At 40.2% G+C, this 142412-nt stretch overlaps 14 protein-coding genes across 25 annotated transcripts; 5 read left to right on the top strand and 9 right to left on the bottom strand.

The window, feature by feature from the left end:
* Nucleotides 1-4315: 4315 nt before the first annotated feature.
* LOC125772212 (phenoloxidase-activating factor 2-like) lies at nucleotides 4316-5919 on the bottom strand. Its single transcript, XM_049443674.1, has 4 exons — nucleotides 5723-5919; nucleotides 5489-5650; nucleotides 5108-5413; nucleotides 4316-5026 (listed from the first exon to the last, which is right to left on the bottom strand). Exons 1-4 carry the CDS (start codon nucleotides 5798-5800, stop codon nucleotides 4487-4489), a joined length of 1086 nt encoding a protein of 361 aa, XP_049299631.1. The 5' UTR covers nucleotides 5801-5919; the 3' UTR covers nucleotides 4316-4486.
* Nucleotides 5920-6257: 338 nt separating this feature from the next.
* On the bottom strand, nucleotides 6258-8023 carry LOC125772211 (phenoloxidase-activating factor 2-like). Of its 2 annotated transcripts, none has more exons than XM_049443672.1 (4): nucleotides 7889-8023; nucleotides 7652-7816; nucleotides 7298-7573; nucleotides 6258-7214 (listed from the first exon to the last, which is right to left on the bottom strand). In XM_049443672.1, the coding sequence occupies exons 1-4, from the start codon at nucleotides 7967-7969 to the stop codon at nucleotides 6615-6617; spliced, it is 1122 nt and encodes a 373-aa protein (XP_049299629.1). In that variant the 5' UTR covers nucleotides 7970-8023; the 3' UTR covers nucleotides 6258-6614. The 2 variants fall into 2 exon arrangements, with proteins under 2 accessions (XP_049299629.1, XP_049299630.1); XM_049443673.1 differs by having other exon boundaries at nucleotides 7901-8008.
* Nucleotides 8024-8723: 700 nt separating this feature from the next.
* Nucleotides 8724-10300, bottom strand: LOC125767457 (phenoloxidase-activating factor 2-like). Its single transcript, XM_049434062.1, has 4 exons — nucleotides 10131-10300; nucleotides 9892-10059; nucleotides 9538-9813; nucleotides 8724-9438 (listed from the first exon to the last, which is right to left on the bottom strand). Exons 1-4 carry the CDS (start codon nucleotides 10209-10211, stop codon nucleotides 8848-8850), a joined length of 1116 nt encoding a protein of 371 aa, XP_049290019.1. The 5' UTR covers nucleotides 10212-10300; the 3' UTR covers nucleotides 8724-8847.
* Nucleotides 10301-22232: 11932 nt separating this feature from the next.
* On the top strand, nucleotides 22233-31304 carry LOC125769559 (uncharacterized). Its single transcript, XM_049438291.1, has 12 exons — nucleotides 22233-22977; nucleotides 23067-23342; nucleotides 23428-23863; nucleotides 23934-24466; nucleotides 25021-25247; nucleotides 25750-25912; nucleotides 25998-26255; nucleotides 26323-26749; nucleotides 26812-27347; nucleotides 27415-27680; nucleotides 29542-30163; nucleotides 30231-31304. The coding sequence occupies exons 1-12, from the start codon at nucleotides 22856-22858 to the stop codon at nucleotides 30499-30501; spliced, it is 4137 nt and encodes a 1378-aa protein (XP_049294248.1). The 5' UTR covers nucleotides 22233-22855; the 3' UTR covers nucleotides 30502-31304.
* Nucleotides 27717-29082, top strand: LOC125767307 (pickpocket protein 28-like). Its single transcript, XM_049433754.1, has 2 exons — nucleotides 27717-28728; nucleotides 28814-29082. Exons 1-2 carry the CDS (start codon nucleotides 28604-28606, stop codon nucleotides 29073-29075), a joined length of 387 nt encoding a protein of 128 aa, XP_049289711.1. The 5' UTR covers nucleotides 27717-28603; the 3' UTR covers nucleotides 29076-29082.
* A 1159-nt stretch (nucleotides 31305-32463) lies between the features above and the next one.
* Nucleotides 32464-34994, bottom strand: LOC125767559 (probable cytochrome P450 6g2). The gene is made up of 7 exons (XM_049434239.1): nucleotides 34489-34994; nucleotides 34089-34419; nucleotides 33807-33994; nucleotides 33592-33728; nucleotides 33427-33521; nucleotides 33078-33361; nucleotides 32464-33010 (listed from the first exon to the last, which is right to left on the bottom strand). The coding sequence occupies exons 1-7, from the start codon at nucleotides 34713-34715 to the stop codon at nucleotides 32728-32730; spliced, it is 1545 nt and encodes a 514-aa protein (XP_049290196.1). The 5' UTR covers nucleotides 34716-34994; the 3' UTR covers nucleotides 32464-32727.
* A 468-nt stretch (nucleotides 34995-35462) lies between these two features.
* Nucleotides 35463-66460, top strand: LOC125770608 (protein N-terminal asparagine amidohydrolase). Its single transcript, XM_049440422.1, has 8 exons — nucleotides 35463-35696; nucleotides 51048-51874; nucleotides 59263-59517; nucleotides 60426-60555; nucleotides 60635-60817; nucleotides 65182-65390; nucleotides 65451-65612; nucleotides 65691-66460. Exons 3-8 carry the CDS (start codon nucleotides 59395-59397, stop codon nucleotides 65814-65816), a joined length of 933 nt encoding a protein of 310 aa, XP_049296379.1. The 5' UTR covers nucleotides 35463-35696; nucleotides 51048-51874; nucleotides 59263-59394; the 3' UTR covers nucleotides 65817-66460.
* A 1231-nt stretch (nucleotides 66461-67691) lies between these two features.
* On the bottom strand, nucleotides 67692-89721 carry LOC125770607 (uncharacterized). Of its 10 annotated transcripts, none has more exons than XM_049440421.1 (5): nucleotides 77650-78779; nucleotides 71045-71244; nucleotides 70691-70968; nucleotides 70182-70360; nucleotides 67692-68623 (listed from the first exon to the last, which is right to left on the bottom strand). In XM_049440421.1, the coding sequence occupies exons 1-5, from the start codon at nucleotides 77708-77710 to the stop codon at nucleotides 68532-68534; spliced, it is 810 nt and encodes a 269-aa protein (XP_049296378.1). In that variant the 5' UTR covers nucleotides 77711-78779; the 3' UTR covers nucleotides 67692-68531. The 10 variants fall into 10 exon arrangements, with proteins under 10 accessions (XP_049296378.1, XP_049296377.1, XP_049296376.1 ...); XM_049440420.1 differs by lacking the exon at nucleotides 67692-68623 and adding an exon at nucleotides 89516-89721 and having other exon boundaries at nucleotides 69601-70360; nucleotides 77650-77912; XM_049440419.1 differs by lacking the exon at nucleotides 67692-68623 and adding an exon at nucleotides 80891-80957 and having other exon boundaries at nucleotides 69601-70360; nucleotides 77650-77912.
* A 3620-nt stretch (nucleotides 89722-93341) lies between these two features.
* On the top strand, nucleotides 93342-103046 carry LOC125769558 (uncharacterized). The gene is made up of 12 exons (XM_049438290.1): nucleotides 93342-93960; nucleotides 94036-94183; nucleotides 96675-97092; nucleotides 97177-97283; nucleotides 97520-97795; nucleotides 97869-98152; nucleotides 99510-99890; nucleotides 99957-100104; nucleotides 101573-101993; nucleotides 102067-102173; nucleotides 102410-102685; nucleotides 102759-103046. Exons 1-12 carry the CDS (start codon nucleotides 93611-93613, stop codon nucleotides 103044-103046), a joined length of 3204 nt encoding a protein of 1067 aa, XP_049294247.1. The 5' UTR covers nucleotides 93342-93610.
* Nucleotides 103047-103075: 29 nt separating this feature from the next.
* LOC125770606 (probable methyltransferase-like protein 25) lies at nucleotides 103076-104645 on the bottom strand. The gene is made up of 2 exons (XM_049440409.1): nucleotides 104013-104645; nucleotides 103076-103947 (listed from the first exon to the last, which is right to left on the bottom strand). Exons 1-2 carry the CDS (start codon nucleotides 104643-104645, stop codon nucleotides 103096-103098), a joined length of 1485 nt encoding a protein of 494 aa, XP_049296366.1. The 3' UTR covers nucleotides 103076-103095.
* Nucleotides 104629-105225, bottom strand: LOC125770610 (protein LTO1 homolog). The gene has a single exon (XM_049440424.1). It carries the CDS (start codon nucleotides 105073-105075, stop codon nucleotides 104629-104631), a length of 447 nt encoding a protein of 148 aa, XP_049296381.1. The 5' UTR covers nucleotides 105076-105225.
* A 236-nt stretch (nucleotides 105226-105461) lies between these two features.
* On the top strand, nucleotides 105462-107909 carry LOC125770609 (protein preli-like). Its single transcript, XM_049440423.1, has 3 exons — nucleotides 105462-105986; nucleotides 106513-106726; nucleotides 106799-107909. Exons 1-3 carry the CDS (start codon nucleotides 105895-105897, stop codon nucleotides 107144-107146), a joined length of 654 nt encoding a protein of 217 aa, XP_049296380.1. The 5' UTR covers nucleotides 105462-105894; the 3' UTR covers nucleotides 107147-107909.
* Nucleotides 107910-108631: 722 nt separating this feature from the next.
* Nucleotides 108632-110252, bottom strand: LOC125770761 (uncharacterized). The gene is made up of 3 exons (XM_049440723.1): nucleotides 109635-110252; nucleotides 109117-109554; nucleotides 108632-109050 (listed from the first exon to the last, which is right to left on the bottom strand). Exons 1-3 carry the CDS (start codon nucleotides 109887-109889, stop codon nucleotides 108775-108777), a joined length of 969 nt encoding a protein of 322 aa, XP_049296680.1. The 5' UTR covers nucleotides 109890-110252; the 3' UTR covers nucleotides 108632-108774.
* Nucleotides 110253-110659: 407 nt separating this feature from the next.
* Nucleotides 110660-141521, bottom strand: LOC125770762 (calmodulin). 2 transcript variants are annotated; one of them, XR_007419239.1, is made up of 6 exons: nucleotides 141402-141521; nucleotides 140296-141029; nucleotides 132758-132932; nucleotides 120653-120895; nucleotides 115585-116163; nucleotides 110660-114098 (listed from the first exon to the last, which is right to left on the bottom strand). XR_007419239.1 is itself a non-coding variant. In XM_049440724.1 (5 exons), the coding sequence occupies exons 2-5, from the start codon at nucleotides 140296-140298 to the stop codon at nucleotides 116135-116137; spliced, it is 450 nt and encodes a 149-aa protein (XP_049296681.1). In that variant the 5' UTR covers nucleotides 140299-141029; nucleotides 141402-141521; the 3' UTR covers nucleotides 115518-116134. The 2 variants fall into 2 exon arrangements, 1 of the variants encoding a protein (XP_049296681.1); XM_049440724.1 differs by lacking the exon at nucleotides 110660-114098 and having other exon boundaries at nucleotides 115518-116163.
* Nucleotides 141522-142412: the final 891 nt, after the last annotated feature.

The following is a 142412-nucleotide window of genomic DNA, read 5'->3' as shown; positions in this document are numbered from 1 at the left end:
ACTTTACTGAAACACTATTTTTCAAACGAACAATTTGTAACACTGGACAATAAGGCCGAAGCCGTAACAATTAATTAATTATAAATAAATAAATAATTTGTAACACTTACAAATCTCTTGCGGACAACAATTTGCTAACGATATTTCAAAAGTTGAAATTCTAATTTAGTGTGCGACTGTATTTCCAATCCAGCTAGCTCAGCAGTAAATACAATATTTTTGTTTCGGATTCCCCTTTAACAACTTCGAGATATGAGACCTTCTCAACCAATGCGAGTTATCAGTTAGCTTTATTTGAGAATTTTCTATCTCTTTGTTACATTATGTTACGTTGTATATTGTTACGTTGTAGCTCAAGAGAAGTTCTAACATTTCAACGAAAATTTCTAACCTTACATATTTAGACCAGTTGCCACTAAATGTACGCTCAAGTACCTAAAAGATCTTCCTTATCGCTAAAATTAAACACCCAGAATAAAGAAATCTTCTCTTGAGATGAATGTTTACTCTATCTTTTCCACAATTGTGAGCTAAAAAATCAAAGCAAAATCATTCTCCATCACTTCCGTGATAAAACACTGTCAAGGTGCACAACCGCCCACTGTATTGCATCTAGTTAAACTATTCTCAGCCACAGTCTCAGTTAGATAGACAAACAAAAACCAAATGCACCCATCCAATGTACGATGGTAAAGAGGGACTCTTTTTCGCTTCCCCCAACAAGCGTTTGTGCAAGAATAAATGGGTGATGCGCTTTCGGTGCACTCGTGTCCCTATGGCTTCCGGCACAAAACATCACACAGGAAGGTGATTCAACAGCAGCAACGAAACCTTACCTGGCTAGAATGGCTAGCAAAATGGACGAATGGTACAAACTTGCGGAAAGAATAAAATGCGCTTCTGCATTGTTTTTACAGCAGCTTTTGTTTTTTTTTATTTCCGTTTTCGAACGGATTTCGAACGAAATGAAGGTTTTCCTTCGGGAGAGTTTCGACATTCAATAAATTATACAAACACAATGTGCGCACTTGCGAGCTCTCGGTACCCGGACGTACATCCTTTCCACGATGAATTCGGTGGAAAATGGCCGGGTTGTGGAGTTTTCCCCTTTTTGCCTTTTTTCCCGAACACACACACACACTCGGGACAGTCGTTAAGCTTTCATTGGGCGGATTTTGGTAGTTGTTTTTGCGTTTAAATTTTTTTGTAGAAATAGAGAAAGAAGTCGTTCTGAACCACGGATGATCGAGTGTCCGGGCAGACAAAAAAAGCTCTTCCAGTAGTCGCGTTCAATTATACAGTGGTGTGGAACATCGTTCTTTGTTTCGAGTCTGTTATCAATGGTACATAAGGGGGGAAATGGACAGCTGTGAATATGTGTGTTTGTTTTTCTTGTAAATTAGTTCAAACGTGAAATTTTCGTTCCAAATATAAACTTCCGACCATCGAAAGTAAGTCCAAATTTGTAGCCGTTGCTAACGCTTTAAAGGAACCCTAGTTGGGTTGTTTAAACAAAAGCTCATTGGCAGTGAAAACCGAATAAAATTCGAACGACTCCTCCAAAGCATTAATTCTTGAATGATTATATATTCCCACCAGTCATGCTTATCGCATCCGTTTTGCACATAAATATTTGTTTTCCTCTACAAAATTTCGAACTCCCAGAAAGCGGCCAAGAAAAGTTCCGTTCGAAACAAGTTGTTAAATGGCTCGTTAGAAGTTTACCAGCGATTTATTTCCCTGGAGAGTGTGCAAAAGGGCCTAGCTTAACAAAAAGGGTCAATATCGCCATTTCTGGTCGGTGAAAATATTTTCTACAAGCAATATTTTTTTCATAACTTTCTGGGTAGAACAGTTTTATGCCTCCATCTAGTTCAGAAGCAATCAGGGATAATCAAGTTTAAGCAAGACCTTTGAGAGGGTAAACCGTGGACTTTATACATAGCATTGTTTAAGATATTGATTGCTATATTGAGCATTGAATTAACCATGTGGAGTTACATATTTATAAACATAATTCTTTTTTTGTAGTTGATTTTTCTTCTAATTCACACATAAGGTTCTATCATGTAGATTCTATTTCATTTTCTGAGAACTACACTTTGCAACCGCTATGAAAAATCCATTTCCGGGTTTTAGCAACCCAAACGCTCCGGCTTCCGTCGTGTGATAATATATTTCAGGCGCATAATGTGCTTTACGGGTTTTTTGGGAGGCTGTACCGAGCTTCACCGTTTATGGAAACATCTTGCCACACACCACATACACAGCTTACTAATGCGCTGATGATGATTGCATTTTAATACAACACATGCCTGCTCCTGTAGCCTTCCTGAACGACGTCTGGTGAGAGATTGTGTAACGAGGTTGAGCTGCTGGAAAATGGAAGTGCCAACCAAAATCCATTTTTATCCACACTTCCTTTTAAGTGGGAGAGCTAAAAAAAAAACCACGTGGCATGTGAACTAGACTTTTTTTTCTTACTATTTTTCATACATAATGAAATATGTGTGGTTCAAAAAATTGGAGCTTTAGTTTGTGGCATTTAAAACAAGTTAAAGGTTATAAACAAGACCAATATTATTTTACAATAATGATTTTTTCGAAAAACTGGATTTTTATTTCATTTCATAAATTGTCCATTGTCTAATTTTTGCCATATATTGACTTAAAAACTTTCGAGTTTTTTTCGAAATTATTCGAGTAGTCAAACAGTACAATCAATTATGCCCGACTCACTAGTACAGGTAGACTGAGTTCAAATCTCGAAAGTTGTCCAACTCGTAAAGTTCTAGGTGAGTGGAGAAGGTTGTGGACGACGTCCGACGAGTAGAAGCTTAAAATTGCGCTGGCTCTGTGTGGACAACACAATGACACTCAAAAAACTAGTCTTATGGGAAAATGTTTCATTAAAATATTTTTACTTTCATTTCACTTTTTATCTCCAAACCACCTTTTACCAAAAGAACCTATTTTTCCATTTTTTTATGCAATGCCCCAAAAAAAGTGATCTCCAAAAGGGCCTTAAAGGAAGAAAAAAGGTTTCGCACAGGGAAAACGTTTAAATATTGCTGTATAAAAATGTAACATTTTTTCCCCCTATTATTCATCCTTCCGCGTGACACGTTCCAGCCGGTTAACATTTTGCGGAAGGCAAAGAGAAGACATTACACCCCACAGAGCCGGGTAGGATGGTATAATTTTTAATAAGCTCTTTCCGTAAGATTGTGACAAACGGCAGCTTTTTCATGGTCCAATGAAAGTAAACGTGCGTCAACGATTTCTAAGGTCGACAGCGAAGAACCGAAAAAAGAAAACCCTCACAGCTTCCGCTTTGAAACATTTCCGTGACAGTTTTGCTAGTGTCATCCCGTACAGCGAACCAACGAAAGCATCAACTGCTTGACAAGGGAACGACTTTTGCTGTCGTAAATCTGCCGGGAAGCTGTAAATCTGCTGTTCAGCACTTCTGTGATGGAATTACCGACACAAAGCCCCATGCTCCAACTTCACTTTCCTCACTCTATCCGCCTGCGCAGAAAAAAACCATTCATTTGAAGGGCATCCTTCATGAGCAGCTCCCCTTTTATGCTTCCTTTGTGGAATACCAATAAGACAGGTGTAGGAACAGCGGCTTGGAATGTCAATGATGGAAGTGATAAGGTTTGAGCGATAGCGGAAGCCTTTGTAAGATGGTGACTTTTCAGCAGGCTCATAAAATTTCAATTTCGCTATACATGGGCAACACCGGAACACGCTGTGCGCACAAAGTGGACGCATTTTTCACACCCAACCATTAATGGGTAGATAAATAGAACACTCGTAAATTGTTTCTTGCTTGATGATTTTGGCCTGACAGACTGGCACATCACACCTGAGTATGAGGTTTTATTATAATCAGTATTTTCTTGCAAGTGAACTACTTCCTACACGCATTAATATTGAAGAATTAAAAGTGATTGACAAAGTGAAAACATTCCAATTTTTGCAATGCATTTTCATTGCTACCAGTTTTGCTAATTATACAATAAAAAATACAATCTTTGCCGGTATAACGATTATTTTTCTATTTAAATATTGGTAATAAATAAAACTTCGAAAGACTTTCGCACTTAGCACTTGGATGAATAAAGGTTATAAAACTAGCGATCGAGCGATTCTTTGGATTGGTTTCTTTTTTCAAACGTCCCACAATTGTGGGATTCCAGAGATCTACAAATGGTGAATCATTCAAAATTAGGTATATTAAAGCTTTTTCTTTATACATATTTGTCTCTAATATAGGGTTATCATTAAGAAGATTTTCAAAGCATGGTTGTTTCAACAAAATTTTATTTCGATTCTGTTTGGTTTGCTAAAGTATATGAAGAACTGTTCAATAAGATCTCCCGAGAGATCCCGAGATTGGCCCTCAGCTGTGGTTATTTCACTCAAAACAGAATAACCATCATGGGAAATGAACTATACATCCACATGTCTAATTTCTTCATTCTTCCGCATGTAACTCTTCATAGCCCTCGATCGTGTCGTTGATCCAGCAAGCAAACTTCGCCACATCCACATAAACTCCCGGTGCATCAGGTTTCCCACAATCCAACCCCCAGGAAGTTATGCCCGCCAACACGTAAGATCCATCTTCCTTTGGGCAAGCCATCGGTGTACCACCATCCTTGTCACATGTGTCCTGTAGATCCGCCGCACCTGCACACAATTCACTACGATGCAGTCGGAAAGAACTGTCTGAGTCCGCTATCTGATACGACGTCTGACAACTTGCCCGCGGTACAACGTCCAGCTCAATGCGCTTCATAATAGGTGCTGGCAGTTGAGTTCGTACGTCCTTTCCCCAGCCAGTCGCAATGCACCGCTGACCTTCAAATACGTCTTGCGGAGTTGGTAGACATAGAGGTCGAATATGGGCCGTGTATAAAACGCTTCGTTTCAGTACGGCAAGAGCTATATTGTTTTCGGGTGTGCATAAATCTCGGAACGATGGGTGCAGGATGTTCTCCTCAATTCCAATTTCCTTTAAGCGCAAAGAAAGTAGAATTACATACGATATAAGAATACTAACACTTACTCCCTTACGCTCTGTTCTGTAACTTACCTGTGCTGCGTATATCTCCGCATCTGACTTAATGTTCCACTCACCAAACCGAGCCGAATATCGATGAGGTTTCTTCAAAATATGAGCTGCCGTCACAACAAACTTTGGATGTATGAGAGTGCCTCCGCCTACGTGTGTCAGCACGATATCCTTCGACGAGAAAGATATTCGGAAAATGGCCACAGTCCAAGGAAACTCTGCGTATTTCGCATACGTAAGATTCGATTCCAAGTTGTACACCAATCCTGCGGGATTGGAAATTCCACACGTATCATCGGCCTTTGGGGCTGCGTCATTTGCTGCGGTCTAAAATGATAGCGTACTGTCATGATTTGTTGCGTCTCAAAAATGTATCAATCGAAAATAAATTAATTCTTTTACCGTCACGGACGATCCATCGCAGCAAATCTTCATGAAATCTCCACACTCGCTCTCTTCATCAACCTGCAGTGTGATAAGGTCATTTTGTCCAGAGATTGTTCCACCTTCAACACTACCGGTAGGGCATAGATGTTTCGGCACACAGTAGCCACCATTGCACGGCTGAGTTAAATAGTTTGAGGAAATAAATTAATCTTAAAAGTCACTTCCTAAATTTAACTAAAATTATTATACCTCTGGTGACATTATCACGTTCGCTTTTGCATGGTGTAGAACTAGACACAGTAAACCGATTACACCTGGGAGATACATCACTAATTCCAACAACACAGTACTTTGCACGATGCTGGTTCAACCACAACTAACGTTACTCAGAATCGCCAATCAAACATCACTTTGGGTTTGTTTTAAAATGATAACGCACAATGTGGAAGACGCTCGTGCAATTATTAATGTTTATTTACATTCATTCATCAACACATCTATCACATCTCGGTTAAGTGCACGACAGATAATGCAAAATCGAATACTTCCACTGCGCTTTAAATAGTTCAATTTCTACATTGTGCATGTACATTCATGCGAACTTGAAACGTGAAGCAGGGTAAAAAGGAATAGAAAGAAGCAATAATAATTCAAAACAGTAACAATTCATACGAACCAAACCAAACGACGAAAAAAGTTTTTTGTAGCTTTGATTAAAAATTTGTCACATAAATGTTTAACATTTATGTACAAAAAACTAGACAAATTCAATTCAATTGCCCAATTATTATGCTTTGCTTACTTTATTTATTTTACTAAATAACTGCGAGTTGACTTTTGGATTTATTAATGGCCATGTCTACCTATACTCAGATTGTGGTTCCTGCTAGCTGTGGATGATCCTCTGTATGTGCTGTAACTTTAATTATGTCCGCTACGCATTCAAGCCAGGCATGTTTATTTTTTTATGCATGTCCTGTGCGCTGTCGAGTGGCGCTATTACTAGTAGATATTATTTTTATACTTTAAATTGTTTTAAAAAGAAGATATCAGTAGAAATTTATTGCCGGGTTTTGCTGTTATTCGTAATGCAGCGATAAGAAAGGAACTCTTTCCTATAACTTCTTCAATAGCCATATTCCTAATATACTGGCATGATCTCCATTTCTGGACTCTTATTTTCATTATCTTCTTGTTCAGCGCGCAACTCCTCATATTCCCCGATCGTGTCGTGGATCCAGCAAACAAATTTGGTTACATTCACAAAAAATCCTGGTGTATCCGATTGAGCATCCAATCGCCATGAAGTTATACCCGCTAGCACGTAAGACCCATCATCTCTTTGACAAGCTAAAGGTGAACCTCCATCCTTTACACAAATGTTTTGATCTTCTGCCTCGTCCGTACACATAACACTACGATGCAGTCGGAATGGAAGGCCCAACTCCCTATAAGGCATCTGACAACGTGCACGGGACATAATGTTCAGTTCCATGCGTTTCAAGATGGTTGGTGGTTGCCCAGTTCGTACGTCCAATCCCCATCCGGTCGCGATGCACGGCTGACTAATGAACACGTCTTCAGCTTTTGGCAGACAGATGGGTCGAATATGTTCCATGTAGTTGACATCCTCTTTCAGTACTGCAAGCGCTATATCGTTCTCAATGTTGTTTACACATGCCATACGAGTCCGTGTTTGTCGGTATGACGGGTGTATAATCCCTTTTTCTATTTCAATATCCTGAAATGGTGAAGAGGAAAAAAAAACAGTTTAATGACAAATACTGTAATGATAGTCTTCTTATACGGATAGACCTGACTCACCTGCGTTGGATACACCTCCGCATCCGAATTCATGTTCCACTCTCCAACCCGTGCTACATATCGATGAGAATCTTTCAACGTATGAGCCGCCATCAGGACAAACCTTGGATGTATGAGGGTGCCTCCGCCTACGTGTGTCAGTTCAGGAGAGTTAGACTCGGATGATTTTTGGAAAATGGCCACAGTCCAAGGAAACTCTCCATACTTCGCGTACGTTAGATTTGATTCCACGTTGTACACTAGTCCTTGAGGATTGGATAGTCCACATTCATCGTTCTTGTAGTAAAATGATAATAAAATCCCATGATTATTTTATCTACGAGGCATCTATCGGGGAACCATTAAATATTTTACCAAACTTCTGTTATATTTCTTGCAGCATATCATCATGAAATCTCCACATTCGTTCTCTTCATCAACCCGTATCGTTATAAGGCCATTTTGTCCATGGATTGGTATGTCATTGATCCGTCCCGTAGGGCAGTAATGTTTCGGCACACAAAAACCCCCATCACATGGCTAAATATAAAATATAATTAAAATTTTACATTAAACACACTGTCCTCACTTATACCACTGATATCACTTTACTTCATATAGCACCTCAGCATTGTTTGATTCCGCATTAAGCTGGGCTACGAACAGAACAACTATCAGACTTGGGAGATACATCGTTTGTTACTGAACACGATGCGGGCTCTAATGAAACTAAATCTAAATTTGTTCAAGGAGAATGAGTTTTATTACAAGTACGAAAGTATGGTTGAGTGCTTTATTGCGTATTTTATAATTGCGTAACAGAACTGATAGCAGCGATAATGTTTAAAACGTTTTATTCTGAGAAATCAAGATCTTGGAAATCATGATCAGTGCATAAGCTGAAGACGCTCAAATAATCGCAACATCTCTTCCAAGAATTCAATGATCGAGAGCAGTGATTAAAATATAGACAAGTTCGACTCGTGAATATGGCTTCGTTTGGAATATGATCACAAAAGTATCTGAAGCTTCGAGTCTTTAAGGGATTGAGTCTTCTTTATTAAATTAAAATCTACTTAAAGTGTCCCTTACTAAAGTTGAAATATTGAAGAAACTGTGAAATGATATGGAATGCTCAGAAGATGCTCATTTCTACCACGCAACTAACCATTACATAGCTGTTGAAGTTGAGAGCTTCTACAGGAGCAAATGAAAGCCCCATCTCCTGAAGAAATTATGCCGAACCGTAAATAAAGAAACCTAAAATCTTCAATCAACCGAAAACATTCTGAAGGTGTTCAACCGAAGGTGCTACAGGCTGTAGCTGTAGCTGTAGCTTACTATCTTAGCAAATATCAAGCTAACGATGCAGTGGCTTTACGAGTTCATCTAATTTTCGGTCAATATTAAAACAAAAACGAAAATAATAATAAATTTAACTGTTATGACAGCAACTTTATTTCAGCGATTAGTTTATTTCCATAAAAATCCATAAAAAATATACAACTTTTATTTTTTCAGAAATTAGACGTCCTTAGTCCGTAAAAGTATGATAAGAAATGTAATATCTGCTATTGCATTTGCAGTGGCGCCACTTCCATTTGATCATCTACATTTTTCGAATTATTGCTTTCTTCATCATCATGCAATCCTTCATTTATTGCAATCGTGCCGTGTATCCAGGAAGCAAATTTCGCAACATTCACATGACCTCCTGGAAAATCTAATTGGTCACAATACACCACCCAGGAAGCTATCGCAGCCAAAACGTAAGACCCATCGTCCCTTTGACAGGCTAAAGGTGAGCCGCCGTCCCGGAAACACGTGTTCTGGTCCTTCGCTGCTTCAACACACATAACACTGGTATGCAGCTGATATTTAATACGCAACTCGCTAAATATCATCTCACAACGTGCCCGCGGGATAACGTTCATTTCCATACGCTTCATAATGGATGGTGGCTTCCCAGTTCTTATATCGAACCCCCATCCGGTCGCGATGCATCGTTGACTATCAAATACGTCTTGTGCTCTTGGCAGACAAATGGGTCGAATGTGTTCCGAGTAGGCTACTCTCTTTTCCAGAACGGCAAGAGCTATATCGTTGCTGAGTGTAGACTCCCTATACAGCTGGTGCAAGATGTATTTCTTTATTTCAATATCCTGATATAGGGAACAGAAAGAGAGTGTTAATTGACTATAGCGTTGACTATAGTCAAACTGACTAATGCATAAATCTTTACGCTTGAAGACCAGACTCACCTGTGTTGGATGTAACTCAAAGTTTGATTTCATGTTCCACTCTCCAAACCGAGCTACATATCGATGGGAATCTTTCAACGTATGAGCCGCCATCAGGACAAACCTTGGATGTATGAGGGTGCCTCCGCCTACGTGTGTCAGTTCAGGAGAATCGGACTCGGATGATTTTTGGAAAATGGCCACAGTCCAAGGAAACTCTCCATACTTCGCGTACGTTAGATTTGATTCCACGTTGTACACTAGTCCTTGAGGATTAGATATTCCACACTCATCGTTCTTGTACAAAAATGATAATAAGTTTTCATGATTATGTTGTCCATGAGGCACCAAGCGAGGAAGCATTAAATATTTTACCGGACGTCTTTCGGATTTCTTGCAACAGATCATCATGAAATCTCCACATTCATTCTCTTCATTAACCCGTAGCGTTATTTGGAGGCCATTTTGTCCGAGAATTGGTAACTCATCGGTTGTTCCAGTAGGGCAGAAATGTTTCGGCACACAGTAACCACCACGGCAATACTAAATTTAAAATATAATTAAAGGTTACCTGAAACACACTATCGCCTGATATTTCAGTCATTTCAATTTACTTCATATGTCTTCACAACATGTTTCGATTCTACATTAAGCTGGGCTACGAACAGCAGGACGATTACACTAAGGAGATACATCGCTTTGTGTCTGGAACACACTACTGGACACGATGCAGGCTCTAATGAAACTAAACCTAAATTTGTTCAGGGCGAAAGCCTGTTGTGCGTTTGATAATTTTTAATCAAACCATCAATTACTTCTATTGTGATTTTAATCGTTGAATGCAATGCAGTAATGCAAAATAGAACTGATAGTACCGATCGTGTTTAAAATTTATATTCTGAGAAATCAAGATCCTGGGAATCTTGATCAGAGGTGAAGATGTCCAAATAATAGCAACATCTCTTCCGGGAATCAAATGATCGAGAGCAGCGATTGAAATACGGACAGGTTCGCTACGGATCTGCGATAGACATAGAATTTGTTTTGCCAAACAACAACTGAGACGATTCGGGGAAGTGATTGCAAGAGCAAAAGCTTGGTACAAATAGTACTTTTTTAATGTTTACGATTTTGCGTCCCTTGAATTGTAGTACAGATCTGATGCATGATATAAAATGTAGTTTTTCTTAAAATGTTGCTTCTGGTTCAATAAAGCGTTTGGTCTTGTTAACAAAGATCCGGTCAACATATCGAGAAGGATCAATCATAGGCTGCATTCTAGTTATTATGTTCTACTAACGTAATGAGCTTTTTTTAAACATTTTCAGGTATGCTATAAATTTAGAAAATTGTGCGATTCGAAAAATGTAGTCCAGACGACCACGTTCTTGTAATCATTTTAGCTGCACCACAGGATAATATTGAGACATATCACTGGGATATACTCCTCTGTTGGTGTTTTCTTGTCAGTACAGTTACTAACCCTATAGATGGTTTCTCTAGCTGATGTATAGTTGAACATATAATTTGTAATGCATTCCTGAAGAACGAATACTTTCGAACATGTGTGCCAGATTTCTTTATATCGTACGCAAAGTTTTCCAAGTTTCTTCAAAAGAAATACATTATATTTCATAAGGCAACTTTTGCGAAACTGTAAAGATGACTGCAAAGAACACCAAGAGCATCAAGTTTAAATAATATGTAAGATGTAATGAAGGAAAAAGTATTCGGAGAACATTTTTATAGTCTGATTGCTTTGAGCAAAGTTTTATTAACATTTTTGGAAAATTTAAAATATTTCATGATCCGTCATTTTTTTTTTTTTAGCTTTATTGTCATCTCCAATGTAATAAGAAATATGAACTGTTAGTTTCGATAGCCATATAGAATGATAAAAATCATTATGGCATAAACAATTTTCATCCAAATCATGAGTTAGTTATGGCGAACGTAACGTGACATCAGAGCGATCGGGATTTAAACGTTGGAATCTCGGTAACATGGGAAATTGCGGTGTCATTTCTTAAACTCCTGATATTTACCTATATTTCCTCTAAAAAGGTTTCTTCTAGTAACGAAGTCAATTCTTTTAAATTTGATGATAAAAACACTATAATAAATCAAGAACTTTATAGCACGATATCCCCAAAGGTTGGGCAAGTTTCTTTCGGTAAAAAGTTCATACCTCAACAGAAATTTCTTGCAACACAGCAAAAGACACATTTTTACCATACGCTATTCTTCGACACATTTGCCATTTTCCATTGTCGCTCTACGTATGCTAACGAGTATAATTTATCTTGTCGTACCGAGCCATTGCCCGAATTAGACTGAATTAAAATGACATAAATCGTGCTGCTACTAAATGATGCTGAACATAAGCGGTCACAGCACGCTCTAGCACACCGAGTTTGAAGAAGAATGGAGAATGCTAAAGAACTTCCACGTGCCAATCGTTTGGTTTAGTTTTATTTATGCTTCCTCTCGATGGACGATGAAGGTGAATATTCGTATTTCGAGGGAAGCATAATCGTAGAGGCTACTGGCCTTAAAGAGGCATTGGTTGAGGAATGTATCGTTATTTTTTGTTTTATGTTTGCAAATATTCTTCTCTTGTTATGATTTTTCATTATACAATTAACGAAATGAAATTACACAGCAATTAAGGAGAACCTTCCATACGCTTGGCCACAACTGCATTCCGTTCGGTGGTGTTTAATGATTCATTAAACAATTACCCAAAAAACCCGTGCCGTCTTGTTTCGGTCGCGAACATATTGACGGTGCACTGTGCCTGCCGCTTGTTTGCCACTAATTCACCAAACACCGAGGTGCTGCCGCTCATACAACACCTCTGAAGCTACTGAACAACTTTCAATTTTGTTAATTGATTTATCATTCCTCATCTACAATCCCGTACGTACGGCATCTCATCGCTCAAACGGTGCTCACCGTACAGTGTGCCCAAGCAATGAAGTGTCGCGCTACTTCCGACGAGCACCGACAAACGACGGATGCGGTCGAATGCGGCCTAAAAACTTGTAATTAAATTAAGAATACCAGACTCTGCTCATCACCTCGCACTCGGGATGCCCGGTCCACCCTGCAACAAGCGGGGGACGTTAAAAGCAAACCCGAATAAATTCCAATTAAGCAGCATCCTGGTTGCGCGTCGAAAGTAGTCAATTTATCGATGGTGTCGATAAGCGTATCGAAAATGTCCTAACACACCCACACCGCGTTTGTACAAGTGTGCACATTTGAAGCGATCTTTCGGCATTTTCCCTACACGCCTGTACGGACGTTTCGTATGGAAATTTAATTGTTGTTTCGGGAAAACTGTGTTGCCACCGTGTTGGGAGTACCCGTGTTGTACAACATTACGCAGCAAAACGGTAAACACAGCAACAGCGAACATTATCCTAGACGCTATCGGTACTGGATTAAACACGACCAGCTCATCATTTTCGTTCTCCCCAGATGCAAATTGATGATAAATGATCAATTTCCACACCTTGGTGCGTTCGTTCCATTACAACGCGATGGTACGGATGAAGTGTAATGCGTTAAATAATGGAGTGTTTTTGAAATTTTCAGCACGCGTCGTCAAATGGGAAAATTAATATCATATGAAGATATAACGAAATGATCAAATTTTCTTGAGAATTCGTTCCATTATACAGACTACAATTGTTTTTGTTTTTGAAGAGCTGATTGCCAGAAATGTTTCCGGGTAAATCCTCAACGTTATTCTTCTGATGTTTTTAAATAGTTTTAATATAAATCAAACATTCAAATTTTACTACGATTCGATACGATTTGCAACATTGCAAAGAGTCTCATGTAGGATTTTCTAGGTCTCAAGCAGAGGACATCAAATAACTGGAGATCAGCGTTGGTTTAAACATTCTTCAGACACGTCAGACGCTACATGGTGCTGCAATGAAATATTGAAGAATTGATTTTCCATGTTTTAATTCTTTTAATACACATCTCTGTGGCGTGGATCGAAGTCTTCATTTTCAAAATCTGAAGTGCATAGTGTGTCGGGTTCGGACTTACACGAGGTTTATACCGAACTTTATAAGAAGTCAGACGATCAGCAGACGATCAAAAAGAACCAACGTACTGTACTTGGTGTTAGTCTGATCCTCTCATATACCCTTGAATACTACTGAACTTAGATGAACCAAGATGAGAAGATCTTCTGATACGATAACTAATAAGTGGGATTACAAAATGGAAATAATGGGAGATAAATGGAGATTAATATGTTGGATTCTACAACAAATCATGCAACAAAAAAGAGAAACTACGAAAGCTCAAGAAAACTGTTCTAGGAGTACTGACATTAGGTAAGATCACACTGAAGTTCAAATACCTTAATGATCTGCCAAGAAACAGTGCTCTTTTGCTGCATCTTTCCTGCCCGAGAAACAATAGAAATCCAGGAGAAATCCAACATTTTAATCTCGGTAACTCCTGATGGAAAATAAAAAGCAGTTAGCATCGCCCACCATACTGATTTCCAATAATACACAATACAACTGAAACTGGTGAAGCTTTCGTATCATCCAAAAAAGTTATTTAGCAAAAAAGTACTAAATCACCGAGCCATTGAACTACTTTTTCAACGAACCTCACATGGAGTTATACAATGTTAAAGAAAAAAAAACGACAGAACACAACAAAACAAAAAGCCAATATTTTCAATTTCAATAAACAATAACGAAATTGAACAAATCCCACTAGTATTAATTTATTCATGCAAACCGTTGCCTGCATTTGTACGTTTGTAAAAATGTAATTAAAATCCATCACACTTTTGACACGACCGCGTCCATCGATGCGGAATTTGATTAATAATAGAACTTTGCATTGAAAATGAGAAGAAGAAAAAGTTTATTTTTCCGAAACGAAATATGCCATCATCAGTGTTCCTGGCTATTTGGCCTACAAACCAGTTACTAAACATTTGTTGCTACAAGGACTAAGCACGCACCGAGCATCAGGAAATGAGTTCATCCGCCACAGCTGTTCGATTGAGCTATTCCGGCAGCCTGCCTGTATCTGGATCACGTGTTACTACTAACTTTACGGTTGCCCAAAACCGGATAAACGGAAAATCAAGTAAAACATAAATTCGTTGCCGTCAGCAGGTTTTGATTTTGTCACACAGATTCCACACTGCACCTTCTTGGCAGGAATGGTCTGTTCCTTTTCCTCTGTCTCTCTCCGGCTTGGGCTTGGGTAGAAACATGGCATGGCAGATCGTGTCCCTCACCAAACCCACCCACTGTAGAGCTATTGGGACCGACCCAAAATCCAATGGGGCTGATAAATTATTCAGCACTTTCACGTTTCCGCTTCCGTTATTCATGAGTCTGTCATTTTTCTGCCACTGATTAATGAGCCTCCCTATCGGTTTTGTGGGGCTCGACGAAACAAAATGTTGCCCTGTCCCTGTATGCTCCGTCGCAAGTTTATGGGGGTAGGGGGCGGTTTGTGGTTGTGTTCGCCAAGGGTGTTCCGAGGAAACCCCGAAAAACATCGCATTGGATGTGAATTTTAGCGTCATCATCTATAGAATTCTCGTTTCGGCTTATCCTTGTTGGGATTTTTTTCACTTTTTGTGTTCTTACAAGAGATAAGAAAAATGTATGCAAGTGATATGAAATAATAAAAATGTTAGTATACTATAAGATTTGAAAAAAAAAATACGCAGACATTTTGCAACGCCACTATGTATGTATTATGCAACAAAATTCCAACAATTATCCCGTTGCGCTTCGTTTGACAGGGTCATAAAGAATGGAACAACGAATCGAACGCATATATCATACAGACCAATCATAACGCGTATGAAATGGTTTCGTTTTTCATTTTCATCCCCTTTGTTACCTCGGGCCAATCTCGTTTCAATCACCACAACTCGAACGTAGAGGTGTTAATTCATCCGTCCCGTTCTGGATTCGATCCGGTTGGGCTCCACCAGCTCGATGTGTCGATTCAAAAATGTGTTTCCGATACATTTATAAACCGGTGTGCGCTATCACTCATTATCATTAACGATTCTGACAATTTTCATAATTGAAAAATGAGGGAGAGTAAGTGGGAAATTTATTGTCTTCAATGCGTTTTTATTATTTTGCTTCCGTTCTACATGCTATTGATTAAAGTGGCAGTCGGAAAGAATTTTTAATAATACATTTTATTGTCTATTTGAAGTACTCACGGAAAACTCTTTGAACGCTATAAAGGGTAATAATCAAAAACTCAAAAACTATGCTTTAAGCTATAACTATGCTTAAGGAATTATAGATCAATATTTTTTCCCTGTTTTCATTTCCTTTATTCCTTGTAAAATATTTTACTGTCTATTATAATTTCTCTTTTACATTATTTACGTGGAATACGGATCTTGGGTTATGACAGCATTCAATCGTATGAGTGGTATTTTACTTCGGGATGCAGCTGTTTCAAGTTATTGTTTTATACCAAATTTCTTATCAGCTTTATTTTTCTTGATTCTATTTACTGTGTGCGGGTAAACGAATTTCCTTTTTAACTTCTAAATAAATAATATAAAATTATGTTTTTATTTTTAACGAAGTGACTATGAGAGCATTAAAAATGTAAACTTAAGCTTGCAATTACGTTTGCAATTTGCTGGGACCTGATTAATATCGTATATTATGAGTTAATCAGGTTGCGAAAAAACAGCTATTCTTCTTTTGTGGATCTGCCATTCCGACCATTCCGTACATTTATAGGTTGTCTTGACTTTGTTCACCGCTAGATAGTCATTCCTGCATAAAGGAGTACAGTCCGGATGGGATTTCAATGCCGGGTCTGTCATGTAGGACTCACACCGTTACCATATACTCCACACGGTTTTTGACAAATAAAATATTACCAGAGATAAATAAAGGAACTGATCAAGTCACAAAGTTAACCAGTTGTTCACCGACACGATTCCAATTTAACTAGGTCTTCAATAAATGAAATTAGTTTCGAAAAGCTTCCTAAAAACTACTTCTAAACATGAGATTCTTGCTTAAAATCACTAAAATATGAACAAAACAAAATTTCCGAACGTACCGACTAATATTAGACGTTATTGGACACTGCAGCACAGATTGTAGAACCGATTAAAAGAAGGATATTACACTGTACCTATTTTAAATCCTCTGCAAAAGAAATTTTTTATTCTCTTTCTTCATTTCAGGAATTCGCCTTATATCCAAAACATCTATCTATGCCAATAATTTGCACTCGATCGTCGCGAATCTTTGCCACAAGTAATGGTTTGTTTATGTTAATTAATTAATATTGATTTGTACGCACTAACGTTTCAACCACCCCTGTACCTGTGGCTGATCTTACAATATGCTAACCGGCAAACCCAGTTAACCCCGATTGGCTTCCGTATAATTCGCGCTCACCCGGCAAAACACCGTCAGAACCGAAGCGAATAAAACAGAAAAACAAACAACAGCCCTGAGTTAAGCTTTTTTTGCAATTTACAAAGCACAGATAAAGAGAGAGAGAGAGAGAGATGTGACAAAACAAAAGCAAAAAAACAAGAGCATAAATTTTATTCCCGCTGTTAATTAATAGGAATCATTACTTACCAAACCCCGTTAACGGAATGCTCCGGTTTGGGATTATGCTAATGATTTTCGGGGGGATTTTTTTGTTGTTGTACTGTTTCGCTCTTTACTTAGATTTATTTCTCGAGCAGGAGAGGGTTTCATTAGCTTTCCCAAGCGTGCATATACTTGCGTACCTTGCCGATCCCGGCCGGAGACCCCGGTGAGACGAATAGAGACATTTATCTTTTGCGATTCGTAATCGTAATTTTCACGTATAAAACAACCGTAAAGCTTGCTTTTTGGAAAGGTTCCGCTAGGGATTTGGTTCGAATGTGATAAAGTAGCCATATGTTTGCCATTCCGTTGTTCCATACTGTTCGGTCCGATTCATTCTAGTTTGCTTGAACGAGTTTGTTTGATTTTCGTAACTAGTTCGTAACCTTACACTGCTGGGCAAATATTAGCATCTTCATAACCCTGGGTGGACACGGTTAGTTCCCTGGTGGTCGTCAATATTTGAACGGTCGACACACACGTTTCGTTTGCTTTTCATTCTTTAGAGCAAGAAAAAGATTGTTTACCGTGCCAAACGGGGTAATCTCAACACCCGTGAAAGTGGAGTTTGTTCAAACGCAGTTCAATTTTTACCTTCGCTTGATTGTTCGTGATCTGTTACAATGCTTACAGTCTTTGGAGCAAACACTTCATAATTCAGCCTTTTTTATATTCAAAAATGAAAAAAAACCTGTGTAACTTATTCAATAAATAAAACTCTTCACATCTACCGTGATAATAAACCTCAACGTTTATAAATTGAAAGTAATGTTTTTTCCCCTTTTTTAGGTATGACATCCGAGATAATCAGGTAGTTGAACATTTTCAACATGTTTCCTTGTGCTAATGCTGACGAATGACCCATAGCAATGCCGCATCCAACAAACATGAGACAAGAGATTAGCTTTTCTAAATACGAGTCTTAAGCTGGGATCGTTTCAAACAGATTAGCACCCTAATGAATTCGTGCTGAGCTTTTTCGTTGGCCGGTACGAATAAAAGTTTCCACTGGTATTGACAATTATTCTGCTGCTGCGTGTGCTGAACTGATGATAAAACTTTTTGCACACTCGAACCGCTTTAGGATAATCCTTTTCGAAAACGACCATTTGTCGATAGAATTTATTTGCGTTTGGTGAAGGATATTCGAGCGACAAACAAATGCCAAATGATTGGTAAAGTTTTTGGTAAATAATGTTTGAAATTAGTTTTAGCATTTGTTTCCAGAAAAGCTTCTAAAAATGTTGAATTAGAACTAACTGACAGTAAGAGTAAATGTAATTACTTTAATTTTTTGTTTCATTTTTATTATTGCTTTGCTTTTTTTTGCTTATCAACTTTATAGAAAGTTGTAAAATATTATTGTTTGTTGATTTTTTATTATCTATATTACAATTTATGTTATACGTCAAACAATTATGTTACACAAGCGAGTGTTTTTTATCATGTTTAGGGATTAGGGGCCAAGAAGGAGAAGATTATTAGTGAATTTTTGTTTAGTTTTTATTAAAGTGTTTAATTAAGTAAAACCATAAAAGCTTCAATCCTAGCTTAAAGTTCTATTTGTGCGTTCTACTAATATTTTTATCTTTAATTAAGAAATTTTATTGAAACTTGAAGCTTTTCTAAAATTGATTTTCCAATCATAAACTCTTTATGCGATGATGTATTTGGAAAGAACTTAAACATGAATAATTAATTACTTTCCTTCCCATCTACATTCACTATACTGTATCGTAGGCATATTATCTGTGAGCTAAGCACTTTGCACTCAGGCACAAGCATTTAATACCATCAGCAAACAAAGTGAAAATGTGTAAAATTTACATTCCAATAAGCTTTCCATTTTTCCGCAGCCATCTTTATAGAATCCAATCATTTTCATTCAATCTTAAAAATCGATTGCACGCAAATTCTCGCTTTTCTCGCTTTTCCATCAATTAGCCACAACATTTCCATCAATCACAATCTGCTTAATTAAGCAACACACCAAACGGCTCCGCTATCATACCAGCACTAATACCACTCAAGGTTTAGCTCGCTTGCCACAAAACTTTCTGCCTACTGCCGTATCATCGAAATCAGTGCTAAAATTTACTACGGCGGCGAAAAGTGGCCACATTTCCCCGTTGCAAACAGAACGCGAACCGTACGCGTGGTATTTACAACCAGCAAAGGCAGGCCGGAAAAATGAAGTTCGTTAATCAAACGCAAACATAATTATCGGTATCCGGAAACAAAACGAACTTTCGATCCGTTCAGAAACAGCAATGAAGAGTATGGCGTTTGTGTTTGATTTGTTGAACAGCGGGCACATTAGAAGGCGTAAATTAGATTTATTAACTCAATATACAGCGAGCAATAGCAAAAAGTGAGTAAAAGTTTAGCTGGCTGTTTCTTTCATTAAGTTGATGATGTTTTTTATTTTGTAAAATATATATGAAATGCAACAATTTGTTTGTTAGCAATTGGAAAATTATTGTATTATGATACCTCAAAATAACTGATTAATGTTCCTAACTAACGATGAATTATTCTGCAATCATCTCTTTTGACCATAATATAAATAATACTACTTTTTCAAGATAATCAATTTAGCACGTCAAGCCTTAAAAGTTATTCTTATGATTTATAGAAAAGCTTTACGACGATTTAAGCATTGCTTTCTGCCCAAAAAAATAGTTGTCTAAAAAGCTTTTTTAATTAGTATATTCATGATATTGAAGACTTGTGTATCAGACATGGATTATGGAAAGGCATGAAAAATGTTTCTTGGGAATGCTATAATGAATTCTAACGAACATTGCGATTAGTTATTTAAAAAAAATGCATTCGTAAATTCAAAGGTCGGTCAAAATGAGATATTTTTAAGCTTAAACTCAAATTCCTTCTATTTTTACAAATTCCTCATTTCAAACTATTTTATTACTCAACATTCAATAAATTCCAATCATCCTCATCTTCTATCTCGAACCAGAATTTCCACTAAAAAAGAATACTGCTTATTCTTATTTCGCACACAGTCACTGCATCATCACCATGCCGAAGCGTTTATGAACTAATTTCCCATTCAAAACGGCAATCATCCAACTTTTCCACACAATGAAAGCTTCCAGTTTCCATTTTGCTTCACCCGCTTAAGACTGGTTCATTGTACCGAACGATTCGGTCCTTTCTTTCTGGGAAGAATGTGCCTGTGGAATTGTGGGAAGGCTCCTGTGTGTTTTGCTTCCCATACACATACTCATACCTGCATTAATTGGTACAGAACGTGTTGCATCCACATCCGGAAAAGCTCAATTCGTTTCCAGTTTTTCCTCATTCCATCGTTACCATTTCTGGTTATTCCGAAGAGAGTTGAAGGAAATTGTGTTGTTTCACGAAGAGAAAACTTTACTTTAGCGCTTGGTGATACACACAACTTGAGCTAACCGATTGCTGGAGTGAAGGGATATTATTAAATTACAAAATCTTTTGCGCATCTTCCCTCCAATTTGTACACTTCTTATGCTTTTTCTGATTGCAATGTGGATGTGTTGTTTTGGGTATAGTGTCTAAAGCAATTTGTGTTCTCGTATTTAGGCTCGTGGAAAAGATGGAATTATAAATAGGAAGGGAAATACTTAATAACATATATCATATGTCATATTTGAAGTCCTAGCTGTACTACTATATTAAAAGCATTATGTATAGTACTTTTTAATATTATCAGAGAATATTGCATTATAAAAAAGGAATAGAATGTCCGTATAAATAACTCTGTTCTAAATCTTAAGGTCATAAGTCTACCACAAAGTATTTTCACTATGCAGCCATATATTAGTAGATAAAATGTCTCCCTCATTCTCAATAAAAACCAAGGTAGTACAGTCTATACACATGACCGACCGAACGTTCGATAATTTTTAATTTTTGCTGATGGTGAAAATAATTGTTGCAAACGGTTGCGCACTCAATCTACCAAGCCCATAAATTGAAGTACCTCGGTATCGCCCGTCGGTAGCTTACCGGTGATGCATCTCCTCCTGCTACAAAGCACACAACCAAGGGAGCACGAGCCGGGAGCATTATTACATTCCAACTCAAACCTTCCCATAGAAACCCTTCCTGTAGACACGTTTTAAAACCGAGCATTATACTACTATGCGGGAAGTGTTTGGGCCAACATACAAAAAAAAAAAACCTTACACACGAAAGCAATGGGAGAAAACTATGGAACCGTGAGATTGGCAATAAATTACCTGAACACAATTAGCTCCCGCATTCACGTCAGCCGAGTAGAATTCATTTCACTTATATTCTCAGTTCGTTACTGAGGTTTTTCGTGTGCGAAAGTGTGCATGGTGGAAGGATTTGCTGGTAGTAATTTTTTTCTTCTTCTTCATTTACACAATTTAAGATTTAAACACTCCATTTTCGGTAATACCCCGCGGGAACGCTAGAAACAGAATTCATAGCGACGTGCCGCAATAGATCACTCCGCTAGTCGACGGTGCAATCTGTAACGTGCTGTCAGGTAATGTGCAACTTTAAAGCGCAAGGTGCAATCAAGCGCAGTGAAATGGTTAGAATGAGAGTAAATGTTTGGTAGGAAAAGTTTTATGTTACCTACTAGTTTTCTACTAGGGGTTTTATAAAAGATTGCCAAGGAAGTAATTGTTCTTTGGACTAGCAAAAAAGAAAATTGAGTCGTCTTCAATACATTCAAATATATTGAATTGTACAATAACAATTTAAATTTTTTCTACAGCAATAAAAGAAAAATGTTTTTAAATACTATTTTAATCACACAGATGTTTGTCTTATCTGTGTTTCCTACTTACCACGCAGCACACGAGCTATCAGATTGCGCTATAAGCTGTCCTTTTTTTCCTTTTTCGCATGTTAATGATATTTGTGGCTTGGTGTTCTTATAATGATCATAAGAATCACAACATTATCCATTATCATCCATTATCCAAAATCATAAAATCCTTAAGAACCATAAAAAAAATTAATAAAACAATTGTAATAAACAATAAACAAAACAACCATTAACAACCAAGTTTTTTCCTTAAGTGTTCCTTACGTGTGTCCTTAAGTGCTATAAAAACACTTAGCTGTTGAATTTTAAAATCCTCGGCTACTATCTGTATATATACTATTCCGTTCAATAGCTAGTTGGTTATGCCTAAAGGTATGCAATTGTATTAGAATACTAGGAAATCTGTCTAGTAAAAGATACTTGAACGACGTCAATTTACTCAGACCTTTATTACATCGTAAAGCTATCTAACTGATTTTGATTGCATAATGTCAGGCGTTTTAATTGCTGATATAATAACGTTCTACACACTTCAACCAAATTTCCAAAAACAGATGTATAATTTAACCTCCATTAAGTCATGCGTGTTTTATTTTTTGCCATTTTGATAATAGTAATATACATAGCATGGCAAGCATTTGGGACATTTGTATATAAAAAAATCAATATTTTTTTCGATGCTTTTCAAAGGATTCTAAAACCAACCCAAAACCAGCTGATGTGCCACACCTAAATACGCACCGAAAAAAACCTTCTTTTTTTTCGTACAAGTCACGAAAACTAACCACTGTTTGTTGGTGTTAAACTGAACCCAGCATGTTCTACCCACGGTCAGTTTGGTGCGAAAGTTGCCTGTGAACATACTATCTGCTCCGAAACGAGCATGTCAATTCGTGCAAAACTAATATCTGCCCGGGTTGGTGCATTGTTTGAAGAGTACTGTTCGGAAAGTTCGGTTCATGGTGTGCGGTTTTTTGTTGGCAGCCAGAGAAATACTTGCGTCAAGTAAGTTCAATCGATACGGCAAGTGAAAGGGAGGACAATTTGATATGATTATTTGTAACATTTTATGTACTTCTACTTACTGTCCGTAGACTAACTTGGTTGAGTGTTTTCATCCTTTCGCTTGTTGGATGTGGCGTGATGATACAACAGGCATACAATAAATGGGACAGCACACCGGTCATCGTTACACTCTCGGAAGTGCCAACACCCGTGTGGGATATGACCTTTCCGGCCGTTACAATCTGTCCTGAGATAAAGGTATTGAACACACGGTACAACTATACGCATGAATTTGAAACGCTGCAAAGCGAGTGGTATCGGTCGAGACGAAACAAGAACGATACGTTCACCGTTACTGAGGAAAGGTGCGTTTGTTTCTTCTAACACACATTAACATCCAACAGAAAGTTAATCATGATATTGCTTCTGTATAAAAAAAATACAAATCAGTATCGGAAAGATGAAAGCCATCATCCATCACTGTTCGGGAATTTACAAGCACGAGAAGAACTTCATATTTAACTTCAACCACGTGCCCGAACCGCCGCTGGTCGACTTTCTGAAGAATGTTTCGCTCGACCGCCAGAACGTGTTTACCATGTGCAGTTCGACCAGCGATGCTCGCTGCACTAACTACATGCAGGTGACAGTGACGAACGAAGGCATTTGCTACTCCTTCAACATGATCTCACAGGAGCAAATGTTTCACCCGGGTGTGCTGCACAGCGAGCACCAATATCTGGCCCGTTGGGATGAAGGTGGCAACGAAGCGCTGGGTAATGGTGGTCCTGGTGAACAACTTCTAAAAGTTGCCGGTTCCGGCTTAGATGCTGCAATAGGATTCAACCTAATCCATTATCCGCTCAAAATTGATACCTCTTGTGTGGTAAGTAATATCGAAAACTATTCGCCGGGAACCGAGTCCGTTTCATCCACTTGTCATCTTCCCATCTAAGCGTGGCCGTGGTTACAAAGTTCTCATCCACGAACCGACCGTCTATCCCGATCTGTCCAAGCGCAATATACGGCTGTCGGTTTCGCAAACTCTTACCGTCGCACTCAAGCCCAACATCATGATGACCTCACCGGAGCTGGCGAAGTACAGCGCCCAGAAGCGGCAGTGTTACTTCACGCACGAACATCCGCTGCGATTCTTTCGACAGTACAACCAGGACAACTGTGAGCTAGAGTGCCTAACAAATTACACTCTACAGCGTTGTGGTTGCGTCCATTTCTCCATGCCACGTACGAATGAAACGCGCGTGTGCAAATTGCAGAAAGCACACTGTGCAGCCGATGCACGCGGGGTGCTCTTTATACGCAAACAGCACCGTAACGGTACGAAAGATTACTTGCAGCAGTGCGACTGCTTGCCGGCCTGTTCCTCCGTACGGTTCGATCTACAGATAACGCAAGATTCTCACACCGAGGAACGAGAGGTACGCACCTCGATCGAGACGGTGGAAGAACTGCAGGCAAAGCTTCAACTGTAAGTAAATTAATTATTCTATGATTATTGAACTATATCTAGATGGTTTGATGTAGGTAAGGAAGCTTTTGAGGATGTCGATATTGTAAGCAATTGTGTTTTGTGATGATATCCACAATATGGTAGTTGATATTATTTGAGTTTTTAAGGTGCATTTATAGTTGCAATTCAAAGTTTAATAATGTCAATAGAACGAAATATGAGTTATAAATCTTCTCATTTGAATGTGCTATAAACCTTTTTGCCATAATTTTCATTAGTATCATAAATAACTAGCAAATTATGCAATCCGCATTTCAAAACGCCACCATTCGTTAGTAAAACGTCTCATTAGTTTAAAATTATTAAACCATTATTTTTGTTAATAAATGAACATAAGATATTCATTATTATGTAGTAGCCATAAAAAGTAACAACACCGCATTTTTATATTTTTGTTCAACTAGGGCACAATACTCGACGTTTCCAGATGGCTTATAATTTTAACAAATTATATAAACTTTGTTTAGCAAATTCTATCTATTGTAGACAACAAAATCTGTTCTCCTTTTCAGCCCGGTATACTCAGTGCTTCAGGTTTACTTCCAGGACACCCATTTCATACCAGCCCAACGATCCGAACTGCACGGGCTGGTTGACTTCTTGGCAAACTGTGGCGGTCTGTTGGGATTGTTTATCGGCGTTAGCTTGCTGAGCATAGTGGAAGCCATTTACTACATTGTAGTTCGTCCATTATCCTTACGGAAGCGTAAAACAGACACAGGGGAAAGTCATGAAGTGCGCTAAAGAAAATTAAAGATAAAAAAGTCATTTCATTGAACATTAATTCCTATAACAAATTACTTAAGTGTAAAACACAAAGCTAAGAATGGCTTACAATTTCTGAATCTTTTATAATGGCATGTAGAAAAATAATACAGTGCCTTTAACATAACGCAATTTAATTGATCCGTTGTCAAACGATGGCAAAAAAATCACTCTAGTTGTACCTGCTTGTTCATAGTTTGCATGCTAATTTTATGCAAAAATAATCATCAACTTCTGACAGAGGTAGATATGCATCCATACTGTTATTGTGGAGCAGCACTCGAAGACTAGCAGCTTAGGGATATTAATTTACGAATATTGTTACGCTACTACTGCTACAAAATAATTGCTACCTGTTAAGGTTATCCCTGGGTACGCACAAGGATATCATGAAATGAAGAAAGCTGAACTTGCACGTACTTCCATTGGATATGTTGGTGGCCGGCTCTCCGTCTAGCGGATAGTCCGTTAATTCCGATTCATCCGTGCGAGTGTGTTCTTGTGTCCGTGTCCAATGAGATCCTTCCGCAAACGATTGCGTCGCTCAGTCAGGGCGGAAGTGTTCCAGGAGTACTGTGCCAACAGTTCCATCCACGGTGTGCGTTACTTCGACCGAGATGAGCGAACTTCCTGTGAAAGGTGCGTTCCACTGTGATACGTAGCATTACCCATCGCCAACGTCTTTAACGTGTCCTTGTCGCCATATCCGTTCCCATTCTCCTAGATTCTGGTGGCTAGTGGCTTTCCTTCTCTCGATGGCAGGATGTGGAGTGATGATTTACAAGACGTACGTCAAATGGAACGAAGTTCCAATTATTGTTACCTTTTCGGAGAAAACCACACCTGTCTGGGATATGCAATTTCCCGCCATTACCATTTGTCCCGAGACGAAAATGTCGTCGGAAAAGCTTAACTTCACTGCCGAAATAAATGGTCTATGGGCAGTGTTCTTTCATGAGAACAGTACAGCAAATGATGATATGTAAGCATTGAGGCCGAATGGTCAACTTGTCCAGTTGGATTAAAGTAACCTTTTTCTGTTTAATTAGAGTCGAGCAAGTTAAGGCGATATCGCAACTGTGTAACGTGTATTTTCATTCCGGCAATGATTTTTTAATGTACATGAACAGCACGGAAGATAATGTTGTCGGTACGTTAAAATACATATCGCTGAACCGAAGGCAAACGGTCTTGGGCTGTACTTACGGGAATCACTACAGGAATTGTGAGGACTATATGGTCGAAACAGTCACGGAGGAGGGCCTTTGTTATACCTTCAACATGATGCCAGAAAGTGAAATATTTCGCAAAAGTTCCCTTCATACCGAGTACAATTATACGGAAGATTGGTACCATTATACGAGACAGCCAACATACATAGAGCAGGTCCCACTGTACGCTAAAGGTGCCGGATTGCACGCTGGTCTTTCGCTGTACCTTAAGCACACCAAGAAGGACACAGATTACATGTGCTCGGTATGTACGAGAAGACGTTGGATAACATACCATCTCGTCTCATGGAAATCTCGATTTCTCAGGGTTTCTCCCAGGGATACAAGCTGATGATACACGATCCGGACGAATATCCACAGGTTTCGATGCGCAACATGCGTCTACCATTCGGGCACGAGATCTCCATCGCTCTCAAACCACAAATGATCGTCACCTCGAAATCCGCCGCTGACTATAGCTGGAAGAAGCGACAGTGCTTCTTCAACCATGAGCGCCATCTACGGTTCTTTAAGATCTACAATCAGGCCAACTGTGAACTGGAATGCTTAACAAACGTGACCCTCGCACTGTGCGGATGCGTGCGCTTTTCCATGCCACGTGCAAACGATACGAAGATGTGCCCACTATCGAAATGGGAATGCATGTTTGATGCGAAATGGATGTTGGGACTAATCACCGAACATCGATCATCACACAAGGCAATAAAGGACATAGTTAACAGATGTAACTGTCTGCCGTCGTGCAGCTCGGTGGACTACGATGTCGAAATTACCCAAACTTCGCTCGATATGGATAATTTCTTGCGAGCAAACAACAAACTTGCACAAGAGACATCGGACAAGTATGCGTGCCACGATACCCTGACGGAGATTAGCAGAAGCAATTAATTCTGAACATTTTGATTTCAGATTTTTAATCACTACGCTTGCGATCTACTTCAAGGAATCGTACTTCATCACGTCGAAACGTTCTGAGCTTTATGGATGGGTTGATTTTTTGGCAAACTGTGGTGGACTGTTGGGTCTCTTTATGGGTGTAAGCATTCTCAGTCTGCTGGAGATATTTTACTTCCTCACAATACGTCCTTTCTCGGTGCGCAAGAAGGCACGCATTGCGGAGCAGCGGAAGCCGCATGAAGTCCACAATTCCTTGCTCGCTGTTGTTACAAAAGCTGATTAGAATGATATACATAGTGAGTTATTTTAGCAGGCTGCACTACTTAAAGTGTTTTAATTGAGAGGATTTGGCTAAAACTAACATCTACCATGTAAACTTTAATCATTGCGATCATGAGCACTAATAATTGCAAAAGTATTATTTCAGTTAGTTTCGTACTTGAGAATATCTGTCTTGTGAAACATACAACGGTAGCTTAATTATCGATCCGCCATTTTAAAACCACTTACAGCATCGCACAAAACAAATGCAATCTGATTTACACCCTGTCGAAAACGTAGGCGATCTTGTTGATTGAAGAATCCATAGGAACAACGTTCCGATTCAATTGCTTATTGTTATTTTTATTATAATAATTATTATAAATATTACTAATATTACTATTTATTATTATACCAGTACGGCCAACTCGATAGTGCACTTTACACGAACACTATGATTACAAAGTCTTTAATACATACGTGGTAGGATAGTACAAATAGACGCAATACAAAGTGTGACACTAATGGTTTGTATAACGTTATGTAAAAAAAATACAGTGCCTTTAACATAACGCAATTGAATTAATCCGTTGTCAAACGATGGCAAAAAAATCGCTCTAGTTGTACCTGCTTGTTCATAGTTTGCATGCTAATTTTATGCAAAAATAATCAACAACTTCTGACAAAGGATCCACACTATCATTGTAGGGCAGCACCTGAAGAATAACTGCCTAGGGATATTAATTTACGAATATTGTCACACTACTGCTCCTAAAAAATAATTACTACCTGATAAGGTTCTCCCTGGGTACGCACAAGGATATCATGAAATGTAAAACGATATACTTTCATTGGATATGTTGGTGGCCGGTTCTCCGTCCAGAGGATAGTCCGTTAGTTCCGATTCATCCGTGCGAGTGTGTTCTTCTGTCCGTGTCCAATGAGATCCTTCCGCAAACGATTGCGTCGCTCAGTCAGGGCGGAAGTGTTCCAGGAGTACTGTGCCAACAGTTCCATCCACGGTGTGCGTTACTTCGACCGAGATGAGCGAACTTCCTGTGAAAGGTGCGTTCCACTGTGATACGTAGCATTACACATCGCCAACGTCTTTAACGTGTCCTTGTTGCCATATCCGTTCCGATTCTCCTAGATTCTGGTGGCTAGTGGCTTTCCTTCTCTCGATGGCAGGATGTGGAGTGATGATTTACAAGACGTACGTCAAATGGAACGAAGTTCCAATTATTGTTACCTTTTCGGAGAAAACCACACCTGTCTGGGATATGCAATTTCCCGCCATTACCATCTGTCCCGAGACGAAAATGTCGTCGGAAAATTTTAACTTCACTGCCGAAATTAATAGTCTACGGGAAATGTACCTTCATGCCAACACTACACCGAGTGATGAATTGTAAGCATTGAGGCCGAATGGTAAACTTTCCCAGTTGGTTTAAAGTAAACTTTTTCTGTTTTATTAGAGTCGAGCAAGTTAAGGCGATATCGCAACTGTGTAACGTGTATTTTCATTCCGGCAATGATTTTTTAATGTACATGAACAGCACGGAAGATAATGTTGTCGGTACGTTAAAATACATATCGCTGAACCGAAGGCAAACGGTCTTGGGCTGTACTTACGGGAATCACTACAGGAATTGTGAGGACTATATGGTCGAAACAGTCACGGAGGAGGGCCTTTGTTATACCTTCAACATGATGCCAGAAAGTGAAATATTTCGCAAAAGTTCCCTTCATACCGAGTACAATTATACGGAGGATTGGTACCATTATTTGATACAAAGAACAGACATCGAACAAATCCCACTGTATGGTAAAGGTGCCGGATTGCACGCTGGTCTTACGATGTTTCTTATGCACACCAAGAAGGACACAGATTACATGTGCTCGGTATGTACGAGAAGACGTTGGATAACATACCATCTCGCTTCATGGAAATCTCGATTTCTCAGGGTTTCTTCCAGGGATACAAGCTGATGATACACGATCCGGACGAATATCCACAGGTTTCGATGCGCAACATGCGTCTACCATTCGGGCACGATATCTCCATCGCGCTCAAACCACAAATGATCGTCACTTCGAAATCCGCCGCTGACTACAGCTGCAAGAAGCGGCAGTGCTTCTTCAACCATGAACGCCATCTACGGTTCTTTAAGATCTACAATCAGGCCAACTGTGAACTGGAATGCTTAACAAACGTGACCCTCGCACTGTGTGGATGCGTGCGCTTTTCCATGCCACGTGCAAACGATACGAAGGTGTGCCCACTATCGAAGTGGGAATGCATGTTTGATGCAAAATGGATGTTGGGACTAATCACCGAACATCAGTCATCACACAAGGAAATAAAGGACATAATCAACAGATGTAACTGTCTGCCGTCGTGCAGCTCGGTGGATTACGATGTGGAAATTACCCAAACTGCGCTCGATATGGATAATTTCTTGCGAGCAAACAACAAACTTGCACAAGAGACATCGGACAAGTATGCGTGCCACGATACCCTGACGGAGATTAGCAGAAGCAATTAATTCTGAACATTTTGATTTCAGATTTTTAATCACTACGCTTGCGATCTACTTCAAGGAATCGTACTTCATCACGTCGAAACGTTCTGAGCTTTATGGATGGGTTGATTTTTTGGCAAACTGTGGTGGACTGTTGGGTCTCTTTATGGGTGTAAGCATTCTCAGTCTGCTGGAGATATTTTACTTCCTCACAATACGTCCTTTCTCGGTGCGCAAGAAGGCACGCATTGCGGAGCAGCGAAAGCCGCATGAAGTCCACAATTCCTTGCTCGCTGTTGTTACAAAAGCTGATTAGAATGATGTACATAGTGAGTTATTTTAGCAGGCTGCACTTACCACAACCTATTGTGCACAAAATTTATTGAGAGGATTTTGCTAAAACACACATCTAGCAAGTAACCCTCAATCATTTCGATCATGAGCACTAATATTAGCACAGTATTAAAGAGATTATATTAGATTCTTACATCTTTTTCGAATTTTAAATTAAGTTAACAATAACTTAATTATTGCTTCGCCATTTTTAACCCAGTTACAGCATCGCACAAAACAAATGCAATCTGATTTAGTACACCCTGTCCAAAACGTAGGCGATCTTGTTGATTGAAGAATCCATAGAGACAACATTCCGATTCCACGTGAACTGTTTGAGGGCGTCGAAAAGGTGTGGGTTTTCTAATTCAACAGACGATACATTTGTTACGAGTATAAACGTACAAACCCGATTTATTGTGTTAAGAACGCGTTTTATTGTACTGGTAACGTGCGTTACCCACGACGTACGAACAGAGAGAAGCGTGCCCTCTATTTGCCACTAATTATATATCCTAACTGAGTGCCTCGCGCAGGCACTCACTACTTCGGTAAGTTACTATAATAAAGGGTGCGTTACACGATTTTTATATTTGCTAAGCTGACTCCATGACACATTAACAATACAATTTATTCAATTTTCAACAATATAACAATAAATATATTCTCGAAAATAATTTTAAATTCCATATAAAGAAAATTAAATAATTTTAATGAAATTTTATTATTGTCATTTTGCCAGCAGAAAAAGAGGTTTCACAAAAGTTTTCACATTTTCTTCATTCCAAGTCTAAAGGCTTAACGATCTCTTAGGTCATGCCGGTCATTTGTGGCTTATTAATTTTACCACGTCCATGCTACGTCAATCCTTGCTATGGGAGAACGGTCTGGATGGGATTTGATACTCGGTCCTGTCGTGAGGAACCGTCGCCGTTTATCACTTCAGTCTGCCTCAATATAGGAGATATAATGCTCTTATTTAATTTACTTAATTATTTTCCGTGTATTTTGTCGTTTTTTTTCAAATAATATCATATCATAGTCAAACAAATTGAAAAACGAATATTATAAAACTTCCGTGCTAAACATGGGTGAAGCTACCTGTTGAGAACGACCGCACCTCGACCCGACGATATAAACGAGATACGTAGGAAGGACATGCGTGCGCTGATCGAGATCCGGTGAAAAGGAAAAGAAAGTGTGCGTAGAAAGGGATCCGGTCTGCCAGTAGCTAAGTAATCGTGGTGAGGACTATACTAGCTTTTTATAAATTCAACTTATAGAAAAAAAATAAAGTTGATTTATTCAAAAAAAGTAAACGTCCACGATTCTACTCAACACTACCTCATGGGAACGCAGTGTAATTAATATGTAAATGATATGCATAAAATAATTAATAATTAATGAGGCTACGCTAGGCTAGGTATCATCACCAAAGTTAAAATTGGAATCGTAGAAAACCATTAACACCGTAAAAGATCGGAATCAACACCGCAGTCAATATCGAATACAACTCCGGCTTGGACTCCGAAGTAATACGGAGTTGACCCCGGAGTAAGCTTAAGAGGTGGCTTCGCAGTAAACTCCGGATTTTTTGTTTTGAGTCGAATGTGATTTTTCAACGCGGGAGTTGGAGTGGATTCATGATTCCACTTTGGCGCAGTGGAGGATAAAGCTCCCAGGAGACCCTAAGTGGAATGTTAGCTGGAGCCTATAGGAACTCTACAGAATGTGGCACTAAGATTGCGGCTTTTTTAAGTGTCAACATTAGCTTGGGAAAAAGGGAGAATGTGGGGTTGTTCATGGACACACTTAGAACAAATATTCCGGTTACTACTTTGATGCCTCCTGGCATGAGCCCAAAGTAACAAGCTTAAGACAGGCAGGAATTTGGAAGGATTCTTTGATGGGCATTGCCCTCATTTAGGGACCTGTTCTTTACAACATTTACCAGGATCCCCGACTGTCGATTACTTAAATTTATTCAGAAATTTTCAAAATTACGCGGTTGATAAAAAAAAGCTACCGGTTTTATATCAAGTCAACGCCAAAGCCAAGAATATCGGAAATTATCATCAATAAGTTCGAGAATAATCACTATTATCATAAATTAGTGTTCAGAAATTTTACATTTTGATAAAATCGTTTATTTCCAATAGAACTTTTAAACTACCAACATGACTAACTTAACAAGTGTACGCTTCTTACATTATCGCTTTTCAAACACAATTCGTAACCCATCTTTTGCTTGGTAAACGAATGAACGCGGATCAATAGCGAATGGTTTATCGGTCGGACCAACAGTTACACGATAGTTTATTAATAACTGAACCAGTGCTAGCTTCACCTGTGTTTGGGCAAACCGCATACCCAAACACATCCTAGGCCCTTCACCAAACGGTAGATATATGATGCCTGAATGTACCACTTTCCGTTCCGGGCTGAATCGTTCCGGATCAAACTTTTGCGGTTCTGGATAATACTTGGGATCCCTTGAAAGAAGGTTTTGAACATTGTTAATATTTTTTTGTGTAGATCTGAATTGAAAACATCACTTACATGTGTATCGCCAAGATAGGAATTAAGATTGGTGTACCCTCGTGTACATAGATGCTCATATCGTGCCCGTTTTCATCCCGGAATCCTTTGCGCATGATGTACTTCTTGGTGCAAACTTTATGCATCGTTGTTGCAGGTGGATACATCCGTAAGGTTTCAAGAATTACCCAGTCCAAGTATTCCATCTGTTGCATCACGTCAAAGTCCAGTCTGCCATCGTTAGCGTCAATATGTTTTCTTACTTCGTCCAAAAGCTTTTGCTGCATCTCTGGATGTTTGGCAAGCTAAAAAAAAAACACCAAAGTGAAATAATATATACAAACGTATTGTTAAGACGAGTATGACATACGCTGTGCAGGGCAAAACCCAATACCGCGCTGGACGTTTCAAAGCCCTCAATAAAAGCAGTTAGAGCTTGTGCGGTAATTTCCGTCTGTGTGGTATCTAAAATAGTACGAAATGAGATATTGAATCCAAAATGTGATACACCAAAACCAACTATCCTAAAACTCACTGTTTTTATCTCGGTTTTTAAGGAACGACTGCATCAAGTCTTCCTGTAACGAACCGTCATGTACTGTGGCTGATCGTTTGATGATGATGTTAGCTACCAGCGATCTAATCCATTCATCAACCTCCTTTAGAAGAAAACTACGGGCAGTTGGAAGACCGGTCAATTCATAGCATCATCAATTTATGCGTAGGCCTCCAATTGCTCCATATACTTACGGTGCTGGGATCCACTTCGCAACCGTGGGCAACAAAGTGACCGTAAACGTCTTAATCGAGGCCATGTGTGATACATCAAAAACTCGTTTTCCCATGCGTCGGAATTCGCTTTCCTGCTCCGTGAAACAATCCGCATCGAGGCTGAACGTACATGCGACCACATTTTGAGTGGTAAAGCGTACGGCTACCTTCAGAGACAAATACAGAAACAGCCAACACAGAAAGATTAGGATACATCCGAACGAGCTGATAAGTTTATCCAGGAGCTGTTTGCTCTCTTACCTCTTTAGCTTCAAATTCCTGTCCCACATGACGTCCGATAAATGCTACGAACGCATCGGCCACCGACTGCATGATCGGGAACAATTGCTTAATCTTTGTGCCGCTAAATGATGGCGTCAGCAAGCTGCGTGATCGTTTCCAGCCTGCGCCACCCACCATAAATGGATGATTTGCAAGCAGTGGATCGTACTTTTCGTCGATGGGGAAATCATTGTTCGCAAAGCATTCGAAATCGCGCGTTAGTATGTTCTTCACCAGCACTGGATCCTTCACCATGATGGCGGGTGTGAACATTTTAAAATACCCCACAAACGGTTTGTCCGGATAGGCACTGCAAGTAAAATACCATAAATAAATACACTAGAAACAAGTTCTACGTAAGTAGTTTTACTGTACTTACTTGTACCAATCGCTTGCCAGTTCGCAAATGTGTTTCTTCAGCACTAGCGTAGGACCCAAGTTTCCCGTCACCAGGGTAGGTTTAGGATGGGGCACTCCATCTATGTCCCAAAACTTGTAATTATGTTTCACCAACCAGTAGAGAAGCCCCACAAGCGCAAACGCGGCCACCGCAATGAGCGGATTGTAGTAAAACAGCCCAGATAAAAGTAAACTGGTTACGAACATCGTGCACCGGCGACTAAACACAAACTGAACGTAGCATATACAAAGTCCGATTCATAGGCGCTTAACTTTTGCAGCCACACATCGTATAAACGATAAGATACAGACCGGGTGGAATATGTTTTGTGCTAAAAATAAAACAAATGATAACACGAGCAACTTAATATGAAATTATCGTTACGTAATTGATTAATTTCGTATATTGATAAGAAACTAAAAACAAAGCCATGAGTGGAATTACAATGCCGATTTCGTTTATTATTTTGAAACTTGCATAGCATACAAGTTCTCGTTGAATTTGCGTACAACGTTTAACGCTCCTTAGCTTTGAATTTCTATCGTAATCTTCAACTGAAAGCATGATAAAATTACATTGGAATTGATGAAATATAAATATAAACATAATAAATTAAATATAAACCAGACTATTATCATAAAACTCCTTTTAGCAAACAGTGAATTCAAACATCACACACGCAAGCAACTATTCAAGTGCTGAACTACATAATGAAAACACAGTGCAGTACTAGAGGAAATTGCACAATGAGATTGTTGAGAAATTTAACGATATTTTCAATTGTATAAACATTCTTGTGATTTGTTTCTTCAAAAATTGTTACGAAACAAAACTAAAACACTCTATAAAATCATTTTACAGAAAACATGAGGCAATTTATTTCAATTGCACAACGAAAAAAACTTTTTTTAAATCAAATTTGTCAATAAAATTTTTCCGATGGCGTCCCACTGTGCTTGTGTTTTGTTATGATTTTATCAGGCGAATGTTTTCGTGCTCACCAGCTGATTGTTTCGTGTGCAAATTGTAGATTTTATTCGATTTTGGTGCATAATATACATTATTTAGTACGAAAAAACAAAGTGTTGGTGCTATTGCAAGCGAGCTTAAAATTAGTTTAGTGTTGTTATTTAAAAACAAGCAAAGTTTATTACCGAACGATATTTGCTGGTGAATCATTGCTGTAGGTGAGTTGGTAAAAGTTAGTTTACTATTAATTAATAAGTAAATGTATTCAGAATTCGGAATGTAAAACACGGACTAGTTTTTCAACTATTTCAACAACTTCTTGAACTTTGTTTTCATAAGAAAACGTTCAGTTTGAAGTGGAAAGCAGAAACAAACTAAAACTAACCTCATTAGGGAAAGCATAAAGCATTCTTATCGGTGTGTTTTGAACCTTTCCCTTACTCCACATTTATCCTTTGATCGGTTTTGTTTATGATTCTACGACATCCAATCCACCGCGATCGACCCTTATCGATCGGAGATACGGAATGCGCAAACGGCGACTGAAATGTGAAATTGTTTCTCTCTTCTTTCACGATCGTCCATTTACACCATTGTCTTCGGCAGTTTGTTCATTACCACAAAAAGAAACGCGCAAGAAGAAAGGGATCAAAAAGTGCATCGATCGGAAGCACCAGGCACCCGGTTGCGTGTGTTTCTTTTACGGTCAGTTAAAATGTATGTTCTTTTTTCTGTGCTTAATGCGTTCTTTGCGATACGGTGCCATGTGTGTCTGACTGTGCGGACAGGAAATGGACGGTCAATAAAATTTGAAACGTACGATAAATGTATTTTTATTTGGGACAGCACAGTACACCGGACCGGAAGTGCAGTGCAGACGTAACGTTGGCGGTTTCATTTTATGACGGGCCGGATAAGGTTATTCTTTATTATTTTTTTTGTATTTTTTTTTATTGTCCAAAATATATTACAATACTGTTTTTTACTGCTAAATGTTTACCTAAAATATTATTTTCCGGGTTGTAGTGTATACATCCCATAACCGTATTTTGATTTCACTGGATACAGTAAGGTTAAACTAGGCCGAAAAAGCAACACCTTTACGCAGATAATCAAAATAACGGATCGAAACCCATTTAGGGCAAATTATCACAAAGGCGCAAACCACAATTGAACTGTCACGATATGACGGTATGACTCCAATTCCATCGCAAATAACTCGCATTTGCGCCAGTTATCCAATTCCGATCGATCCACTCCGATCGATCCACTCCGATCCATTCGTTACGGTCCTTCTCCGTAAGCAAATAGTAGCCACATTCGAGGCGAGATGCAGCCCCGGTGGATCTGGTCGGTTGATTGTGGGTAATTTGTTGTGGCCTGTGACGACCATCATTTGCTTTGCCCTCCATCGATCGTACCTTTCAGCTTTCAGCAGAGCCTTGGACGACCTTGTGCACCTTGTGCTGTAGAATGCTGGTGACGGTACCAACAGCATCACCATCACTTGGAAGCTTTCACGATGAGTTCAAGATATCACTCGAACCGCACACTCTTCAGTGTACGGCACCCACCAACCACTTTCCACGGTGGTGAACGTGAACACTTCAACCTGCCGGACGAGATGAGTCATTTCCATTCAACTCCAAACTCCGAATTACATCCTCGATGATTTGTTCAATACGATAACACACGCTTGCACAATTCGACATTTGGTCTGGCTGAAGAACCCAAATGGAATCGAAGAAGGATTTTTATATTTCTTCTCTCCGCATAATAATCCATCTCGGCAAAGTAATCTACTCCTTGTGCCGGAACAATCAAGGGCACAAATAGGGTCCTGCATTGCCAACTCGTTGCAAGCGAATGTATGTATGTTCTACAACGTGTTTCTCTTCTTTCAGTGCAATCGGTACGGATGTAAATCATTTGGCCAACCGATCAGAGATCATCTGGAAACCACTTGGTTGGTAAATTATACCCAACGTAAAATTATCACCTCATTCACGATTGAAGTGCAATTTGCATTTTTCTTTACCACTTGCTTGATTGTGTTTCGAATCTTTTTTGGACAAAAACTAGCTAGATGGCACTTTCGCGAAGCGGTGTTGTCGTACGCTTTGTTTAGTTTTAACGCTTTTATTTGTAGTTTTCTTTAAAATATAGTTTTTTTTTTAAACAAAACTCCTACATTTTTGGGGAAGCATTCCTACTTTGCTTAATAGTTCGGTCAAGAACGACCGGTTTTGTTTGCTGGAGCGGGGAATCATCTTTCTCGATGGCATTTTTGAACAGTTCTCCAGCTGTAGCATACTTGAAGCTATTGGGCCTTTAATGCACAAGCATTTGTCGTTTGTTTTTGTGTGATCTTGGTGGAATCGTTTGTGCTGAGTGTAGAAACAACATTTGTGCTGTAGTTGTACGCGCACTGCCAGTACAGTGGCAAGTGTTCCTACTGCTTAAACAAAGCACTAGAACATAGAATGTTTCTATTTTTTATAAAATTTTATTTAAAGGACAGTTTGCACGGAAAACGTGAGGGTGATTCATGTCTAACCTTTTTAATTTTATGACAAGTGTCCAAAAAGCATTGAAAAATGTTATTCTGCCCAATACATCGATATGACTAGTATTTGTGGTATTTATTTGATAGCTTAACTTCATGGCTGAATTAAATATTTATTTACTCTCAATGTGTAAGGAAAGATATTTTTACGATTAGTTTATAATGGGTATTTTATTTATTATTATTTGCGTTTAGTTTCTTCTTCTTCTTGGCTTAACGACCTTACAGGTCACGCCGGCTATTTCTGGCTTACTAGACTTATTTTACCACGTAGCCGGATAGTCAGTCCTTGCTACGGGGGAACGGTCCGGATGGGATTTGAACCCGATCCGGCCGTGTGGACTAGCGCCGTTTATCACATGCACCACCGGACCGCCCTTGCGTTTAGTTTATTTGCGTTAATTTAAATAGTTCGTATTTTTCATTCTAATTGCAGCTCTTCCCATTTATATATATTTATTATTATTTTCATTCACATAAGTTTTTATTTTGTTTCTCATCTTTGTTTTTGTTTTTTACTCGATTATTTCATTATTTTTTCCTTTTTTCTTATTTATTGTTTGTTCAATAATAATGCATCCTGTTTTTTTGTATTTGTTTTATTTTCATTAATTAATTTGATTTTTTGAGATTTTTTTTTTGTTTTAGTTTAGCATTATTTCTCATATTGGATATTATAGCATATTTATTTGTTATATTTTTTTCTGTTGAGAAACATAAATCTTTTCATTGGGTTTGTGAACAAATATGCTTCTTGCTTTTTTATGTAAACTTTTTAAAACGAATGATATTAGTTTTTACTCAATTTTTCTATTTTACTTTTGTTTGCTGTTGACATATTACCGTTTAATGTATTGTTATGCAAGCCTCTTTTCGCTGATAAATATGCTTTCATGTTTTTACATCTTGATGCTCCTAATATGTTACCCTCATCCTAGTCGTTATCAGCACTATAAAATAATGTGCTGTAACCCTGCTTTGGGGCATTCAAAAACGAAGCAAACTTTCGTACACCGGCCAACCAATCCCAATTCAAACTCCAGTGCCAGCTCCGATAAGCCGGTAAATCCGACCCGAACTAGGAGAACCGACGATGCTATGGCCATTAATCTGGCACTGCCTGAAACGACCAACCATCGGTACGGTTGTGTGCGTTCGTATACCTTCCAAAAAGGGTTCGGGTTCGCTGTGGTCGCGGAACATTTCCCGAGCTTCGTCGGTGTGCGTGCGAACAATGCTTGCATGGGGAAGCAAACCGAAGATGTGTTCCGTCCGTGAAAGCTTTCGCTCCGCTCAGTCGCAGTCCGATATTGTTCCGATCCGGTGGTTGGTCCCTGATAGTGCGGTGCGTTACGACGATTGCGTACGGATCGTTTCAGTGCTTTCGCGAGATCACTTTCGCATGATCTCGAATGTTTCTGTTTGTCATTCCTTACCCCGGGTGGTGTGCCGTTTGTGCCGAACTTTATGAAGTAGGGCATCAAGTGTTGAATGTAAAGGTGATTTGAATAATTGTTACCAAGTGCCGCTGACTTCCAAGTTGAATATCGTTAATATCGTGTAATTTTGTGCTAGTGGACAACATCTGGAAATCTTTTAGTGAGTTTTTATTCTGTACATTAAATTATTTTTATATATTACAATCCAATGTGACATGGTTGTAAAGTTATTGTTTAAAAACTCATTATGATTATAAAGATTGCTCTCAAGGATTTTCGGAGAGGATATAATGTTCTATTTTTCATCGTGGTAAAGTCCGTCATGGTCAATCGTATACGTACGATATTTGGTATATTACAGCCTTTAAGGTCCTTATATTTATCAAAATTATTTCAATGGTTTCTTTTTAAAACATGATTTCTTTTCTTAAAATTTCTTTTCATGGTCAATTTACAAAATCAATCAAACGAATTGTTGACAAATTGAGTGCGATTGCTGACTATATTTACAAATCTCTGTGAAATCAAGATCCAGCTAAAGATAAAATAGTTGATTATGATAAATTTTTCTATGTGCTATATTAAACCTTATAAAAGGTTGCAGACATCATCATGGCTTAGCTTCTCATTGTCAATGTCTAGCAATGAAAGCGCCTAGAAACAATTCTACTATTGCTTTGCTCCGTAAAACAAGGGCGCGAACCAAACCGAGATGTAAAAATAAAACCCTTCATCTGGTGGACGGAAACCGTAGCGAAGTAAGCGTGAGGGAAACAACAACAACACACACACAAAAAATAACCAGAACCAGAGGACAAGAGAAATATGTATACTTACAAAAGCTTCCCAGTTCTCGCCGGTAAACGATAATAATCTTCCATTGCACTGTGTACGCCGTGTGCGCCCGGCATCGTTACTATTCGCCCTGGTAAAGAGGCAAGAGTAAATAATATTTAACATATTCCGCGTCGGTTGGCCAAGCATCGTCTCCAGGTGGTGTTCCATCGTATACCTGTGTGTGTGTTTGTGTATCTTCTTATATGCGGTGGCTTACGCTGATCTTAAGCTGCGTCGTCCGATCCGTGTGCTCCCAAACTGCTATTTGTCGTCTTTGTAGAAAACTCTAGGAAGCTGCACTTGGATCGCTACTTCTCTGTCTCAGCGGTCGATCGTCATCCGCAAGAGTAATGTTCCATCGCTTTAAAGACCCTAACATTCCCCAACCAAACAGAACAGCTGAAGCAGTACAACAAGTTTGCTGTCTGCCACACTTCCTACCAAGCCACAGAACTGTTTTACCGTGGCGAAGAGTTAAACAACAGCAGAAAAGTAAAACAACACACACCCCGGCACCGGGTTCGCATCGGATGAAGCAAAAATAAAACGAAACGTAAACTCCCATACGAGTGCAGAAATGTGGAGAGAAAAAAAACATTAAATCGACCATCGGATGACTGAGGGATGGGTTTTGCTGTGCCCGTCTATCACCCTGGAGGCGATTGGGTCTCGATGTGGAGATCGGCGTTGGCAACCGCAACAAGGCGAAAACCTGGGCTGTGGGAGCTTTGGCTTTGATGGGCAGAGCAAGCCCCAGATGATTTGTGTGTGAAGTTAATAGCCGATCACTTTTGACAGCACTTCGGCAAAATTCTTTGAGCACCCTAATTGCATTACGGAAACGTTTCGGTGTTGCCGGTGCAAGGATGCAATTTGCAGCAATGCAATAAAGAGAAAATAATGAAAGAGGAAAATAATAGAACTAGATGAGAAAAACAAATAGGAACTAAGCACAAATTTAGACAATTTTCTTATTTAAAATTCTTCTAAAAATGTTACACAAACAGCAGAAAAAGAAATCAATAACTAAAAGTTGTGAAACAATTTAAAAATTGTATTTTTTATAATTTTTTAGCTTGGATTTTTTCTTTGTTTTTTATGTAATGTTTGATGTTTTTATGTGTTATTGTGGTAAAGATTAAATATAAATTTATGTAATTTCCAATATCTTTCTTCTTTATTTATCTAATCTGTTTGTCTACTTGTCAAACTTAAACGCATGCTGTTTATAGTGTTCTTTAACCAATTTGCCGATGCATTCGGTGGAAATTTCAATGCGGCGCCAAGCGAGAAGAGTCATGAATTTTTGCTTCTTCGCATATCCTTCCTTTTTCACTCGCATATCTTGCTCGTGTGTAGTTGGGCCACGGCGACACTTTGCAAAAGGTAGATGTGTCTTCTTTTTTTGTTTCACTTCCTTCCTTTTGCTCCCCATAAGTACCATCATAGTACCGAAGACGCTCCCAAGGTTGGTTTGGAGCCCGAAAACGGGTTGGGGAGGGATATGGGATCATAAAATAAAACACATCACCGTAGCTCTCGCAGCGAGTGAGAAGATGTGTAATGTCCAGCGTGATGAGTCTTCTCTAGCTGCTGCTCCGAGGTGGCTCTTGTTGCACCGAATTTATGCGCGACCGTACGACGGATGGACGCAGTGTTACGAGTCGGCGACCGCAGATGCGTTTTTGAGCTCATGTTTTTTTTTCTCTCTAATCTCGATTTGAGCGTGCGCGGTTTTTGGTCACAACTGTGGTTTTTATTAATTTTTTTGTTGCCTCCACATCACAAGATTTATATGAGGTTAGACTGGTGGACGGGAAGACATCAGTTTGCGGATTTACTATAACCGGTAAACCGGCACAAACACGATCACGATGGCAGATTTAGCAAGCTTTGATTAAACACGTTCAAACGGTTTTTCTTTCTTTTTTTTACTTAATTTAATAATTTATAATAGCTGCAACAAGGGAACAAAAAGAGGAACGGGGACATCAGAAAGCCGGCTTGCGCAAAGAAAAATAATGGAAATAACTAATAGTATTATAAAAATTAGTCAAGCTCACCTCTCGGTAACGCTCTTCATGCCATTGCCTATCGAGCGGGTGCAATAAAGCCCAACCTCACGGTGCAGTGAAATATATATTCGCAATTAATCTTAGGCTGGCAATCTTGTTCCACCACACAAGACACAACACACACACACCGACCACGGTTACCGTTTCGTGTCGTTCGCCGTTGGTTGCTCGCCTCGGTACATCCGACACAACACCGCGATCGTCAGTCCCGGGAGTTGCAGTACAGCATCTTTACTGCGCCAGGTTGCCGTTGCCGATAAGACAAAACCAAAAAAAAATAAAGAAATACAAAACATAGCTTCTACGGTTGCCTACATGTGCCTTAGCTACTCGAGCGTTGACCGTGTGCAAGGCGAACAGGCGAACCAACTTCCAGACCCGCTAGACCCAAGAACCCTAATTCCTAGATCCGCAGGGTTTGCTGCAGACGAAGCAAACAGGACCCACCGGAGACAGTGCGATACTTTATCGCATCCGAAACGATGCTACGTGCTTCTTATTGTGTTGCACAGGGATCGAGGAAGTTTATTCCTCTTGGTCGATGGATTTTTCTTCTCAAACTCCAACCCATGCGCTCGCTGTTCTTACTATCGAGCCAGATCAGTTTTGTAGACCACGTCGCTTCCCGATATCGTGTCCCTGTTTCTACGGCGTGCACAATAGTGTCTAGGTCCATCCACCAGGCATCGGGCGGAGGGCGGATTTTAATGGTACGGATTTAATTCTTACTGCCCATGGGTTTACCGTACCGCAACTTATCCGCAAGCACCATAACCGGGAGTGGAGTATTGGGAAGTTCACCACAACGACGTGGAAGAAGATGTTCCTACCGTCAACCGTTCCGTTTCGGCACAGGATCGTTCCGTTCCATTTAGTTTTATGTGCCCGAACCTGACCGGCCGAACGATCGTTTCGACTTCCTGATCGCGTTGGTGGAACCTCCGAAACGCAAAAAAAAAGCGCAAGAAAATCGAACCGTACCTGACCTTTTTTTCTGTTGCTGTTGTTGTTGTTGCCTTCCCTATGTTGGCCACCGATATGGATGTGATCCGATGGTAACAGTGCATTTCATTGTTTGGCGTGAAGTGCACTAGATGCACTAGATGGTTTTTTCTTGCTTTTTGAAGAAACGGAACCTTCCCATCCATCTGATGGAATTACACTTACGACACATTCCGTTTGGGGAGGATATTTTTATTTGCCGGAACAGTGAGGATGGAGAAGGTACGGTGTTCCATCTTGTACGGATCTAGTGGGAATGTTGTGCTGTTAGCGTATATATGATCATTACATCAATCTTTGATTACACCTGGCCAATTCTTATTGCTTTTGGTGGTTATAGTTAGATCCCCTGATGTAATGTGTATAAACGTTATGCGCTTACTTATTATTTCGAATTTCTTACATGATTTACTGAAATATCAAATAATGGAATAAAAATGCAAATTTTTTATGATGTTTTAAACCAAACGTATGCAAAATATGGAAATACACCAAACTTCCCAGTGAAATTTTGAAATTTTAGTTACAGCTCTCATAGTTTCTCTGTCTCAAGAATATCGAATCTCGATCGACAGAATCTCTCAATTTATGGCTGTCTAACGTTTGACAAAAAATTAAACGCTTAGGACGACACATGTGAAAGCATTCCAATTAGCTGCAAAGATTTCTTTCCAATCGCAATATCCTAAATAATTATGATTGGAACTTAGGAATAAAATATTACGCATTTTAACTCTTATGTGTTTATATTTTTGTCATTTGTCCCAAGAGTCACTTGGGAAAACTCTTGAGAAGGAACATCGCTCCATCTCAGTTCGAACCTACCACCTGTCCATAAGGGCGACCTAAAAGGACTTTACGTATTTGAGTTGTCCGGTGTCATTCGAATGGCATGACCTTCCCTGCGGATCTCCTTCGCAGGATCCAAGGATCCAAAAATCCTTCGCAGCATTTTTCTCTCGAACACGGCTAAAAATATTTCGTTAGTTTTGGACAAAATCCAGGTGTTAAAAGCGTATGTGAGTATTGAAACTGTATAAGATCTATCTAGTACCAGCTTCGATCGTCCAATAATTCGTTTGTTTTGTTTTAAACGTATTTTCGTATCTGCATCTGTTTCATCAGATATTCTTTAAAAAGTATAAGTATGAATAAAGAAATTTATTCTCTTCATGATTTGAATGAATTCCATGTTTTCCATAATATGTTTAAAAACCATGCAAGTAAGAACCCAATTACTCCAATATGATACGTGTCTCTGATGGCAAACTTTCGCAAACTCTTCAGTATTGGCGCCAATGACCATTATTTCTGATTGTAAAACTAAATCAAAGCTTCCGTAACATTTTTACCATTTGTCGCCAGTGAACCATTGCGAACCACATGCGGTAGATGGTTGTCCCACAAATGTGGACATTATTTAAATTGAATCATTCCAAATGACACTGATCGGCCACAACATAATGCCGGCGCGTCATGCACGATTTGCTGCCAGTGTTGACCCTCCACTCCAGTGAACGATGTGAAAGTGTACAATTTGGATCGGAAGTGTCACTGTCGGCGATGAAGAAGCTAGAACTTCTAGATGTACGTGATGTTACGGTTGATTAAAATTTGCGACATTTCTCACGACTTTTTGAAGCGTTGCTATTTTTGCCTTTCTTCGAACAAATTGAGCACATAACACGATGGTCCCACTTGGCAAAATGGGGTTGTCTCGGTAGATTTATCTTGCTTTTCTACCTACCCTTTGCTAGCTTAAAGTCCGTTCTCCAAGGCACAGAAAACCGAGCTTTTCTTTGCGGCTAGAACTAGAAGGAAATGTTTGTCAAGAAAATCCTTGTGATTGTTATCGTACGATGTGAGTATGTCCCTGTTATTATACTACCCATAACTGCATACTGTCTCTGGCCAGCAGTGTTAACGTAAAAATGGTTTGAACTATAACTTCTAGCTCAAAACCATTCTGTACCATCGCAACCGACCACTGGAGGCGTGTGAAAGCGAGAAATGTAAGCCCACTGTGCAGGGAACCAGAAGACCGTTTGCTGACCTGGTGCAATACGATAGGAAATTGTTTCATTTTCATTCTTTACGGTTATGCCTTACGGATGCCGGTGCAGTATCGTATAATTAGTTCGTTAACTTTTTTTTAGCTGTTCCTTCCCCACATTATCCGCCATCGGAACCGAACCAAGCAGCGCCAATGGTTTGGTAAATTTATGGGAGGTTTTTTGTTTCTCGTATAAAAAAAAACAGGGCAAAAATCGCGTCTTTCTACCTTCTGCAGTTATCCCTCGAGCGAACGATTTGCAGGGGTTCGGAAAATGGAAGTGAGAACACCAATAAGAACCATGTATACAGGTCTTGCCAACTGATGCGTTTGCCCTTGAAAAAGTCATCAAATGTTATGATGCAAAGTTTGTTTACGAATATTTTCCTTTGCTTTATTGTTGATTCATCCCAACTAATTTATTATGCAATTTATGTGCTAGTGTGTGTGTAAAACATTTTTAAACTGTGTTCTATAATCGTTTACTTGATTGAATTATCAACATTTTTTGTTACTGTTTTATGTTTTTGTTTTCCTTTATTTTTGTATCATTTGTGATGTGAATTATTTAATGACTTTTTTGTTCGTTTTTTCTTTCCTAAATGTTAGCTTTATTGATGTGTACACTGAGTTGATTAATATTTAAAAATATTCGTTTATAGTTTTAGTTAATTTTTGTAACATTAAACATTTATTTGTTTATTTTTTATTTTTGTTTTGTTTTTGGATGCTTTTTTTCCTACTTTCTTTTGTTTCTGTTTATAATTTCCCTGCTTTTTATATTGACTTATTTATCTTTGTAATTTTCTTTTTTTTTCATTAATTTGAAACAAATAATTTTGAAATTTTCTTCTTCTTAAAAGTTATTTTTGAATGTGTCGGTTTTTGATTTATACCGCTAAACACACAGTACAGCATTTTCGTAATGATTAATGTTGTTAAACAAATTACACACACTGTACATCTCTCTCTGGAGCGCCTATGATCTGTAGTTTACGTGGAAGAAGGAAGTAACCGTCAACTTCTCGCAAGGCGATAGACGGTTGACGTATGGCAAAAGCTGTTCGGTTACGTGCTTGCGTGGCGTCGAATCTCGTTCCCTAACCAAACCTTACGTACGTTCGCTATCTTTGGAGCTTTGTGTTTTTGACGTTTATTTTCCGCAACACAAAGCCGCGATCGCGCACAACACACGGCAAAAGATCTCTGGCGCAAGATATTGTTGCCATCCCGCGTGCGCACGTGGTTTGGCCGGGACTTACACCGGGAATCAGAGCTGCTCCTGAACACAGATCGTCCGGATGGACGGTACACACAACCACGGAGCGAGAGAGAGAATGAAAAAGGTGGAGAATTGCTTTTACCGCGTACGGCTGGCAGAAGATTATAGCGAATGCGCATAAAACCGAACGACCCAACGCGATCCACCGAGTGCATTCGATGCACTTCACACCACGATGGAACTCATTTAGCTGGATACTTGAAAGAAGTGGCCGATGGGAATTGGGTTTTAGAGGAAGGGAACAGTAAACCAAAAGCAAAAAAAATAGCACTCGCGGCAGACGATAATAATGCGCGCAAAGTAAATGATATTTCATTGCCCGTATGGACCCCAACTATGGGCCGAGGCTCACATTTCGCATGGTCATAAAACATGCTGTCATAGACCGGCTCGCGAACAGCAAGGAAGACTTAAGCTGGAAGTGTAAAACATCTTAAAACCAAAAAAAACAGGAATAAAGAAGGAAGGTTTTTTTGTTTTACATCACATCTCAGCAATGTTTAAGCTGGAATCCATAACCACAATGCGCCGAAGACACAGTTCGTTCCGTAACGTAGACAGAGTACAGGTTTTTGTTCTGCTCTTGCGTTGTGTGGAATCATTTTTTATAATCATTACTATTATTACGTGAAATCATAAAATTATAAACATGAGAAGCAAACAACGAACGTGCGCACGTAAGGGTGATACCGGGATCGCGATTTTGCCGTCTCATATCCCAGGTAATTGGGTGAAGGAAGTAACCTTACCGGCGTGAGTAAATGATGCCCGTGTCTTTTATGTTTTTGTTTTCGACCAATTTGTTCGAGGATGTGTACGGGGTGAATCACTGAGAGGATCACCGGTCGATGAGTTAAGGTGAAGCAGATCGGATCTTCCTCGTTGCGGAATTAGGATAAATAGCAATGCATCGATTTTTTATCACCCTCCATTGCAAAAAGCGGGTACAGTTAGATGGCGTTTTATTGCGCTCAACTGTCCAACACTGTTTGACGGAGGATCAATACTAGTTAACAAATCACTAATAAAGGCAACATTAAGGAATGCGCTTTTTATGGCTTAAGACATTTTGGTTTTCAATTTACAACCAATTGAGCAAACAATATATTTGTTTTGGGTCGGTAATTATTAAAGAATATTTTACATAAAATATGACGATTGTAAGATTTGTTTATTTTTAATATTTTATTTAACAAGTGATAATATAATTGTGTTATGCACTGTATTTTTATACAGTAGATCGTCGATTATCCGGGATACTCGGGACCGGACTGATGCCGGTTAATAGATTTCCACGGATAATAGTCCCGTAAATATCAAGGTCATTTATATATCTAGATAAAGCGCATATAGTGTTTATATACTATACTATTGTAGTCCTTTTGATACTAAAAATCATTCTGGATCAAGCAAATTATTATCAAATAAGAATTAGAATTTAGAATGTAAATTGAAAACATTTCAAATACATGGTTTGGTGACGATTGTAGTAATTTAAACCATCCTGACATCAGTAAAAATGTTCACCGCGGTGGAACAGCTGTCAATTTTAAGCGCACGGTTATTCCGCCCCCGGATAATCGATGTTCTACTGTATTATACTTTTCTATCGATATTCTTTTCGATACTACAAGTTTTATTAATATTATCCGGAAGCGTAATAAACCAATTCTGCATATAGAGGAAAACGCGGTTCAGACGGGATTTTGTACCGGGCCCTATCGTGTTAAGACTGACGACACTACCATTACACTACCTAGCCTCTTTCAAATGGTGCTGTTATACAAGCACAAAAACAGGATTTTATCTACACCAATACAAAAGAAAAAACTATTATTTCTTTAATTAAATACTTAATTAAACCTACAATGCAATAATTACATTAGTATTAGATAAAGAATGTGGCTTCAACAAACATAAGCGATAAGCCACTGCTGCTCACACACGGCAATGACCATTCTAAGAGCTATTTACACGCTTTTTTTGTAAACCATGCCTCCAAATCGTGCTGACCGGCGTCAACTGACAACAAGCTGACAGCAAACATAGAACAATCACGAATCCATACGAGCACATGATTTTGCAAATGACATGCAAACCATATCACCTTCACGGTCCATTCCCTGCCTCTCTCTCTCTATTCGGAAATTCGCTTTGATTTTTCTCCCATCCCACAGACCGCAGACGTACCGAAATGCTATAGGAGAGGGGTTCCTGCGTCCAGAAGGTTGTGCAGCAAACTGGTCATCCACTCAGCCATCGTTGGTGTCCGCTTCCAAAATCGAAAATCGGCATCAATCGACATCCTAGCGTCGTCGTAACCCGATAATGTATTCTAATGAATTCCATTTTCAATTTCACCGCCGTAATGTTTAATTAACTCTGCTGCAAGTGGACCTGTGTTTGGTGTGTGTATGTGTCGGTAACTTAAGACACTTTACCGGCACACGGAACGAATATATTAATCAAATATGTAGCTCGTACTCGTCTGCCCCTGCAGAGCGTCGGTAACTCTGCTGCTCGTCTTTGTGGTTCGTCGACTTATGGAGTGACCACACTATCCGAACGACTTTCGGATACTTTGAAATGTTCTTCCAATCGACATGACCAACAGGCAAATTGATTCAGACAAAGTGTTCCAGTAGACAATCTGCTTTTAGGATTTGTGTGGTAGACTAACCATATGTCGACAATATGCTAGAACAAGACGGGGTGTGTAAAACGTTATGCGAATTAGACAAAATAACATACTTATATTATCAACCAGACAACTTTCGCTCGTCCGAATGGGTTCGTTATCGCCATGCATTCTCCTCGGTTAGCTTTATCATTTCGTCCATTCAGAATCATCCCTCAGCCAACTTCTTTCTTCCTGAATTGATCTTATGGTGGCGCCAGTGTTATTTTTTTTGTAACTCTATCTCCACTTTTCATTAGACACCTAACATGATTGGCCAACCCATTCGGTCCAATCACATCCCCGGACGCTGTTTGATAAGATAACAGGCGCACATGTAGTGTTACACTCTTTCCCAAGGCGCATCTTCCGCACATCTCCCACAGGCACGTGGAGATTAGTCGCAAACCCCGGGAAAGTTTGACAGCTCCGTACAGTTGCTCAAAACACAAGCGAGATATGGGTACTGACGCGATCGCCACTTGTTTCATTAGCGCACTACCATTCTGCTTTTGCTGCGCCTTTGATAACGGTTGCCCGCATGCGCTCATCTTATGGTGACGGGCGTAGGGTGCTTATCAATAATTTCGTGAAAAAAAGGTTCCGGGACACAGGCAGGGATTTTAAGAGAACGCGGGAAGCTTACGATCAGACGAATTCGTAATCTTTTCTACCCTCTTGCGGGGGGACAATACATGGTGTGGTCGTGTTTGTGTATTTGTACGTAAGAAGTAACAAAACAGCTTAAGGTGAAATCAAAATGGTTTTTTTTCATTCACCACTCTGGTCATCTGACACGAAGTAAACAAATCGTGGTCCAATCAGTGGTAAAACCAAACAAAAATTTTGATTTATGGTGGCTGCTTTTTCTACTATTAGCTGCATTATATGCCTGTCAAAATCAAATACTTTCAGCAATAATTGTTTGGTAAATAAGTTTTAAGATAAATATTAACAATAATATTATTGTGATATTCACAATTTAGACAATGTAAACCCGTACTTTCCGACATTTGCATTTTTTCGCAGTATGGTTAAGAATTCTTATTGTTATTGCTTGTATTATTGTCTATTATTGTTATTACTTGTAAATCGTTTCAATGACGGTGTGCATATGTTGCCTTGGCTCATAATATACGATATGCAAATGCTCCCATCCAAATGACATTAATTTAAATTGATTATTGTTTGTTTTTTATCCTCTTTGATGATAACGATCTGCTGTCGTATGCTTACTTTTCTTACTTGTCCTTGCGAATTCGCACTAGATCGCATATAGAGCGTATACTTCAAACTCGTCGAAATTTTGACAGCTAAATAGTCACAACTAATCTGGTACTTGAGTTAATAATTATACAAATACGCTTGATTTGGGATTGAGACAAATTCTAAAATTTAAAAAAATAAATAAATTTAAAAAATTAATAAAAAATGTTTTATGAGCATTTTTACATTATTATATATACAATTTTAAGAACTTTCAAATTCGAAACAGTAAACAACGAATCTTCCAATATAGAAAATAATTAAAATTAAGGTCATCTGAAAATTATTCTATTTTGTTGCTAAATGTATATTTGATCATTTTAGTTTCCGTAATATTTAATATTTTTCTCTCTTTTCCCTCCCTCTTTACAGACCTATCATGCTTCAAACCCACTGACATCGGTACCGTACAGTCAAACGGCTGACCATCCCTTCCTCATCGTGAGCGGTCGATAAGTCAGCTGAGCCTTTAGTAGCGGTACGGTACCGTCGAGAATCAGGAGTGGTGGATCGTCGTGTATCAATCCGAAGCACCAACGCTCAGCAGCATCACATCACATCTGTCCGCCCGTGAAGCGCACTGGTATTTCCCAGTCGCTTTCGCTCCAGTCACCGCACAACATTGCTCGGGTGAACATCGCTGGACCTCGTTCGTCCGCCTTTTTCCGCATACAGTGGTGGAAAGACAATTATTTAGCCCGCAGTGAAATGATTTCGGTGAATGAAATGTGTTAGTGATTCTAAAAGAAAGGAAGATATTTAAAATAGCATAAATCCTACGGAAAAGTCCCTAACCGATGTGGAAAGTGAAGTGATGATTTCACACTCTTGCAGACAACGCGACTGCCTGCCTGTTCGTTGATTAGGTCGACTGTTTGTACAATTTCATGGGTCTCAAAACAAACTGATAGAAGCTACTACTGTTCATGTTTATTATATCTTCCTGTGTGCTTACCATTAAGCTGATAGTGAACTGATTAGATGCGATTTTCAAGGTAGTGGTGGCATAAAAAAGTGTATCAGTGCATTCGTAAGCGTTTGTGAGTAGTGGGAAATATAGTGTGTTGGAAGTGATTCGTTTCCTGGTACCGATTACGATCGTTCGACTGCGTTTATTTAGTGTTTTTTGCCGGTACAGTACACTAGTGGGTGCCTGCCACTTTGTGTGCAACGTGAGTGATCCGATTGATTGACCGCATGTAAGCATTTTTGTATTACTAGTTCTCTTGCCCATCTCTCATGTTTGTGTTTTTGTTTTGTGATTAATCATAAGATCAAATCGATTTTCAACTTCTTTCTTGATATGTTTTTAAAACGCTTTTAAACGATATCTTATGCGAGACTCTTTATGTAAGCTAACTGCAAGGGGACTTTCCACTGCATCAGATTAGATCTGCATTTGAAACTCATGCATTCCTACTATCGAAATCTCTAAGCCAGATCAGGGTTAAACTTCGTTGAGAGACTAGAGTTTCTTGAGCACCAACAAACTATAAAAGACCACAGGCAAAGTTGGCCAAGAATCGGTTTTATCTCACATCCGCACTACTTTCATGCTGGCTTTCTCAACTCTTCCGGGATCGTGATCATCGATCGGTTAGCCCCGATCGAGGGAACCAATATATCACCACCAGAGGTAAAAAAAAAACGAGCAAGAAAAATCTTCGCCACATCTCCATTCTGCCCTTGCCACGTACGATTAGTTCGTGTCCAAAATCGCTACCAAACCACCAAAGGTGTAACTAAAGCAGCAAGCGCTCAATTGCTGACCCCCGGCCACACCAGCTTTTGCCAACCGGGAAACATTGGCTATGACTTCGCTCCGATATTCGCTCACGAAAGTGCAGTTCAGGCGGGTCTGATTAATGAAATAGATTGAAACTGTTCAATTCGTACCGTTTAATTAGTTTCGCTTGCAGGCGCAAATCTGGGTCGAACCGTTTATCCAAGGCGTCTTGGTGAATCTCTGGTCGGGATTTCCCAAAGTCTCACCACACCAACTACATCGGACTGTAGCCGCGATCGTAATGGCAGATTGATGGAGCACACCCCAAAAACCGTGCCTTGCGGCAAGACGGTTACGGGCAAGACTAGCGCTAGCTTTGGAAAGGTATTCAGGAAATGAATAATTACCATACTGTGTGCGAAAAATAGTTATCTTAACGAATCTTTTGCCGATGAAATGCGAATTTTCAAGCGAAGATCATGATGTGCGCTTGTTGAATACTCTTGTGTGCGGGTTCATCCATGTCGTGCCTGTGTTTGGTGGTTGATTTTGTACGTAAATCTAATGTGTTCTGGTTTGCGGTGTGGTGTTGCTGGTGGCAGATGTGCTCAGCGGGACAAACCCTTCGGCGTTCAGTTCCATCAATTTAAATAATGATGACCGCCGGTTTGCAGGTTCTGTCGATAAATCTTCCACTGGGAATGTGAGGCTTTCTTAACGAGTTAGAATTCTTTGTTGGGACAACTTGGGTTAACTTTCTAACCAATTTGTAACATTCTCAAAATTAATATACATTTTTTTAAATTATTAAAATATTGTTTTATCCACATAAATTGGGTACTGCATCTTTAAAAATGCCTTTCAATTGCTTATTGCTCAATGTTTCAAATGCCCCGTGTTTGTCATTGGAATCGGATTTATGATTTATGGATTAGTTGTTCCCATTTGACTTGCCTTCAGAAAGGTGTGGAAGATGTGGCCGCAGGCAGTGAAAAACCGGGCACAGCATCATTCTCCTTTGCACCATACCAAGCGCTACAGGTGGTCAACAACATTTTATCGACTCCCAAATCATTTCTCATTACTTAGACTTAACTAAACCCCGTGCATGACTCTACATTATGTACACATTTTAATTGTTAACGGATCCAGCGACCAAGCTTGATAGGTTTGACAGCTGTACTTTTGGTTATTGAAGAGTAATCAATTTAAAGAAAAACTTCATTCCTAATGTTGACAACATTTCTTTCAATTAATCATTTCGCTGCCGCCCGGTGTGTGTGTGTTTTGTTTGGTTTGTTTTGTGTATGAAATTTCTCACACAATTGAATTCATTTTATGATAGCCTTCGCACACGTATCGGATACACAACTGAGGTGTGTAATTAATAATGGGATTTGTAACCCTTCATTAACAATAGCCAGTAGACAGGTCTTGTCTTGCAGTTGGTGTTATTAATTATTGTTTCTATGAGGTTTCGCGTGACATTAAATTCTTGGTCTCATATTTGCATTACGACACATTGACACTAACACATTGTTCAGATAGGCAATCAATTTCACACTATAATTTTCAAAATTTGAATATTGCCATAATGTATTTTCTATATTGGACATTCACAGTTTGTTAAATAAATTTTAAAAAATTTTGCAGAGGCTTGACGGGGTTTTTAGTTGAATCGTTTCTCGAATTTTTCTTCACTGAATTGGAGTATTTTAAAGAATGAAATTATTAGTAGTTAAACCCGTCCTTTTTTCTCAAACCATCTCGAGTTCACTTCAATGTGTAAATATTCAAGAAACGGCTCCAAATTGTTTACTTCAACTTAACAACCCTGTTAGTTTTAAAAATTTTATTCTAGAACATTTTTAGTTAATTTTAATTTTTCAAATACGATAAATATTGAGATAATTCTTACAATTTTTATAATTCATCTATTCAAAAATGTTGTAAATTATATATGTTTATAATTAGTATCATTGACAGTTTTTTTTTATAAATCAAAATTCCATTCTAACAACATCATTCACAATAGGATTTCCAATGCCTTTTCCAACCCCACCCAGCATGCTTCTCATTCCTAGCATACGATACGATTACTCCTCGTTTTAGCCAGTCTAAAATATGCCTTTCCATATGATTTTCGTCTCACTTTCAACACAGACTCACTTTGAGATAGACGGGTGGGCACTGCCTTCTAAAACAACCTATAATTTCTACACCTCATTACGTGTTTCGTTTTCCACCATCTTCATACAATTCACCGTCCTTCACGGCTTCATTCCACCATCCCTTGTCCAATTTTGAATGAAACCTATTTATTCTAGCATTGTCATCTGACTGTCAATGAGAGAGAGACATTGGCGAAACAAAAAAAAACTAACCCAACCGTCTAACATCATCCGATTAGTTATGAGCATGATCGACACTTGGGTACGGTTCTTCGAGTTGCAAAGTTCGCATGGAAAGTGTCCGCCTCTTCAAACTGGCAGGAGGAATGAATTAATGATAACAACTCGCCCTCTGGGCGCAACTACCCTCAAAGCCTCAGTGTTTCACATCAAATCTGAAACTATATCTGAGATAGCTGACATAGGCACGTTTCATTACCGGCGACCGCCATCATCTTCCAAGCGGGGTTTCAACTCTTGCGCCACCACTGTCTAACAATGCCCTACGACAGGTACGAGTGTGGGGTCAGTGGGCAAATTTACACAACAGTGCACGCGCACTGCCAAGAGAATGCTGAGATGACAGAGAATTAATGCAACTGCTTCTACTGCATCCATCGTGAATGCCCCATGCCCCTTCAGCAATGCTTTGACACAAAGGCAACAATCGGCTAGAATGGAGCAAATGATGGCTGCGGGTTTTGCCGTGGAAAACCGGCACGCCGGTGGTTACGACTGGAGGTAACGAAGATTTAGATAATGACTTACTCAGTGCTCACCAGTGCTGTAATTAGCATTTTGTACGATTGATACTTTATGACGACATGGTCATGAATTAGCCCGCTGGCAAACCGGACGTTCGATCCTGATTGAAAGCACAATATCTTACAGGCTATTGTGAGCTTTCCGCCTCATCCACAATCGAAAGAGGTGCGAATGGTATTAAATTTAATTTTCGGCACTCCCACACTCGTAAACTGTGGCCATAATGCTTAGCGGACACATCACCTAGGACAGGCTAGAAAATTGATTTGCAAAACAGATATTAGTCTTCAATCGCGAAATACAAATTGCATCCTTATACGGGGGGGAGTTTCCCTGTCTTTTACGACCTATGGGGTCTATGATACCTTCCACTAGTTTTTTTATATGGACTTTGACGTAGCTTATTTGCTGCATGTTTTCCATACAAACCGCTCAGCAAAATAAGCCTGCGTATTTCAGATTAGAAAATTTTTCTAATGTTAGTTTCGATCAGCTGCTCGACAACTGTCAAAACAAGGCATTTTTCTAGCAGCTCTGAAACAGGTTAGGCCATATTTGATTCGGCTGAATGTTGATTGAATTAGGATTTAAAACAACAATGAAATTACATGAGTTTAATTATGTTAAGCTTTTTATGAAAAATAATACAAATTTTTACTTGTGCTATGCCTTTATTTCGAACTACATTTCGACGCTGTAATTCCTGTTTCGTCAAAACGCGGTTCTACAAAACTGCAGCCTAATGTAATTCTTTATGTCAAAATGCTAGGTCCTTGAGGAATCCTTGCATGATGATATTACCTGTCAACAATTTCCCGCTCGATTCTGCTCGATGTTTTGACAGATCCGGGCTAAAAATTTTAGCTTTCTAACTTAAGGTATCATAGACCCCTATGCTGGGAATTTTATGTGTCATATGACACCGAATGTCCATCATCGTAAATTTTACGAGTACACGTCAATTACACATGCACGGCTGGAAAATCTGTAATTGCCGCTTCACCCCGCTTTCTGAGAATATTGTTATAGCATGGACAATTCAGATGATCACCTTCAGGTAACTGATTTTTATTAGGTTATTAGAAATATTTCCAATGCATTTTTATTACAACATTCATTTAACTTCGCAAAATTGAATAACATACTACCGGATGTTACATATGAACATCAACAATCAGCTCTCACCCACGGTAGATCAGACTAAATGTCATTAAATAATTAAACCATCTTAACGATGCATCCAACTTCAAAACCCATTTCCGAATATCCGCCAGCATATCGCAAAAAGTTATTCAATTATGGTGCTATTACACTTTGTGCTTCTGCCAATTCGTTGCGGAATGGTACGATCGTTTTAAAGATGGTGATGATCATGATGATGAAATAAATGGCAGCAGTTAATCAAATATAGCCTTAATTGCTTGCGATCTACCAACCACACAGGACAGTGCCGCTTACGAGCGATGTCTGAAAGATGGCTCTGAAGTCGCAAAGGTACTACTGGAAATGGGTGCCAAATTCTTGTGCGCGGCGTTCAACTTTCTTGGGCGAGTTTTTATTCCCTTCTCTAATGAATTACTCGATCGTGGCAGAAGAATTTGGACGATGTATTGAGTTTAATTAAAATTGATGCTCACCGTTACCTAAATTACTTCTACTGGCTTTAGCTGCAGTAAATGCAATAGTACCAATGGCGATGATCCTACATATTACTATTAATTTTTAATAATAACCATTTATATTCCCTTTTTGTCATATTGTGATGTTGTTTTTTATATTGCTATCAACTGAAGTCGCTATTGTTATGTATACTCATTAGTAAACGTCATACCTTCATGTAATGTAACATAAGCAAAACGTTACTTTACACAGTTCAATTGTAACGCTCGGTAACGCATGTTTTTGGACTCGTTTGTTTTTGCTTATTTTGAGCTCATCCCCCTTTTATTCTTTTATTAGTTTTTATTATACAAATTTGAAGTTCTTTTTTAGTATTCTAGTGTAGTTTTATCTTTAACCTTTCCTGAGTAGTTATTCAGTTTGATTATCAGTCGCTCAGATTCTATAAGGTGTATTCATTATAGTAAATGATTTATTTGATTGCTTATTTGATCACTAATATATAGCTATAACTTAAATATAACTTGATATTCATGAATTAAATTGGAGCTTCAATATTACTAAGCAAACAAATAATAACTTAGTTACATTGTTTGTGGATTCAATAAACAAATCCAAAGCTTATAAACAAATATATTAATAGGCAATATTATTTCAACATTTCCAATATACTTACCAGCAATATTTGCATACATTACTTTGACAGTATGGCTCAATTCCCAATCTAGTAATAAATAACTTATTGCACGACACACTGCTCCTGGCCTTTCCAATCATCTATATACATACATTACATCAATCGTCTTGCCCACTGATGAAAACAATCAATCGACTCGAGTGCTCTTGCTATGGAAAATGGAAATTCTTTCAATTGCCACGTACACATTGTTGCACTTTTCCCCCATACTTTCAGCGAGACTGCAGCAAATGCAATTACGGTTTGCCACCAATAGGTGGAAAAAAAGAATGTTGATTGCGTCGGCAAACCAACAATGCACTCATTTGATCGTCGAGCGAGAAAACCCGTCGAAGGACGACACGTCGTAATGATGTGTACTGTTTGTATTATGGTGGCCGGAGACGTTTGCCGGAGTATGTAGCAGCATAGGGAATAAAAAAAAGCAACAACCATTAGACGCACCTTTTTTTTTTTGCTTCTCCGATCGGAATCGGAATCGCTGCATCGATCATACTTACCTCCCAAAAGCACAGACAGTGTTGGATGAGAGACGAAACGCCGGTGAATTATGATTTCCAGCTACACAGCAATCTTCCCATTGAGTGGTTGCATAGATAGCGTACACTACTGTCGCCGGTACGATCGCGACTTTTGCAGCCGTAGTTCCGACGTGCCGCTTCCAAACATTAGAGCGCAGAAGCATAGGAATTATCTTTCAACCAAGAGTCGCAAACCAGGCAGATGGGAGGGCGAGCAGAGCGGGAGTCGTAGGAAATAGGCTTCAAATCAGCTCACCGCCGTATGGCGTGTGCGTCGGCTGGTTGCGCCTGCCATGAAGTTGGTTTTGTCATTAATCATCCATCATCATACGCCATCCCGCTACGGATAGGCGAGGTTGCATTAGGATCGAGACAAGAGTCCCGGTGAGTGAAGAGATACCTTCAGCCACGGTATCGTACCGCGGACAATGATAGTTTTGCAGCTCGCATCGAGATAAGAGGGGAGAAAGGGGGAAAAAAGAAGGAAAGCAACGGCGGTAAAAATCACTGTATTGTGGTATCCCGCGCGGCATATCCAGCGTATAATCTCTATAATTTAATCAAGCATCAAAACGCAATATGACAGCTCGGATCGTCGAAGGGTGCGCCGCCTGTATGTTTGTATGAAGCCCGATTTACCACCGGGTTGTATCTTCTCCTCCAGGACGCATTGTTGCATAAAATGTCAAAAACGTAATCCAAAAGCAGGGGCGGGGTATGTGGGGTATGTCGTCGCCTCAATAGCGAATGCGGGGTGGATTGATGCGACGACCTCGCAGGTGACTCTGTTTGCATCATCATCTTCTACATCGTTCCGTGGTGGTGTCCCATACACTCCATAATGTCCAACAGCATGAATGATTAATCAAAACATCAAATCAAAACCATCCAAAACAAACTGTGTGAACACCACCACCGGGTCGGTGCGCACTATCTGCTCCATACCCTCGTGTCATTCTGTTCAGAGTGTTCCGTCCACATCACCAATCCTTGGAAGTGTGATTGTTGCCATAGATTAGAAATAAAAGCATCACCATCCGTCAAGATCACAATCGCTTAAAAAGGACTTTCTCTCGTCTATTTCCAGATTTACTTCATCACACCAGTACCGGAAGTGAATCGAACGCCTTGAAGGAAGCTGTTCCGTGACTTTTTTCACGCGATATTTATATTTGCCTATCAACACCCAGACACGCAAGTGGTATAACGGGTGCACATCATGGTGCTGGTACTGAACGGTGTGATACAGGATGAGCGTCCCATCAACACCCATGCACTGTTTCTGGAGCATCCCGTCTACCGTGAAACGGCCACACAGCTTCTCTCCATACCAACAAAAACGGTAAGCTACACTTTCTAATACTTCATTTATGTGGCTTATTAGAACACATCCATTCTTGAAAGTATAAAAAGGCAACAATTAAACAGAATGGAGTTATTTGAAATATAATAAACATACCTAAACATTAAAATAATAATTAAAGTGTGCGAAAGATTCTACAAAACACTCTTTGTTTGAACACAAAACTGAATACAAAATACTGAAGACAAACAAATTATAAAAATAGAGAAAATTAATTAAACTCAAGAAACAAGAAAATGCAGGAACTAGATTTTACAATATATCCCTGGACACGATCTTCTAATACAAATTAAAAAGTGGAATTTTAGTGTCCAAAGAAATAGTTGAACTAGGAAAAGCAGAAATAGGATTCGGGGAACAATTTCAATTCTTCAAAGAGATCCTAGATGCAGTGTCAATAAGCAGTATGTGAATTTATCAGAAGATCACAGAAAGAAAAACATAAAGTAGAAAATCAAACCAAGGTAAAAATGTAAAAAAACCATGATCAACTTAAAATAGACGACAAAACAATGCTTTCGAGACATGTGCGTGTAACATGGCAAGAACTTCAAATAATTTCGATTTTGAAGATCATCATGGCTTCAAGAAATAGACCTCATAGTCACAGAGTAATAGATGTTCGAAAATTTGAACTACTGGCGAACCAGAGATCGCCAGATGTTCAGAGAGACTTATGACTTATGCACATACCAAACATGGTCACGCTACTGGAGCTATAACTAAAACGAGCTTAGAATGAATGGAAAGGTATTAGAATAGGGATAGTAAAGATATTGAAGAAATCTTGAGGTTATAAGAAAATTCTTGTCTTATATCTTATACTTATAAAAATGACTAATAGCAAAGAAACCTTATTGGAATTCCTGTCAATTTTCCTACTGCAGGTCGGTGCTCCGGGATTGCTGTACGTTTGTCAGCGCGAAATGGCCGCAGTAGCACCACACGATCGAAACGTCAACATTATTGGATCAGATGATGCAACCACATGCATTATCGTAGTCGTACGACACTCAGGTACTTAGAGGTTTAATGGAAAACTCATACATTAGTTGCTTACCGATATATTTTTGTTTCAACTTCTCGCCCTTTGTAGGATCTGGAGCGATCGCATTGGCACATCTGGACGGTAACGGTACGGACGAAGCCGTATCGGCAATGGTGGCCCGCGTACAGGAACTTGCATTTGGCTATCCCGAAGGGCGCATCGAGCTACAGCTTATTGGAGGGTTTAGCGATCCGCAAGGCTATGCGGAAGATCTCTTCAGTAACATTATGCGTAAGTGTTTGTGTGCGGCTTTTTGACATATGCTAGCCATAAAGTGTTTTACAGTTTTACAACCATCGTTCGATCGATTGCCCGCAAACCATTAACCTAGCGAAGCGGCTGGTCAAACGAATGACAGACTCACACCGGATCGCACATTTATAAAAAGGTGTGGAATTTGTCTTTCGAGCCTTATTCGTAAAAGGTGTGCAATCTTTCACCAGGAAAACAAAATACGTTACCCAAGTGCATACCATAAGTTCTCCGACGAGAGTCGGTCAGAGGTTGCGAATGGCGTTTAGTGTCTATAAAAATCTTAAACGGCAAATAGGACCGTTTGCCTGGAACATTAAGGCGCAAAAGCGCACATTGATTCACTTGCTCAATGATTCACTATTGGGTACATAACAGCGCGAGGTTAGCTATAATTATGGAATCGAAATCTATTTAACAACGATCATGACCGACGACCAAAAGGTGGACGATCATAAGTCGGATTTCTCTTCGCTTTCTTTTCTCATTTTGTTGTTGTGTGCAAAACCACGATCGGCGGGACAACATAAAAGCTTCTATAGTCCATAAATGTAGTATGGTTAGGGTGGAATATATTTTTTACCAAAGCGGTATACATCACGTGGAAGTTACGTCTATAAATCATCATAATATTGATATTCCCAGTATCCATTCGTTTCGGAGTTTCAGAACTTTCGACTGCATTCGTGTTTGCATGAGTTTGTAGTTGCTGTCTCTATAATTCAAAGCATAAATTGCAATGAGATGCACATACAATATAGATTCAATCACACTTTACACTTCGATAAATTCTTTGATTATCAATACAATTTTCTTTGTTCTTAGGAAAACGGAATAAGGACATCCTCCTATGTGTAATCCACACAAATGGATTTAACTAAAGAGTCCTCTTACTACTGTGAGGTATAAATCCTCAATAAAGCTTAGTCAAAATTTAATGACGGTATAAAGACGCTACTTCGGTAGACGATCACATTGAAGTATGGTTTATGCTCAAAATCCTAAACCGTTTCAAATATTCCCCAACCTGCCGAAGCATCCATATATCGTCACATCGACCGATAAATCCCTTCGGGAAGCAAGATGCTTTCTAAAATTGATGATAGAAAAAGATTAGGTAACACCATTAGTACTTCCTTTTTTCCCTGTTGTGTTTCTGTGTGTGGTGCTGCCCCTGGTGATGTTGTGCTTTGGATTCTTGCCTTATAAGCATATAAACAAACGATGGGGGGCAAGAGTGTGTGTGTAGCATCCCATATTAGATGGCGAGAGTACTGACCATTTTCCATCCCACCCATTAAAGGGTTAGACAAATCGTCTAATGTCCGAACATACCTTTGCCAGTTTCCTATTCCCTTCCGAGGTGGCGTTTGATAAACAACCTTATCGAATTGCTCGTACGAGATATTGGAGGATTTGCTTAAATAATTGGTGTTTTTCCTTTTTTTTCACTGAAAATTTGTGTACCCCAAAATAATAGGAACCGAGTAGTGAGCTGGTGTTGGAAAATCGATGCCTTTGGTTAAAACAATCCCTCATTTATTTTAATCATAATATTTCAAAATACTGTGCTAAGAGTAATTGAATATTTTTACTTCTTTTAATATGAGTTAAAATATAATTACAGTGGTGGTCATTAGAGTAAGCCCATATTGTTAAACACAAGGGATTTATTTTTTTGAAATGAAAAAAATATTATGATGGAAATTTAAACGCTGGTTCTAGACAAAGATCCATTATACTCTTGGGTTGTTAGTCATAAAATCTTATTTTTTCTTCATTTTTTATTAATAGTAACAAAAGACTAACATGCATGTATCAATATATTCTAATATGAAATATTTATATATGCAGTAGACATCTCTGTTACTTTATTGAAAGTTTCAACAAGAATAGAAATTCTAGTTCACGTGGACAAGATGCCTTGGTTATCAATGTCTTTCAAACATGACTAAAATAAACAGTAGAAATCATTTTGAAAATGAAAATAAACATGATAGCTTTAAAACGCGAATTACCTGAGTATTATGTCATTATGTCACCTTTTTTAAGCATAATGTTCCATCTGCAAATGGCACTTAAGCTTTTAAATATTAAAAAAAAATATTACAATGCATATTTGTACTCTTATGCTTATGACCACCATTGTTAATATGGCAATTAATCGTATGTAATAGTGATTTTAATTTGAAAAATTTATTCCCTCATATTCATATTCATTGGTTCATTGGTTTCAGTATTTTTCGCTTATATTTGCTGGTAATGGTATCCATCCTTAGATGTACACTATTAGGCAATTCCATACTTAATGCATACCCTAATCACCCAAGTTTACATGCAACTTAATACGCTATTAAGTCCTCCGACACGATATTTATTGCACGAATCGAGCAAACCTCCCCTCGAGGCTTGTACGATTCTTGATACTCATTCATCATTCATCTCGACGGATCTTTGCACACGATCGTATCGCACACACACACACACACACTCACACCTCCCTTACATACTGTCCACCCGGGGGTGGTGTAAGAAATTTAATTATAGTGATTGTAACATCTCGTAAATTATAATTGACCGCCGGAATGGAACGTTGGACCGGTATGGGTAGGGATATATCACCCACGGCGAGGATGCCACCACACAAGATGCGTTATGCATCTCGGTCATCATGTATGCTGGCGTTGGAGCTCTTGGGCACAAAAGAAACCCCCCCGTTACGGCAGGCTAATTGTGACAACAACTTTACAAACCATAAGGGTACTCGTACACTCATCATTGCCTTGTGCCAATGGCGAGGAAGAAGGGATTAGGGGTTCTTAAGAAGTGTTAATCACCCACAAACTGGTTGGGTGTCTTGTTCTGCGCCCTGTAATCCCTCTCCAAAACGTCCACTACGTACATTATACAGCACTTTTGCTTTTTTTCTCGCATTAGCCACGGGTTTCTTCGTGGGGTTTAATTGAATGAAGAGTAATGCATTTAATTGAAACCAGCTGTGTGTAAGAGAAGATCGAAATGGAAGAATGAATGTAACGCACTAGAGATTCGATCAAGTACTTGCAGGCCCATCGGCGGTATGGGAGAAAAACAAAAGTTGTTTTTTCTTTTTATTACGCTGTTCCTTCGATCCAACATGAATGGGACACTCTTACGTAGATAGCACTTACGATCCTTATTCTAATGGCCACTTAATTCAATCAAGTGCTTTTAGCTGCTAACCGGTGGCCGGTCCGGTCAGCCCAGTTGACGGCGAAAGGTCAATTAGAAAATAATTAAATCAAAAAATTGACACCAATCAAGCACCATTCGCTGTAGGGAACGTTTTCCGTTTTGGGGAGATGAACTGATCTTCCCTTTCGAGAAGATGACAATGCCGAATGCTTCAGTACAGTTGAATGTGAAATTTTAGTTTGATAAAATTATGGTCATGAAAATTGAATTTTACTTATTTGCATTATAATTATTTTATACTGTAATAAGATGCATAGTTTTCTTTTAAAGAAATTATTGAAAAGGTTTGAATATTAATATTTCTTTCTTGCCTTTTGTAGCTCTCGAATTTCTTAATAGTTATCGATCGAATAAAAATATTTCTACCATGCGTTTGAACATTTTTCTAATGTTTTTCATATTTTATTCTGCTCAACAATGAATCATTAGAGTTAATTTTAACCTTTTTGAAAACGAAATTTACCAGGGTTTACTAATCTTGGCACATTAGTTATATTAATAGATTCTGCTCTTTATCCCGTTCAGTTCCAAAAAAATAAATATTTCCCTGTTCCGTAGATTTCTCTTATAGACAGTTCTGAACTAACTACAAGTAACTACGGATTGGTTCAAATTGTTTAAAAATGCTCAGGAGTGCTCCGAAAAATTCTTTACCCAATCGCAGGAGAATCATAAGATTGCCATGTAATTTGCATTATTCAATGGCTCTTTGTAAGAAAAAAATTATTGATAAAAAACATTAATGTTAATAGCTTCGCTAAGAAGTACAAAAGGTTCCCAGGTCCTCCAATTAGAAATCTAAAGATTTCACTTAAAGATGGCAACTACTTTGGCCAATAAAGGTGAAGACTCATATGTATTCCACTTCCAATTATCCCAAAACAGACTTATTATTCAAAGTGTTAGTAAAACCTACTATATGATCTTCAATAAGCCTACATTTAGGCGTCTCTGATGCTAAATCCTTTATTTTTCTTAATGTTATTAACTATTTTAATTCGGAATTTCAAACGCTTTAAAGCTCTAAAATAAATATTAAAAAAAAATAGTATGTAGCTCAATGTTAGCCCAATTTAAATCACTGCATATCTCAACTTTACTTCTTCCAGAATCATTCCACAAGCATCCACTGGAGATTGACCTGACACAGTCATGCGTCGGCGAGCTGAACACAATCGTGCGCGATGACGTCAACTGGCCGATCATATACGGTGTCGGCGTGAACATCAAGACGGGTGAAATCTTTCCCGCCACCTTCCCGGACAAGGGTCCGGATCTGCCGCTACGAATGGCACGACACTTTACTGGTAGCCATCAGGTATGTCACACTCGGCTGCTTCCTTACAGTTCAGTATATTAACGATGCGTTCTATTTCAGGTGCTAGACATATACGATGCAGCGGTAGGCATGTTACGGATCGGACCATTCAATTACGATCCATTGCGAGGCGTTGATCTTTGGTTGGCGCAAAGTGATGAATTTATACTAAAGCATCTTTCCACCAGTCCGGACGTGGAACCGCCACACTTTGCCATGCAAGTGAGTAGTCACTGTTTTAGAATAAAGAAAATAAACAGATCGATAGTTTACAATATACTGTGTCCTCATCGTTTTCAGGTCCGTGCCACACTTAGATACATACAGGACAATCAATTTCCGGCAGTTACAGTGTTTCGCAACAACAATCCACACTACTTTCGGCGGGACGAAACGACAGGCTGCTGGGCGCCGGTTCGATATTGAGCTCGGGCGTTACAATCTGTTTCGACTTTAAACATTAAATCAGTAAACAAACCTACACTGTTGCATCCTAGAGATGAGTGAATTACAATCCACAGACCTTGTAGATCGATTTCTGACCATCCCAGTGAAAGGGCTCCCAAAAACAAAAAGGGATTGTAAAAAGAAGGAATAACAAATCTTTCCCTCGCTCTTGCTCGCTACCCATATTTATCAACAAACTATCGTGCCAATACCGTGCAGTGGTGGCTATCATCGTTAGTTTCCAGTGCTATGCTAACAATTTGTTACGTTACGTTTACTGAACTTTCTTTTGGATTTGGATAAATAATTTTAGTGCCTTTTTATTTGTTCTGTAGCTTACGTATCGCTCCTGGCTCGCGCATCGTTAGGAGATAAATTAGCGAACAAGCAGCTGTATGCGAAAGAGCTGTGTGCTTTCGTAAATGCAATTGATCTATCTTTTCTCTACTCCCCCTGAAAACGATATCGATTGTTAGTGTACTGTACAAGACTCAATAATACATTCGTACACAGATAAATGCTATATATATACGATTGCCCTTGCTCGGTATTGAACACTATTTGCGCAGTGATTGCAAAGCTATTTAACAAACAATAAATGAATTTAAGTATGTTTCTTTGGACGGTTGTGTAACGGTAGGTTTTTTTTTTAAGTTAATGTCACAAATATCTATAATTATATTTAAGTATTTTATTTATACTTCATGATTACGGCTTTCGCCCTATTGTCGTATTATGTTTAAGTATATTGAAATACTTTAATAACTAAAATTGTTTATCTAGCTTTTAGTGCTATTACTAACATAATCTTTATTCTTGTTTTAGGTGTTTTAAGAAATTGGCGAGCTTTGATAATTTCTACAATAATCACCAATCAAATTTTGTTAAAAATTTCATTTAAAGTGTGGACCACAACATCCGGGGACTTTTAAAAACCCATTTTCCAAAATCCTTGTTTCATGAGTGGATAAACATCAATGCGGTGAAGATGAAATACCTTGTAGTTGGAGTCCTTCGGCCGTGACATGGCAAGATTTCAAGGCAAAACTTCCTGTCAGACTTGAGTTCTGGTGGAGATCCCTACTACAGGTCTTAGACGGAATATGGAATAAGGAATTAGAACGTCACGAAACAGAACCTGGAACTAGTTGAACTATTTGCCGGAGTAGTTATCCCAACGATGGCGCAAGTTGGAATTTCACGATAGCTGAGACACAGTACAAGGAGGATGCATCGCTAAAAAGGTTATTTCAGGAAGGTACTAGAGATGAGAATAACAACTCTTTTTAGTGACTCAACTCAGAGTGAATGAGTCGTTATTAGGAGTCAGCTCGTTTAACAACTCGTTTCGGAGTCATAAAAAAAACCCGGCATAAACGTATAAGTTAAGGTTCGGTCATTTTACTCGCACATTTTCGTTTCAACTCACGTATTTACTCTTTTTGCTACTCGACTCACCACGGCTACACTCATTAGTGAGTAAGTGAAAAAGAGTCGCTAAAACTCCTCGTCGAAATTCGCTCAATACAATGTTTCAACTCACTATCTCACTCTTACGCACTCTGCACATCTCTAGAAGGTACTCCTCAGCCAGGAGTAAAGATGGCCAACATCAGTGAACCCGATGGTTGGATCAAGTGAAGCAGAACCTGTCCAGAAATACAGAAACCAGGGATCCAAAGTATGCCATCACGCCGTCCTCAAGCATGTCAAGAAAAAGTCCAGAGAAATTATCGATCGCCATGATCTAGAAGGTCCGATGTCTTGACTTCCAATTCCTCGTTCATTTCCTCAAAGGATCGTTAAATTATTTTTCGGAAGCAATGTTTACTAATGATGCTACTACTCAACAAATTCGGGTTTTAAATATTATCGTAATTTTATTCGGCAACGTGTGTTATACAACGTAAGGATCATTATGATCATCTCGTACATCTTTGACTAAAACAACACATTTAAATTAATCACGGACACGCATACTCGCCACTTACATGGTGGCAACTGAATGATCACATGAAGCATTGAATCGTTTCAATAATGTATGTATGTATGTTGCTACTTTCAGTTTTCTAGAGACAAAACAAAACACGAGCTCACATTCCACGAAGCGGGTTAATAATTTAAACATTTATAAAATATATTTTAAATATATTTCTATCTCCATTCGTTGAATGCGGATTGGCTATGTTTCACGTTTCCGCGACCGTTTAAACAACACCGCTCCACAAAAAGGCACAACGTATTTCGTTTGACGAAATTACACTGACCGAACCAGGTGGTGGTAACCGCATATCGGTGGTGGTGTACAAATAAGCGCATTCTAAAGCAGAAACAAACAATTATTTACAACAGGTCCCCCACACTACACCATTACCCATCCCCATCCCTTAACGGGGCCGGAATTGGGAGGGAGCGAAAGTATGAACGATTAATTGCACTTGATCCTGCGAACAGATGGAGCATGGGAACGTGGTGGGGAGTAAGGTGGATGATGAATACAGTGGTAGTGTGTGGCATGTGCGAGTGTGCTTCCTCTACCCTAAATAACACGCCTGCACATTGACACTCTGGTGGAGAAAACCATGGGAAGACCAGGATTAAGACTGCTTCATTCCAAGTGTACGCCACGCCCGGAACGGAATGGCGCTTCGGTCCGCTTTCACACACACACACAGCAAGGGACACCGGGCGACCCTAGAACATGGTCATCATTCGTGCAAGTGTCACCGTAATGGCGGTACACAGGAACACTTGCAGCGTGGCGGCATTTACTCGGAAGGCGGCACCTACGGAAAAGAGGAGAAGAAAGGCATGCATCAAACAGAAGTAGACGAATCAACACACTCTACCACATTGGGCATTTAGTGGAGTGGCATATTAAAATATTATTTCGGTTAAATCGAATTTTCTTATCAGCCCAAGCGAAGGTAGAATTGATAGCAGTCTAAATGAACATTTAAATTGATTCTTCAATCATCACTTTTATGTTTAGTTTCTGGAACATAAATCTTTCCTCCTTTTAACAAGCTTCGGCAAAGTGAGATTACTTCAAGATAAAAAGGAGCCAATTTTTGTTAATTCTTACATTCATAAAGCACAATCTGGGCAATCCTTCCCACATCTAACTTAGAACACTTTACTTCAAAATGAAAAGAATCCAGAAAAGTCTTCAAATTTACTGCTTGAAGTGGAAAACCCTGGATCACCATCAAGTTTCATAAAAATTTTAGGATTTGATTAATGGTTTGAATGACTGATCAATGAAGATTGACGAATGAACGGTGAATGACTATCCTCAAACGATGCATTGAGCAAAATACTTTATGAGTATTAAAAGTCTTGTACACAATTGAGAAAATTAGAATAATTTACATCATTTTTTAACACAATAGGGTTCAACTATATGATGAGTTCTTAAGTTGTAGATTTGGCTGGAGAGGAGTAATCAAATCTTTGACCTATTTCGCAACAGAAACATCATCAATTGATCGAAAATAAACCGCTATATATCTTGCGAATATGTTTTAACTACCCTGTTTTGGAGTACAATGAGTACCCAAAGTAAGTATTTTGGTCGAAAGTCGAAAGGGAATTTACTCACGGAGAAATAGATTTTGCGAAATTTCCTTTTTTCTAATACTCTATCTTTGTTCTAATACCTTACTGAATAAATCACATGATCTTTTTAAACCAATATTCATATTCCATTTGCAAAAATTTCCCAATTTACTTACATAATTTAGACGCGTATTACAAACTTCAATTTTAAATGCGGATTATAATTTCTGGTTTATTAGTAATTGTAGCTTCCGATGATCGCTTCACATTATATTGATTTTTCTTCGTCCGATAATGTTTTTTCTTCGTTCAATATGGTTTTTTCTTCGTCCGATATTGTTTTCTCTTGGACAAAAATAGGTTTTTCTTCGTTCAATATGGTTTTTTCTTCGTTCAATATGGTTTTTTCTTCGTTCGCTATTGTTTTTTCTTCGTTCGTTATTGTTTTATCTTCGTTCAATATGGTTTTTTCTTCGTCCGATATTGTTTTCTCTTTGACAAAAATGGGGTTTTCTTCGTTCAATTTGTTTTTTTCTTCGTTCAATATTGTTTTTTCTTCGTCCGATAATGTTTTTTCTTCGTTCAATATGGTTTTTTCTTCGTCCGATATTGTTGTTTCTTCGACAAAAATTGTTGTTTCTTCGACAAAAATGGGTTTTTCTTCGTTCACTATTGTTTGTTCTTCGTTCGCTATTGTTTGTTCTTCGTTCGCTATTGTTTGTTCTTCGTTCGTTATTGTGTTTTCTTCGTTCGTTATTATTTTTCCTTCTTCTGAAGGTAACTTACCCTGATAAGGCATACTGGTGTGTAGCGAATAGTCCGTTGCCGGTATCGTTACATCGCACTGTAGCTGCAAATTCTTGTCCGGGTCCGGTAAGATGTACTGTACAGAAACGTTATAATAGCCGGTATATTCTTGCATCTGCTCGAAAGCTACCGCGTCCGACACCTTCTCATCGTCAATGCTAAAACGAAAAGAATGTTACTATTAGTATGATTCGAATTTAATTACAGTATAACAATAATGATTTTACTGCCTTTGCCTTAAATGAAATTAAATACAATTCAAATAAAATGCACCTAAAAAACTATTCTAAACACTGTGCTGTAAAGCAGTGAAAACCCTGTTTCGTGGTACTGCTACTCTCTGATAGATGGCGCCACGTGTAAAATACGGTCGCTTCATTTGAATTGCTTTTGTAACAGCGGAATAACGACTAGTAAAGCCCTTCTTGCTATCCTTTAATAATCAGCTATCTTTTTACCTGTGACTTTAATATGCTAATAATACTTACCGCAAAGCAACATCCGGCAGCGGATATATTTCTCCCACGTTACAAAACACCACCGTACTTCCGTTCGTTTCTCGCTGGAAGCCCAACGAAAAGTCGGTCTCGGGTACGATTATCTGCAGATGGGCGGTACTCGATACCAGCTCATCGAACGTCGACACCTGACACGTGTAGTTACCGGTGTAGTTGGCCATCGGATTGATGAACTTCAGCACACTGTGCTTGTGGAGCCGATCATCCGACTCGTAATAGTCTACATCGATGTGTCCCTTGAAGGAACTCTGCAACCAAAAACGAATTAACAAATTCTAGTTAAACGAAGTTCCTTTTTCATTTTTTTTGAAACGCAAAACTTACAAACACGATCGGATTTCTTGACGGTATCCATTGGTAAAATTGCAGATCGTTGTGTTTCCACTTCAGCACGAATCCCTTCGATACGTCATCTTCAATGTCGTAATCACAGCCGAGTATGAGCGGTTTACTTTCGCTCTCGTTGCGCGATATGCTGTACGACGAAGGTACGCGTACTTTAGTGATTTGTAGGGCGGTGATAACTGGAAAAGAAATATAGTGAAAGAAGCGTTAAAACCATATTTAACAACAAAGAAACAACACACAAAATACTGTCATGAAATGAAAACAATTAAAATCAAAAAATCTTGTTCATCAATTGCAAAACTAATAGTGTTAACAAGAATAAAAAAGAGAGTATAAAAGAAAACAATTTCCATCATAGTATTACAGCAGCAAAGTAATTAATGTTTAGTACAATTCCATTTATAAACGCTCCTGGTAACTGACCAAACCCCAGTTACCCGAATATCCCGGATATTCTGAATTTATTTATTGTATACCATATATTACTGTTCTATACATTTTGTCTAAATTTCATATTTCAGTTTTCTATATTGATCATTTCCTAGACAAGAATTCTACTAATTCCTATAAACCAATTGCTATTTTTCTTTTCAATTACTTAAATTGGTTTATTTTTTACGAAATGCACGGATAATCGAGATCTTACAGTAGCTATAATAATCTAGAACTATTGTTCTAAACCAGCACTACTTCATGTTTATCTTGACTGTAAAATCTGGTATTTAAAAAGATCAAACGAGAAATGTGTTTTACAAAAGTGTTTATTTTCTCTGCAAAAAAGAACCTTTCTTTTAATAAAAAAAAGACTTCAATTTGAATCATTGCCAATAGCAAATGTTCCGAATTATATTTCGCTAGCTTGCAAATCGGAAAACAGACCGAAAAACATCTTCATTGCCATCTAGGTGTATGTGGTGCGTTACGGTACAGTTTCGCACTACAAAACGTTTGAAATTTGTGCCAACAATCGGTGGACCGTTGTGCGGACTGTTTCTGCGTTGTACACAAACAAACGCTATCTTGAAAGCAATTTCTAACCTCTGCCTCCGTTGCAAACCGAACCTCTAGTCCTATTTTCACAAACCACCACTTGAGGTTTGCATAGGATCATGAAAATGGAACCACATGCCTTACACTAACGGGCGACGCGTTTGGAAAACTTCGCTGTCCAATGCTTAGAGACGAGACGTCACTCGGTATTTTGATAATATACTAACCACCACCATCATGTTCGCGGGTCTCGGGACGGACACACAAGCAAAACGATGAAACAACAACAAAACCACCACTCCTTCACCGTTACAACCAGTTAGCGTGGTGGAAAGTGAACCGAGCACACGGTATTCAAAGTAGTAACATTTATCGGTCCAACAACATCCGGGGCCGGGAAGGTTGCTAATGGATGGGCAAATAGCTTCAGGAAAGTGCGCGAGTAAGCAAAATAAATCAAACGTTCGAAGACACATCAACGAGCCACTGGGCCGTTTGATGATACTTGTGAGGGTGGGGAAAAAGTCACAAAAATGTTAATAAACATCAACGGCTATTAGTTGTTGTTTATGCAATTTTTTGTACGAAAAAAAAAAAATATGACTTTAACAAAAAAAACCAAGCAATGTTTTTACTCATAATGTGTTCATATCGTCCGTATTGCTTTGAAAATAATACTATTTATAAAAAAAATTACCAAAGCTTTTATTCTTCGTCTTAAATTATGTTCAAACTTAAATTATGTTGCTAAAACAGATTTGTTAAAAAAAGAGGAAAATTGAAAAATAATACAAATAAAAAAAAATAAAAATAAAAAAAAATAAAAATAATACAAAAAACTGTAAATATTAAAGTTTCAAAGACATATGAGCAGCTTGTTTTTAATTTACAGTTAACCATTAATCATACCAGTTTTTCACCATAAGTAATTATTGTGATTATTCCTTTGATATTCATTTAAATTTTAAAACAAAATAAAATAAAATAAATAAATGTTTAAAATAAAATATTTTTCTCATAAAATAAAAAAAATATGTTTCTCAGCATACATACATAAAATTGTTTTTGTTTATTTTCACCATTTTTGTAACTATTTATTTGGATATGTGAAATGTTTTTTTTTAATATTTATTAATTTTTGTATCGTTTCCTCAAATAAATACTTATTTTTAAAAAAAACATTAAATTAATTGTTAACACCAAAGGAATGGGTCAAAATAAAAGGTATATCGTAAAGTGAATGCGTGCGAGATGAAACACCAGGTAGCTCCATCTACAAATCATCCCTTAAAAATTATTACTCTAACAACAACAAAAAACGTTATGTTAGTGATAATTATTTTTTAAGCGAATTCCAACACTCGTAAAGTTTTAAATATTTCTCAAGAATAAAATAGCTACCTTCTTCGCATTACTACATGCTATATCTAATCACCCTTATATTTCCTCCCTTATCACTCCAGTTCCCTTAGCTGTCTTCAGGATGCGTGTGTATGTAAGTGTGTTGATAGAAAATAAAACTATCATTCAACGCATTCCCCCCGAACCAACTTTTTTGTAAAGATTGCACCCGCCATTTCCTTTCGGGTGGATATTCTTAACGCTCCCCCATGTACATGTACCGGAAGCTTATTCTTCCTTAACGCCACTCGCGCCACGTCCCACTGTGTGGAGCAAAAGCAATAAATTAAGGTCACGCAAACGCACACCAAAGCACCACTTCTTTACACCCCTTTTTTTACATCTTTTTTACTCTTACCCATTTTAACCAGTTGGAAAACCAGCTGGCCGAGAGGCGTCATAAATCTAATTTCAAAAATGATTGACGCGATGCGCATTTGTTCCCTTTTTGGTAGGAGGTGCGGGGTTTCTCCGGATACGTTACCTTCCCCAGTCTGTTTGGCGAGAAAACTGTTGCTTCTGGTCGGTAGTAGAAATCGATTTTCACGGTGGAAGGAAACAACATGGAATAAACCACCCAGGTGTGCCATTACCTAAAAAAAAATGGGATCGGCCACTGCAATTAGATCACCATAACTAAAGGGCTACACCGTCAGCAGTAGTTACCGTTCAGTCGACCGTACATAGCCATTTATCATTTTGTCTATTGGTCTATTTTTCGCCAATATGCATTTCCGTTGCACTTCGATGCACCTCACGTGCATCATAGAATGCTAGCAAAAAAAATGGAGCTTTGGATGTTTTGGAGGCCACTTTGTTGAAGCACAATGTCACGATCGTTATCTATTTATGAAATGATCGATAGTCTCCGCATGAAGCGATATGTAAATTCGTTCAATAGACTTATCATTTTTAGTATAAATGTTACTTTTTCCAAACACAAATTTGAATGAAATTTTCGCTCTCTCCCACTCTCTCTCTCTCCCTCGCTGTCTCTAGCACACCGAACCATCGACAAAGCTGTGTTGTTGGTCGGTAGGAAGTTTCTAAAAATATTCACACTCCCGCAAATGACACAGTGGATGGTCGCTCCAAACCATCTTCCGGTCAAAGACACTCGACTGTCGACTGTCGACGGCCCAAAAAGAGACCAAAGTGGAGGGAAATGTGTGCCAAAAATTCAGCAGCATCCTTCTCCTTCTTCCAGGCACCATTTTTGCGCACACGAGTTTGCGTTTATTTTCCTTGCCGGGGGGCAGTTTACTGAATCGCAAATGGGAAATAAACCTATTGGACAGGCTCACCAAAACGGGTATTTAAAAATAGTGTATCGCACACAACCCGAATTAAGGTCTCGCGTGTGGAAGTTTGGGTGGTGATTTTACAGATATTGTTTTTAATTTTTTAAAAACACACTTTCATTGTATTTGGTTGAGATATTTTGTTAGAAAAATGCATGATCTCACTTTTTTCTGTTTTCCGCTGCATTGTGCGAACGCTGATCTCATGTTGGTTTAATATATTAATACCTTGTATCTATTTTCTTTTCTACTGCACAAAGTCCACATGTGTTTTTCACTCTTACTTGACAAGTGTTGTCACATGCTACTATTATTTGCCAGCGAATAGTACGCAGTTTAAAGTTTATTTCCATCCACACTAATTATCGTATTGGTATGAATATTTGCACTAACACGTTTACGATTATTTGTGACAATATCACAAGTACATAAAACTGTTTAATGTTTCATCGTAATGGTAACAAATTGAACAAACCAGTAAACTCACAATTAAATGTTAAACACATATTATAACACAAGGTCAATTAACACTAGAACTATCGGACCAGCCATTTCCATCACTTTTATTGTTGTGGTTAAATAATCCTAAAGTAGTTGATCTCTAATAAACATAAAAAAATATTCCAGCTCTTCTAAGTTATGTATAAAGAAATCACCAATCAAAAACACTTCAAACTTTTTGTAGTTCTTGTGTAAAAAGAAGACATGCAGTCAGGTTGTTCTAAATATTAATTTTTTTTTAAATTTTCTGAAGCATATGCTTTCAGGGATATTTACATAAAGACATACATTATGCAAAACAAAATAGAATACAAAAATTAATTTGTTACAACGTGACGAAGGCTAGAAATGTAGATTTTTGCAAATAAAAAATCATTCTTAAATTTATGAAAGTACACTTAGTAGTACCAATTTGAGATCCATTAATTGAGGTATTTGTCCTCTTAAGAAATCACAACATGAAAAATAAATGAACATCTGTTTATATATTTACTCAAAATGTAGTTTAATGTAATAATAATATATTCATAACAGTAATTTAATATAAATTTATAATATCGTTTAAAATTTCATTTAATGTATTGCGAGTCTGGCAGATATTCATATTCATTCATATTCATATTCATATTCATTAGGACAGTTGTTCTATAAACTGTGTTTTTCGACTTAGCCATCATCTTCAGGCCATCATCTTCAGAACCATATACACAACAGTTGGTCAAATGTTTTAACAAACAGAGCTAGATTACAGGGCAACTGTTGATTCCGCAGGTCAGATACCTAAAGAGCGGGTCAGATACCGCATTTGGTAGGTCAAGCAGTACGATTATTCCGTCGCAATTCGTACGCATTGCGATCAGCATTACTATCAGGAGTTCGTGTGGTCAACGACACAAAGATGCTCTACTTAAATGATACGGAAAACAGCACTTTCTCGGGAAGTTCTATAAAAGTTTATACTTGTGTCTTGTGCTTATCTTCAGACTTCATGAAAATTATTGGTTACACAAACAAATTCATCCAAAGAGTCTTGTTTAATTGTCTTATTCATTCCACTATGGATCCAGTTCCAGAAATCCTGAGATATTTAACGCAAATAAGAATAAAAATCAGTTTTATAGTGGGGATTTCAACATCTGCTGTTGTTTAGCCATATTTTAAGATGTTATTAATTACCAAGAATAATGGGCAATAATCGGAAAAAGAGTTGATTCGAAAATTGCAACTCTAGAGAATAAAGCGATTAATGTCCCATTTCTTGAGAAAAGTTTTCCCAATACTATTACCTTTGTGTTGACATGTAAAATAATAGTTGATGTATCGCTTTTCTTATATTATTACTATGTTTAAATCATTGCTTGTTTTAACTTACAGTTGGTAGTACCAATCCCCAATCATCGCATGCTGTACATCGCATGCAGCTCATGGTATATGATTGTGAGTTGGTCCCACCATAGATATACTTCAAAGCAGCGATTCAACGCTATTAGCGTTTAAATATTAACGGACAGACTTACGCTTAGTAAATTATCCACTTCTTGTAACTGCATTGATTCATTTGAGGGGGAAGTACTATAAAAATTACTTTGAAAGATGATTTCATCCACAATCTTTTCAAGACTCACAGATCATTCTCTCTCTTTCTCTCTCTCTTCTTCTTCTCTCCATTCCTTTTGGTAGACATTGGAACTTTAGGACTTGAGGCCTGTTATTTCTGATTTTCCTTGACTTCATGGCTAAAAGAACCTGTCTGTTGTATCAAAGAACAGTTCAGTCATGTGAAGATCATCTCTAATAACGGCCGTGTCACAAACTATTCTTAACACTATTTTAGCCACATAATCTGTCAATTCACCCCAAATTTAACAGGTTTATTGTATTCTTTTCTCACATTATTTGAATTTTTCTCTAAAATTGTTATTGAGCGGTGTATTATGGCTAAAAAAACCTACACTTCCACAACAAATTTCAAGGCTATTTAAGGAAAAAGTTTTAAAATGTTCATGAGATCTTAGTATAGTTAAAACGTCATATTCACATTGAATTGTCCTTCAAAACTCTCATATACTTCGACTTACCTCGAAGCAGATTAGCATGAAATATTTCAACCATTGCCTAACCTTACATAACTCATAACACCATAAATTAAAAGATCAAGAAACCCACTAGAACCCCGTATGTCCTTCGTCCCAAAACAAAAAAAACCGCACGTGCACATTAACCGGATCTTCCGGATCAAGCAGTTCAGCGAACTTGAAACGTAACGAAGGTTTACACACCATGACAAATAACCCACAGTGGTGCGTAAAAAAAATTCGGAGAAAGCAAACATGATACAAGCAGTTACATGACCTCTGGTTGAGAGAAGAAAAAAACTATTCATATTACCTTGCAGTAGAAAAAGGAGTATTAATCCGGTTTTAAAAATAAGTCCACGCTGCTTATCCATTGCTCCTGGTCGGTCGACAGGGGGTTACGATGGGTGCCGTGGGGTTGTCACGATTAGTTCGACGTGTCTAGGTCCTAGTAACTGGCCTAGACGAGGGCGTTTTTTTTTGCCTTCCCCCTGACCGCGTGTAAATGATGATTAGGGGCTTACTACGGTGCAGCAGCTGTCGTAAACGTCACACACAAAACACACACAGGACACACTATAAAGGGCAAACCAATAGACACACGGTTAATCCCAGTAAACTGATCTCTACGCCTGGTTGGAAAGGTATTTACACATACACATACACACACACTAGGGAGGATAACATAACAAATTTCATTCGCGTTTTTTTTTTCTTCTTTTCTTTTACTTCTCTCACATGTTGTTTACTCTATTACACATAGGCTGCTTTGACGGGGTTGATGGGTTTATTGTTTTCGCTTCGAAACGGAGGTGATATCTCGGTTCGGGTTTACTTCCTCCTGTCACCGTGTGTCGTGATCTCATCGAAGCCCAATTATGCGTATAGGTGGGTTTGTGTGGTGTACGGCGGGTTTTTCTTTACTTTCCACGCACACACACCCGCGGGTGTGCGCTTATTGAATTCACGTCTGGGTGAGGGTGGTGTATGCCCAAAATAACACACATCAATAAAACTTCACTGCTCGGTATTATGATCGACAAACGAAATAAAAAAAAATCCCTCCCCTTCGGTTCATCCGCAAACTGTGGAACGAAAATTGGTCGTCCTTTACGTGCTGCAACCCGCTCCTCCCACTACCCCCCTTTTCCTCCCTTCGTAGATCGATGTAATGTGAAACCGTTATTTACTATCCGTTCAATCTTCGTCCTGAGTTTAATAAACTATTTTTCCAAAGCGAAACTGCAGTGATTCTCTATCGTCAGTGAATATGCCTTTTCTGGGTTTCCTTCACACGTTTCACATTTCCAATTTTCCACTGCCACTGCCTAATAAAGCTACATACACCGAGATCAAGGTCACAGAAGTGATCCGTGGTGAGAGGATAACGAATGTTTTGTTTGCTCCAAAAAACCGAACGTAATAAGGAAGGAAATTATTTGCCCGTACCGGGAACACTCGTGCTGATTTTGCTACCAACAGCAAACAAATCGTCTCAAGTGGAGTCAGCAGGCAGGACAGCTGTCTCTAGTATAGGCAGCCAGCTCCTGGCCTCCAATAGTAAACCTTCTGGCAAAATAAGGAGGCTTCTATAATCTTCAATTTCAACCACACACACACAGGAACACGAAATACCCATCAACAGCTAGTGGAACGATGAAATCACATCACTAATGATAATAAAGGTCCCCGAGTGCAACGTTTAATGGGTTTCAACACTGGCTGGCACATCGGGCTGTCCGATATTTTTAGTACACACAATTCCAACCACACACACGACCACCGCCGGCTGAATTGCGGCATTGAGGGAAAATTATCGTCATATAGACCAACGCACACACACACACACAAAACATGGCGCGCGTGCACAAGAAGGAATCACTACCACTTGTTGAGAGAGAAAAAGGGATGGAAGGAGGGTAGGAGGGGCGGTGGGGGGGGATGAAATTTTCGCAACGGTTTGCAAAATTTTCTGCAACTGCAGCTGAAAGGAAGATAATCACACGATACGATCGCGATCTTTCTTCGGAGTATCACACACGATCGCAGGTGGATTTTGTAACGAGAAGATCTACAATTTGCCGGTCATGATCGTGCGAAGATATCAGATATCAGGTGGATCACTTTATTTATTTTTTTATTAATATAACTTTAGTCACTTTTATGAGGTTTGCGTTCAACAAAAAAATTGGCTTAATTTGGGCTTGTTCTTGGTGAAGATCAAGCTCGAAAATTAAAACCACATCGAGATGGAAAATTCTACCCTCGACTCGACACTCACGCACCAAAAAACACGCACGGTTAACGGTTTGATCCGATCCGTTTGAACTCCGTCAAGAAACTGTCGGCTGGCGCAGGAACCAGCAGCTGAACGTTATGCCGCGGAGAGTTTCCTCGGCCACGGTTTCGTTCGCAAACACAAAACTAACCTCCCGCCCATCTCTGTCACGCTTCCCTTCCGATGGGTACAAATACTAACATTCGTGGGTGAAGTATGGGATTTTGATGTACTCTCTCTCTCTCTCTCGCTCTCTTTTTACCACGGTTCGAAGGAAATCAACCCCCACAGCAGTAGGAGCTCAGCCGTGAAGGCAGAAGTCACTGCCACCACCTGACCAACCCCCCCGGGGGTCCGACCGTCAGACGGAGACAGATAAAGACGAAGGCACCGGTAGCGCACATACAACACTTGAGTTTCAGCCACCCCTTCCACCCCTTCTTTCCATCATTTCCTTCCGGGTGATCGTCTCCCGGCTTCCGAAATCCACCCTTTCCTTTCCACAATGCATTCGCTACCATCGTTACCGCCGCGGCAGTCGGTTACGGTGGATGACGACAACGACGGGTCCCGTACTAATCATATACGCGACTGACGGTGGTTCAACATTTTCTTTATTTTCCCTTTTCTTTATCCCGTAAAAATTTTGTACACAATATGCTTCTTTGCTCTCGCTCTCTCTCTCTCTCTTTCTCTCGATGCTTTCTTTTACTTATCTTGCGAATAGTAGGACGCTTTATCATAGTGTGTGTTGTGTGTGAGTACTAACGTGCCGATACTGATTTTTCCTAGTGCAAGAGGGGGGGGGGGAATTTTTGGTGGAGGGATGAAGCGAAGGGAAGAAAAAAATGCTACCCCTCAACCCCCATATTTCATATCATCACGGACACCTGCCGCTAACTTGCTCGACCGTGGGCTGTGGTTTCGTAGGAACACTGCACGAACAGCAAGGACGGACAAAACTCACGGAAAATCAGCAAATTAAAGATGACACATATTCAATTGAATCAAAAAGAGGGATTGGGAGGGGGGGGATGGGAAAAGAGGGGATTGAAGGGGTTGAAGCAAAAATAAAAAAGTGAATGGCGAAAAGGATATTTTTAGTGAGAATGAGAGAAGCCGAGAACCGAGAGAGGCCAAACATTCAAATGAAATATATTTTAATCATCTATTTTTTTTTCTTTTTTGAAATTTAATTTTTTTTTGTCCTCTCTGATGAAATGGGTTAGTTTGCGGCAAATGGTAGCGATGGGAATTCTTCTATATTATTTATTACTTTTTTTCGTTTCCGTTGCTACGCCTCTAAACGCGTCAATATTCACACTTACTGCCATTAATTACATCAGCTATTTTTATTTCCCCCTATATTAAGCTAATATTTAAAGCACAATTATTTAAAATAATTTTAATATCAGTTAAAATGAGAAAACGATACAATATAAATACAGTAGCTCAGTTAACATTAATAAGTCCTTAATAAGTCATTAATAAATAAAACATCTTAAGAAATGAAAATGAAAAGAAAAAAAAACATTTTATAAAATAAAATATATATTTTTTTATTATTTTATTTTATATATTTTTAAAATATATTATTTATACGAAAATTTGTAGCTTGAAAGTTGTATGAATCAAACAAAAAATTGATAACGTATAAAAAATATGTAAGAAACATATGTATATATAAATATGTAAGAAACATTTAAAAGCAATACTTAAAAAGCAAAAATAGCAAAAATATAATATAAGCAAATATAATAGCAAATAGCAAAAACTGAATCTAACATTACCTTAAAAACGTACCGAAAGGACAATAAATATGAAAATACATAACAAAAAATCAGTTAAGCCTTGAAAGTAAACAAATATACTGGTTTACAAGTTATTGGACGTTCGCTTATTTTTTTTTTAATTTCAAATAATTTGGAGTTAATAAATGTATATTACTTAACGTATAATTTGCAACACGTATCACAAACAATTCCATTTTACTTTGATTCAATATTTTTCTTGTTTTCAATTTATCAAAAGGAAACCTTTTCCCTACTTCCATTGTACGTGTGCTTGTGTGTAGGCTGTTGTTGTTTACTTTCAAACGCTTCATCGAAACGAACCACAAAACTTCGCTGCGTATTTCGAATAACCAGCTTGTTTACGGTCTGATAACCATATCTCGCCATGTACACTGGACGGCTGTCCCGATCAACGCCTATAGCAACTTCCCGATTGCAGACATGAGTAAGAGCCACCACTTGTTGCCGAGATTGAATGATGGCGTTTGTGTGCATTATTTTCCCGCCACACGAACCTACGCGCACGTGCCATCGTTTGAGAGAATATGTTCAGTTTCGGGCGAAAAGAAAAATTAATCATCAACCCCCATCGTATGTTCCTGGTGCGCTGCATCAGCGTATCGTTGCCCGTGCTCCATGCAAAAGCATTTCTATCCATCACAACAACAGATGTGCTAAGAAAAGAGCAATGAAAACAAAACATAATGGCCACCCGGAAAGGCGCGAATGCACCGAATGCCAACATTCGACCAGTGTCGATCGAACCGTGACGAGATCGTCTATCGCCATAATATGATCGTGTTCGGTGGACGTCGTCTCATAAAAGCTTAAAATAAAAATTTCTAAGCAATCTTTTGATTATAGAATTAGCCTAGTGTATTCTTCACTGCTATTATTTTCTCTTTTCCATATATCTATTTGTTAAATAATAGTATTAAATACTAAATTGAAGAGTTAAAGTTTGTACAAGTAAGAAATAATTTTGTAACAAAATTTTACAAAACAAAACTTAAATATTGTTGAACTATTGTTGAACAACTAGAACTAGTGAAGATATTATTAAAATACACTAATAATATTAAAATTATCTCTTATACAATCAAATTAAAAATAAGATTGATTATTAAAATGAAACAATATTCCCTAGTGCAATTTACAACAATTAGTAAAAGTAACCGTTTTAAAATTATTTTCTTTCATTTCTTTCGATTATTGGATTTCTCATTTTTAGTTTTAAAAGAGAAATACTGAATGAAATTAAAAAAAATTCATGTCTCAATTTCTTCCCTAAAAATTTCACTTTAAATCTCTCTCCTCCAAAATGAGCTCCAAAAACCCTCGTTTCTATGGGTATTATTCTTCGTCAAACAAACACTCGCATTTAATCTCGTAGCAGAACGAAACATAAAAGAGGAAAGTTATTTATTTAAAAAAAAACAGGGAACCTGAAGCCAACAAGACTGATGGGTGATGTACGACCTACGCAACGGGGGGAAAAGTCTTTCGAAATCAGCGATGCATTCGATCCGTAAGTTTAAAACCCCGTAACCCTATAAACCTAAGGCACATGCGATACGGACCGTCGCCTAAGCTGGACACGCTGCGTCTCACATTCATACCTCCGGCATCACCAGCCTGATTTTTCGTTCCACAAGTTCTCCCGCTAAGATCGTCACTGCTAACGTGGATGATCGTTTGCTCACACGCGGAAGCATCACATTTCCGCGCGACTTACGACTGGGAGACGTGCACATTCACCAAACAATTGGAAAGCAAATAGTGCTAAAATATCATAGAAATAGGTAAGCTCTCAAGATTGCTACCCATGACGTCATCCTGTAATGAGCTCGTTTAGACGAGAATTGTTTTCAAGGGTGCTAAAACCATGTTGTTTGATAATAGGGGATGGACGGAATAGGGCGGGAAAGGGTGTTTAAATTATGTCACCTTCCATCATTCTTGGCCATCGGTCGTGATGGTCAAGATGGTCACTCTTTACTTAGAGCGTTCAAATAAACGGATGAGATTTGAAGTTCTTTGCTTATGGAACGCACCTCACCGTCACCTGTCCTCATAATTAATTCATGACCTAAACAAATACCTTATGGCTATAGGTTTTTTCCCTCCCCCTAAATAACCATTTCGTGCACGTACCATCAACACCTGCAAATCGATAATGCCAGCAAATGCTTATTACAAAACTCACTGCGCATACAGATGTGAATGGCAAATAAAAACCATACCACGAAACTATTAAACAAAAGGTACCAACAAAAAAAAACTCCCCTCCTTTTCCTTACACAAAGTTTCGGGAAGCAAAGTGATGAAATTGAAATGATTTCATCAGTGGCAACAAACAGTGGCTTATGTTTGTACCGTTCGGGCACAAAATTCGTTGCATTTATTTGGTGATGATGCGTGATGAAACTTCCATTCATGATGGCGGTACACGATAATAAACAAATTCGGGTGCCCCGAAGAGTGATCGATGTCTGTCTTTCATCATTTTATTTTGGGGGGGGGGGGGGGAGTTTATTGAAATGTTGAGTAAATGTTCCGTTTGGCAAAAGAGAAGGAAGCCGCTGTGGGGTTTTCAGCGTTTAAAGGGAGCAGTTTTCAGATTATTCTTTATGTTTTCCTGAACTTCCTAGTTTCCTAAATCAATTTAATTATTATACATATGTTCACAAGCGATTATTTGGATAATTATACAACACTAAAAGTTTTTACTTTTCTAAACGTTACACATGTTGAAGTAAACAAAAATAATAAACTAATTTGAACGCATTTTCTAAAGATAAAGTGAGAAAATCCGAATTTGAGGACTCTATCAGCTATATTAAGATCGTGTTCCAGGATAAATGACGCAATCACATAGGAAATAATAAAACTACATTAGTGCCTCGAATGATTCATCATCATTTCTGGCCTGCTCAAGGTCGTGCACGTCGCAAAGACATGGTCTGGTCGTCAATCCGTTTCCAGGAAACTCGGTCCAGGCCTGCAGTCATCCACGGCTGCATCAGATCTCCAACAGGTTCGACTCCACATGATCCTGCCAACGAAATCTCTGTGCTCCTCTACGTCTCGTGCCGAACAGATCGCTGACGATCATATTCCTGGTGGATCATAAGTTCGACATCCTTATCACGTGCCCTAGCCGTCCTATCCTTCCGGTTTTTACATCCTTCAAGTCGTGGTTATTTCTTCGTTCCTGCATGGAGTACTACGCACTAGTGATGGGTTCTCGGAATCGCACCCACGGCTCCGAACCGCTTCCGAGCATAGCAACTCCGGCTCCGATTCCGGCTAGGTTAAAACCACGATTCCGCCCGGAGCCGTCCGGAGCCGTCCGGAATCGTCGGAATCGTCCGGAACCGTCCGGAACCGTCCGGAGCCGCCTAGTCGGCAGCCGGAACCGTCGGAATCGTCGGAATCGTCCGGAGCCGTCCGGAACCGTCCGGAGCCGTCCGGAGCCGTCGGAATCGTCGGAATCGTCCGGAGCCGTCCGGAACCGTCCGGAGCCGTCCAGAGCCGTCCGGAGCCGTCCGGAGCCGCCTAGTCGGCAGCCAGAGCCGTCGGAATCGTCGGAGCCGTCCGGAATCGTCCGGAGCCGTCCGGAACCGTCCGGAGCCGTCCGGAGCCGCTAGTTATTGCTAGCGCTTTTTTTATTTTTTTAAATAAAGATTGCTTTATTTTTTTTTTTATCAGATTGTATAAAATTTGCTGATAGTGCAATAATCTAGGTTATATCATAGCCAACTAGCGGCTCCGGACGGCTCCGGCGGCTCCGGACGGCTCCGACGGCTCCGACGGCTCCGGACGGCTCCGACGATTCCGACGATTCCGACGGCTCCGGCTGCCGACTAGGCGGCTCCGGACGGCTCCGGACGGCTCCGGACGGCTCCGGACGGCTCCGGACGGCTCCGGACGGTTCCGGACGGCTCCGGACGATTCCGACGATTCCGGACGGTTCCGACGATTCCGACGGCTCCGGCTGCCGACTAGGCGGCTCCGGACGATTCCGGACGGTTCCGGACGGCTCCGGGCGGTTCCGGGCGGTTCCGGACGGCTCCGGACGGTTCCGAATTCGGAGTACTGCACCTACCTTCCGGAGCCGCTTCCAAAATTTATGGAGTCATTCGGAAGCGATTCCGTTTTTTTGTCGGATTTACCCATCACTACTACGCACATCAAGCGCATCGGCAGGGTTCGAATCAGGTCGAGGAGTGGTTTAGTTAGGGTCCCATCGGCTGCCGGGTCTGCTTCACAGGCCCAGCGTCACGATGAATCCCACATAACCCATCTCGGAGGGATTGGTTTGTAGCAGCAAGCCGCCCTTCGAGGTGGCTACCTTTTGAAGGTTCCCTCCCCGTTAATAAAAAAAAAAAGTCGTGGTTATTTCTCCTTGTCCACACGCCCTGCTCGCACACACCGCCAAAGATAATCTTTAGCACGCGCCGTTCGAAAACTTCTGGATCGCAGGAGTTTGTGGAGCGCCCCCTTACTAGGCACGATTTCCCTGAACAATGCGCCTTCGGATTTCTCTACCAAGGTAGCAGAACTCCTCTACAATCTCGAGATTGATACTATGCTTCCGAGTCGAGCTCTATCACGGTCAGAGCCTCCGGCAAGCTGGTACTTTATCTTCGGCGCATTGATCCTCAATCCAATTCTGTCAGCCTCGCGTTTCAGTCGGGTGTATGCGTCGCAAACCGCCGCAGATGTCCGCCCGATGATGTCGATGTCATCCGCGAAGCCGATAAATTGAAGAGAACGGGTAGAAATCGAGCCCCATATGAAGAAGCCCGCGCTTCGCATGACACCTTCCAGAGCGATGTTTCAGCGGAATTAAACTTCTTCAATTTTCATTAAAAACGCAAACACGGTTGCGCGGACATTGAGGTATAACAATCCGTACATCACGTGATCGGATCTCTTCCTGTATGAATGGAAATAAAATGATGTTTGATTGATCAATTGAAACCTTGGACTGTCTTCATCCTACTTTCGAATCTTTGGGTAAACTTTAGGAATTGTGTTCTATCAGTCAATCACCCTTTAAAGCTCCACTAGCAGAAAATTGAATGTTCTGCTCTGAGAAAATTGAAATGTTAAGCACAGTTACATTCAGCATTGTGGAACTGAAGATGTGTTCTTACTCATCAGTTGACAGAAGAATATTTGTTAGGTGTCTGTCACTTCAGTGAGCATCAAGTCCCGCAGAATTCTCAATCATCTCTGTCTCGTGATCAACGATCGACCCAAGTTGTGACCCAATTCCGCAATACACAGGTTGGATATTCGTTCACTGGTACTAGAGAGACCTATTAAGGTTGAGGCTGATTGAAAGGTCGTGTTAGTATGTGTGGTGCAACACATTGAACAGAAGTTACAGATATAGCCCGGCGATATAGCAACAACGTTCAGAAGAGATCACTTCACAGGGACTTCTTCATCACACGTCACAGGAACTACTTGATCTCGGGATGCTTCTTAATCTTGGTGTCCAGCGTGTGTGGAATAATAATAGAATCACAAATCATATTATTGAACCATCCAATATTCGTCAAGGAGTGCCTCAGCCTTGTTTAGGATGGGTAAAAATGCTGCATGTGAAAGTGTCTAAGACATGCTATTGGAGTATCTCAATCTAAATGGCAATTTCATGGAAATGGGGTTAAAGTCTGAAATAAGTCTGAAAGTCAGGCGAGTGACCGTGAGAAGGGGGGTCCTTATTTCAGACTTTAGAGCTAGGTTTTTTATTGCTCGTCCTGAAGAGGCAAAACTGCTAATTTTGTCACTGGCCTTCGGTTTGTCCTGCCGTTTCCATAGTTTAAGATTACTACTCTTACAATGTTTTCTTTCCCTGGATGCGTTCCTGCGATTTTTGCCAGTGGCCAGCGACTTACAGAAGTGTTATCTTCTTGCGATGCTACTATCATACCTGGTTTTAAGGTTTGGGCTGGTTTTACCCATTTGTTTCGTCTTTGCATCAATTGTAAATACTCTAAATGCCAACGGTGCCATATGCGTTGCATGTATGATTGCACTTGCCTCCCGTAATTTAAACGATCTACTATTATTTCTTCTAAATTTACATCTGGAATTACTCTCATGTTTTCACCAACTAAGAAATGCCCTCCAAAAAGGCCACCAAAATGAGGTGCTGCTGGCGGAGAAAAGCTCCACTACATTCCCCGTCCATAACACCAGGCTGTTGTTTCATCTTGATGAGTTTGGGTTTGCAGGAGATTGAATAGCTCTCGTAGATGGTATGCAGCTCCTGAAAAATTGGTCCCATTATCGGAGAAAATCTGTTTGACCAAACCACGCCGTGCAACGAATCGTCTTAGGGCAGCTAAAAAAAGCGAGAGTTGTTAGTTCTGGGACAAGTTCAAAGTACACATAGTCCTTTATGTTACTTGCGCGCCAACGAGATCCCTTTAGGTACAAGGGTCCAGCATAAGCAACACCGACAATTGCAAATGGTCTGGATTGTCGCACCCCTTGCAGCGGTAAATCACCCATTGGCTGTCGCATCAATCTTGGTTGACTCGCTATGATTGGCTCGCTTCACCACATTTCTGCCATGCGTTATCCAGTACTGCTGGTTGATTGTGTTAGTTGTCAGTTGCATTCCGCCATGGAGCATCATTTGATGATAGTGATTTGCGATTAGACGTGTTAGCCGATGCCTTCACGGAATCACTATGGGATATCGCACTCTCAACCTTAACTCTGCGTTAGATAAACGTCCACCAACGCAGATTATTCCATCTTCACACATTACTGGCGATAATAATCCCACTGGTCCCAATAATCCCCATAATAATCCGATTTCCCAACAGGCAACCGTTTCTGCACTCTTTCATAATCGTCTTCAAACTCCTCCATTTGCATCATTTTTACTACAAGTATCTCTGCTCGCTTTAGATGGTGTAATGTTAATGTCTCTGGCTTCTTTCTGTTTTCCAATCCCGTGATAAAACGACAGCAATGTCCTACTACTCGCCTAACTTTCGAGCCGAACACCATAACCGAGTTCTGATGCATCACAAAAGCCAGGCAACTGAATGTTCACATGATCAGTTATAGTTACCAGTCGAGATACGCTCAGAGTGTTCAGTTCATGTAACTGAGAAATGAATTCTATCCGATCACTCTTCATCGAATCTGGTAGTTCATCATCCCACTTGAACTCCCACGACGCTTGCATAAATTGCTTTGCCTTTACCTTCACTGTGCCGAGTGCCCATCACTAGTGGCAAGAAGTACTCTCGTTCGCTATTTCCTTGAGTTGCACCTACCAACGTCATGTGACCTAACTTCACATATTCACTCATGAATTCGTCGTAATCTCGTTTAGTGTCTGGTTCATGAGTAAATCTCCTTTCTAAAGCCTTGAATCTCCTCCACGCTATATCACGACTGTCACCAAGGAGCGATAATTTTTTGGGAAACGTACTATTTTTGGATAAATGGCAAACATACTATAGGAAGTACATGCTTGGTTGGAATGTGTATTCCACTGACTACCCATCCGAGGTGCGTATTTATGAACATTGGTAAATTTGACGCCAATGTTATACTTCCGTCTAATATTAGGTTGAAGAAGATCTCAGCGCCTAATATGAAATTTACTTCACTGGACACATGTGTATCGGCTGTGTATCGGCTAGTTTAATGTTGTTTGGAATGTTCCATTCATTCACGCTCACAGATACCGATGGAAGACGTGGAAGTAGCTTAGGAAGCACCATAAAGTGCGACACACATTCAAATGACGAGTTAAACGAAATGAGGTTAGTTGAAACTTGCGATTCCACCTTAGATACTGAAGTGCCTATTCCTGCTATTGGCATGTGCATCGCCTCACGTGGTAAGTGCAACTGTTGCGCAAGCCTTTCAGAAATTAAGGTCATATGCGCACCACTATCAATTAATTCTCTCGCTGGCACTCTAAACTTGTTCCTGGTTAACACATACACGATTGCCGTTGATAGGTTTTCCGCAATATCGACAAGTGGTTTTAGATAAGCACGATTGAGACATGTGATTATTCTTAAGGCAATTATAACATAGCCTAACTCTCGACACCAAATTACCTCTCACACGGACACTCATTTTTAAGAACTCTGATACTGGTCACAGACAGGACACATTTTTTGCGGTTGCTCGGTGCAAGGCGCCACAATCCTTGATCGTGCTCCATGACCTGTACTTGCACTGTTTTTGTTCGCAGATGAACTGGCCACCTTGGCCAGAACTGTTAACCCGATGACGATGCACATGCCAATAGTAGGAATAGGCACTTCAGCATCTCATTGTAAGAGTCACGTTCACTGGCACATGCGTGTGTTTCCCACGGCAATAAAGACGCGTAATAATTCTATGAACTCATCCCCGTAATGTCACTTGCATCGCAAACAGAATCGCAAGTCATCTTATCAAGTCCATCCAAGATTCGTCAAAGAGTGCCTCAACTGTGCTCTAGGATGGGTAAAAATCCCTTTCTTATTCCTGCATGTGAAAGTGTCTGAGACACGCTCTGGGAATGTCTAAGTATAAATGGCATTTTCATGGAAATGGCAAGAAACACGAAACTCCAAAATTCAAGATTTAGTGAAATCTACTCCAAAAATAGTATCTCAATCTTTTGCAAAGAATTAAAAGCGCCATTGTTCGGGTGTAAGTCATTCAAGTAGTAACGAACGACTCCCGTAGTAAAGTTTTTGCAGGTCATCCGCATGCCAAAGTAATCGTCATTAAAAGTGGAGAGTAACTGTACAAAAATTGGATAGAACTATTCAGTTTGGCCAGATCTATAATTGAAGGATATAACCATTCAAAATTGATTCTATTTTATTCACAGCTCAAACTCCAAAACAAACCAGTTTCAGGAAGTTTTAGTCGATTTTTAAAAGTTTTATTATGCAAAGAAAAATCTATGCATTAACTTAGGCCATAAAAATTATGCAAATAGTATCATTATCAACCTATCCTTAATGGTTCATTATGCAACAAATGAAATTAAGCCCTTATTTACGTGAATGAATAATTTACCACAATATCTATCAAATGAAGACATGAAAAAATATATATCCTACTTCTTTACGGTGACATCACACCGCTAGCACAGCAGCGTCAATGCAGAAAAGAAAAAAAATGGCCCTAGGAATAGAACCAAGGCAAACCAACAGCGCCATGATCGGCACGGAAAAACGACCATCATAGGTACCGTAGCATAGCCACATTAAAACGATGAGATCAGCGACCATTTCTCTCACTACGGACGCGACCATTCGCTCGGTGTTTCTCTCTGTTGTCGGTGTGCCAAAATATCATGTCAACTACCCGTCGTTCCAAACCGACCCTCTGATCTGCCCATAAAACCGCCCATGGAGCAGCCCGGTACCCCGTGATGTCTGAAAATAAAAATTCATTCCCACACTATAACGCCCTATGGTTGGCATTTCCTACGAGGACACGGCCACATTGGAGATGGGAAATCGATTCGCTGTTTCCTTTTTTTTCCTCTTCCCAATGTCAAAGTCAATGGCACATCCCGTGAGGTATACATGATGTGTACAGCCCTTCTAATCGGAAAATCTGAACAACTAACATATTCTGCCCCGAAAAAAAAACTTAATATTCATTTTTAGACACACTAAACGATCGACGGTTCGGCTAACGCCGGGACACAGCTGTACCGATGACGTGATCGAGTAAAAGTAAAAAAAAAAACACAATTTTAGAAAGCCAAAACGACTATGACCTTGTACGCGATTGCAAAACAATCATTTAGGTGGCGTAAATAATTGATACAGATCTTTTTTTTTCGGTGAAATATGTTTGACAAATAAATGCTTAGTTACTTACACGTGCGTGCGTCATTATGTTCGCTGTGATCTCTTATTCCAGCATCCGGTGCCAACAGATGGTGATTTTAAGAAGAGTGACCTTAACAACGTCAGTTTTCATATTCTATCTTGTAAACCTGCAAATAAACCATTAAAAATTGTATAAATATTTTACTTTTTTTTTAATCTTTTCCTTGTTGAAGGACTAGGAGCAAGAAACATTGAGATTTTTTTTTAATATTTTCACGTATAGCATACTAAAACATACGTGCGGACAATTCGCTTAAATTTCCCGACACGAGCCCTGCTTTTCGGGTGATCTTTAGTGTTACCGCCACAATATCATTTTCTACCTCAACATCATCTCATTGGCATTCCTGCGATATGACGCGTTGAAAGTTATAGCGTCAATAAACAGTCATTCCGAACGTGTTCAACACAGCTGTAGCGGAGTATGTGTGAGGGAGGTGTTTTTTTCCTCTGAGTGTGTTGGGTTAAAAATTTTATATCGCCCAAAAAAACCCGTATCACCGTCCCGAAGCTGAAGAACAGAATGGTGGTTTAATGAATTTTAAAAGGTTATCTTAAAGTTTATTTTTTTGTTCGCCTCTGATGAAAGGTTTGCTAGTGTGAGAGAGAGATTTTTTAGAAAAATGTAGAACGATAACAACGATTAAATATTGCCGGTTTTGTTTCAATCTTCCTCTGACAGGGATGTCAAACACTTGGACGAAGGAGAATATTTGTTGATCAATCAATTTTTCATTGGTTATTAGTGACTTGTTTTATTCATATGGCGATGGTGAATAAAAGGAGTTAAAATGATGATATTTTATGTTCATACACAAATAAAAACCATCCATCTATCACTGATCGTCATGGTGGGACCAGCGTTGGGTTATTTATTATGAGCTAATCCAATTCAAATAAATATTCAAATTCAAACAGAAACCATCACGACATTAATAACCTTAGCATTATAGTTGATCTGAATAGTTTGTATCTACAGAAACTGTGCTGAAAATACTAAGAACACGCATGGAGATTCATCGCGGAAAGATCAAGTGCATTTTGTGATCGTAGAGGAGTACAACTGAAGATACAAGGTGGTTTTTAAATAATTATTTAAGGCGGAACAATGTGGTGCCTCAATTAAACTACGATTTGTACACCCATTAGACACTACAGTCATTTTAGAGTAAATTAATGCGGTATGGTTAAGTAACATATTTTTAAAGTTAATATAAATCAACAACCTTAGCATATGATCTCTGAATGTAATATTCTACACCATGTAGTTTCCATGTCGATGGAACTATCTGTGTGTTTAGAGAATTGACAATTATTAAATGTACAAAAATACTGATAACAAATTCAAGAAAAGAACATAATTCAACTGTAAATTCAAACTAGGAAAACCATATACGTCTTTTCAATTCGATCTAGAAATTCATGAGACTTACTAGCTGCTTTTAATACCACATTAATTGACGCCAATTCTAACAACCTACACAAATGCGACCGTCTTTTCCCTTCTCAACTACACGTTCCTCTTGGTGGAACTACATAAAAACTGACCTTCACTTTCATACATACACACGTGCAAAAAAAGGCACGTGGCAATAATTTATTCATTACAATCGACGCGGAAGGAAGAAGAACGCCACTACACATACTTATAAATGTGTATACTTCAAGCACGAAATTTAATCGAAACTCACACGAAGCAAAACCTTTTAAATATAAAACCACTCATTAACAATTCTCCCTCCACACGCATACATACATACAAAGCATCACACCCCTATCAAAACTCCCCACGGAAGATAGTGAGAAAACGTACGAGATAATTGATTGTGGAATGTTTTTTTTTCAATATTGTTTTATATAAAAAAATCAAATCTGTTTAGTGACAATGGAACCGAACAACCATTACACAATGATCAAGTTACATGCATACATACGTTTGCATTTAATTTCAGTTAGCAATACCTTTTCTCTAGGCATTCACAATTTTGCCAACAGCACATTGCCAACAAGCAGTCGGCCTGGATTCGATGCTAAGGTTCCAGCAGCAAACGAAACATTTAGTACGAGCCGCGCACTCTACCGTTCTAGGTGCTACCGTCCGCTTGGGAATTGCATCGAGCTCGTTGTGTTGTATGGGATGGTACGTCATATCTAAGCCGAGGCCGTTGACACATTTGTACCCATCCCTTACAATCGATTTAAACGTGTGCAGGGCGTATCCAGCGAACCGAAACATACCTTGGCTCAGCTTCGAATTTCTTTCTGACTAGCAAGTGCTGACAACCGGTGACACTTGACGGTGTGTGCCTCATGATCAACATGATCTTCCCTACCATTGACGTCGTCCAGAGCTATATGTGGCTGGTATTGCTTTGTTTTGTGCTATATCTGGTGTGGTTCCTGACTACGGCTGGAACACGATACTGGCAGGGCCGTCATGTACCGTACATCGCGGGCCGTCCAATAGTGGGCAACTTCTTCGATGCGGTACTGATGCGAAAATCAACCTTCGACATGATGATCGAGTTGTACACGAACGAACGCGTGCGGAATAGTGCGATATTTGGCATCAGTAAGCTGATGACTCCCACCCTAGTGCTACGCGATCCCGAACTCATCAAACAAGTACTAGTTAAAGATGCCGCCTTTTTCCTGAATCGGTAGGGACCGGTTAGAGCAAAGGCATGGAAATATGATTGATCGATTATTCTGAACAAACGTTCGCGTTATTCCAGCTCCATGTCTACTGATTCACATGGTGATCCGATCGGGTACTACAACTTGCTGATGATTAAAAATCCTCCTTGGAAGCAGCTACGCTCCTACCTTACACCGTCGCTTAGCTTGAGTAAAATCAAACAGATGTACCGACTGCTCGATCAGGTAAGTTCGTTAAATGGGGGTTTTGTTGATTTGCGGCTTACGTTGTTGGAGTAACATTAGTTGTAGATCCAATTAAACGTAACGATGGGAAGCACGTTTAATGGAGACACTTGATGTTTTGTCAACTATTTCTTAAAGCATTTCCTACATAACTATAAGATCTTCTTGATATTTCGTGCAGTTATAATAGCTACTACAATCTTAAAGCTGTTATTAAATTCTCAATTATACAGTAAAAAATGTGTACGATGAAATGTTCTTAATATTTAGTTTTAAATATTATAATTCGAAGATTCTTATTCGTGAGTAGATATATGCTCAGAAAGTCTAAAAAGGGTATTATTCGGATTTTTCTAAAGAAAGTACTTATTAATGTCCTGCGAGGGAGCGGTGCTACACGAATGAATTTTCCCTGTACCTTCGTCAGGCTGGCCATTGCAGCCGAGTTTGCCTAAAGAGCGGAAAACAGTGTCGTAGTTTATGGTCTACGGGACCCTATTTGGAAACTTTTAAGCATTATTTGGAGGGAGCATCAATCGACAGACGAACTCACAGGAAAAGTAGATTTTGAGGACATCCGCATAGAAAGGAGGAGTTCCTTTAGGGATTCCAAAATAGTTTCCTAAAGCCTAAACAAGCCAAAAATATGCCAACACTCTACTATAGGCATTGGAATTAAACCAAGACATTAACTGACCCTCGACACAATCACACACAAAACATCGGAGTCAAATAGACTAGAATTGCGATGTCCAATGACGATTAACAGTGCAAAAGGTCTATAAAAATGAGCAATTGATTGTCCTTCAGTTGTAGTGTTTCATGCAACGCAATATTCCTCTAGAATACTCTCATATATGACATCATCGCCCATAAGCAAAGTGAGCAAAAGTGCAATTCATAGCCCACGTAACTTAGCAGCAGTTAAATAGGAAGCCAAACAAAGGTGAATCCGCTCTTGTCGTCTACGCGGTGGATTAGAGCAATAAGCAAACTGAATCGTCACGCGTACTTGAATGCACTTACGATTTTAGAAACAAATATCGGCCTCAATCGTTCTATGGACGTGCATACAATGGTGCTGTCATTGTATTTCGAGGACCATAGTTTTACCTCTTATCACTCAAACCAATCGAACAATATAGAACATATCTCTGCCATCCCTAATCTTTGCCGAACAGCTGCATTACTATATCGTACAACAGTTAGTGTTGTACTAAGTAGCTCTTTTTGAAGAGGAGAGGGCGAGAGCTCTCTAACATCTGCGAGGTGAGCGCTCCATGTAGCTCCGCACTCACTTGCGCAGGGTATGTGTGCAGAGTGCAAGTGAGTACAAAGTGCGGAGTACAGAGCTACCAGCAAACAAACATGACTTCTCTCTTTGATAGGCTTGATTGTTAGTTTGGCAAAAGGAGAAAGCATGCTAGTTTTTAAAGGTAAAAAAATATTGGTACAGTTTAGTCCACATGCGGAAGTAGATCGTCGTCAGTTTAGATTTAGTTAATGCACACTTTCAAAGACAATGTGTTTCATTATACTCCGAGCGTACAGAGCGCGAAAAAAAAAAGAAGAGTACGGATCTACATGCATAAAAAAAATTGTTTTCGCTCTGCACTCTTCGTGTATTAGGCCTTTCCCCAGTACGAAAATCTTAATGCTTTCTCGCTCTGTCAAACTAACAATCAAAGCTACTAGAGCGAGAAGCTCTGGTCTGCTCACATTTAGCTAACGTACACTAACAAAGACAACGTGTTTCATAGCATTCCGTGGGTTCAGCGTTCGAAGAAAACGGAGAGTGCGGAGCTACATGCAGAAAATAAAAGAGCTACCTCAGAGGCCTCACTACATTGAGGCGAGGCCTCAATGTAGCTCCCGAACTCAGTACACAACACTAACAACAGTACATTGTGCAACGTTCAGATGGTTAAGCTCAGTACCAGCAATCATGGTGCTTGAAGTGAGTGATGTCCTCTACACGCTCGTGCTACTGTTGATCGTTTTTCTCGGATGGCGTAAGCATAACTACAGGGTCGGTGTACCGTACATACTGGAAATTCCAGTCATCGGCAACTTTAGTACGATCTTCCTGCAGCGACATTCCAACTTTGAGTATATCGAGCACATCTACCACCATGCCCGTACAAGGACAATTGATTTTTTCGGCGTCAACATCTTCACCCGGCCGGCGTTGGTGTTACGAAATCCGGAGCTTATTAAAAAACTAACCTGCACCGATGCGATCCGCTTCATTAATCGGCAGATGTGTGCCGATCGATTTCATGATCCGATCGGGTACTACAACCTGATCATGATCCGGGAACCGCATTGGAAGCAACTGCGTGGTCTACTCTCACCGTCCGTAACGAGTGCCAAGTTGAAGCGAATGCAACCCCTTATCGAGCAGGTGTCCCAAACATCTTTCCTTTCCACCTCTTTACACATCATTTCTGTCTCTCTCGTATGCTAATCCATTCGCGCTGTATTCTTACAGGTTGGTTCAGAGATGGTGGCGTCACTCGATGCATTACCGGAACTACGGCCAGGCGTACGAGAGACGGAATTTAAAGAGCTCTGTGCACGCTTCACCACCGACGTAATTGCGAGCACATTCTTCGGCATGGAGGCCAACTGCCTGAAGGATGAGAATTCCGAGTTTCGTTACTATGGGCGAAAGATCTTCGATTACGGTCCGGCACGCGGTTTGACGATGGCATCGTTCTTCTTTGCGCCCAAGCTGGTGCCTTATCTACGGTTGAAACTTTTCCCACGCGACACCGAAGCTTTCCTTAAGGCTATTATCGAGCAGGAGATCACAAGGCGCGAAAAAACTGGCGAAAGTCGGGGAGATTTCATCGATTCGATGATTACGCTTAAAAACAACAATGCTACACTCGGCGTTACGGAGATACGTTAGTAACTGGGGAAGATATTGCTTGGCAGCGAGATACAAACATTGACTTGTATTCTTTTGTCGTTTTTTGTTCTCTTTGTAGCAATCAAAGGTGATATACTTGTAGCACAGGCGGCAACCTTCTATATGGCCAGCTTTGAAACTACCTCCTCGGTGCTATCGTTTGCTCTTTACGAGTTAACAAGAAATGTAAGTAATAGCAAATATTTCCTAATATTTTTAGGCTTAATTAATTTTTTGAGAAGATCTGTTCAGATGAATCTTTTCGAAAGAGTCATGCGAATCATGAGTCAACGCTCGGACGATTCATTAATATCTGAAGATTGGCTTTTAAAGAATAACACAATAACTCGAAACTTTCGAGAAGGCCTTTTTTGAGATTAATCAAAGATCATTCAGACACATAAGTGCTTTTCTAATTTCAGCCAAAAATACAAGCCCAGCTTAGGGAAGAAATACGTCTCGTTGTTCGTAAATATGGACAAGACATTCCCTACGAAGCGTATGCCAATGAGATGCCGTACCTGGGCATGGTTATCTCCGAAACGGCGCGACTTTATCCAGTGCTACCCTTCATCGAGCGTCAGTGTACATTGCCGGAAGGTAATACCGGATACAAGCTGGAACCGTTCCACGATTTTATCATCCCCAACCACATGCCAGTGTTGATCCCTATCTATGCAATCCATCGCGATCCAAAGGTAAGCGTCCGGATATAAAAGAAACCTCCTTCAATAAGTGCTATTCCTATCATATTCTTTCTCTTTCATCCAGTATTTCCCCAATCCGGAACTCTTCGATCCGGAACGATTTTCCAAAGATAATCAGGACCAAATACAACCCTGCACGTACATGCCGTTCGGTGTTGGACCGCGCACCTGCCTTGGGTCACATTTTGGGACGATACAAATTAAAATTGCACTGGTGAAGCTGCTCACAAAGTATCGCATCGATCGATCATCCTCCACGCCCGGAGTATTAACTTACCGCAAGAATGCTTTCACGCTGAACTCCAACGAAGGTCTTTGCGCCGAACTGGTGGAGGATGCTTTGGAAATGTGAATTACACCACAGAACTACACCAGACTAACAAAAAAACGCTTCTTATTCAGTGACAGTTTCTATTTTAATGCTAACAACAAGGCGACACGACTGGTTCGAACAGTTTACCAGAAAGCTACGATCATATCTGTTGCCGACGCAACGTTAGATTTGCATAATTTGTTTAAAATTGTAACTTATCGCATGGGATCGTTGAACTAGGCCAAAATAACCAGAGAATTTTGGAAAGGTTCGTGTTTATGATACCATCGATAAGCATTGGTAAATAAATCATGCGTATAGTAGGTCTTACGACGGAGGTCTGAAGGATGCGAAGGAGGTCTAAGATGGGAAACTAAAACAACCGACACAAGTGCAATAAATAGCTTGGGATAGGAATGCATGTGCAGCACAATGAGCTGTTTTCAATAGTGTCAACATTCAATTGCTTGGATGCAATATAACTAAAGCATTTAGGACAAGGCACCAAAATAGACCCCTAGTCATGTGTTTATTTAGGAAGAATAGAGGATAAGACCAACGCGGTTGAAGTAACTAATAATGGGTATACGTATACGCACAAAGAATACACAAACACTTTCTAACATTGTTAGTATATAAGCTCAAGAAATTGATTAATAAAATCAGATTTAATTCAGAACTTCAATGGAGAACGTCTCGGCTTTCAGTTAAATTTCTTTGACCTCTCCTTAGGCTTTGCTTTGAATCCAGTCATCCGAGTCTTCTGACACCATCCGAAAAGTTACTGTTACTGGATTGTTCCACTTACGCAGCAAAGGTTCCCACGTACCGAGAACTCTGGCGGGAAGTTTAATGAACAATTGGCGACAGTAATCCCCTTTTTGGTCAGAAACTCAACTATCCTGTTTTACGGTTAAACTAGGTACTCGGAAGGCCTCTCCTTCGCGTGGCCTGACCTGGGATTGATCGTTAACAATATCCACATTCTCTCAGGTCTCGAAATTCTCGCAGAAGAACGCCACTACACATACTTATAAATGTGTATACTTCGAAGCACGAAATTTAATCTACTTGCACCAAGCGAAACCTTTTAAATGTTGTGCTGCATAACCACTCATAAAGAAACACTTCCTCCACTCTCTCCTAAGGTTCCAGCAGCAAACGAAACATTTAGTACGAGCCGCGCACTCTACCGTGCTAGGTGCTACCGTCCGCTTGGGAATTACACCGACCACGGTGTGTTGTATGGAATGGTACGTCATATCTAAGCCGAGGCCGTTGACACATTTGTACCCATCCCTTACAATCGATTTAAACGTGTGCAGGGCGTATCCAGCGAACCGAAACATACCTTGGCTCAGCTTCGGATTTCTTTCTGACTGGCAAGTGCTGACAACCGGTGACACTTGACAGTGTGTGCCTCATGATCAACATGATCTTCCCCACCATTGACGTCGTCCAGAGCTATCTGTGGCTGGTATTACTTTGTGTTGTGCTATATCTGCTGTGGTTCCTGACTACGTCTGGAACACGATACTGGCAGTGTCTTCATGTGCCGTACATCGAGGGCCGTCCAATAGTGGGCAACTTCTTCGATGCGATACTGATGCGAAAATCAACCTTCGACTTAATGATCGAGCTGTACAGGGACGAACGCGTACGGAATAGTGCGTTATTTGGCATCAGTAAGCTGATGACTCCCACCCTAGTGCTACGCGATCCCGAACTCATCAAACAAGTACTAATTAAAGATGCCGCCTTCTTCTGCAATCGGTAGGGAGCAAAGGCATGGAAATATGATTGTTCGATTAATCTGAACAAACGTTCGCGTTATTCCAGCTCCATGTCTACTGATTCACATGGTGATCAGATCGGGTACTACAACTTGCTGATGATTAAAAATCCACCTTGGAAGCAGCTACGCTCCTACCTTACACCCTCGCTTAGCTTGAGCAAAATCAAACAGATGTACCGACTGCTTGATCAGGTAAGTTCGTTAAATGGAGGGTTTGTTGATTTGCAGCTTACGTTGTTGGAGTAACATTAGTTGTAGATCCAATTAAACGTAACGATGGGAAGCACGTTATTATTGGGATTTCTAAAGAAAATACCTATTGATGTCCGATGTCGCATCCGATGATGCGAGGGAGCGGTGCTACACGAATGAATTTTCCCTGTACCTTCCTCAGGCTGGCCATCGCAGTCGAACTTGGCTAAAGACGGGACAACAGTGTCGTAGTTCATGGTCTAGGGTACCCCGCAAAAATACCAAACCTCCACAGAGAAGAATTTTCTGAGTTCTGACGATAGTCTAACAACAAAGTAGCTAATGTTTTGTTAGTCTTCTTTAAAATATGCTCAACATGGGCACATCAAACGAGAGCCGCACTCCCCAATGTTTTACAGAAGTTACATCATATAGATCTTATGAAATTGAGATCATGCAAAAAGCCAATATTACGACATCAAAAGGAGAAGTTTTTAAGTACTATTTGGAGGGAGCAACAATCATTAGACGAACTCACAGGAAAAGTAGATTTTGAAGTCATCCACAAAGAAAGGCCAAAACAGAAAGCCAAACAAGGTGAATCCGGTCATGTCGTCTACGCGGTGGATTAGATTAGAGCGATAAGCAATCGAATCGGCAAGATAATTCCCACGCGTACTTGAATGCACTTACGATTTTAGACAAAAATGTCGGCCTAAATCGTTCCATGGACGTGCGTACAATAGTGCTGTCATTGTATTTCGAGGACCATAGTTTTACCTCTTATCACTCAAATCAATCGAACAATATAGAACATATCTCTGCCATCCCTAATCTTTGCCGAACTGCTGCATTACTATATCGTACAACAGTACATTGTGCACCGTTCGGTGATTAAGCTCAGTACCAGCAATCATGGTACTTGAAGTGAGTGATGTCCTCTACACGCTCGTGCTACTGTTGATCACTTTTCTCGGATGGCGTAAGCACAACTACTGGAACAGGGTCGGTGTACCGTACATCCTGGAAATTCCAGTCATCGGCAACTTTAGTACGATCTTCCTGCAGCGACATTCCAACTTTGAGTATATCGAGCACATCTACCACCATGCCCGTACAAGGACAAGTGATTTTTTCGGCGTCAACATCTTCACCCGGCCGGCGTTGGTGTTACGAAATCCGGAGCTTATCAAAAAACTAACCTGCACCGATGCGATCCGCTTCATTAATCGGCAGATGTGTGCCGATCGATTTCATGATCCGGTCGGGTACTACAACCTGATCATGATCAGGGAACCGCACTGGAAGCAACTGCGTGGTCTACTCTCACCTTCCGTAACGAGTGCCAAGTTGAAGCGAATGCAACCCCTTATCGAGCAGGTGTCCCAAACATCTTTCCTTTACCACTTCTTCACACATCATTTCTGTGACTCTCGTATGCTAATCCATTCGCGCTGTATTCTTACAGGTTGGTTCAGAGATGGTGGCATCACTCGATGCATTACCGGAACTACGGCCAGGCGTACGAGAGACGGAATTTAAAGAGCTCTGTGCACGCTTCACCACCGACGTGATTGCGAGCACATTCTTCGGCATACAGGCCAACTGCCTGAAGGATGAGAATTCCGAGTTTCGTTACTATGGGCGAAAGATCTTCGATTACGGTCCGGTACGCGGTATGACGATGGCATCGTTCTTCTTTGCGCCCGAGTTGGTGCCTTACCTACGGTTGAAACTTTTCCCACGCGACACAGAAGCTTTCCTTAAGGCTATTATCGAGCAGGAGATCACAAGGCGCGAAAAAACTGGCGAAAGTCGGGGAGATTTTATCGATTCGATGATTACGCTTAAAAACAACAATGCTACACTCGGCGTTACGGAGAAGATACGTTAGTAAATGGGCAAGATATTGCTTAGCAGTGAGATACACACATTGAACATATTCTTTTGTTCTCTTTTTAGCACTCAAAGGTGATATACTTGTAGCACAGGCGGCAACCTTCTATATGGCCAGCTTTGAAACTACCTCCTCGGTGCTATCGTTTGCTCTTTACGAGTTAACAAGAAATGTAAGTAATAGCAAATATTTCCTAATATTGTTAGGCTTAATTAATTTTTTGAGAAGATCTGTTCAGATGAATCTTTTCGAAAGGGTCATGCAAATCATGAGTCAACGCTCGGACGATTCATTACTATCTGAAGATTGGCTTTTAAAGAATAACACAATAACTTGAAACTTTCGAGAAGGTCTTTTTTGAGATTAATCAAAGATCATTCAGACACATAAGTGCTTTTCTAATTTCAGCCAAAAATACAAGCCCAGCTGAGGGAAGAAATACGTCTCGTTGTTCGCAAATATGGACAAGACATTCCCTACGAAGCGTATGCCAATGAGATGCCGTACCTGGGCATGGTTATCTCCGAAACGGCACGACTTTATCCAGTGCTACCCTTCATCGAGCGTCAGTGTACATTGCCGGAAGGTAATACCGGATACAAGCTGGAACCGTTCCACGATTTTATCATCCCCAACCACATGCCAGTGTTGATCCCTATCTATGCAATCCATCGCGATCCAAAGGTAAGCGTCCGGATACAAAAGAAACCTCCTTCAATAAGTGCTGTTCCTATCATATTCTCTCTCTTTCATCCAGTATTTCCCCAACCCGGAACTCTTCGATCCGGAACGATTTTCCAAAGATAATCTGGACCAAATACAACCCTGCACGTACATGCCGTTCGGTGTTGGACCGCGCACCTGCCTTGGGTCACATTTTGGGACGCTACAAATTAAAATTGCACTGGTGAAGCTGCTCACCAAGTATCGCATCGATCGATCATCCTCCACGCCCGGAGTATTGACTTACCGCAAGAATGCTTTCACGCTGAACTCCAACGAAGGTCTTTGCGCCGAACTGGTGGAGGATGCTTTAGTAATGTGAATTACACCACAGAACTCTAAAAGAAATGCTTCTTATTCGATGAAAGTTTCTATTTTAATGCTATTAAGGCGTAACAACGAGGCGACACGACTGGTTCGAACAGTTTTACCAGAAAGCTACGATCATATCCACATTCTCTCAGGTACAGCAATCGGTCCAATAGGATTAACGTTTCAATTACCGGTGCAAACTGTTGCCGTATCAGATAGTACACCTTTAATTGTTCCAACTCCACCGTAAAGCGTGCTTCCAGCTCCAATAAAGACTCGTCCGTTATCGTAACACTTTCGCTCAATGCTAACCTGTGGATGGATTTTCTTACATAGTCTACGAATCCATTGCACTTGAGTCGTCCGACCTGGTGGGATTTTTTCTCACCACGCTCTAGAAACACTACCTGCAGCAGTGCTCGATAGCCAAGCTTGTCGCTAGGATTCTCACGCTTCGTGCATGTTCGTTCGATTGATTCCGCTGCCAGATTGCGCGCATTGCGTCCTAAGGCAAAGGAACGTTCTTGCAGGTATTTGCTCATCGGAAAGCCATACCCGGGATTGTCGGCTGCTTTCGCTGGATTGTAAAACTCATCGACAATGAACTGTTCCTGCATCAGCTGGTAACAGCAGCCAACGTTGCATATCCCTCTAATGGTAGGATTTTGATGAAACAAACGAAGACAGTTCGGTCCGAGATTGCCACAGGTATGCAAACCGCACAAACAGAAAGTGTTGTGATTGCCCTGGGGAAAGTATCTGGCGACTAACTCTATCAAGTTTGTATTAAAATCGATCAGCTGCGTCGCTGTTTTGTACAGTGTGTTTAGCGTGTCTTCCGCCTTGATCAAGTTGGTAAAATATTCATCCTCTTCCAGATTTGACTTCCGGATAGCTTTGGGAATTTTGTTCTGAAAAGGACAATTTGAGCATTTTCTATTAATTATCCATTTAATGGACTGTCTTCATCCATTACCTTTAGACGCTCGAGACGCTTTTCTGCATTGCTAGTGTTCTCCTCGTTGCAGTCCACACCAAGCACTTTTATTCCATGCTCTAAAGCAATCCTCGACGAAAGATAACCTTTCCCATCGCCTGCGTCAATTACTAAAATATCTTCCAGCTTTGTGACTGGATTTGCGGATACCATAGCCGTACACAGTGACGCCACGGCAGCAGCAGCCACTTCTACCTCGTGACACTTTTTCACATTCATCAGTTCGGTCATTTTCAACCGCGTTTCCTTACGATGATCGGATAAAGCATCTTTAAATTCATCCAGCGTGAGTGCCGTATCGTGCACTTCACTTCCACTCAATCGATATCTGCTCGTATTATTGATAAATGCTTTCACGCTCGGAAACCGGACCTGTTTCTCGTGCTCTGGTTCGAATTGACCCCAGAATAGTTCCTTCGCCTGAAGATAATCATCGACCGTTTGTAGCTCGCGCTGTATCGCGTCTGGCACAAACCGTTTCCAGTGTTGTTCCGTGAGATAATCCACCATGTGGCAGTTGATAAATGCCAGGTTTGGCTCGAGAAAGCGTACGATCGTATCCACCTGTTTCAGGATCCGATCCATCGTGACACGCTTAAAACGAAAGATCATTCGTTTGGGTGTATTTAAATGGAATCTTCAGCAGTGCACACAGCCTTCGAAATTTGCTCCGAATCTGTTGCAAATTGTGCACCAAATCAATGGCCGGATCGTTCTCGTGTGGATACTTTTCCAATGCGCACAATACTTCCTGCAAAATGCTGTGTGCCTTCTCGTTCGCAGCTATTTCCGGTTGGGAAGCAATCGTGGTCACAATACTGGTATAAAATCCAATTTCACGTCCAATTTCGGAACCCTTCTTAAAGCCGTAATCTTCCGCCTCCTGTACTGATTCCTCGAGTCGACCATCCACCAATCCTTGGTGGAAGTGTTCGCCGATGATACGTTCTTCGGTTAGAAAAATATCCTCAAACACATCATTGATATCATCCACGTTTTCATCTTTTTCGGCACGATTTAACTCACTACCCGGGCTCGTCATAATTCGCTTGAAATTAAAGAAAATTGGTCGCACAAACCATGCGATTGCATATTGATGGTAAATATGTAAACAAACCGACACACCGGCAACATGTCAAAAATAACTGAGCAACAGCATATGAAAATGAGCTACAAACATTTATGTTGTACTTTGCGTAATTTTACTCAAATATAAGCAAAAACGTATTTTAAAAATCCCATTAGCACATTTCAATTCATTAAGAAGTATATCAGCTCAAATTCTACAACAAACATTACACATTTTCAATAAAAAAAATCATTTCAATCTTGTCATACACCAACAGTGCGCTCAGTTTGAAACTGTGCTACGTTCCAGAAATTACGAACTGTCAAAACCATCCCACAATCGTGTTTTCAGTGTGTTTTCCTTTTTCCGAACCGCAACAAAAATCGATCCGCAAGCTCGTGCCGACAGCAAATGTTTTGATTTGTGTGGAATTGCCGTGCAATTCCTATGTGCGAAACAAATACGAACCATTTACCGCACATTCCACCACACTTGGGAGCATTCGCAATCAATCAAGCACGGTTGCTATCGAAAGTGATAAGAGCAAATAAGGTGTATGCCCGTAATGGTGTTGATAGTGAGGTTGAAAAATTGATAAAAATTCAGCTGACTACAATCGCGGAAACAGACACAGCACACATACGGTGATTTATTCGGTGCGATCAATTGAAAGTGAATCGAAGCCGTACAGTGTGCTTTCCGTGCACTTTACATAAACCAAACCTTTGCCGAGTGGGCCAAAGTCCGCTTAAATCAGCTAATCCGAACCGGGTCCCCTTTGCGTCAGATAGAATGGCAAAATATTACGAAAGTTCTACCATCTATAACTACTCCTGGGATCAAGTTATGCAGGGCTTTTGGAACCGTTACCCAAATCCGTACAGGTAAGGCGGCTCTCATGCATCCGCGGTGCAACATTTCACCATTCACCGTCATGATTTCGTTCCTAGTTCAAGTACACTCTCATCTCTGTGCACGCTAAACGCGCTCGGATGATTTGTTCTGCCAGTGTTGTGGTCAAAAAATAGCTGCAATTTAGGTTGCAACACTCATGACCAATCTGTAAATCGTAGCCAACTGCGATCCGCAGCATGCTTTCTCATCCTACACACAACACACATGTGCCTACACATCGCATCACTACCATCACATAATTATGTAATGCGTAGCGCGCACACTGCGATCGCGGGCTATTCGCCACTTCATGCATTTGTATTTTTTTTTTGTATGCCGGTTGTAACACGTTTTAATCCCATTCGTTTTGTTCTATTTTTATGACACCACCACGCACCACGACGGCTACCTTGCGTCTCCATCGACCACGGGTGCGCGCGGTATTATTGCCGGGACGCTGTTGTCATATGTGTTGCGCTGCATCGCCGCCTATGCACACACATGCATACGTGACAGTTCGCACGTACTCTCGGAGGACACCGTCTGTCGGGAGGTAAGGAATGGTAAGCTTCATAGCAAAAGGCTGCTGACCAAGACGAACCACGTGCCAAAGTGGGGCGAACGCTTCTTCAAGGCCAAGTCGGTGAACATAGTGGAGGAATCGGTAGTAGATCCGTACGAAAGGACACTCGTGACGTACACGCGAAACATTGGCTTCAACAAAATAATGGTAAGGTGGCATCGGTGGCGCAACCCTCACCCACGAACGTGCATTAAATCCTTCTCCCAAAACCCATTTCAGAGCGTGGTTGAAAAGGTTGTCTACAAATCACTACCGGATCAACCCGGCAAAACCATCGCAATCCGATCGGCCTGGATCGATTCGTCCGTGTACGGGTTTGGTACCGCCATACGAGCGTTCGGGTTAGATCGGTTTAAGAAAAATTGCGCCAAAACGGTAAACGGATTCAACTACATCCTGCAGCACATGTTCCCGAACAATCCGGTTGCGCTGGCGGCGGCCGCTGCCGCCAACAAAGACTACCAGGGTTCGAAGGCACAGAAGCTGCGCGAAGCGGCAAAGCATGCGTCCGACCACATGAAGGCACAGGCCGAACATTTGGTACAAAACCTTTCCGTCAAGGGCTAGGAAGCGTGCGAAACGAAGGAGACAACAGGCGGTGAATGAGTTGGGCTCCTTGCGTGTACCGATCGCCGTTTTTGGGAACGATCGGAAAATTCCAGCTTTTATCCGTTTTTGTCCTTTTATCGCGGCATCCCCGCTTTACCCCTAAGAGCTGTGCGTAGAGATAGAGTTTACTAATAGAGCCATAAATATGGTGACCGCTAGCCGGCACACGGCATTGCTCCTGCCACTGGTTGTGTGGAAGTCCAAATCTATTCCTTACCTCTCTAGTTCATCCCAGGCAGGTTTGCTTTCTTTTCCGCATCCTAGCAGTATTTGTCATGGTCATGGTCGTGTGCCCTACCCATGTTCGAAGGCTGGTCCATGACGCTACACGCCACACGAGAAAACCATTACCAAAACGGGGATTTCCGGGCGGAAATGTGGTTGGGATTGTGCAATCGTCCTATCACTAAAACGATCTATACGATCTGTTGATCATTCCACAATGATTGCTGTTGGCTACTGTCGTTGCTGCTGCTGCTGCTACAGGGAGATAGAAAAAAAAAAAAAAAAACAAACGATAGTATATAGTGTTAATTAATGATTATGTGCAAGAAGGGCCATTGACAGCATTGGTGCAAACCTAGGAAACTCCCAGGAAATGCGTGTGCGTGTATTTGTGAACAGTTAGATTATTGGACAAGGATCATAGTTGTAATCGATTTAGAATATTCAATTGTAATGATATAGTAAAGCATAATAAATTCACTTTAAATTAAAACAACTTTCGCGCGTTTTGCGTTTGGATGACTGCAGTTCATAGTCATCATTGATCATTATTCATAATTCATACTAGTTTAGGGGAATTTTATAAACCTTAAAATGGTGCAAAAGATTGAGGCTGATCATAATACGTGTTTTGATATTTTTTACCATTTTGAATGCATCGTTTGAATGAAATATTGAGCAAATACTAGATATTGGACTAAATTGTGTAATTACATTATTTAATTAAAATCATATTTTTGTTGCGGTAGCATTAAATAGAACTTTAAACATTTTCAATTAAGATTATACGAGTGAACTGATGTTTCTGAACCCGTTTTAGCATATTTCACACAATTAATACTATGAAATATGCTTAAAATAAAATGATTAGACCACAATACGTAGATTTCTTGAAAATATGAAGAATAGACTATACAATCGTCCATAAAAGATAAAAGGAAATGTTAAATATAGAAAACAAGGCATTTTCTTTGATAACTCTTTGATATGTCAGTGAAATCCATCACTTTTTGTAGTCAGTCGATTATTATTCATCAACAAATTTGAATACACGTGATATTGTTCATGCAACATTAGAAAGACTTGTAGAATTGCAGTCAGTCGCTAATTTTGGATATTCTATTGCGTTTCCGCTTGCATTCCACATATTTAAGAGCGAAAATATAAATTTATACTAGATTCATTTAGTTAAAACCCTCAAATTAAATTTACAAAACATTCGATCTGATACTTTGTCCTTTTATTTGGAAAATTCTTACTTTTGTTTAATACCTTACACACTAAGCAGCTGGTGACTGATGCGGAACCACGTGGTGTCGTGGTTCGAAAACGAAACAAAAACCATCGACGCCACTTACGAGTTACTGTTTTTTGAAGCTCTTCAGAATCGGATAGATGTTTTCGAACGCGTCGTAAATTTCTTGCCGCACTTTGGCACCGGTAAGCACTACTTTGCCGGACACGAAGATTAACAGTACGATACGGGGCTTCACCATACGGTAAATGAGCCCCGGGAACAGTTCCGGCTCGTACGAGCTGAACCGTCCGTGCGTCAGCACCAAACCTTCGAGCCGAATTGGAAACCGTACGTCACAGCTGCCGACCATGTTTTGTACCTTAAAGTCCAGGAATTTGGCCTGCAAAGAAAAGCACGCTAAAGCACAAACTTCACCTTCCACCATGCTACCATGATTGATACATACCGTAAAGCCGAGCTTTTGTATGATACGTGCGTATTTGCGCGCTGCCAGCCGGGAATCGTCTTCACTTTTCGCCCCGGTACATACCATCTTGCCGGATGAGAAAATCAGTGCTGTGGTGCGCGGTTCCCGAATGCGCATAATCACGGCGGCGAAACGTTTCGGATTGTACTCGGCGTTACGGGCATGCAGGGCTATTTTCTTGAGATCGAGCTTGCAGCTTAGATTCACCGTTGAGACAATATTTTGCAGCTGCGGCAGAATGGCTGGTTCGCTCGGTGTCATCGGCGTCATCGGTGTTGCGGGACCCATGGTTTGGTGGATATTCACACTGCCAATGTTTTCTGGATCCCGGATGCTGCCACCGCTGCCTTGCGTTTGGCTGGGTGTTGCTGCGGCTTTTGATTCCGTCATAGGTACCATCGGTGACATTAAACTTTGCTGTAGAACAAAATAACATTCAAGAAGTGTTTTAGTGTAAATTAACTAACTTCAGGCGTGCCTTTACTACACAAGCTTACCGGTGTCTGTGGCTGGATCATATTCTGTGGGGTGGAAAAGCTGGGCGCGTACGTATGCATGCTCTTGCCGGAGGAAGATCCGATAGCCGGCATTGTGTAGTTGCTAGAGCTAAGGCCACCCATCGGTGTCATGTGCGGCATGGATTGCTGCTGCTGATAAGCATGCGGAAGAATCTGCTGGTCTTCTTCCGGCTGGTGCAACGGCGTACCGATGCTAGGGATTGAAAATCCCGGACTCGGTAGCATCTGGTCCATGTTTTGGCCTAGTGTTTGGAGCGGCGGTAAATGCAAATATCACCAGTACACCGGACGCAACCTCCTGCTTCTGCACGTTCTTTCGATCGTATACTTTTTTACTAATCCGTTCTTTTGCGTATGTAAACAAATTACACGCAAGTTTATGTTCTAATCACACTAAAATGCTACTCTGGCTGCCAGATTGCGTCTTTGCGTCCAATTGTTTTCTAAATTTTCTGGAAAACAGTTTTGACAGTTCGGATGTAGAACAGAAGCTTGACAGTATGACAGTGCGTAATCACAGTATGACAGATATTGTAATCGGCACAGTGGGCGATGTCAATGAGATAATTTTAAAAATTACATTGATGTAATTGAAAAACCAGTAAAAGTTTGTAAAGCGAAATAAAATATCGATTAATGGCTAGATCATATAAATGATGTTGTATTTGAGTGGTATAACTTTCAACATTTTTGAGTTCAATTTTTATATACATTTCATATGAAATACAAGAATATGAAATACAATACATTTCATATGAAATACAAGATTAATATCACCAAACTAATTAGTAGTATTCAACTAAATGAGGTGTAAATACCGACGAAAGGAAATAAACAATCAATATACTCACCAGAGTAAAACATCCCTTTCAGAACGGTGAGGAGATAACACAATAGAATAAAACCGAACAGCAAAACTACAGTTTCCATTATCAACTTACCATTTGTAATAACCATGAAAAGCAACACCAAATAATACGAGTAATACGAGTAATAATACAAAGTAGTGTTCACCAAAGAAAAAAAACTTTACTCCCAAGGAAAAACACAAGTTACAGTTTCGCAGCACTAAATCTGACAATAGACGTTATTAAACTTTAACAAAAAGCAACGCTTCGAGCAAAATGGTTTAAAGGGGTTTGCGTTTTTCTTCTGTGTTCTCCTTAAGTATCTTTTACCTGTTCTTTTGTCCGTTTGTCCTGTCACACTAGCGGAATTAAACGATTTAAAAAAAAAATCCCTTCAAAAGTGTTGTGTTTTTAACTCTATTCCCTACGTCCTTCTTTGATTTGTATCTGATTTATCACTAAAATATATGTTTAACCGTTCATTAGCATATAAGAAAGGGAGTATAGGGAGTTTGTTTCAATGTTGAGTTGGTATCGTTTGTTTTTCGCTTTTTTTGTTGTTTCTTTCTTCAAGTGTAATTTTCGTATTCGTACATGTCACTGTAGTTTTATCCTCTAAACGATCATCCAAGTGATTAAGTTACGAGCTGGATTGTGTGTGTGTGTGTCTCTATCTGTGATTGCACTTTTCCCCCGTCCAAAAACGTACAAATCCAATTGGAATGCCTTTTTTAAATTCGCTCCCCACTGCAAAACTGCTACGCATAACAGCCGCCGCACGGGAAGTTAGTTAGCTTACTATTTTCTAAAATATAGAGCTGCAACTGTAGCCAAGCTATCGAGATTCGCTCGTTTTGGTTTTGGTTTTTGTTTCGCTAGTACTTCGTACGGTGAAGTTTCCACAATTGTTTGCTGTGTTCGCGAGTGTATTGTTTTTGCTAGTAGTTTTATTTAATTAATACTTGCATCATGCACATGTTTTCATCTTACTATGTGTTGCGTTTTTCTTGTGTTGTTTTGTTTTTCTTACTTCCAGTAGATGCAGTAGTGGTAGTAGTGAATTATTGCTAAAATAGCACTATAGGAGAGCACTTACAATTTCGTGTTTTCTAAAAGGACAAACGTTTTATATGGCAAAAGGACTGGAATAGAACTGTGTATCTGTGTGAGTGTTTCTTTTTCGGTTTAGTAATGGTAGCAATAGTAAGCGAATCTATAGCACTAAACCTTCAACAGACAGGACACAATATACATATAGTGGCGAAACTATGCAAGAGGCGCAAACAACAACACCGTTCTCGATCAACTTCTTTCTCACGCAAGGAAGATATCACCTTTTTTAAAGTGTCATAAAACATTGAGAATATACAAAAAAGCAACAAAAAAGAGGATAATTTAAAAAGAAAACTACGAAAGAGTAGTAGTAGAGAGTGCTCTTCAGCTGTTTATTAATTATTATATTGTTACTCATCTCGTTCCTTCGTTTCAACAACTTCCACACACTATCCATTTCTCCATATGCAAAACTTCCCACACGTTCCAAACGCACGGTTCTCACGCATTCCCCCTATTATCCTTCGCTTCCTTCTCCCCCTTCGCACAACTCCCCTGTCCTGCTAAACCGCTTCTCCTTGCCTTTCTCTCCATCTCTCTGAATGTTGGGTTTGTTTCGGTTCTGTGGTAATGCTTAGAGAGTAGTTGACTTTACTTCCAACTAATCATACTAACACGTGCTTCGGGCGCCTGTACGCAACGCGATGAAGCACTTACGTACGGATGCACTCACTAATATGCATACGCACATACACAAACACGCACACACACGCACTTGCACGCACACACGCACGCACGGTTATGGTGAGTGGGTGGTGTGGTTGGGTGGTGGAGCTACGCTGTGGTGTGGTAGCGATGGTGGGGATTACTGAGTCAAATGGTTGTGTGTTTGTGTGTGTATATATATATATATAGGTATATATATTTATTTAATATATCTTCGTTATCTCTTCTTTGTTTCACGCTTTTCTCTTTACTTTTTTCTTGTGTATTATCTATTAGTGTATTTTTAACTTACTTTGTTTTTGTTATTTCGGTTATGCTACCATTTTGCTTTCCCTTTTATTTTGCTCACGCTGCGCTTCTGCATTTGCGCTACTATCGTGCAATAATTACCAAACACAACAATTCTTACGCTGCGCGCTGCTTCTCTACTTTCCTTTCTGTATTTGTTTGTTTTTTTTTGTTTGTTCCGTTGTTCTCTATCAAATATTTCCTTACGCTTCTCCTAACTGTATCTTTGTTTGTATGTATGCGTGGATTCATGTAAGTGTGTTTGTGTGTGTGTTTGCCTGTGTATGTTTTGTATGTGTGCAAATTTTCTTTTTGTTGTTGTATTAGCTGTTATATTTGTTTTTTTGTTGTTGCTTTTTTTGTGTTACTTGTTGTTACTCGTAAGGTTTTGTTTGTTTTGTGTGTTTTTCATTTCAAATATTTCCTCAACTAACAAACGCGACAACGACGACGACAACGACGACGAAAGAAAGAAAGGAAGAAAATATCTTTCATTTGGATTTCGTTTTACAAGTGTTTCGTTTTGTGTTTGCGCACATGCGGAACTTTTCATGTTTTGGTTTTTTTTTCTTTCTTGCGGGTTTAATGTGTACAGTACACACTGTGTTGTGTACATGTGTGTTTGTTTGTGATTGTATTGTTCGTGTTTGCTCGTATGTACGTGTGTGTGTCTGTATTTTTTTTTCATAAACAGTTTTTAAATACATTTTCTCTTTCTCTTACTTGCTGGTAGTAGTTCTTAGTGAAAAGCTCTTATTTTTATCAATAATGTTTACTGGCATTTCTTATGCGCTCTTGTGGTTTTTCTTCTCTTGTTTTGTTTTTCTATCTTCGCCTACAATTGCACTGTTGTTTTATGCAGTTTTTTTTTCGTTTTACCTCGTTTTGTATTCCAATTGTGACGCATACTGACAGAGTATTGCTTCAACCGATGTTAGCAGACCCTTTTTCGAACCGACTATCAATTAGTGTGCTTGCTGGTAAGTCTCGTAAACTCAGCACTACACAATGCAGAGAGAGTGGCGTGTAAATCTCGTTGTTGTAAAGTGAATGGATTTGCAGTAATCGCTAAGAATCTATCTGTTACAGCACACTACACACATGGCCCTTAGGCAGGCTAGAGACATCTTTAACCTTTTTTTTTCCTGCATGTTTGATTTTGTTTTGTTCTTTGTGGTTTTAATTCCAATGCAAGCAAAATTTGTAACACACTGTAAACCTCTTTCGGAGGCATGTATTTGATGGTTTTACGTACGCTACGCAAGTAATCTTGCTAATGTGCCTTGTTTGCGATAAAGAGAGATATCAATCGACACTATTCTGCGATGTTAGGATAAAGATAAGCTGCTGTCTGCGCTGCGCTGCTGCTACTGCTGCTGCCGGTTTTACCGCTGCGCCGCTAATGCTGCTGCTGTTGCCGCTGCTGCTGCTGCTGCTGAGGCTGCTGCTGCTTCCGCTGCTGTTGCTACTGCGACTGTTGAACAAATTCGTGCCTGTTGTGCGTACACACATTAGCAATGCTGACACACTAAAATAATCGAACGGGGTTATATGTTAGAATTGGGAATTAACATCATTTACGACATTTAACAAAACGTTATGCTGTACAACCAATCGTCAATTATACTTTCCCCTCCAAAAACAAAAGAAAGAAAATAACAAATGAACCTTTCATGGGGTTCACCGACTAAAAACCAGTTTTTCACAATCGTTTTCCAACCTCTAGCAAACATATGATAAAATTCGGAAATACTTGTAACTAGAAACAGATGAACCTCCTTTCAAATGTTTGATGTTTTTAGTAAAATAGTGTTCGTATAGTCTTTTGTACGTAGAACAGGTGTAAGGACATTTAATAAGTGGTGTGGTGGAAATGTTGTTACCTGACACATGTTTGAAGAGAATATTCTTTCCAAATACAAATAAAAATGTTTTTTTTCTGTACCAACAACCATTACAAAACTTCCTTCCTTGTGCAACAAAAAACATATCCTTCCACAAACTATTACTACAGCCATAATTTTTCAAATAGAGCCAACGGAATAATAAATCATAAAAAGCAATCACATAAAACTATTCTGAAGAGTATACAAAACTTAATTTAAGTCCTTCCTGCCCTTGTTCAAAATTACTTCATTACTCACTACTTCATTAGCTCTAACTGAAACTTTTTCCCTTCACTATTCTGTGCTGTGGCGAAAACAAAACTTCTAACAACTGTTTTTGTTTAAGTTTTCTTTCTGATATTTTTTGACAAACGAACGTAAAATCGCACATTAAACGCGTGGGGTGGTTGTTTTAAAAAACTGTCCTAAAATGAGTGTTTCACTGAATGCATAATTTCGTAGATTTTAGTTGTTTTTATTTTTACAAAAAAATGTACACAAATAGATTAAGGATAGTGTTTAAATTTAATTTAATTTAACTTGTTTTCCGGTTCCTTCTCTCTATTCTGCCTTCTCTTGCTACTATCTCGGCCTGCCCCTGTTCTTGCCTTTTCCTTGTTCTTTTTCTCTCTGTTCCTATCTTGTTCTATAGCTGAATAATGAAAAAAATTTAAGCTGCACGAAGAGGTTGTTGTGATGCAGAAAAGTTTAAAGTGTGGGTATAGAGTGTTTTGTGTAATAATAGTAGTAGTAGTAGTAGTAGTAGTAATAGAGTATAGAGTGGACACGCTAGAATTTTTTGAGTGGAATTGCGCGGTGTTTTGTTGTTGTGGTTGTGTGTGTTCGTTAAATAGCTGCTGTTATATATATAGTCAAGGTTCGTTTTCACCTTGCCATTATTACAATTAGGAGTTGATTGTATGCCCTTTTTTTGTTTTTCTTTCTTTTACCATTTTTATTTATCTTCTTATTTATAATTGTGGTCGTTACAATTAATTTTTTTAAGTTATATGTTTTGCCTTTTTTTTCTCTGCCGACTGTTGTTCCTTTCCATTGTTTACTTTTTGTTTTGTTTTTTTTTTTTTTTATTTTGCAATAAGGATTTCGTTTTGGAAATGAGAATTTTACCTTTTTCTCTTTCTTTCATCTGCGTGGGAGAGGTGTGTTGTGTCTCTTTTGTGATGGTAGTAGTGGTGATGAAGATGTTTAATATAGTTATGGCTGTTGTTTCCTGTTGCTTCGTTTCGGTTATAGTTGTTAAAATATAGCTGTTGATGTTGTTGTTGTTGCTGTTGTTTTTTTTAATTTGTAGATGTTCTTCAAGCTGTGGTATGCTATGCTTTTTCACTTTTTCCCATTCATTATTTTCACTGTGTTTTTTTCTTCTCTTGTTTTCTTCTTGCTCTTGTTTGGTATTTTCTGTGTTATGCTTTAATGTTTAATTTAATGTTTATCGATTTTCTTTACTCTCTGTATTTCTTTTCTCTTTACTGCTTTGCATCTTTTCCTTCCTTTCTTTGAATCATCATCTTGCTTGTCTCCACTCTCCATTATCCCACGCTGTATCTTCATGTTCTTCCCTTTAAATCCAAATCGATAGCGTTGCGCAGCTGTTGTTGCGCGTGGCTACAGTCTTCTTAATAAACAAATAGAAAGGCGCAATGTATCGACCTGTAGCTCACTTCGATGTCATCATTGTTACGAATTCTGGAATGGTCAAAAGTAAAACAAAAGTAAATTAGTGTTGTGAACGGGAATACAAAAAAATGGTTGTTTTTTAAGTTCATATAGTAGAAATTTCTTTTCAAAAACCTTCAAGTAATATTTAAGTTTAAAGCTGAAGCATCCTACAGATATTCAAATTTTAAAACTTGCTTAAGAACCGTGTTTGAAAGTAGAAGATAATTTTATGGATATAAAAGAAGCTGTTATACTAGCGCACAAACATACGCTTTGTTAGCGCACATTGTTTGCGATACACTTGGATGAATATATTAACAAGTTCTGGCACTTCAACGGCTGGCAAGCATATGTGCGGTACATGTGGAGTGTAGCAAAACAATAAGTTATCGTTAGCAAAACCCCCTTCGTTAACAATACCTAATATGCATATTCATTTGGCGACTAAATTATTTTACTAGCGTCATGTATTTTTTAATCTAAAAGAAAATTATTAAAATGAAATCAGTCAATTTCGTCAAACCCAATTGATTCCTGAAATTTTTAAATTTCAGTTCAATAGTATGATCATTCATATATTAGCATTATCATGTTAAAAAATCCGTCCTACGCAATATTTTAAGATTGGAACTCAATGTAAGTTGCAAAATGATATAGCTCGATATACTGATTAGAGACATTTAAAATGAGAATTCGACGATATTTTTCGGGTGCAAATTTTCACGTCTTCTTCGTAATAATGCTAAAAAAAAGTTAACTTCCAGCAGTTTTATATGATAAAAGCTAAAAGAGGAACACATCACGGCTCGCCCATGTAAATATTAATAACAACAGTGCCCTCTAACACAACCACCCAAATAACCGCAGTATTATCTTTATGGTTGGTAGGTGCGCGGGTTTTTCTCGTTAGAAGTATTAAAAACGAGCGCACCAAAAATGAATGTTACATTATTATTTTTTCTTCACCATACACGGGGGGGGGCTGCTACTGCTTACAGTACGCTATTTCGTTCTTTTCGCCATGGTTTAGATGATTATTTACTGCTTTGAATGTGGTTCTGGTTATAATCAAGCGCCTGGAACGGGGACCAACAACCCAACTCGCGTTCTTGCCCACCCATCCCTACACTATTCGCGTTCCCGCTTTCGTCGTGCTTGGTGTATATCGTTTTTCGCTAAGCGTTCCGTCACCTTTGTAGTGAATTCGAGATGCATCGGGCGACGGGTGCGCGCACGCTCCTATGACGTAGATAGAGGGCTCCGCGAGAGCATTCTCATTACGACTTACAAAGCAAAAGACACAACCGGCCGCCCGTTGTCGTGTTGTCGCGTATATGCTCTCCCTACTGTATGTACACATTGAGGTAGTCTGTAGTCGGTAGACCACACATGGCAGATAAATCTCCACATAGAGGCCGTGTAAACAAAAACCCATATTATACCACTGTACAACTTCCCCACTGTCATACTGTCGACCGACCCAGCCATTGCGTCGGTGTTTAAGCAAAGCCAAGCAGCAGCAGCAGCAGTGCAACCATCCGCATGAAATTATCCGAGCGCAGATTCGACAAATGACGTTGCTTTGCCACAAGAAATGCACGGGGCGTATGGTTAGAGTTGTATTAACAAGACTATTTGTACAACAACATTTGGGGTCATAAACAAATCGTAAGACGGAAGTGCGCAAAGTACAGTGTTGCCATAAATCTATTTAGGTGCTTGCGAACGGAACACCATTTTACTCCAACAACTGCATAATAGATATCCAGTTCCCCGTTCTTGCATGAAATCGTGATAATTTCAATCGAAATCACTGAATGTTATCTATTGTACCAACGTCCGACATATCAACTTGTTGTAACGACCAATTATCTCTCGTGTAACTCTCGATCAGTATGATCAATAATTCCTGACCATCCTCAACAAAAAGCCACAATCATCATCAAATCACAATGGTCCCGTGATTTCGGTTATAAAAAGATCTCTTCTCCGTGAACAACCAAGCGTATGTTAAGTGTTTGTTGTTTTACGCTGTTCAATGCAATAACACAAATGCACCTCACACATCCGAAAGAGCACTGACTCAGTTCAACCGAGCGGGAAAATCAACCTTTACTTTCTTACTGTGTTGTCCCACACAAGGGCAAGCGTAATAGCAGTACGATCAGCACATCTTAGCAAAATATTCACCAAAGATCAACGATCGTTTTACCTATGTTTTCATTGTTAGAATCATCCTTACAACACTTCGGAGGGGTTCGTCACCTCATTTAGCGCTCGCGAAAGAACGAACACGGTAAGCAAAATAACACATGAAGTATTCTCGTGTCGCAAGTCACGAGTCGCTGCTTGAGGTGAGTAAGCGCGTGAGCAATTCAATTCTCTGTTCGATATGTCGAACTGTTTGTTTGTAACCGACACAACAAATCGGATGATGATGCTTTCGCGCAAATAAAACACGTTTGCGTGGAACCCACTTAACGACCTATAAAACTCGTATGATCGTGTGATCTGTTATGCATAATTTGAGTGTTCTGCGATCCTTAAGGTCCGTGTCATCAGCTCAAGATGTAATGTGGGATTACTAAGTGGGAATACTTATTAAGCGCATGAGGTTAAAAAAAATCCCAAGGTAAAATGAGGTAAATGTATAAAGAAAAAAACCCAAGAAGCGTACTTGAAACAATACTACGGTACAAAAATAAAGCTCAACAAAAATGTACAGTTTCGAACGCATCTCTTTCAAATTATTCCCTGAGTGCGTTCGATGTCTTCTGAACTGATGGAAGGGCACAACACAAAACGGTTTAAACTAATTATTGAGCTTACGTGCTTCATATTATATTACTCTTGTACTAGTTGTATTACGTTGCATTACTCTTGTACTCATGTCTACAGCCAGCTGTTAAAAGTTGTAATAGTTCTGCTGTATTTCGTCTAGCTATCTTTGCGAATAGGAGCATATTTAGCTGTTTATACACATTTTCAAATATAAATGCATCGTGGTACATCGAACCCGTGTGCAATTTCATAATGCATTTGATTTTATGAAAGCAAACATGAACAAATATTGAATTAAATCTATTGCATCTAGGCCGATCATTATGAATTATCCAACCTTTCCCTTATTTGTTTGAATTTTGTGTACAACAACAACCTATACAAACTTTAAAAAAAATTATTTACGACTAAACATGTCGACAAAAATTTAAAAAGTGTAAATTTATTCCTGTTAGCATATAATAGCAACACTGGTGGCACTATAGCTACTAAAATCAATTGCAACATCACTCACAGTTGTGTGAGGATGTCATAACAATACGTAGTAGGTTAGTTCAATAATACTGCGATGCGGTTTGCGCTAAGGTAACAGACAAGGTAAACTCTTGCGGCACGTGCAATATATAGGGAGGGAAAAATGTCTACAAACACTACTGGCCGATGCCTGCAATCCCTTTACTTCCTGTATTCAAATCATCACGTTAGAAACATGGGAAGGCAACAAATCTAATACTCTACCCTCAACCCCCTTCACAAGGCACATTCTCCGTTTTGTCGTGCATCAAAATAAAAAATCTACCAGGTCAAACACATCATCTTTCATTCAGTATAGCTGCTTTGAAGATATCTTCAAAGTTATGCTTAAAAAAAAACCTCTTACTTTACATACATCCGAAAGTCCTTCGTCCTCTTGACTAAAATGTTCAAAAAGGAAGGAAAAAAAAACTGCAGCCTGCAATAGCCAACAGGGGAACAAGAGAGTTCGTGATGAACAATCGTATACTTCAAAGACATTCTCTCTGGCATGTGGCAAAATGCATGGAGGCAAACGGAGAACAGTAGCTACTAAAAAACGTTCAAGTGAATGGGAAAGTCAACAAATGATTGAAATGCAACTTTCAACAATCGTTCGGGAGCAGAGAAGAGGCACACACCGTTCGTACAAAGAAAGGAACCAATGTTCGTAACAAAAATAAAAAATAAAATCAACAGAAACCTAATGGTGCAAAACATCATTCTACTGTTTTTTTTTAAACACATTTAAAATGTTCACGAAATACACTGTTCTCCCCGCGATGTTTGACAATACCGATGAAGTAAACCGGGTAACGGCACCTGGGACACGAATAAAAAATCATATCATGACCCTGACACAACATGATGGCGCAGTATTATTCTTTTGTCACACCCCTGTCTCTCTTTCTCTCCCAAACAAACTAAGGCAGGGTCCCATGTCTAGGAACTTCCGAAGTACTGCTAAACGTTGCTGCTACTTGCCGCACCAAACATTACCATCATATTGATCAAACGGGGTTCGATTGATTTGCCCCCTATCCTTTAATAAAGTTGCAGAAATTGTTTTCCACAGGAAAAAGGAAGGTGTCTATGTGTTAACACGCACTTGGTTTGCGTTTTTAACTCTCGGAAATCTTGGAAATTCTAACTTTTTCGTATCCATTCTAGAATATATCCTCAAAGTTCCGAAGGCTTTCTGCCTTTTTCGTTTATTACGTACCTTCATAATTAACCTGGCCATCGCCATCTATATCGGCTTCACGGATCATCTCATCGACTTCCTCGTCTGTTAGCTTCTCGCCCAGATTAGTCATGACGTGGCGCAGCTCAGCTGCCGAAATAAAACCGTTGCCGTCCTTGTCGAAGACTCGGAATGCCTCCCGGATTTCCTCTTCACTATCCGTGTCCTTCATTTTACGAGCCATCATTGTTAGAAACTCGGGGAAATCGATCGTGCCGTTACCTGGAAGGATATTACGTTTGGGAGTAGACAGAGAGAGAGAGAGAGAGAAAATACATTAAAAATGTGTTTTATATGAAGTAATAAATATTGTTTATAAAGAAACACAGAGCTCCGACCAACTTTTACTCTCAAAATATTAAAATTTAAAGCTAAATTACATTTAAACCATCAATATCTCCTTGTAGGTGTTTGATATTAACAAACGAATTCTATATTCCGTTCTTATACTTTATCGCACACAAACTAGCACGATTGCATTGGACGCTCATAAATACATTAAAATTATGTGAGCCTCGTGAGGCCATCGGATCCTCCCTTTCTGATCGTTAAACATACGCAACGCAACACTTTACCGTTGCCAGAAGTGTATAAATATATTATAACGAAAAAAAGACTACCTCCATAGAAGCCTTATGTTGCCCGCTTTCTCAACACGGGGTTAGGAAGCACGAGCTATGTCTTTTTCTTGCATAATATACGTTTTCGTTATCGATTTTTGCCTTACTTTCAAAGTATTACATTTTTCTTACACCCATACACACACACGGAGCAAAGGTATCACAAGAAACTGGGACTAAATCACAAATTCCCTAGCTCCGGAACAAACAAAAAAAGCATACAAGTACTCCTACCGGGTATATAGGTAGCACCACGGTCAATTTGGGGCGCCAGTGAAGGTGTTTTCTATTTGAAATATTAATGAACAAACGGTAAACTGATTGAACCATCCCCCTAATATTTTCTGTTCACCTTGTACGCCGCTATTAGGACTGTAGGAGCATGTCCTTGTCAAAAAAAAAACGAAAACTTGCTTGGATTTTATGTGAGTTTTCCCCTACAAATAATAGCTTGTTCGTCCATTTTCAATTAATTTATAAATTCTTATTAATTCACTAAGTGATTTATACAAATTTTACTATCAATATTATTGGTCATCAGTAAGTGACTTATGAATGAAATTAAAGCATGATAGAAAATAGGATTGAGCTGATTGGGTAGGCAGACTGTTCCCAATTGTAAATTCACTTCCACACGATTACGTTCAAGAACAGGACTCCTTAGTGTACGGAGGAGGGGGGAAATGAAAAAAAAAACGAAGGTATATCCTTCGAATGAATAGAATCCAATTTGATTTCTAATCTCGGAAAAAGCTGATATTTGTACTATTCCTATACCGCCCGTGGTCGTAACAGACGACCATAATATCACACCACGAAATAGGTTGCCCAGTACTACACCATGCGGACAACAACCCAAAAGAAGAAGGACACAACCAACGCGAAGAACCTTTTTTCCAATGGAGTACCATTGACGACAACGACGACGACATGATTGGCAATGGAGGTCATAGCTACGGGTGGAGCCGAGGAGTGAAGTGAGGGATTGTGGGCACAAACCTCAACCCATCTCAGCAGAACGTTTCCTCAGGTCAAACCCGTTGGCAAAGTAAAATAGCGCTGCCTAAAATAGTAGTTGAAGCGCACAATTGCTTGGTTTGCTTTTTGCCCCAAACTTTACCCATTTAGCCATAAACTCCAAAAGCAGTGGTGTACCACTGGAGCTAAAACCCAAAACCGACCACGAATCGCAGTCACATTTTTTTTTTTTACTTTGGAACTCTCATTGCTCCACTTCGGCGCTCCTGGCACAAAGCACAAAAGTGTTATTGTGTATTGCAAGGACTTCTTCCAGCGGGACCGTGGCAAGAGAGGGTTGAATTGATTCGTTCGCTCAAGTCCGCCGCAAAGGGCATTGGTGGTTCGGGGCTTCCTATAGCCGGGTGTGTGTGTGTGTGGGGTATCATAATGACTGGTCCTCACCTCCACCATCCGGAAAGCTACGGCGAAGGAAAATTTATTATAATGTGTTTTGTGTATCGTGTGTGTATGAGTGTGTGTGTTCCCATCATGGGCCAGCCGAAGGGTGGGTTGGTACAGGACTTTTATGTCCCAAAAACTAGCGTGATTACGAATGAGCTTTCAGTAAAAGCTATTGTAAGGACACTAACCACCATCCAGGCGGTGTCGTTTTTGTGCGTGTTTAGGCGCTTTACCCCGTATTATCCTCCACTAGCGCCCCCTCTTTTTGTTATGCTTGTTCAGTTTTCCTATCTCTGTGTGCTGATTCGACGGATTGATAGGAGAGTGTAAAAAGAAACTCATTTAAGGCGTCCGGTGGACACACCAACCATCGGTCTATAGCCGGTTGTACCGGTTGTAAAAGCAAGTAAAATCCACACTATCAAACATCCTTGAAAGGACACAACATTGTAGAGAATTTGTTGTTTGCTGTGAATGCTTTCTTGAGTAGAGCAACAGCAGCAGCAGAAATATTTTTTTTTCGCATTCTGTGGAGTTCGAAACTATAAAACTAACCGCTGACGTTACCAAAAATATTACGCAAGCCAAAGCGCACCGTTCGCTATTGGTGACAAATTCGTTTTGTTGCTAAGACTTGCGTTTTTTTTTTTGTTGGTTACACACATTCACAACAGGAAAGTGTAGTGCTGTAAGCAATAACAAAGCAAAAAAAAGTGGAACACATTCCATAAAATAGTTTTCTCGAACCGACAGACAACATAAAAAACAACAACAAACTTTATTCTATCGCTTGTCTTTTGTCATAGAGAGTAATAAATATTATTCATTGTATCTCTTATGGTAATCGGATCGGTGCGCGCCAAGAGACATCGCAACCAAAAACCCTAACCCAACGATCGACGGAGATTAACCGGGCATTGGGTGCACAAGGTAAGAGGGTCGAAAAGAATCTTTGCAAGGAAAGTTTAGCACGCACATATACATACATCACGCGCGTAAATCCCAAACAAACTTGAACGATTTACGAACGTGTCACGAAGGGTACACCACCATTCGCCCGGCAGCACGTATTGTTAAATAAAAGAAGAAAAAAAACATGTCCAAAGCTTTATCTATCGCCAAGTAACGTACACCTTTCCTTCACATTTGATTGTCCTTATGGGGGATGATTCCTTTCAGCATAAGCTTTTTCATGTCATGCTGCAAAAATACCCTTTCGGTAAAAAGCCACCCGAAGGCGGTGAGGCCAGACGAAAATGTATAATACCACAATAAATTTCATTGTTATCCCTTTTCGTCATATTTACTGCCGCTTTTTTTTCGATTATTTATGACCGCCGCCATTTTTGCGAGGTCCTTACACATTTCGTGCATGTGTGGCATGTCTGCTTTGCTCTCACACGTCGTTTACTGTGGTTTCTAGCCATCGTTTCATGCCGTAATACACCATCGACCTAAAAATGGCCTTCAAAAAAGGATATAATATATGAAACGACGTGAGGAGTACGTGAGCATAATAATTTAAAGTACTTCTTAAAGAAAAAGAAAACGGAATTATGATGTGTTACAATACCGCATCATAACCAACAGAGAGAATGGCGCCATTTTGATGATGTTTGGAAAGCAAATTAAATTCCTCGACCTCGATGTTCTGCTTTCCGGAGGAACATTTGGCATAACTTAGTTAAATCGTTCAACCTTGGAATGAACAAGACATTTTTGATGCTACTACTATGGCCATCATCACGCAGAGATACCACGCACTAGAAACGACGAGTTGAATGTGCTTTATTGAATGCTTGTTGCAAATAGCTTCAAAGCAATGGCGGAAGCCAAAGAAAGCCAATCTTCGAATTACGCATACCAATGCAATCGAGGACAAGTAACGTAGAGCTATTTGGTTTGTGGATGTTGGCGTACGATTCCGTTTGCGGACGGAAACGTTTAACCGATAAGACATTCCTAAAGTTCAACTATCCACAATTGCTGTTGCTGGCATTTCCTTTGATGTGGTGCCAAACGTACAATGAACCGGAAAGAACATTTCCTACTTTTTTTTTCTGTACTTTGAGCAATTTGGCTTTCTTGTTCTGATAATATACAAATATGTGTACCGATGATTGATATGGAATTGCAAGAAGCCATTTCGTAAAATCTTTGTAAAATTACAGGAAACTCTTTTAATTTCAACATTGAACATTTTTTATCAAAATAAGTACATCGTTTACCAGCCAAAAAACATGCAATTCACCTGCATACCAAACGGATGAACATGTATATTAGATACGGCAAACCGAACTGATAAGACAACCACGAATGCTGGTCACAAATGGCAGCCAGGTGGATCTTAATCATACACGCCAAAGATAACTGCAAACAGTAACGCAACACAGACACAGTGTGGTACGTGTGAAAAAGAGCGAAACGATGCTATTATCACATTTTGGCCACGTTACATTGACGTAATTTAGCGGGGTGTGAAACAGAAGTGCGTACATGCTTCAGTTGCATGCTATGCATGACTTCCCTTGCCGTATACTAATGATAATACCACGATTTGTTATAAATCGTACAAATGGGTGTCTATTTTTATTTTCATTTTTTTTTAATTCGTATAAAACGGCCTGAAATTATTTTTTCAATTTAATAAAAAAGAAGAAAAAAACATATTTTAAACAACGCATCAAAGTGTTCCAATATCTCATCAAAATAAATATGAAAATCTTATTTTAAAATAATATTCACTAACAATATATGGAATCTTTCCTAAGCATATGGGAAAAAGGGCTTAAGAGCAGCCGAATAAATCGCATTAAATCATACTATTTTTAAAATTAATACTACTCCAAGACGAAACGATTTTTTCCGTTGCTTCAGAAGATTATGAAATACGGTTAATTCGTGATATCGATTTTCACGGATATCAGCCGGACCTGAAACAAAATGGGATCAACTATCATTTTCCTTGCACGTTTTCATCTACTCTTAGCATTTCTCTCACAGTCTCGCTTCCTTCAAGGATTCAAGGAATGGTCCTCGTACGAACACACACTGGAAACCGCAACAGACAGTATTGCCTCCAGACGAAAGGTTCACTATCAGATTATTATAGTACGTGACCTGTGCACCTTTCTACGTACACACCACAATCATCCGACGCGGTCACAGTTGTTTTTTCATAGAAGCAGGGAGGGATTTCATCTTGCCGAAGTGGATAGTCGGGACCGGCAAAGGACACGCTATAATCAATCCCCCCAGGGAGGGGAGTTATGAGCCGACAAGGACACAAGCATATGGATGCATTAAAAGCATTGCCAAGCATTCTCTCTCTCTCGCACTCTTATCGTGGACGCGCGGTTCCGGATAACCTGCTTTCGCCATTGCGTGGTAGTTGCTTCGTAATGGTTTTCATTCTCCCTGGAGTCCAAAACGTACGTTAACTAGGTAAAGGTAGCAATATCCGACCAGCAAGCAAAAACGAAAAACGTATACACGTTTAGAAGCTTCGAACAAACTCCTTTTTCACCAGCGTTGCAACCTACAACGATTCACATAAATTGTATTACCAAGCTTATGTGTATTAGTTATTGCGCTGTGCACTATTGAATGAGCTAGTTTTCATTTGAAAATTACCCCATAATGTTTACATTTCAAACATTCACCCGTAATGCCGGACACGGGAGCTTTCGGGTCACCCTATATCAGCACAATAATCAGATAACACACAGTTGTCCCGGATCCCGGCTGCCCGTGTTATGGCAAATCATAATTTACATTTTAAATTAATCGTCCTCTTCCACCACCTCTGTGCTGGGTGGTCTCTTGCCAGCTGCAAAGAAGAAACATGATACGACCGTTACATGGAGCCGCCCAGTACTTCTCGACCGTCTCAACCACCACCGTGTCCCGAGAGCACACAACAAAATCGTTCCTGGATAATTATTGTAAGCTGTAATAAACAACGAAACTCATTCAGATGACGATGGTTAGTGCAATTTAGTATGCGGTTTTGCCGACTCATGGGTGACGTCAAGACCATCCGCATAACCATCCACCATCCCCCCACCTTCCGTCACAAATTCACTCATAAAAGTGTAAAAGCTTCACAATGAAAGAAAATTATGCTTTTTTTTGTGTATATGTACAAGATGTACCTTTGTCGACTATTATTTCAAACCACATCCGGCTGTGAGCGTGTACTTTGCATTCGTAATTGCTCATGCGGGAAGAGAGTTTCTTCCCGTTTTTGCTCTACTTAACAGCTTCTTACAAATGAGAACTCATTTTTCACCCTTCTCTTATCACACACAGACAAGTTGTAAATTATTCGCTATGACAATTTGTTACACAAGCGATTTAAACGGGCGGGAAGCAGCAGCCGGCGGTATCTGTTTTTCGTTTAGCTTTTTGGGCACAAGGAAACGATCTTGATAAAGTAGCATTTCCACCACCTTTGCACACAAACTTATATTTACGAGAATTGGAAACCTTCCCGCTTCTGCAAAGAAGGTTTATCCATAATAAATTGACGTACAGACAAAAACAGGAAAAACCAACTGCTGGCAACATTGACGAATCTTCCCCAGAGGCCCAAATTGACTTCTGTCTTATCGTTGGTTCTACACAATAGCAACAACAAAAATCTATCCCTCAACAGTAGATCCTACCACTCCAGTAGATCCAGCCAATATCAACCTTGCTGTTGTTTCTCATCTTGTTTTCAAATCGCAAACAACTATTTGCGCTGGGTGATTTATAAGAAGCATTATGAAGCCATTTTCGTCCACCACACAAACATACACAATGACAGCTTTAGTAACCGCACTCGGCGGAAGAGGAACATAATAAATCGGCTTTCGAAAATTGATGTCAAAACAACGAAAAAATCGAATAAATCCTCCAGGAAAAGAGTGCCTGCAGGGCACTGCCCAATCATTAAGCCAACGGTGCTGTGCTTTGCTGGTGCACCGATGCTAGACAACCACCGTTCGGTGATGCTTCAGGAAATTCCTGGAAAGAGCCGCAAAATCAATAGCAGCCATTTTTCATGGTAACCTGCCGGATGAAGCACACGCGCGGATTACCATGAAAACTCGATTGCTGGCGAGAGAGCTAAAAAAAACATGAAACACATCCAGAGCAGGAACAGAGTATTTGTCTCGAGACTCATTACACCGCACACACACACACATACAAAGTCAGAGTCCAAAATTTTTTGATGTGATTCTAAAAACACAAGATTGTTGACACGAAATTCGAAGAATGACAACTCCTTGAAAGCTTTTCCTCAATAAAGGATGCTAAATTTATCGAACAAGCCGGTGTGGATGCGGGACGGGACGGGATGATGCACACAACCACCATCGTGATGGTGGGAACGAAAGGTCTTACACACTCTTACTCCTTCCTCGCTTTTTTATCGACCCAAACAAGCATACTTCTTCGGGGTGGACAATTTTAATGGAACCACGACGACGTCGACACTACGATGGATAGACGCCAACACGATACTCATCATCAAGGCAACGGACGCCCGATTTTGTTCCCTTCCCTCATCAAAAGCCACGAAGAAGCAGAAAAAGCTAAAATGGAACAGAAAACTGGAATTTGATGCCAGAATGAGGCCATATAGCCCATCAGGATTAGATAGGAGTGTACGAAAAAAAAATGACGTCATCAACACTCCATCATCAGCCAACTGTCAACAGCAGGCAAATGAAGTCTAGGCTGGGAATTCAGATATCTCACTGCAGACATTTTGATTCGAATACAAACACCCCCTAGGCCGTGAAGCATTCCGATGATAATAAAATTTGTATTATTACTGTATTTTAATTACATTTCTGACCTTCATGTTTTAATGTTGGCCTAAAAAAATCATCCTTACGATTATCAAACTTTGAGCTTATTTTATTGCTGCTTCTGCGATGTCTTACAGCCGATGGAGGCGCCTCGTAGTTTACGATTCCTTCATGTAGGATGATTTTTTTTTTTGAATTCCTAATAACTCCCGGTTCGGTTTGCGTTCATGAGGTCTCGGAGCGAGTTTCGTCATGCAACACGTTTACCACGCTGATAGAAGGAATTGAGGAAGCAATACAGTAGAGCATTAATTCGGCCCGCTTTCGAGCGACAAATCTTTCCCAATTTTATCACATTCTTAAACCCTTTTTTCCCTTATCGTTTATTAAACAAAACGAACGTGTCATTGCCTATTCCCTCTGAGTGTATGTGTTCAAAAAAAGCTTCACAACCAGAGTCCTGTTTATTTTTCCGACGACTGCTACCGTGTGCTGGATATGTGCACCAGATCACCACACACACAGGTGTTCCACTGTATATGTACCTTGTCTCAGTGCGCAGAACCAATCTCTTCCACCACCATTTCCTATTACCATTCTGGGGTCAATCCTGGAAGCGGTTAAAGAATTTCCAGGTGTACACGAACGTTTGCCGCATGCAGCAACTCCTCGGTTCGCTTATCGAGCTTTACCTGGGAGACGGCAGTGTGCGTCTTTTATGCGACTACACACACACACACATAGCTGCATAAAGACGAGCGACTTTCGGGGTGAACGTTATGCTCAACATTGACAATATAAAGCTGTACACAACGCATACCAGGATAGCAGGATAGTGTAGTAGCGGCTTCTATCTGGATCCTGTGTTCATTTTTCCTCATCATGGAAAAGCCAACGCTCTCTCTTCTCTCGCTGAACTTACACACGAAAGCGCTTCATATCACTAGCTTCCCTTGTAGTGGTGACTTGGATAGGAAAGCTTTATTCGCCGAGTACTCCGGGCTCGCATTCCCGACGTGCCGGCGGTTGGTTGTGTGGTATCTTTCTGGAAATCTTTGCTCTACACACTCCGTGTTTGTTGGTCTTTTTTTACGTGTTAATAGCAGCAGATGGGCGTGCGCACAAACAACACCGCTCTCTTCGTTGGTGGCTGTGTGTGCTTGGGGGGTTAGTGTATTGCTTATACAGCTACTGTCATGCTACTGCTGGTGTGGCTCATTCCACTGGAAAACGGATCGATATCTTGTGTCCCCTTTTCTCCACCTTCAGAAAACTTCTCCACTGCCAGGCTCCCCTTATCAGCAGTAATGACACACTGTTGCTTCGGCAAAGAACCATTTTGGGCACAAAAAGCCACCACCCGCTGTCATTTGATAATTTTGAGTAGAACGTTCCACAAGCAACGCTAGGAAACTCCTTTGCGGCGCAAAAAAGCATGAGCCACCATAAAGCAGAGCAGATCCCATTTGAAATTCTTTTCATACTACACGGAAGACAGTGCCAAGGGAATTGGTGCTACCGAGGGGGTGCTACCTATTACGAAAATTGAAACAAAACAACGTATACCAGGGAGAGTGCGCGCAGGCGAGCTGCCGTTGGAACAAGCGTTGAATTTGCATACCTTCACATACACGTTTCGCAATAAACAAGGGCGGTGGCTTTAGCCCGCTTTCCATTAGCATCCCATATTTCAATTATGACAATGGTTAGCACATCATGCTAGGTTTTGCATGGAGTTTGCTATTACTATTACACAACTACCCCCAACAACGGTCGCGCGGTACTGGCTTCACTATGTTGAAAAGTATTATTCAACAAAGCACGAAAAAAGCCCTCAAAAATAGCTCATAATTATCCATTAACTAATAACTTCAATTGACAATGCACACACGAGATCAAATTTAATTCACTAATAATGTTCTAGCCACCGGAACCTATTTTTAGTTCTTACTCAATTAATTTGCTGATCCACAGTAAAGATGTGCCGGATACTAATGAGGCAATAGGAAACACCGCAGCATATTGTTGTAAATTGATAATTATTAATACCGCTTGCCAACGATCTACGTGGTCACAGAAGAAACTCATTATGAAAGAAATGTTTAAATTACGGATCGAATATCACTATTAATGATGAAAGCGTTGGCGGCCTGTCATGAATCCATTTTTCTTTTTAAAAAACGGCAAGGACTCCTCCCCCTCCCTTTCCCTGCTTTGGAAGAAATTATTATATTTTTTTTTAACCAAAAGATTCTTTAACTTAAATTAATCATGTTTGTTTATATGTTTTTATATGTCACATATGTATATTGTACTTGCCTTTTAAGTAAGTATAAAGTATTGTACCCCCGGGGGTTTCCCAATAATGAATGTAATACACTATATTTTGGACATTCTCTTCCTTCAATGCACTCCCCCCATCATGAGGAGTCTCAAACATTATTAATCGAGAAAAAATTCTTACCATGAAGCAAATGAATAATTCATTACAATAAAACAAGTTATTTCCTCTACTAGCTTCTATAATCGTATACCACACCACTGCCACTAGAATTTCATTTCATCCCGGAAAAGTTACAGTGCAGTCTAGAGTAGAGAGGAGATTCTATTTTTGACCTTTTTTTTATTCAAATTCATTTAGTTCATGCCTCAGCAATGAAACGGTCTTGAGAATAATTTCAATCAGGATATGAAGTTTCTTCGTGGACGTCATGTGTATAAAAGCTCAGTACTCGTATTGCGGATGATCTCATTTCCTGCATACATATATTTGATGTTTCGTATATAATCGTTTCATACTCCTACCGAAGACAGACGATGCAAGTACGACGGCACTACACACTGCTGGTCGAGTGAAAGTGGATTTGTGTTAGCACGAAGGACGCAACCGTACACACAAGAGCATTTGGTGGAAATCCAATTAATGACCGGTTTTATGCTTCTCTAGTTTTCTCTACTGCAAATGAGCTCCCGGGTGCGCACAAACTTCCTCCCATACCGGACCCGGCAAACCGAAAATGGATCGATAGTTTCCGAAACTCATTTTCTCTCAGTTTTCCCGGGCAAAAGGACACACACAAAATGGGGAGTGGTACGTCCCTGAACAATGTGACGAAGTAATGATCCACACAACAGCCCTAACTGCTCTAGGAATTGTGCAATTCCCCTACACCCAGCACTGTACCCAGAGTATAGTATATCACCCGTTTTTTTCTTCGTAACACAAACTAAAAAGCGGGTAAAACCCTATGAAGTCACACATTCTACTAATCGGAAACCTTACATGGTGACCTTTGCTCTATAACTCGCCCAAAAATTTTGTTCCTTAATAGTACTTGCACACCACACCCGCGCGCGCTGTGTGCCTTACTCTGGTTCGTCATCCCTATGCTACCCACCCACCCTCTGCAATCCATTATCGAAGGTCACAATCAAAATCAACATCATCATAGTCATCGTACTACAACACCATGGGGGCCATTAGTACAGACGGCCACACCAAACAACCGTGTGGCAAACCGAAAAGCTCTCGCACCGCGTCTTCTGCCACAAAGTTCAGGAAAATAATTCGAATCTGATTGCGAAACCTTTCTGGGTGGTGATTAATGCGCCGATCGCGTGCCAGTTTACGACGAAGCACCAATCATCTACCGTAAGTTTTCCAATAAAAAAAAAAACGACTCAAGATGCCTCACAGTACTGATGCAACAAAATCCGTTCCAACGAAAGGGTGCAGCGCGGACTAATCAACAATCCAGCTTTTAGTCCTTGAATCAAATATCGTCTTGTAAGTCTTGGAGAAGAAAACAAAAAAAAAACATTAGCAGTATCTCTTCATCAATACGGCAGATGTGGGGTTTTCATCAAATTACAACCAATTTCTAGATCTATTTTTTTCTTATTAGATTGTAGAAGAGAGAAAAAAACACATAAATTTCCATCATCGAAACACATGTGCTTCTAGCTCAGCTGTTCCAGACCTGGGCTATGTGAATGATTAGTGGACATCTTCCAAATAAATATGATATCCCCGGTACTCGCCCTTCACCTGCTAACGGTGGCGTAGGTGATGTATTGATGCATACACATTACATTGATGCGAAGCATATCCTCATTCCATCCATTATACACGATACGTATAAAACCGGCACACGGCGGTCGTGTGCGCAAACTGACAACCATTAAAAGTAGGAAAGGAATTCTAACGAATGTCCAATTAAATTGCAACATTCAACACTTACCGTCCGCGTCGACTTCGTTGATCATGTCTTGCAGTTCTGCTTCTGTGGGGTTCTGACCTAGCGATCGCATAACGGTGCCTAATTCCTTGGTCGTGATTGTGCCATCGCCGTCCTTGTCGAACAGCGAGAACGCTTCTTTGAATTCAGCGATCTGTTCTTCCGTAAGTTGATCGGCCTGAAAGTAGTCGAAATGCAACAGAAGACGAATGGTTTAGTTATCAATCGAACTGCTGCATTGTGACGGCATGGAAAACAATCAAACAATACTTTTAATGAGATCACGTATTAGACGACTCCACACTACTATCGACGCCCGGTGGTAGAAAGTAAGTCACGTCACCTGTCACTGTGGATGTAAATATTTCTATCGTTCCATTATTTATCCGAAAACGGTACGGTACGTGCCGAATGATTACGTTCATACTACTTTTTTTAACAAGCTGTAGCAAGTGCACACCCTTGTCTACAAGCCGTACACACTCGCGATAGGTGCGCATTGATAGGATATTTTGCTTCAAACCCATCTATACCTGTAGAGATTGATGGATCGAAGCAAATTTATAATGTTGTACACAGTTGGGGCGGGTTTTCCCTTTTCCTTGGTTCTTCTTTTTATTGCACAAAAAACCATACCAACATTTATCAACATGTTGAACGCAAAACAGCTGTAATAGGCATGTTTTGAAAATGGTGGTTTTAATCACTTTTTCGGCTTTGGGAAATGTTTTTGCGTTCCTCCAAGTATATACATAACCAACATAACCTATTGCCTTCACTGGTCAAAAGGCGACCTCGAAACTTTAAAAACAACACGCGGAAAATGCGATTATTGTGGATCATGCGGAATCGAAACACGGAACTGTCTCACGCTTGAACGTGAGAATAAGATTAATTTTACAGTGCCGAAAACCTTTCACAGCTACAGCCGGTTCCCATGCTCGAAAGTCTCCTATAGTTGTGCTTTTGTAGGTTTCCTTCCGTTCCGGTCAAATCCCGTCTCTTTAGCTGCTGGCAGCTCAACGCGGTGGCAGAAGGTCATAAAATAATCATGCATCTTCCAAACAAACTCCAAACAAACGATGTCATCAATCAAGCAACACCCTCCCGATCTGTTGAAGAGAGCTGCAACAGCTTCTACCAATCTCGGCGAAGCTCCAGAATTGAAAAGAAAATACCAAAAGGTGCTATAAAACGTCCCCACACACAGTAGATCTGCTTAGTACAAAATCGACAGACACGTGACACTTCGAATACGATGCGATGGAGGTTGCAAAATGCCAATGACCACCATCCATATCACGGGGACGGACGGGTGTAGTACCGTTATGGTAGTGGCAAGTTATTCGAGAATCATTAAACATTATTTATATGCATGTCGCACCTTCGCGCGATTCAATGTGTGTCGGTCGTGTGGCGCAGCTTCGCGTACTAAACCAAAAGGTAGTTATCGCACATGTGTGAATTCCCTTTCATGTAACACATTCAACACATGAAATGTTTATACGCCTTTTTATATTAAAAAATGTTACGTTACAGATAACTATTACAAAGTCTGAATAAAACGCTAAGAATATCGTAGAGTTAGGAGATCAAAAGATCTGATTCAAACTCAGGTATGGTATGATCATCATTTTGTTGGGGATGGAATCGCCACCAGCTTCGGAACGACACGTTGCCGAATTAAGACATACAAACGTAAATTTTCTCTCCGTTGGATACTCTCTCTACACGCACTCGTAACACGCAACCAAACCGGCATAAAAAATACCGGTCAGTAGATATTATTCCTTAACTGCTACTGCCGCGTTGGTACGAACATACAACGGCATTAGGAGCTCATCGTTTCGCTCCGTGGAAGAGCTTGCCATGCATATTCATTATCGTCAAAACTAGCTCAAATCTGTTCTGAAGCAATTCTTGCTGAAAACGAACAAATAGCTGACCAAACCTGAATTGTGTGTGTGTGTGTGAATTGCTGAATTATCTCTGAAACAATAGAAAGTTACTCATGTGTTTGAATGTGAACGTGATTGTTCGATGATAACAGACCTCGATATAAGGTTTGATCGTCATCGACTCAGCGACATGACAAAACACATTTTTTGGGGGGCTATATGCGATAAAGGATTATCTTCCTTTGACACATTCAATTCAATGCAATAAATGGCAGGCCGTTGCCTTGTTTCTTGTTCGCACACCGGACATTAGATGTCAAAACATGGCGCTCATTAGCAACCACTATTCCAAACACGAAGCAGACGGGAACAGCTTTAACACCCTCCTATCGATGGTGATGTTATTTTGACACTCCAATAACAAACCAATATTTTACAGCTTTGGCTAAAATAACAATCTGTTGCGTAAAGCGTGCTAATCCATTATCTATTGATTCGAATCAATGCAAGAGAACTGAAAACACATTGTTGATTGCGTCTTCTATACATTTTTCTTCTCCTTGCTTAAATCAAATTATTCTTCCATGTTGCTCCATTAGCAGAGCTGGCTGGAAACATATGCCGAACAATTCTAACCTTGGGTGGAACAAAAGCAACAGTGCACTTGCCAAGAAACACACGCTGCCACCTTCGGGCTTCGCTTACCGGTTTTACACGCGAGGCAAAAATCGGCCCACAAACAAAAATGCATGGACAGCAACGAACCGCAACATCAAAAGCGCGTAAAAAACCCGTAAGCCTGAGTCAGCGACGAACGGTGCAACAGGGTCTCGCTTCTGTTAAACCCTCGACAAACGGGAGCGAGAAAGAGAAAGAGCACGAGCGGTCCGTGAGCCGCTGAAAATCGAAAATACATTTCCCAAAACACGGACCGGACCGCAACACCGACATGGCGGGGGTTGAAGGAGGAATGGGTGGTGTTAGGTGGGCCCACCCCCTCCACACACACATAACGCACCACACACCAATCAGCCGCAAGACACGGCCTAATGGCGGCGCAGCTAACCCGGCCCGGAGGAAGGAACCCGGTACAACACCGTTATACCGAAAAACCCGAGAACACGAACAGACGGCAGAAGGTGTCCCAAAAATAACATTCCAACACATCGCGCACACCACGGGGCTGGTGGTGCGTTGCTGCTGCTGCTGCTGTTTTGTTGCCACTATGGTGTGCTCGGGCAGTGTTGTGTTGCTCGCACAGCACACCACGAATGCAACAAAAACACATCTCCACAACAACAACAACAACAACAACAACAACACCAAAACGCATCTGCAACTGCAAGAGCAAATGGATGAGGAGTTCAAATTGAAACGAAAACCCCTCCTCGTCCTAACCGGCTCAAAGCTTGCGGCTTTTGCAGTGCCGAAATCGACAAGTAGCAGTAGTAGTAGTTGTAGTACACCATCTCCGATTCAGCAACATGCTGGTGAGATGATGGAGAATGTGCCGCGCCACGTTGCGGGTGCAAATGCAAATCTTCTACACCACAGTAGCAGGTTCAAATCAGTGGTTATGTTCTCGTGCGATGCGGCTCGTCTCTTTTGATGATTCAGAAGAGGATGATGATATCGTTCGATGATCAGTTTAAGGTTTGATCTGCATAACACTTTGCGCTCCATACTTTTACCGGTTGATAATGGCTCACGGAGCAAAAAGCTACAAAATAATTCATAAATATTAATAATCCTATAACAAAGGTAAAGTTAACAAATATTTTCCAACGTCAAATCTTTTCGTTTTGTAATACTACGACCTGAACAGTTCTTATGACCTACCATTTCTGACTTTCCTTAACTTCCTTTACTCGTAGCTGGACAGTTACGTCCTGCGATACGGACAAAATTTGGTACCACCAGCCTCTTGTCGAAAATTGGGTCAATTATCGATCTTGGTACACGGGGTACTACAGTCAGACGAATTGAACCAAGAAAACGACGTGGGCTTTACCAAGGATTGTTCGAGTAAGGTAAGATCATCTTTCAGACACACACACCAATAAACAATACCAAGGACCATACCGTACCTCTATCATACTTCTAATTTATCATCGAAAGAGGACTCGATTCGTGTCCAACACGACATTATCATGGTGGGAAGTTCATTAGACACTGCGCCCAAAGCTCCAAACCTTCGTCCCAATCCTTCCGCCCAAAAACACGATTAAATTGGAACGTTTGGAGTAGCTACAACAGGAAAGTTTTCGACCCATCAAGCCATGGCCAATCAGAGTGAAGAAGGGGAAAGAAGGTCTTCGAAAATTTGTTTGCGGCAATTGCCTTCTCCAGGCCCAACCACCATCCAACCAAATCCCTAGTTTTGGGGGCCATAATACACGCACACGTTTGACACGTACGCAGGAAACGTCCTCCTCCATCGTTGGGGTTCTAATTGGATTTTGAAGGCTGGTTAAAGTTGGTTATGGAAGAAACCTATTTCGGGGTGGTCTTGGGCAATTGTGGTTGGAAGCAGGTAGAGGGTGGGTTGTCGTTCGACCGAGCGTTACAAAAACGAATCTGTTAATTGTCACACAGGTGGGCCACATGTGTGCAAATTTCCGTTTCGGGGTATACATTTTGTTCAACCTAAAGCGAGAAAAAGCCCCTCCCCGGACGGTAGGCCCTGAAGGAAATATGGCATAATTGTAATCCTGTTTACACGGTACCATTTCAGCAACCTTTACCGATCATCCAGCAAACCTGGCCAGCAGAAACAGGCCTGGGGAGCATATTTGAAATGGCTTCCTTCTTGCGTACATTTTCACACAATAGGGTTGTGACAATGCAGCAAAATGAAGTAACAAAAACTAGACTTTGTAGGGGTAGGGTTTCGGGATGAAGTATTTAAAAAAAAATGCCCCCCATTGCATAATACTCCCCCGTTGAAATACAATAGTCAGCGGTTCAGTGTCTCCATCATTGCACCAACAACAACATTGTACGCTCATTCCTCCATTGTTCAGGGTGCGATAAAAGGTAATCCTGCCAAAGATAGATGCAACCATAATCATTCCATACAGATATAGATACATTTCCATGCCTTATCGCATGATAACGCTCAACCCCTATCAGCACTAGCGGCCAGTAACAAATTCCATATTATCAACCGGTCTAACAAAAAGGGTATGTAGGAGAGAACCGAGAAAAGCAACCCTTTACCTGCGTGATAAAAATCTTCCTATACTCTCTCGTTCTCTCTTTTAGTGTTGTGCCGCAATCTCTATGCGTGCTGCAAGGAAGTAATTTCGAAAATTTAATTCAAACGGCCATAAACGGTCGAAGCAAGTTTCGGTCCGAAACACCCCTTCTTGTAAATCATTTTCACGTGAATGTGAGATCATTCCGGCTTGATGTGCGCGTATGTGTGATTCAGCGTATTCTCTCCCTCTCTCTCTCTTTGGTGACAATGCGAGAGCGCATTTACCCCTTTGCTTTAGTGGAAGAAGACGAGTCCCATATACGACCATCAGCAGCCAGCAGTCGTATGTACAAGTAAGCAGTTTCGTCTCTTCCATTTCTGGAATTCCTATTGTAGTTATGGTTGCTTTGAAGCGAAACTAAAAACCAAGCAACCACCGCAAAAAAAACACACACGTTTTCCAAAATGTCAACCGTGGCGGGCGAGTGTTGAATTTCCGCATTGTTCGTACTGCTTAATTTTCGCTCAAAATTGTCCCGGAAGCAAAGTGCATACACACGGGGTAGAAGCGTATAAATGGGTAGCATTTTCGCAACGTTCACAAAATAAAACGTTGTCTTTACACTATAGCACCACGCTTCGGTCTCTTTCGCACCATCCATTTCCCTTAAATACTTGTTTCCTATTCTTTTTAATCAACAAGATGATGATCAATTGAGCAAATGCGCGGGGTGGCACAGCACACACACACACCTATACACATACAGCTCCGCACACAACCACCCCGGAGAGACAAGGACGGAGAGCAATGGTGTAGGAAAAAGAGCAGCGAGAAAAAAACCCGCATTGCGGTAAAACCGAACACGCTGAGCGAGATACGCGAATTCGTACACGCGCGCTCTCCTGCATTCAATCCTTCGTTCGTTCTCCCAATTTCCATCGCAACCCCAAACGGGACAGCGTTGAGAGTTGCGTGTTTTCTCGGCTTCAATGTCGCAACGGGGGATCATCATCATCATCATCGTCATGTTTAGGGGGTTGCAGGACAGAAGAGAAGAGAAACCCTCTAAATTGCGCACGTACATTCACTCCGCACATACACGCGCACGCACGCCCACCAGCCTGCACGGAACACAGGCTCAGCCTGAAGCCGCGATACGGCAAAAATACGCGTGTGTGTGTGTGTGTGTGTTTCCGTGAGAAAACGTGAAGTTGATCTCGATCCCCATTTTTTTTTCTTCCATCATCTCATCGCATGCTGCCATGTTCATCATACGGCAACATTACTAAAGCTTCCGCCAGCGTACTGTTGAAGAACGAAGCAAAAATATGAAAGTGTATCGAACCACGAGAATGAAATCTACAACGATATTATTCTCCACCTTCCCCAACACTTGGCACACACACACACACACACACATTCCAATTTTCGTATCATTTAGCAACTTTTTGTTTCTCTCGTCTCGAACAAACGTCTAACTAGCGAGTGTAAACGGATGGGGAGTTCGATTGACTCACGAGTTGAATTGTGCGCAAAAAAGTGAGGTTAGCAGAAGCACGCAAAGCCTCGGAACGATGATTCACAAGGGGACTTATTTGCTCTTTGATCGGTTCCATTTTTACTATATATATTGTAATGTGTGACAATCTTCCCCGGTACGTGTAAACGTCACCACACCATCATGCCACATGCACACAAATTTGCACACACTCACACACACACACATCCGTACACAAACGTTTCACTGTGCGTAGATGGCCGACCCGGATTCCATTCCAGGAGATTCTCGCGTTGTGCCATGTTATTCTGCTAGCTATTCCCATTATTGCTGCCACTACTACTGCTGATGGTACCCCTCCTGGTCGCATAATATCACTATTTCACATCTTCCAAAAAAGTTCCCTTTTGTTACGTGGAGATACTTTTTCTTATGGTTCCTCAATTCAAGATGATACTGGGCTGATGTTCCGGCTTTAATGTGCCGTATGCACAGTGATACAGAATGAGACACCGTTTATGTATAGCAAGATTAACAAAAGTATTCGATTAAGAAGATTTGATTCTGCTGACTGTTGGGCGTGAGTTTGATGGCACTCCTAATTTCATGCTCGATGGAAAACACGCTTAGTAAGCGATGGCGACCGGATTGCACTACACACTGATATCATGGCCGGGGAGTGGTTGGGGCGGGGCGGAGGGGGGGTCATTCCATTCACTTAGCGCCACCATTTCCTTTGCAGGCAAAAAAAGGAAAATCGCATAGGGACGCCATTGAGGTTCGGCAGCCTCGTACCAGTGGCGACACACACTTGACACATCCGGATTCCGGAGGGTTGATAAAAATTCGATGAACAGATGCGCACACACACGCACACACAAACATCCGAAAGATAGAGAAGGAAATTTGTGAAATATAGTGGAATTGCTGCTTGCGTATAATTACCATCTTTGCTGCTAAAAAGGGTGCTTGGTGTCTGTGGGTTTTTGCTGCACGCAAAAAAAAACTAGCTGACAATAGACAAGGCTGCCTTTTCTGTGGAGGTTGCTTTTGCACACTCTGCGCTGCTGGCTGGGGGCTCTTCCGTGTGGCGACGCTGGGCTGCGAACTCGACGACAACTGCTAACTACTGCGGCTTACAATTTACTGCTGCTGCCTCTGCTGCTGCCGAGCGAAATACCACGACTGTCGGATACGGTGCTCTCTCGCGCGCTCTGCACTTACCGTGCTCGCTCGCTTACTCTCGCGATCACACACAACACACCAAAAAGACGCGCGCACACGAAACGAAACTGTTCGCTCTCGCTCTCACCGTGCTATTTCCCCTAATCGGTTCGCGCTGTTGATGACGGCGGATTCGTTTCTCCGCTTCGTTCTGATGGTGTTCGTGTTTTTTTTTCTTCGCTGCGCTTTTGCTCACTCGCAAATGCAACGCGGTGTTTTTGCTGGTTTAATGCGATACGCACACACACAAAAACGCAACGTCAAGACACTATCGCGCACGCACACACACACACACTGACACACCACTCTCACACACGTTCACGCAACGGTCGCTGCGAAACGGTACACACAACACCGTGGCTGTAGCAAAACACGCGAATAAAACGCCGCCACACACAGGGGAAAACTACACCGGGAAAATTTTCGCGACGAATTCTTTACCAGCCGAGGGGTAACTATAGAAGCAGAGGGTAAGAAAACAAAGCACAAACCGTTAAAATTGTGTAAAAATGTGTCCGCTTTTCAATGTGTGCTAAGGTTAAAAATGACGACAGATCGTTTTGTAGCAATAAATGCGAATGAATAGTAAGTTTCATATGTTTTTTTATTTCAAACTCAGCTTTATACCACCTGTTTATTCCAACAAAGGGAAACAAGGGAGCAAAAAACAGGTGCGTAAAGCTGAATTTACAAAAAATGCGAATTGTATGAAAAAGTTTCAAGCGTTTTCCACCAAAACGAAAAACTGTCTTAGCGCTAAAAGTGGTACGAAACTTGCGTTTCGTGTCCGGGTTCGCACGAGGAAAAAAAAAACACACAAGACTCACGACAAAACACGGGAAAAACACGGGTGTATTGAAAACTGTAAACAGGGACCGATTTTTCTTCAGAACCGTTTTCCACGACGACTCAAATTCAACTGCTCTCGAAATGCTCAATCGCCTCGACAGCTAGATCTAGCGGGCAGGGCAGAAATAAATCCGAACATAACCGAGTGATGTGTACTTCTGCTTTTGGGGCCTGCTGTCAAAAACCCAGCGTTTCCCAGCGCACCAAGCCAAAACCCCATTTCCGCTGCTGGCTGTGTGTGTGTGCTTGGTTGGCTGCCATGGCAATACGTCGTTAGAGCAAAAGCTCTCCCACACGAGAACGCCGCAGTTTCCTGCAAACGCTGCAGGATCGCATACACACATAGCAGCCCCAGTTGCAAGCCCTCTTCTTCACCTACTGCGATCCTTTCTTTGTAGCGTGTGTCGCTGTGTTTGCTGGAAAAGCGGGCGCAAAACACTAGGAAAACGTGTGTGTGTGATGAGAGAGAGCAAAGCGAGCAAATGAGTTGTTTAGTACAGCCTGTGACGCTAGGACGACCGGGAGGGGGAGGATTTTCTCTCACGGGTTCGTTTCCTACCTTTTGCTAGTGTATGTGCGTAGTGGTATGCCCCAGGAGCATAGGATGGGCGATGGGTTCGCCCTTCGTATTACTGCGCAGAAATGTCGCAATGCACACAAAAGTTCGCTTCCTTCTTTACATATTCGATAAAACAAACGCGTTTTTGGGGCTCGTCTCGTTCGCTTCGCTTCGCTATTGGGCGTCTCCATCCTCCATCTTTTCACCCGCGCGCAGTCCACCTTCGCACGTATCGCATTGAACAAAACAAAAAAAACCACCCCTAGTCCGAGTGGCCCCCCTCCTCCCCGTCAACAACCAGCCAGCCGGTCCAAAAACCCAGCACAATACACACGCATTCAGCTTTCACCTAGCGCTAATAAACATCATCCCTCGTTGCTATATACACCTTCGCGCATTAATAGTGTAGCGCAGTTTGTCGGTTGATTAT

The sequence above is a fragment of the Anopheles funestus genome, chromosome 3RL, assembly GCF_943734845.2.
Source record: "Anopheles funestus chromosome 3RL, idAnoFuneDA-416_04, whole genome shotgun sequence".
Taxonomy (NCBI): Eukaryota; Metazoa; Arthropoda; class Insecta; order Diptera; family Culicidae; genus Anopheles; species Anopheles funestus.
Note: the sequence above shows the minus strand (reverse complement) of the source record. Positions and strands in the feature narration are given on the sequence as shown.

Bases quoted from the DNA above. Each gene is read 5' to 3' on its own strand.
- LOC125769559 (XM_049438291.1), top strand. From the start codon at position 22,856: ATGTCAATTCGTGCAAAACTAATATCTGCCCGGGTTGGTGCATTGTTT. The intron at 26,256-26,322 runs GTAAGCATTGAG...CTGTTTAATTAG, and splicing joins AGTACAGCAAATGATGATAT to AGTCGAGCAAGTTAAGGCGA. The intron at 30,164-30,230 runs GTATGCGTGCCA...TTTTGATTTCAG, and splicing joins GCACAAGAGACATCGGACAA to ATTTTTAATCACTACGCTTG.
- LOC125770606 (XM_049440409.1), bottom strand. From the start codon at position 104,645: ATGATCTTTCGTTTTAAGCGTGTCACGATGGATCGGATCCTGAAACAG. The intron at 103,948-104,012 runs GTAATGGATGAA...TGTCCTTTTCAG, and splicing joins AGCGTCTCGAGCGTCTAAAG to AACAAAATTCCCAAAGCTAT.
- LOC125770610 (XM_049440424.1), bottom strand. From the start codon at position 105,075: ATGACGAGCCCGGGTAGTGAGTTAAATCGTGCCGAAAAAGATGAAAAC.
- LOC125769558 (XM_049438290.1), top strand. From the start codon at position 93,611: ATGATCAACATGATCTTCCCTACCATTGACGTCGTCCAGAGCTATATG. The intron at 97,093-97,176 runs GTTAGTAACTGG...TTCTCTTTGTAG, and splicing joins ACTCGGCGTTACGGAGATAC to CAATCAAAGGTGATATACTT. The intron at 98,153-99,509 runs GTGAATTACACC...TGGCAAGTGCTG, and splicing joins GTGGAGGATGCTTTGGAAAT to ACAACCGGTGACACTTGACA.
- LOC125767457 (XM_049434062.1), bottom strand. From the start codon at position 10,211: ATGTATCTCCTTAGTGTAATCGTCCTGCTGTTCGTAGCCCAGCTTAAT. The intron at 9,814-9,891 runs GTAAAATATTTA...TTTTTGTACAAG, and splicing joins AGAAATCCGAAAGACGTCCG to AACGATGAGTGTGGAATATC. The intron at 9,439-9,537 runs GTGAGTCTGGTC...TCCCTATATCAG, and splicing joins TTGAGTTACATCCAACACAG to GATATTGAAATAAAGAAATA.
- LOC125772212 (XM_049443674.1), bottom strand. From the start codon at position 5,800: ATGTATCTCCCAGGTGTAATCGGTTTACTGTGTCTAGTTCTACACCAT. The intron at 5,651-5,722 runs GTATAATAATTT...TATTTAACTCAG, and splicing joins ACGTGATAATGTCACCAGAG to CCGTGCAATGGTGGCTACTG. The intron at 5,027-5,107 runs GTAAGTTACAGA...TTGCGCTTAAAG, and splicing joins CGGAGATATACGCAGCACAG to GAAATTGGAATTGAGGAGAA.
- LOC125770609 (XM_049440423.1), top strand. From the start codon at position 105,895: ATGGCAAAATATTACGAAAGTTCTACCATCTATAACTACTCCTGGGAT. The intron at 105,987-106,512 runs GTAAGGCGGCTC...CATACGTGACAG, and splicing joins CGTTACCCAAATCCGTACAG to TTCGCACGTACTCTCGGAGG. The intron at 106,727-106,798 runs GTAAGGTGGCAT...AACCCATTTCAG, and splicing joins TTGGCTTCAACAAAATAATG to AGCGTGGTTGAAAAGGTTGT.
- LOC125767307 (XM_049433754.1), top strand. From the start codon at position 28,604: ATGAGATCCTTCCGCAAACGATTGCGTCGCTCAGTCAGGGCGGAAGTG. The intron at 28,729-28,813 runs GTGCGTTCCACT...CGATTCTCCTAG, and splicing joins GAGCGAACTTCCTGTGAAAG to ATTCTGGTGGCTAGTGGCTT.
- LOC125770761 (XM_049440723.1), bottom strand. From the start codon at position 109,889: ATGGACCAGATGCTACCGAGTCCGGGATTTTCAATCCCTAGCATCGGT. The intron at 109,555-109,634 runs GTAAGCTTGTGT...TTTGTTCTACAG, and splicing joins TGATCCAGCCACAGACACCG to CAAAGTTTAATGTCACCGAT. The intron at 109,051-109,116 runs GTATGTATCAAT...TTTTCTTTGCAG, and splicing joins TACAAAAGCTCGGCTTTACG to GCCAAATTCCTGGACTTTAA.
- LOC125772211 (XM_049443672.1), bottom strand. From the start codon at position 7,969: ATGTATCTCCCAAGTCTGATAGTTGTTCTGTTCGTAGCCCAGCTTAAT. The intron at 7,574-7,651 runs GTAAAATATTTA...TTTTACTACAAG, and splicing joins AGAAATATAACAGAAGTTTG to AACGATGAATGTGGACTATC. The intron at 7,215-7,297 runs GTGAGTCAGGTC...TCACCATTTCAG, and splicing joins CGGAGGTGTATCCAACGCAG to GATATTGAAATAGAAAAAGG.
- LOC125770762 (XM_049440724.1), bottom strand. The intron at 120,896-132,757 runs GTAAGTGTTGAA...ATATCCTTCCAG, and splicing joins CAACGAAGTCGACGCGGACG to GTAACGGCACGATCGATTTC. The intron at 116,164-120,652 runs GTACGTAATAAA...TGACCATTCCAG, and splicing joins TGGCCAGGTTAATTATGAAG to AATTCGTAACAATGATGACA.
- LOC125767559 (XM_049434239.1), bottom strand. From the start codon at position 34,715: ATGTTCGTAACCAGTTTACTTTTATCTGGGCTGTTTTACTACAATCCG. The intron at 34,420-34,488 runs GTAAGTACAGTA...TTTTACTTGCAG, and splicing joins CTGGCAAGCGATTGGTACAA to TGCCTATCCGGACAAACCGT. The intron at 33,995-34,088 runs GTAAGAGAGCAA...TTGTCTCTGAAG, and splicing joins AGGAATTTGAAGCTAAAGAG to GTAGCCGTACGCTTTACCAC.
- LOC125770607 (XM_049440420.1), bottom strand. From the start codon at position 77,710: ATGGATAAGCAGCGTGGACTTATTTTTAAAACCGGATTAATACTCCTT. The intron at 70,969-71,044 runs GTAAGTTTTGCG...TTTTGGTTGCAG, and splicing joins CAAGAAATCCGATCGTGTTT to AGTTCCTTCAAGGGACACAT. The intron at 70,361-70,690 runs GTAAGTATTATT...TTTTCGTTTTAG, and splicing joins CTGCCGGATGTTGCTTTGCG to CATTGACGATGAGAAGGTGT.
- LOC125770608 (XM_049440422.1), top strand. From the start codon at position 59,395: ATGGTGCTGGTACTGAACGGTGTGATACAGGATGAGCGTCCCATCAAC. The intron at 60,556-60,634 runs GTACTTAGAGGT...CGCCCTTTGTAG, and splicing joins CGTAGTCGTACGACACTCAG to GATCTGGAGCGATCGCATTG. The intron at 65,613-65,690 runs GTGAGTAGTCAC...CATCGTTTTCAG, and splicing joins CGCCACACTTTGCCATGCAA to GTCCGTGCCACACTTAGATA.